The following is a 121,712-nucleotide window of genomic DNA, read 5'->3' on the forward strand; positions in this document are numbered from 1 at the left end:
TATTCATCCATCCATCCATCCATCCTGAGGGTGTCATAGGGTTTGGTTACTGGGACAACAAACTCGGTTTTGAGGTTCTTTTATTTGCATTTTATGCCAGTTTATACATCACTGCATGCACATTTACTGCACTGCACTTATCTGATAGCTTGCAGATTAAATTACATTTTTTGACGTGATTTAAATAAACTCCTGTGTTTGAATATAAATTGAGCCTTTGAAAGCAGCCATGAGCAATGGTGTTTCTCAGCCTTTTTGTCGAAGTTCTTTGTGCAACTGAACCAGCGACGACTAAAAATGAGCACAACTGGAGCTGATTAACGTCAGCCAACAGTTACTACTACTGAAATTCCTGAAAGTCACAAAGGAGATAGATGCCCGTCAGAGCTTTGCAGAAAAGAACAGCAGACAGCCACCTTAGAAAAATCATTCAGAGGATTCAAAATCGTTCTGCAGATCAATATGTCATGTTTACAGATTACTCCGGAGCAGTATGCATCACCACACTGTGCAGTCACATTTGTTGGGAGCTGCACGTGAACCTGCAGCAAAAACAACACTGTTTGCCACCTGAGAACTACAGGTGTGTGCGTGTTGTGTGTTGCAGGCTGGACTGGAGGATTTGTTAATCTGCATGAGTAACACCTGGACACATTATTGGGTTTCCCCATTCTGCAGAAAGTGTCCCTCATCCAAGCTCTTGCTGTTGCTTTCCATATAAAGTGCTGGTTACTGAACCTTGCCATGTGTAAGTGGTTGTTTTCTTTCCTTTTTGTGTGTTGTCTCCTCTTCTTTTTGCCATTTCTGAGATGGCCTGTGAGGGTGTAGCTCACCGTGTTGGACTATATGGACTCAACTGTAGTAACTGGAGCAAAGTTCACCTTAGAGGAAAACAGGTTTGCTTTCTGAGCATGTTTCTTTTTCTTTTGTCTCTCCTTGTTTTCTCAGCAGATACAAGATTCATACAGGCTCCATTTATTGTCAGTCCACCGTGTTTCATTTTGTCTTTTTAATGCTGCTTTATGCAAGTAATTAGAGCTTAATCTCATACACGTTCTGTCAAAAGTGCTTTGGAAATGTAAATCAGACGCACATCACCTCAGAGGCCTCGAGAGGGGCTTCTAAACGAATCCCCGATCCAATTAAGATGTTACTCATGCAGCGCAAAGGTCAGGAAATCTGATTAAAACACAAAAAGGAGTCTGTGTGCGCGACTGTTGTCAATTTGGCAGAGAGAAAATGAATTCTCCTGCAGCAGCGTCAGCCCTTCCTGCTGCTCAGGGATCAGTTGGGTGATGAATAATGCTGCCATCTTTGCATATCTGCAAGTCTTTCTCCACATCTGCATTCTCGTCCCTGTCGTTTAGTCGAGCTCGAACAAAACCACAGATTCTCACTGTGTAGACAACAGACACAGCACCACAGTGAACTCTGCCATTTTCCTTGTTTTGTGTGTTGATTATCTCCCAGCAGCTGGGCGGTGAGTCATATCAAACATGCCCACAGTCGTCCTTCCGGGATTTCTGGAGCGGCGCTGACAACAGATGGTCAGCACAGTGTGTACTAAGTGATTTTATTATGTATCTTGATGGATGTATGAATTATTTCTGTAAACCAAAAAGAATATCTTTTACACTCTCACGCAGAGGGTGTTTTGCTAGCAGGTGGAAAGGAACAACACGGCCGCCGTCTGACGCAGAGGTGTATTTTTGTCAGACTTGATGTTTCTTTGCAATTCTACAGTAGCAGCAACATCTGTCACACCACTTTGTTCTAAACCCATGGTGTCAGACTCAGTTTTACCAAGGGCCACCGCAGGAAAATCAAGTGCCAGGCATATACAGTTTACTGGCAACTTCAGTTTAATGAAAAATGCTTGTTTCTCAGTTTTTTCAAGTAGAATTTAAACATGTAAAGCAGCTGGACCGCTCCCCCAGATCAGGGAAAAGTTGCACCAAGGAAGAGAGTTTAAAACTCTTCGGATTTTGTTCACAAAAGAATGGGAAACTGGAGTGTGAGGAAGGCAAAGCTTTCAATTTTAGATCTATGTTCCAACCCTCACCTATGCTCCCGAGCTTTGGGTAGTGACTGAAAGCGCAAGGTCACGGTGAGAAGGTCAAACATCTGGAGGGAGCTCAGAGAAGAGTTGCTGGTCCTTCCCGTCAAAGGGAGCGTGCTGCAATGGCTCAGGCGTTTGATTAGGATGTTTCCAGGATGCTTCCCTCTGGAGGTTTTCCAGCCATGACCAACTGGAAGGAGAACCCAGGAGAAATGATATGTGTTGAATGGCCTGTGGAAGGCCTCAGGATCCTTCAAGGGGAACTGGAAAGCGTTGCTGAGAAGAAGGATATCTGGGAAACCTTGTTAAGCCTGCTGCCATCATGACCCGAAGATGATGATTGATGGATGGATAGAAAAGAACGTATTCCAGTTTCTCAAGAAAGCTGCCATACAGCTGTTACAAGTTAGCAAGTTTAAGACATTTATTGGTAAAAAATGAATAGTGAAAAAAACTAGCAGGCTGGAGGTGTCAACGTTGTGCAACATAAGTGTCAAAACACAGGAGGTCTGCCCGAGTGAGACAGGGAGCTAACGGAACTGCAGATGAGGAATATTGTTTGTAGAGCTGAGTTTGATAAACTGTGTCAGTCTTATTTGTGTTGTTGGAGAATGGAGTCGTGGAGGGGGGTCTGTGGGTGGCTGGAGGCAAATCAGAAGTTAGTAAGGAGAACAGGCAGAGCGTGGGTAGGCTGGGGAGCAGGTGATTCCTTTCTTTGACAGGTTACAGAGAACAAGTGATGAAGTGGGCAAGTTTGCTCCACAGGCAGCAGCCGAGTGTGTTTCCGAAGGAGGGCAGTTTCCAAGACAGCTGGGAGCAGGAAACCGGGAGAGGCGAGGAGAGACGGGATTATTACAGGCAGATGATTGCAAACAACAGGTAACAGCACAATGTTCATCACAATAGTAATGACGATCTGCTGCAACCTCCAGCACTTGATTAATAAATCAAGCTGGACCCAGTGAGAGGAGCCAGCGCAGCAACTCCACCTGATACTGACATCCACCTCACACCACGCTGCTTCACAGCTGCAGAAGGTATGAGACAATTATAAAACTAAACATCCTGAAAATTTAAAAGCGAAAAAGTAAATCTTTAACTTTCTTTCTTGAAAATATCTACAAGTCTTGCTGAGCCCGTTTTACAGGTTTGGACCAAGCAACTGGAAAACAGAGTACAAAAACATCTTCTAATGTCCTCCCTTAGACATCATATCATCCCACAGATAATGTAATAACTGAAATAACATGAATAAAAATGAATAAATAAAAGAAAGAAACACCCGAACAAGCAGATTTTATATAGCTGTTCTTAGGAAAGCAAAATGTGTTTGGCACCACCGTGCACTCAGATCACAAATCTGATTGCAAAAGCTGTCAGACAGGACAGAATTTAAAACAAATGCCAAACTTTACAGAATTAAAAGGCATCTTTATACCATATTTATGGTTTTGACCTCTTCATAAATCCTGATTCTTTATAACTCATCCATCTAGATGCTGGAGTTAGGGGCATGGCCTACTTTGATTGGCAAGTGTGCTGACTCACCTCTGCTGCTTAGAGTCAGTGATCATGAACTCTCCACTGAGCGTTTCCAAAAATAATGTGGCTCCCTGTGCAGGACAGAGCATCTCAGAAACCCGTGCTTCAGCTGTGCTGAGTTAAATTCTAATATTTCATTATTCTGTTGCTTCAATAAGCAGAAGAATCTGATTCTTTGTGATTCGCATATTCACTTTGAGTGTGACAGCTAGCCTTAGCTGAACTTAGCACTCTATTTTTCATCCCAGAGTGAGTCTATAATCAGAATTACATTTCATATCAACCAAAAAGTGTAAACATTATTTATTATCATTATATTGTCCACTGTATTACAGACAAAAGCTGTTTGGTAGTAGACGTACACGAGGTACTACACATTTGAAAAAGCATGTCCTTGAAGTTTGAGCTATTCTCAAATGTAATATTTTTTCAACATTACACAGAATTTATGGTTATTCAACATCTTTATGTAAGACTTCCATCTCTAAAAACGTACCCTAACATTTATTTTACCATTTATCTGATATTTAAGACACAAAAGTCACATGCAGCACACCTCACACAATGGATTAGGGGAAGATAGAAACATCTTTTTAAAACAGTTTATTTCCTCTCTGTGTTTCTATAAATATGAAGCTTTTTTCTCAGAATCAGGACCTGCCGCTGCTTCTCAATCAAAGATAACCTCATCTCCCTAAAACATAAAACACTTTAATGTGTGTAAATGTGTGAGTGTGGTGTCTTAAAGGAGCACTTTGCAGTTTTCCAATCTTCCCCTGTTATGGATCAAATTAAAGAAATGTCAGCAGAAATGTCACCCATCCTTTCAAACCTCTGAATCATACTGAAATGATTCATACTTCATGAAATCATTATTCCCTCGATTCTTTCCAAGATAATAAAGATGACGCTGAAAAACAGATGCTCTTTAAGCAGGCAGGGAAGTCTGCTGGGAGTCTGATTATTTATTCACTCTATACGCTATAATAGTGTTTAGATCAGTTACAATAATCCCCTGTAAAAGTGAATAACAAGCTTTTATGCATTTATATGTTATTGCACTTTTTTAATGTAAGCATAAACTACGACAGCAGCCCCAAACCCTGAAATACTATCAGCCTCATTATCGTGTATTAGTGTAACACTGTGGGCACGTGTTCACTGCTAATAACTAACATGTAAACTCAACTCATGTTTAAATAGACTTTCTCTGCATTTTTTGTAAAATATATAAATTAAAATCTGTAAAACAAGTAAATATGTGATGAGTCATATTGTCTTTAAAACACGTTTCTCAGTTTTAATGATTATTTTGGACAAATAATGATGAAAGTAATATGCAAAAACATGTATCCTAGTGTAAAGCAAAACTTGATATTCAGCAACACAAAAAGCACATTCTAGTGTAGCGTGCACATTTTCTGTAAAATAAACGATGGAACCTGCTGACTTTTTTGCAGTAATTAAAAATAAATGTGCCCCATTTAAAACCGATCACTGCTTGTAGTGAATAATCAGTAAAATTGATAAATACAACCTGTGGACACGGCATGTACCACTAATTATAGGATGCAAAAATGGACACGTTTGTCTGAAAAAAACAACAAAAAAACCCTCAATATGGCTGCAACCAAAGAACTATCACCATGGAAACCTGTTGGTGATGTCACTGTGGGCACTTTCATCTTTTATACTTTATATGATTTGAATATAAGAGAAAGTTTTGCTAAAACAGCAACAGATTTTTGATCACATTGTTTACATCCAGGTTAAAGATTATTCGTGATCTATAGTGAGCCGGATTCCTATTGGTGGAGAGCCTTAAACTTTGACCCCTGTGGTCTGTACTGAACCCAGTGAACAAGATTTTGTTGAAAAGCCAACTAATATTCACCTTTCATCAGATTTAGGTGGGATACATTTAAAAAGCAGTGACAGGCCAATCAGATTCAACCCAGACAGCAACATCCATGCTACCTGGTGCTTCACCATCCTGGCAAGATGAAGCTTAAATGCTCTGGTGATTGGGTCTTCGTCATGGCTGTGATTCAAAGTGGCTGGTGCTACGTGTGCTGAAAAGACACTGAGCATGTGAAGGACAAATTACTTCACAGTTCACTCTCAAAGTGAATACGGTGAGGACAAAAGGAAGGACAATGAAGACAAAGGGAAGTTTGCTTCTGTTATGCGATAGTCTGCTAACACTCGTTCTCCTTTAAAATGGTTGTTTACTGGTATTTATGTTTAACCTTGTAATCATTTGGCTTTCAGTAAGAATTAATCAACTTGCATGACTCTTTTTGAACTGCGGGTTTCACATGCAACATAAATATCTTGGTTGCCGGTTCGAGCCCCGGCTTGGACAGTCTCGGTTGTTGTGTCCTTGGGCAAGACACTTCACCTGTTGCCTACTGGTGGTGGTCAGAGGGCCCGGTGGCGCCAGTGTCCGGCAGCCTCGCCTCTGTCAGTGCGCCCCAGGGTGGCTGTGGCTACAATGTAGCTTGCCATCACCAGTGTGTGAATGGGTGGATGACTGGTTGTGTAAAGCACTTTGGGGTCCTTAGGGACTAGTAAAGCGCTATACACATACAGGCCATTTACCATTTACCATCTTTCACTAGTTTTGTGCAGTTATTTTTTTATTATTTTTTGGGGGGGGCCTTGTAGCTGGAGGATTGTCTGTTCTCGGTTTTTCCTGCACTGTATCACACAACAAGTCTTTGATCCGCCCATTTTAACCTCCAACAGGCTCTTGTAAAATGACGTTAACTTGCATGAACTAAAACAAGTCCTTACAGTCCTGAGGTCTTTGATGGAGAGGAGGAAAGACTGTTTGTACAAAGTGAGGATATTCACTGAGCTCAGAACTACCTGAAAATGATTGGAAAATCAGATCGGCCTAACCTTTGAGATTAAAAAAAAAGAAAGAATCAATCACATGACCTTCGTTGTCATTAGTACAGATCATAGTAATCATTGATCTGTACTAATGTTTGGGCTGTGATAATTTCAATAACATCTCTTTCTCACAGTAAAACAACATGTAAAATTCTAAAATGCCCAACCTGACCGAACATTTGTTTTTAAAGATTATTTATTCTGTTTGAAGTCGTCCATCTGATGGGCTTTGCTTACACTGCAGGGGTTAAAATAGGACCATCAAAGCAAATCCTGTATGAAAACGACCCTGAGGTAACACATTTGTACTGTTTTACAGTTTGTTTCTGGTTGAAGTTCAGCAGCAGAAAATGATTTTGTTCACAGATGTTATCCATTGTAACACAGTGAATAATGATGTGCAGCAGGAATGAACTCCTGCACATAGTCAGCACTGATGTTTGTTAAACAGATATCAAGAGTTAAACAAGCTGATGATGATGTGGAGATTCACATGTTAGAAATAAGAATTATTGTAGGGTTTTTACTTTACAATGTAAAGCACCGATTTACAAATAAAACTAAATTGAACTGAAGAAACTTGAAATTATTACTGAATGAACACAGATTTGGTCAATGAATTAATAAAAAAACAAAAACAACATCAGCCCATGTTTTGCACAATAACATATTACATATTTAATAAAGAAATGTAAAATCTTACCTGCATACTGTGAAAACAGAACTTTTTTCATCAAATCAGACTTACTTGCACTCCAAGTGTTATGATCTAAAGCTGATTTGTCATTTCTGTAACAAACCCAGAGCATTGCATCAAACGCTGTACTACAGTTTCATTATGAAAATGTAAAGTGATGCAGAGGAAGAGAATCAAGCGTTGCTATCCTCAATATTTTATTTCCTTTCTCATAATTTGCAAGGGGGAAAACTGAAGTGCATTTTGCAAAAAATTTCAAGGGTAATTTAAAAATGTGGGATAGGTGGCTGCTCCAAGTTAGATCATATAAAAGGTCCCCTTGTTACCTGGCTTTGAAAACTAGGCTCATCTTATAGCTGCGATTTCTTCTGGCAGAAAACAGCTTGGTTCAAAGTCCGGTACTGCATTAAACCAACCATCCCTCAAAGTTAATACACTTCTTACACTGCTTTGTAAGAGTCATTAATATTGTCTTTGGGGCACATTTCATTTGTGTTCAAAAGCAGAGCGGCAGCTGCATGGAGAGATTACTGAAGATGCCGGGCACAAGCCCAGGGCCCGAGCTGGGAAATCTGAGGATAATCAAAGGGCTACAAAGAGATGAAACAGAACAAACAACTACATAGTGACACAAAATTATCACAAAGATATGCAGAATGCCCAACAAAGGATGCCAGATGACCACGAAAACAACCTCAAAAACCAGGGAACCGCAAATGAGCTACAAGGAGACTTAAAATGATCACATGGGCCCGCTGAAGACTGAGTGAAAAGCTCCAAGAGAAACACATGGTGCTGAGGATGGTGCTGAGACAGAGCCAAGTTTGCTGTTTACAATTTTTACGCTAATCTTAACTACAGTAGTTGATTTATTAGATTTATATCTACCATAAAATGCATAAGAGCATCAACACACATAAACTAAACAAACCTGTGGATTGTTTAGTTTGTATTACTTTTTCATTCATACAGTCGGAAAAATAATTATTTGAAAAAGAAATTGAAAAAAACGCTTTACAGAAAAGTTATGAATTGATTTGCATGTCTCTGATTGGAATAAGTATTTGATCCCCAAGTACTTGGTGGAGAAACCCTTGTTGGGAAGCAGTGCTAATCACCGGGTTTGCACACATATCAGGAGCCGTGTTGTCCCGCTCCTCTTTACAGAAACTCTCTAAGTCTTTAAGGTTTCTTGGCTGCTGCTTGGCAACTCAAAACTTCATCTCCCTCCACAGATTTTCTATATGATTAAGGTCTATAGACTTTAGCCACTCCTTTGTTGGCTTGGTGGTATTTTTTGGTTCAGTGTCATGCTGGGAGACCCATCTTTATCATTCTGGCTTAGTGAAGGGGAAGCTCATCCATGATTTTGCAGTACATGGCCCCATCCACTGGCCCCTTGATTTGGTGAAGTTCTGTTGTACCTTTAGCTCAGACTGTACATGTGCCTTCTTAAGCAGAGGGACTTGGTGGGTGCTACAAGATTCCAAAACATTACTGCACAGCATGTTACAAATTGTATTTTTGGTGACTGTGCTCCTCTGGTCAAGTTTTGGGCTAATCCATCATCTTTCTTGTGTTCATCCTCACCCCATATATTGATATTGCTTCCATTTCCGAATAATCTCACCCAACAGTTATCACCTTGTCACCAGCTTCTTGCTGATGGTCTTATAGCCCATTCCAGCCTTGTGCAGGTTTACAGTCTTATGTGTTTTTTCTGTATTTTGATGTTGATATTCTGTCTCTCTCCATTAAAATGCAACTTACATGATTGAGCAGGGGATCAAATAATTCTTTCCCCCACTGTACATTTTTTTTTTACTTATTACTTTTCTTTCATTGTTTCTTGTCTCTTTTGGATCATTTTGGCCTCTTTATGGGTGCTTTGCGTCACTCTGCAGTGAGTGTCCATTCACTGGTCCTTTTGTTTCTTGATGGTGCGATTTTGTGTTTGTGCTCTGCAGCTGCTGTTTTCAGTCATCTGAGTTTCTTTGTGGTCACATTGTTCTGATTACTTTGAGTTTTTCATGGTTAGTTTGAATCTTTTAAGTCATTTTGCATCTTTCTTCCTGCATTTGGTCAATGTTAGAATTAGTGGCAGTGGGAGGAGTTGCCTCTAAAATTCACATTTTGCAGATGCTGGCCACTCTGATTTTCCTCCAAACTGAAGCTACCCCAAATGTTAACAGTGCTTAATATTCATTTGACAAACCCGCTGAGTCGTGGGATGGTTCTCAAAAAAGATCAAGGCCGAAGATTCCACGCAGGTGCTTTACCCTTGGGAAAAATGCATGTAATCGTTTGAAACAGAAGTCACGTGGTCATCCTCTTTTTCATCAGCATCCATCCTCAAGATACAACACTTTAGCATCTCTGGAATGGTACATCGCACTTTAATTTTGAACGCAGCATTTTTATAAGGAGCCCAATACAAAAGCTTTACAAACCTACCTAGACCTACATCTTATTTGAGACTTTGGGGAATAAAACCATCATATCTAAATTTAAAGGTCATAATTGAAGACTTATTTGCACAGCATGTTACATTTAAAAATTAGGGGACACATTAGGCAGGAAGGTCTGATTACTTTCCCAGGAAATTCATTTCCTGGATTCTGTTTTTTTCTAATTCATTTATTTTAAATGCATCAATTTATGCCATTTTCAGAAATCAATTTGTGGTGGAAACCTTATTTATGCAAGAAAAATACAAAAATCAGGCACCAGCATGAAGCTCAACATTTACTGGAATATAATGTATTCTTTATTGCTTTCTGAGTCAACACACAGATAAGACTCTTCTGTCCTCCCTTTTGTTTGCTTTGTTTCTGAGATGAGTTTAATGAGCTGACATTTCTGACAGGCTCCTTCTGAGTCTTCTGTATGAGGAAATAACCTGCACAAACATGCATGTGTCACCCTTTCATGAACAGTTGACTTATTAGGCGGTGGACTTTTGTACCCAAGTTTAATACTTCCTCCAAATGAAAGACAAAAAGTATTTAGGTTGATTAGATATTTACTTTAACAAGGAGTTGAATAGGTATACCTAATAAATTGGCTGGTGAGTGTATATTTACTTTCTGTAAAAAGCGTTAGGTGCCAAAGGCCACAGAATATTTGGCTCTTTCCATTTAATTAATTTATTTTCTGTGATTAATTTAGTTCTATTTCTTATGGTTGACATCGACTGTAAATAATGGCCTGGATAGAGCTCATTATCAAATAAAAGACCCATGACTGAAATGGAAAAGACTAATAATGTGACTGAAATTAGTGGGTTTTTTAGCAGGTTTTCCTGATTTTTAACAGGGAGGAGAAACACCTGTGTTGTTAATACTTGGATCTGTCTCTGGAATCTGTAGTTATGCATATTAATGTGTTTAGATTCTTCATGCTAGAGTCTGAATAACTGACTGAGTCATAAATCCAAACACTGGAACTGCAGCAGCACTGCTAGAAAAAAAAATAAAACGACAACAAATAGAAACTCTGCTCAAACCGGCATCCAGGAGAACTGTGAGGCTCATTTGTCCCTGATGGTTTGAGTCGAGTCAGACAGTCTGACGAGAGAAAATATAAAACATGAGACACATACTGCTGCTATGCACCGAAGCAGCAGTATGTGTCTCAACACTTCAGGTAAAGGTTGATTTCTGAAAATAAAGACTCCCCCTCATTTGCGTTAGCTGTGTTTCAAAAGCCTTCAGTGATTAAAATGCTTGCATTATTGTACATGTTGCTGTTATTTTAAATGTGCTGCAGAATCAGTTGCAATTATGTAATGTGTTCATTAGGATCATGTGTGGACCTTGCTGTGCTCGTCCTCTTGAGCTGATGACAGTGTTCACTCTGAGTTTCCATAGTTTCTCCTGCCAAAAAAGTGAATAATAGCCTATTAGAGTTAACTTGAGTCTTGGTCCATATTATACGTGGGTGACAGCCTGTAGGCAGAGAATCAGAGTGAGTCATAGTGATGCCACCAACAGACCCATCAACTGACTATCACCTCTCCATGTACAGTAAGCGCCGCTGGAGGAGGGGGGGTCACACTATATTTATAGTCCAACAAACTGTAGTAAACAAGAGCTCTGCTCAGCCACACCAAACCTCCACTCTCATCAAACTGCAAGCCACAGGGGCTGGGCAATATAAAGTATGTGCCAAGCAAACCCAGTTTTAATGTGTCTTTAATGACGGTTTTATGCTCCTCTGAGGATCATTGCAGAAGGCTGTGCGTGGGCTGAAGACCAGTGAGCAGCGGCAACTCGATAAAACTGAACAGAAGCATTGTTTCATTGTATTTACAGCTGGATAAATAAAACATGGTGTGAGGCGTGTTTACACTCATGAATGAGCCAGGGGATGTTAGGTTTCCATCAAAGATACAGAGTTGTTATCACATTTAGTGACAAAATTATTGTGTCACCTGCAGGGTTTTTTTAGGTGGTGGAAAATATGAACTGTAATTGAAATAAAATACATTTTTTACTTCAATTTTTGAGCACCACGTGTCCACTTACCCACCCAAATCTTTGACTTCTGGTGTATCAATCACTTCCATGGCCACAGGTGTATAAATCAAGCACGTAGGCATGCAGACTGCGTGGTACGCTGTCATGTAAAGTTTGGTGGAGGGAGGATTATGGACTGGGCTCTGCCCCCTAGCTCCAGTGAAAGGAACTTTTAATGCTTCAGCATATCAAGACATTTTGGACAAATTCATGCTCCCAACTCTGTGGGAACAGTTGGTCGATAAAGACACTGATGAGCGAGTTTGGTGTGGAAGAACTTGACTGGCCTGCACCTCAACACGACAGAACCCTAACCTTTCCAGAAGAGCTGAAGGTCTTATAACTGCAAAAGGTGGGCCACATCATATTAAACCCTATGGATTAAGAATGGGATGTCACTAAACTTCATATGTATGTGAAGGCAGACGAGTGAATACTTTTGTTAATATAGTGTACATGTCTGATACCATACATTAGTTATTGAGGTACTAGTGGGAAACCTTGAGGTGAGAGTTTGCACCATCACCATCTTGATGTTTTAAAGCCCTTTTTCCATTAGTAACTACTGGTGTCAACTCGCCATAGAGCGACACGACTCGACTCGGAATAAGCTGGTTTTCCATTACAACCCGGAAGTACCCTGTTTGCAACATGTCTGCGTGTCCGGTGACTCAATTAATATGCGGCAAGAATGGTACAACAAAGGTGGAGGTGAATATATACTTGGTCTGTAGCTTTTTGTCACACTTGGGGGAACATGGCGGTGTTTTTTGTAGTCATTTCTTTCGTTGCCAAGTTTCATAAATGGCGGTTTTGATTTTCGTGAATGAGATGCTCTCATGACTCATTGAGTAATGCTACTGGCAGTAGGTACTAAAGGTATGTGTCTTTTAATACGTGTTTGGATTGCTTGGAACCCCAGCTGAGCAGGTACTAAACAAGTACCTGGTACCATGGAAAAGGGGCTAAAGATGGCTGTGATTAGCAAGGAGAAGATCTGACTCAGAAATCGAGGGACATTGAAACTAATAAGTAAGCAAGTTGTCAGCTACACAATAAAGAATACCCTAGTTTTGCCAGAGATTACTAGCCAGGTAGAACTCAACCACCTGGCAAGTAGGTGGTTGAGGTACCCTTGTAGGTGCCCCAACCCAAGTTCAGTGCATTTATTTACAGTGAGATAATGGTCTATACAAAAGATCAGCAGCTGTGATGGTCCCAGTTTGCACAGGCAAGAATATCCTCAGATCCACCATTTCTGCAACGCTCACCAACGTAGGGTTATTGAGGAGGACAACAGAATCATTCTGACAGGTACTTTAACACAAGAAGGCGCCAGTGTTCTGACTAACCATCCTACTTTGGCAAACCATTCTACCGTAAGTAGTTTATGCACATTTCTGCTGTCACAGAATAATTCCAGCATAAATTTAAGTAGGTAGGACGGTTTGCCATTTAACTTTACCCATCAGAGTATGATTCTAACTCATATTCATAAAGGCAGGACGGTTTGCCACTGAATTTTACCTGTCAAAGTATGGTTCTAGCTCATATTCATAAAAGTAGGACGGTTTAGTCATGCGCAACGGTAGGATGGTTTGTGAGGTAGGATGGATTCCCAGAACACTGGGCTTTACTAACTGTCACAATGTAACGATCCAGCGAAGACTGAAAATCTGCCACTGCCTTATGTAGTGGCAACGAGCGAGGACATCAGGATCAGGTGCGTGATTGTTTCAGGTGTGTGGAGGCAGAAGGCAGGAATTCAGGCAGAGTTTCTGCGCGAAAACTAAACCACACATATACATACGCACACTCACACAAATATGCACACAAAGAACATAGTAGAGGTAGATCGGTTCAGATAGAAAGTTGTGAGTCAAGAGGTGAGGACAGGTGGACAGTGACAACTTTAACCTCCTTTTTACTGTAATTGAGAGAATAAGTTGTATCAAATAAGAACTGAAACTAGTGAATGAAAGTGTGAATTTATCAGGAAAGTGTTTACTGAGGTCAGACAGAAGGTAGACACAGAAACACCCCCTCCAACTGCATCTACCTCTCCATCAGCTCCCCTCAGGGATATGTCCTAAGTCCTTGACTGCAGCTCTGCATCTGCTTCTAATCATATCATCAAGTACGCAGATAACACAACAGGGTGGGTCTCATTAGGGAAAACAAGGACCTGTCCTATCAAGAGCAGGTGAAGTGATTGGTGGACTGATGCACTGTCAACAATCTGATCTTGAACGTTAAGAAGACAGATGAGATGAGATGATCATTGACTTCAGCACAAGCCAGCCCAGGTATTCCCCATTCATCACTGACAGTGGAGTGGAGGAAGTCAATAGCATCAAGTTTCAGTGGTGCAGATAACCGATAGCCTTGACTGGTCACCTAATACATTATTACGGGTTAAATGGGCTCAGCAACTGCACTTCCTGTGCCGGAGGAGGAGACCACACCTTTCCCCCTCCTGTCCTCACCACCAAGGGGCACCATAGGGAGTGTCCTGACCAGCCATCAAGATCATCGTGACTTCTTCCATCGAGGATGCTGTGCACAGACACTGTCTCAGCGGAGCCCATAACAGCATCAAAGACTCTGCCCACAGTCACCATGTACCAGCCGTTCCCCCTCCTGCCCACTGGAAAGAGGTTTTGCAGCATCAGGTCCAGGTTCTGCAATAGCTTTATATATGGCAATTTCATGCCTGGAATGGTGAATGTATACTGGATTTCTAAATATTCATTTCCTAATATTCTGTACAGTTTTCCCCACAAATAATAATGTATATGTCTATTATATTCTTACATGTACATATCATAGATACTTTAAAAATGTTTTTTATACCTTTAGACTTAGATTTGTTTATTATCAATATGACTTCCAGACACAGTGGGAAGATTTTTTAGACTGGCTTCTTCTTCCTTGGTCCTCCATTTGTCCTGTTTCCTTAAATTTTTAAGGAAGATGGCGCACACAATACCGGTATATGGTATGGTTTCAGCTAATATCCTGATACATGTTCAATAATCCACGTAGGCAAATGTTAGAAAGGTGATTCAGGTTATCTGGATGCAGTGTTTTTAGTGAGACAGATGTTTCACAACCAACTGAAAACAAGTGGAAAAAGCAGCCAAAGAAAAACACTAAAAGAACTTCTGAACGTGTGAAACTATTGCTCAAGACCACTTTAAAAATTACAAGCAAGTCTGACTCCTTGGAAGTAAAATGAGCAGTGGCTCAGGGTTTTTGCAGAGACCCATAAATTTGATGAATAATCACTCCCCCGATACTGGTGCCATGATTAAAGCATAAAGTAAGTTCGTTCTGGGGTTCTTATGCCATAATGTTTTAATGTGTTTCATGAATAAATGTAAACAAAACTACATGTAAACAAAACATATTTCCATTGTCAGTTTAAATGATGCAAGGTGCTGTGGAGAAGCAGGGATCTGTGCTTCTGTGAAGGGGTTTGTACAAATATGTTTTGCATGCAGAACTTTATTGCTTTGCCAGCAGTTGTGAACTTGTTGTTAGTAAATCCACTTTAATTATTATTATAATTATATATTATTATAATTTTAGGGCAGCAAAAAGAAGAAAGGCAGGTCGGTGGTAAATTTTAAGCAATATTTGGCATTTAATGGAGATCCTCTTTCATGAGCCCCAATAAACCTTTGTATGCTCAATAGAGGCAACTTGACACAGTTTGTGAGTAATGAACAAAATCATTTTTACAGTTATGTGAAAAAAAGTCTGTGTGTAATCACACCAAAGTGCACCTCCATACAGTCAGTACGATGTGTACAGGAGTCCATTCACATGTACCGGAGTCCGATAAAGAAAGGACGCCTGTCTGGCACATAGCTTTACTTTATGACAATTAAAACACACAAAATGACCAAGTATGTACACCAACACAAAGCCAGTGTGACCAAGTTTGTTTTACATGATAACTCACATTCCCGAAGCAGCTCAGTACACCACAAAGACATAACTTCAGATAAGAAAATAGTAACTTATTAACTTTTTAAAATCTTTTTCAGTGTTGCAGTTACACAGATCATAACGGAGAATGAAGCTGCAGATCCTTCAGAATTACATGTTTAATCACAGCTGTACTGATTCAAATTGATGTGGACCATAAAAACAGTATTGTTGCCACTGCTCAAATATTTCTGGATCCACCCTGACCTACACACCTCAGGCAGCACGTGTATAATTAATCAGCGAGCCTCGGCATGATGGCTCAGTGTTCAGCTTTCAGGAAACAACACAGACAAATTAGCGCTTTTGCTAAGGTCACAATCTGAGCAGCGACACAGATTAATTTCAAAGTACACCCATGTAATCAGATAATTATCTACATTATTTGTATAGAATCAGTGAGAATGCTCTAACATAAAAAGCCATGCAACTCTGCCTCTTAGAAATTGTCCCCATGAACCATTCCTGCTACAGCAAACACGTTTTCATGGAAACCGAATGCAGCTTGATTTCTTTTATATCAATAGAATATAATACAGAACACTCGCTGCACATAAGGATGGGCAATTCGAACAAATAACCTACCTGATATTCACTGAGAACTATTCAAGTGTTCTTCAAAGCTCGTCTCCTTGCACCTGTTCTAAGCGACTGGGACGTGACAGCTTTGCCTGGCAGTGTTTGCTCTTGTCTTCACTTTCATTGACTTTATTTTTAAAGAGTTCCACACAGTCTGACAGCTGTATTGATCTTTAGTGTTGCATGTTAGTTACCAAAGAACTTCTAAATCTTGAACTTCTGATCTTAAAACTAAATAAAAATCATTACATAGAAACAAAAAAATATGCACAGGCCTGAATGTCTGATGCAGAATTGGTGCAATTTTAATATCTTTGCCATAAATCAAACCTGCTGGCACACTGTCTGTAACATTTCTGCAAAACTGATGATGGTTTAGACTTCTAGCCTGGAGAAATTTGCAGTTTCCTTGAATAGTAACGTGTCATTTGAACGGCTTGAAACTGCTAAAATATATCTGCTCTCCACTGGGCCACACATTACCTTTGCCATCCTGGTTCTGGCCCAGGCTGTATGTCTAATATCCCTGTTCTAAATAGTGGAGTCCCACTTGTCTGGCCTTGTATATCAAAAGGATGCCTCGCAAGTCAAAGTGGCAGCTAGAGCCAAAAAAATAATGTTTCCGGGCATAGAGCCGATGTTCTCTCTTCTTTTTTCGCTTAGCTTGATCATATTTTCAATACGAGGGCCCGAGACAGCAAATATCTAATTTACTAAAATACGCACGTCAAAGTTTCTGGTGTGGTTTAACTGTTTTGTGGAGCATTCAGCATGTGTTGGGAGAGCACTAGAGTTTTCAACATGGGTTTCTTTGTCTATATGCAGATGTAATAAAATTATTTTAGCAACCTGTGCATAGCAAATAATTTTAATAGTAGGACAATAAGCGAACCACAAAAATCAGTATTTTAAACCAGCAATAATTGCAACCCTATGATTACAACCTTACCAACATACTTCCCTGCGTCAAGCAACATTACTGAATGAACAGATACTTTTTACATCAATTTAAAGAACTAATGATGCACTCTCATAGTATATTCCCTAATTCCTTCTTTACTATTACATTTTTGTTTCTTTCTTGTGGGAAAATGTTGCCATGCATGGAAAAAGAAAACCTGTCAGTTAAAAAGCAGTGTCTGTGTGAACTGTGGACGTACTATTTCTATAGATGAAACTGCTGAGATCGGCCACCCACATCTGATATTACCTTAAAAACCCTTATGTTGCAAAAAAGCATATTATGTAAAATCTGAATATGTTATTTGCAGACAATAGCTTGAAAGATATGATTAGAAAAAATCTAAGAAGAATGACAATATCCGGCAGAAAATTTATGAAGCATTTTAAACTGATTTCAAGGTCATTGGTTAAATATTCAAGCGTTTCTGCAGCATAAGAAGAAAAGGGAATGTGTGTTTTCCAGCACCTTGAATTTTTATTTCTGAGGCTTAAAATGAAACAGCTTTAAGGCTGGATCATTCTGTCTGTGGTTTTAAGTCTTATCAAAATAATGAGTAAACATTTGGCCCGCTACCTGAGCAGCAGTTACAAGAAATTTAAGAGAATTTGTTACATTCACCCTTTGGCTTGAAATCATTGGATACCTGCCTTCACTCAACAAACTGCAATGACACTATATAAGCCTTCAATATGATTATATATCAGAAATGGGAGGGGCTTTTTTTCTCCAATAAGCTGTGTGTGAGGTAGAAACAAGTTTCATTTGTTTCAGTTTGCTTGTTTTAAATTTAAATTCTCTCTCTCTCTCTCTCTCTCTCTCTCTCTCGCTATATATATATATATATATATATATATATATATATATGTATATATATATATATATGATCTGTATCTATAGGAATATAAATAAAGCTGAACGCTACATGAAAATGCGGGTTGACTGGTGTGAGCCGACGTGTCGTCATCAGAAGCGTGCAAGACGCTCTGGATGAAAGAACTCGGTCCTGCATCACGCTCACATCTTCACGGTGAGGAACTACGACACGGACAAATGATGCAAGTGAGGGAAACCTGGATGAAGCTAATGGAGTTTGCGAGTACCCACAGGACCTTGATCTTCATTAGTTCAGAGATAATACTGAGTTTAAATGGGGCACTGAAATTAATGAAAAAAAATATAGAATATTTAAATGAAAAATGGTTTTCCTATTAACTTTTCCTTTTTTGTTGCCATGTTTTAGAACAGCAACTTCTATATGCCAGCAGTTATTAGAAGCACTCTCATTCTGACAGCAGCCTCAGGGCTTTCACACAGGTATCGGTTCAGCACTGACAGATTAATGGATTCTCTAATATCTCTTTGACTGTCACATCAATCCAGCCGCTATTATAAAGCACTTTGGTTTTATGAGGCGGCTTTTTCAAATTATTTTACGTGCACAACTGCTGCTCTGATGACACACTGGCGGCAGCTGGATAATAAGATTTTGTAATTATGCTGGATCTAAAACTGGTAAAGTGTTTGATTTCTAAAAGCAGGGCTGGAAGCTCTACGTGAAAATTTCAATTTTACAGCATGAGCGTGGATATATTCATCTTTTATATCTAAGAAGCATTTATTATTTACTATGGCCAAAGCTTCTAACAGTGAGGTCAGAAGTTTTGGCAAAGGCACAAATCTTTTGTTTCATACAAACGTTATTTGTGGCATGGTGGATATCAGCCTCTGGGCCAAATCCTGAATGATGGCAATGCTGATTGTTCACGCACATTTCTAAGATTAAATCTCGGTGGGATTAAGATCTAGATCTGAGGAGATTCCTGGCCGTTGATTCAAAATGCTGATTTGACCTTTGAGCTACTTAGTTATCGCTTTGATTTCTGACGTGGTGCTCCATCATCCTGGAAAATGCACAGATTATCACCCCATTGCTCTTGGACCATTGGAAGAAGCTGATCTTTGAGGATGTTTTTCGCATGATCAGTCCTTAAAAAGCAAGCAGATAACCTGAAGCCCACAAAGGGTGATCGACTTGAAGCACTGATAGCACAGAAATGGATTACCATCAATCAGGACTTGGGCCAGAACTGATAACTGCTTTATTCACCAGTAAAAAAAAAAAGCAAACTAATGAAATGCTTATGCTGAAAATAATCCAAGTAAAAACTGAAGCGACAAAGTGTACAAAACACAAAATGTGTGCCACTGCCAAAACATTTGGTCATGAGTTTAACATTTCTGTATGTGCGGGCCAGCCAATCAAAAGCTGTCTTGAACAGAGAGACAGAGAAACTTGTTTTAGATGGAGGATAAACTGAGGGGCTGTACGAAGCCCCAGTGGAAGCTAAATAAGGATTCATCTGAACTGTTAATTGTGTAAAGTTACTCTAGTAGAGGCAAAGAATGAAAATATGAGACAAGGAAATGAACATAATGGGTACCTGGAATTTGAAAAAGTGCAGCAGGCTTTGAAAATAATAACATACTAATAATGTAAGTAAGAGAAAACAGTTTTCATTATATAGTATATAGATTTATATATCATAGATCCACAGTTCTCATAACCTTAACTATGCCTTGCACAGGTTCCAGTATAAAATGTATAAGGATTATTTTAACAGTGCACCATGCATCCAAGGTGTTAAATAAGTATTTAAAGATAAAATATGACACTATTAATGAGACACTGAGTATGTTTAGGAGCTGGCAGCTGGTGGTTATGTTGAATTAAACAATCATATTCAAAAATATATGAATATGTAATACATTGACTTTTTCTGGATTTGCTGAGTGTGAAAATGAGTGCTTTTGTCCTAACTCAATCAGAGACATTATTTTTTTGCATGTTGTTCATCCACCATCCACCCCGACCACCTCTTTACCTGTTTGACTCTCTATAGAAAACACAAAGCATGATCCCGGCAGCAAAATGAAATTAACAGACTAAACTAGGATTTCTAAGAGCTGGAGCTGCAGGCATTTGATTTTATAATAGTTACAGTAACAACACCCATGTCATCAACCTAGATGGTGACTGAAGCTTAAATACAGCCAAACCTGAGCAAATGATTTTCACATTATGGAATATAACAGCTTAAAAGAGCAGAAAAAGTGGTGATCAAACCAATTAAAGGCACATATTTGTACATACAGGCATGCATATAAACAGAATTTACATTATAAACATGCTTTTTAATGTGCACACTGATGAAAAAATGTTAAGACCCACCCAAGTGTTCATTAATGGGTTGTTATGCTTTTGTTTTTTTTTTTGGCTTAGAAGCAGGCCACCCTGTATTATACTCAGTCCACATCGGTCCCATAAACTTAAAGTTCATATTTTACACTATAGGTAACTTATCTCCAATGAGGCACTTGGTTCCAAGTTTTCCTCTGGTAGCGTTTTAGTGCTCCCACTCTTGGTTCCGTTGAGAAGCAGTGGGACAGTGAGGGTGGCCCCGTTGGCATCTTTCCCTTTCGCATCCCCCGTGTTATCCCTCCTATCTGGGGACGCCAGCTCTGTGACTCCAGGCGTCGCTCCTTTCTCTAAGAATAACGGCTGCGAGCTCTGCAGCTGGTAGCTGCTGTTTCCATTCTGGGCGATTCTGTATATCTCAGTCATTTCTGAAACCACCTCTTCATCATCGTCCTCTTCGTCCCTGATTGCTCGTCTCAGGCTCTCTCTGGGCATGAGCGCCCTCCTGCCCTCGTCCTGCTGCTGGTGCTCCAGGGGCTCGTGGTTCTCCACCTTCCTTGTGGAGCGGCAGAGGGCTTTCCGGAAACCCCTCTTGAAGTTGTCTGACAGGAAGCCGTAGACGATAGGGTTGGCGCAGCTGTTAGCATAACCGAGCACTACGACAAAATAGTAAAGGCCCTGGTACTCTGGTGGCAGAGCCACCAGCAAGTTGATGATGTTGAGGGCATAGAAAGGTAACCAGCAGAAAACAAACACAGCAACAACAATCACAACCATGCGTGTCACTTTCCGCTCCGACTTCCTCCGCTTGGTTGAGGTGGCGTGGACTTTCTTCCCCGAGCTGCGGATCTTGAAGACGATGAGCAGGTAGCAAAGGCAGATGATGAGAAGAGGGCAGAAGAATCCAACGGTGGAGGTGTAAATGATGAAAGCAGCCCTCCAGATGTTAGCCGGCTGGGGCCAGGCGATGTTACAGGTGCCTCCTGCTTTCTGGATGTTAGCAAAGATGACCACTGGCAGAACAACAAGGAATGACAGTGCCCACACTGTGCCATTCACCACTTTGGCCACCTGAGGGCGTCGCCACTTAGAAGACCGAATGGGGTGGACCACGGCGAGGTAGCGATCGATGCTCATTACGGTCAGGCAGAAGATGCTGGTGAACTGGTTGATGGAGTCGACAGTCATGACCAGTCGGCACATGAAGGAGCCGAAGGGCCATGACTGGAGCGTGTTCTGCACCGCCAGGAAAGGCAGGCCGAGCATGAAGAGTTCGTCGGCGATGGCCAGGTTGAGAATATAGATGTTTGTCACGGACTCTATCTTTGAGTAGTGCAAAACAATGTGAATCACTAAAGTGTTGCCGCCCAGGCCAATGATGCAAACGATTATGTAAATGAGTGGGATGAGGACCCCTGCCACGCTGGGACCCGAGAAGGCATCAGGGGCGGTGGAGTTGGTGGAGTTAAACAGCGTGTCGTTCAGATCGCTGTCGTTGAACATGAGCGGAAACAGTGGGAGACCCGGCGAGGGGCTTGCAAAGCTGCCGTTCTCCCACATCTCAGCCGTCATCTCCAGGCCGGAATACGACGCGTCACCCATGTTGCTTTGTCCTTCTGTGATCTCAGCTCCCACCCATCTGCTCTGCTGAAGCAAAGAAAAATAACATCAAGTCACTGAACTTCATAGCTGACATTTTTCAAGTTTATGTCTTTCAGAAAACAATGAAAAGAAATGAAAAACTGTTTTTCAAGGACATGACAAAGGGTAACAGTAGTTTTACTTTAATATTAAAGTTCTTCAGACTCTAAGAAGTCATAAATAATAAGAAATATTAACCTGAATATATATTTACCATGATTTACTATGATGGTTGAAGTGGTTAAAGTCAATAAATGTAAAAGTTTGTATAAAGTTTGTATAAATCATACTTAATATTATAAATATATATATTTTTTATTTTTTTAAAAAAAATACTGCTATAACTGTACTTTCAGCAACTCCCTTATTTTCTGAAGCCGAGGTTCCGAGGTTGGATTTAGAGGCATAAACCATCGGATGCCCATCTGATGGTTTAAAACTGGGGATTCTTTGCATGTAAAACACACATTAACCACATCAAGACAGTATTTGATTTTCTTGTTATAACTCTTACATTTCTGGTCTGTCACCAACTAGTTTGCTGCTATTCAATCAACTAAACATTTTTGCTATTTGCAGGTTTAATAACCTAAAGCTCGCCTTACACTGAGTGACTTTTCGATTTCACAGATGCAATAAAATCCATCCAGTCTTCGAATAAAATCATTGGGTTTTCCATTGTTTTCTGCTTTTGTCATCTCGATTGCCTGATGCTCATGGGACCCTACTGGGACTCCAGCAGAGCTGTTTAAACCCATCCTTTTCTTGTCTTAATGTTATAGTGTTATGTCTCAACTTGTAAATGATGAATTTCTTTAGTGTGAATGTGTTATGTGCTGACATGTGCACAGTCTGTGGTGCCTTATCTTATTCATTTAGGTTTATTGCTTTTCTTTTGCATACACAAAGGCAGCTGTGGCCCAAAGCTCCTGTTCAACAGGTTTAACCCCTCAGCTATAAAAGGTGGGTGGGTGGTTAGTGTGGACACCCAAGTTTGTGACTAACTTGGGAACGAGGTGCTGTAGGATATTGAAATTCATACCACAGGTGCAATTAAAAATCTGTGTCAAGTTTGAAACTCCTTCACCTCAAAGTCTTTCTTAAAGTCTTGTGAATGTGATAGCTCAAGAAGGAAGTCAGGAAGTTAGAATTTTAAAATTCAAACCATTGGTGCAGCTACTAAACATCTTGGACGACTTTGAATCTCAGTGACCTTGAACTCAAGGTCAAGGTAAGAAGTCAAGCTTTCAGAAAATTTTAAGGTGTACCTACTAGTTTGTTTGTTTTTCTTGCAGCTCTCCACCAGGAGTATGGTGAGAAATAATCTCAGAAGAAGAAATCTTGGTATAGTCTTGCAAAATAGCGACCCAGCAAAATTCCCAATCCTTGTAAGGTTTTCAAGTCTACAACAAAAAGTCTCCCAAATTTAGTTCTCCAATACATTTAAATAGTAGTTATGTTGTAATTTTGCTAATGAGAAATAAAACATATTTAGGAAACATCTATCTGTAATTATAAAACTTGTGGTAAGATGAAGTGTCTGTATTCTGAGCACAGATTATTAGATATAGTATTACAATGCATTTGTAAATTAAGAGTTGGAGTATTTTATAGATGCAAGCTTTGCAAGTCACTTTTTCAGTCCCAAAAAGTGTTGTTAGCCATAATGAGCTGGGTTGTTACATGAAGAGTTAGCGGAGATGTTTCTCAGAGGGTGAGCTGCAAAAAGGAAAGGCTGCAGATAAAATAACGAAAATGGGACAGAAATGGATATGAGATAATGACTCACACAGCAAACAGATAAAGATGCTTGTTTGCAGCATGATTTCACCATGCCATCTATATTTGGTTCTTTTGATAAAGCAGGTAAATTAAACACAGGATGTTCTCACATGTGGAAAAAGCAGATAATTGAGATTTCATTAGCAACCCAGCAGCACTCTGGTTAATGTGAACTGGGAACACGCATGGAGGAGAGCCGACTGGAAGACGTTGGGGAGGTGAGACTGTGTCATGCTGACCAAACACTGAAGGGAAATAACAGCTGCTACGCTCACCCACACAATCTCTTTCATTTATAAATGAAGCATGAAGGAAAGAATGAGTATCTGGCATGCTAGAGAAGGTCGTGTTGTTCTGCTTATTGGTCACTGCTGTCCAAACTGAAATGATATATTGTCAAAAATGTGGTACAAGTTGTAGACTGAGAAGACTTTTTTTCTGTTAACAGTTGAAGCATTCTGTTGTTTTCAGCGTGACCTGAAACTAGGATAGCTGTACTGAGGTGCCAGAGCAAGAAAAGGTCCGTTTTCCTAAAGAGTTTAACACTACGATTTCAATAGTAAACATAAACATCGCCCCCTGGTGGCAAATAAATACAGCAATTTAAGGTACAACCGCATTGGTGTCACTTTTCAGCTACATCCATTTTTTATATACAGTTTATGGTACATGTTATGGTGAATAATAACGGCTTTAACCTGAAAACAAATAACAGTCCTAATTTTCTTTTAGTGTTAATGTTACGCCTGAGCTTCAGATCACAGGATTTTTAAACGTTAAGGCTTTTTAAAAACCTGCAGAAACCCTGATCAGAGTTAGAAATTAGAGATCGCTCACAGCAAAAACCAACACAAAATCTGCAAACAGAAGGCTGAAGAATATTTTTCGTCTACTAAAATAACTGATAAGTGGGAATAACAAATACAGAAAAACCTGTGGAAAACAACCTTACTGGGCTTCAAAAGTTTTGAGGGTCACAAAAGTCATAGCTAGTATTTATGAGGGATTTCCAGCCTTTGCCTGTCATTGACAGAAACAGGATTTTATTGGGTTTTTTTTTCTTTTTTGCTATTAGCATTTATAACATCAAAAATAAAAGCAATTTTTCAAAAACATGTATAAGTTTTAATGAAAGCCATTTCATTTTATTCTGAAATAACCACACAGACCTCATTTTTGTGTCTTGAATGACCTTTTTAGCCCACTTCCACTTAGGGTTAGTTGCCTTGAAAAGTGTGTGTAGTGGAGTGTGCAGACTGGAATTTGGTCATGTTGTATCCACAGTCTATGTGTAAAATAGACACATCATTATTCTGGATGATTTCCTGGCCTGGCTAGCTGTGTCCTGCTAAATTAAATAAATTTTGTCCAAAACATGGGCTATTTGAAAGCCATTAAAACATCCATCCATTCTCTTCCACTTATCCTTGTCAGGGTCACGGAGCTGGAGCCTATCACCCAGCTGTCTTAGGCCATGTCTACACTAATATGTTTTCATTTGAAAACACATCTTTTTCTCTCCGTTTTAGCCTTCTGTCGACACTGAAACGGCGTTTTTGGTCAAGGAAAACGGAGCGTTTTGAAAATGCTCTCCAAAGTGGATATATTTGAAAACGCCATTTTCGCGGCGCAGTGTAGACTGTGTAAAAGGAGACTTTTTAAAATGATGACGCATTTTAGTCATATGATGCAGTCATGTGACCAATTAAACTAAGATAGCGGAGGGCATACAGCAGTTGTTTCGTTTGCTCTCAATTTTGACAGCCCTATTAAAGATTAATATCAGTCTGTACAAGCTCCAGCTTGTCTTTTCTTCAAATTCTTTAATTCTCAATCGCTTTTGTACTTTTGTGTTACTTGCAGCAACAACTCCACCTCATTGTTAGTCCATTTAAAAATCTCGGTGCTTTTCCTCTGTTCTGAAATGATTGAAAACGGTAGTTTATATTTGTAACATTTTTTAACGTCTGTGAAGGTTCTCAGTCATCCAGGTCATCGTAGTCAAAGGAGTTTGCAAAGAAAAAGCGTCTGGACTTCTTTAAGTTGCTTGAAGACGTTTCATCTCTCATCCGAGAAGCTTCTTCAGTTCTAAGGTCAAATGGCCGAGAGTCCCAGATTTAAACTCAGTGGGAGTATCCCCCCAAGGAGGGACAAAGGACCCCCTGGTGATCCTCTAATCACATGCACCCAGGTGTGAAAGCGGGTGTGGGACCTAATCAGCCAGGGTTTCGGGTGAGCCCATTGTGAAACCTGGCCCCACCTTGTCATGTGAATTCCTGAGGTCAGATGGCCCAGGATGTGAGTGGGCGTTAAGGCGTCTGGGGAGGGAACTCAAAACTGGATTATAGATGGCAGACAGTTGGTGTCGTAAACCACCGCCTCTGTTCAAAGATGGTCGCTCACAGTGGACATAGATGGCCTCTTTCACTCCTCTTTCAAACCATCTGTCCTCTCTGTCCAAAATGTGAACATTGGCATCCTCGAAAGAGTGACCTTTATCCTTAAGATGCAGATGGACTGCTGAGTCTTGTCCCGTGGAGGTGGCTCTTCTATGTTGTGCCATGCGCTTGTGAAGTGGCTGTTTGGTCTCTCCAATGTAGAGGTCTGAGCATTCCTCGCTGCACTGTACCGCATACACCACGTTGTTCAGTCTGTGTTTTGGAGTTTTGTCTTTCGGGTGAACCAGTTTGTGTCTGAGTGTGTTGCTGGGTCTGAAGTACACTGGGATGTCGTGCTTGGAGAAAACTCTCCTGAGTTTCTCTGATACACCGGCTACATAGGGGATGACAACGTTGTTGCGTCTGTCTTTCTTATCCTCCCTCGCTGGTGTCTGATCTTCTTTTCTGTGCCTCTTTGCTGACTTTATGAACGCCCAGTTCGGATAACCGCATGTTTTCAGTGCTTCCTTTACATGTGTGTGTTCCTTCTTTTTCCCTCAGGCTTAGAGGGAACATGTTCTGCCCGGTGGTGTAGGGTCCTAATTACTCCAAGTTTGTGTTCCAGAGGGTGATGGGAGTCAAAGAGGAGGTACACTTTTAACACTATCCTGTAGACTAATGGAGATGACGTAGCTCACCTACAAAGACTTTAAGTTAAGTCTTCAATAAGTACACAGCAGTACAGCCTATTCAGTGTAGTCAGTGTCATACTGTGTCAGAATAAAAGGATGAATTTTACAGAAAGCCTTCTCAAAAATTGCTTTGTTCTTTTTTTTACTTACAGAGCATCTACAGTGTGAACAGCAGAGATGCGCCCTGAGCTCATCCAAGAGTTCATCTAACAAACTGACTGAAAGCTTATTGTTGTGCCAAGGCAGCAGCTGCAGACTCAATAAAAAAGGATTTCAGTCTCTTTAGTTTAATTTAAGACACGTGAGGAAAAATGCAAAGTGCAAAACATGAAAACAAAAACAGCCTTCTGTTTACCTCTTTATGAGGCCGAGTAGTTTCTTGGTTTTGTCACATTAATCATTTTTCAATATCTCCAATTCCTCGTGATTACGCACATTTCACATTACATTCCCTAAATTTGGGCACCATGGAAACAGGGGGGAGACAAAGCCCAGAGATCAGGGTCGTAAATCAAACTGAACCAAATAAAAGAAGAATGAGTTTTTTTCTCTTCTCGAGGTGAAGTGTTTGAAAGAGAGGGAAAAAAACGAGTACACACCGTTTTTCTTTGGCGAGGAACAAGGACAAATTACAAATACCAGCAAGTTGGGCCTGGTGTGTCGTACTGCTGATAAAGGCCTATGCACATGGTGGCTTTGCACTGCCTGAATTCATATCGCTCTTCAATTAAATAACAGAGAAACTGTAAAAAACAAACAACAAACAAATACAATTATGTCCTCTGGTTATGTTTAAATGTGTCCCTGTTGTCTCGTTAGCTGTCAACATGTTTACCAAATCAGCTGCAGTCATTAGATTATCATTATCCAATGAGAAAGATACACAATTTTAATATTGCTACACTGGTTTGGATTTGCCCGTATGTCCATAACGTGTTGATAGCAAATGTCTTTCTAGAAAGAGTAACACTTCATAATAACAGTCCCTCAGAAAGAAAACATAATGGTGTATTTTTAGGTATAAGGAAAAAATATCCAATCACTCAGTGTTGGTGAAAAAACACGTAATCACCTGTAATTTGCATTTCTAAAACAAAGATATGCACAAACCTAAATATGAAACAACAATCTGCAGTTAAAAGAGTGTTTGCAGACCTTAATGAGCTGTTGCACCTGGCTGATTGAAAGGAAGCATCGCAGCAAGAGATCTTTCAGTTGAAACAATGCGAGGAATTATACAACTCCTTCACACACACAGAGTAGGAAAAGACGTTGGTTTCTCAGTCAGCTGTGTCTAATGAAAATATGGAGCTAGTACAAGCAAAATGGGATAGTTATGACAGGAAAGCATACAGGCAGATGGACACTGTGAAAAGCTCAAAGCACTATGTCTTCAATAGAAACATAAAAAAATACAACATAAGGAAATTAGCAAAAGTATAAGACAATGTATGTGAAAAAATGATTAAAAAGCTCCTTGAATAAGAAGAGATTCACATGCAGAAACCAGCTTTAACACCTTCCACTCTGCAAATCTGAGCTGTCCACTGCTATTTGAGAAAGACTTCATCAAGTGAAGCCCATGCCTCAAACATTTCATGCCATTATAGAAACCAGAGACGTTTTTCTCAGTTTGATCCAGCTGTTATGACTTTATCAGTCATCTCACATCATTATGTATTTTTGTGTGTGTGTGTGTGTGTGTGTGTGTGTGTGTGTGTGTGTGTGTGTTAAAATTCAATCTTTGGCTAAAAAATACAGAAGATCCATTTAAATTTAATGCCGAAATTCCTTCATTTTAAAATGTTACATTATAATGTATATTTTTTTATAGCTTTTTAAATTTCCTTCTAAATGACTAAACTGGCAAATAGCAACATTAGACTCTTATGAGACAACAGCTAACTATATATGTATTACAAATACATCATTTATACTTTACATATACACTAGGTGACTTTATAGTTAGAGTTAGACAAATGTTTGTCTAAGCCTAAGAACATTCATTCTCCTTAGGCTTAGGATGTTCGACCATCCAACCCTTTCTAAATGAGAATAAATCTGTAGTGCTTCTATAAATATCATTTGGATGTCTGTTATAAACTAACACAGAAATTTTAAAGCGTATATGAGTTAGCGGTTGGGATGGCACTGGTGTAGATGTGAACCTGGGCACTGTAGTTAGAATTTCACTGTTTTATTCACTGAAGAGGGGAGGACTTGACCGCAGGACAAAAGAAGGCAGAGTACAAAACAAAAACAAAAAAATCTAAATCATTAATGAAAAGGCTGAGGTCGTACGCAGGAGGTCAGTGAGCGAAGCAGACAACTTCCACAAGGAGCTGGCAAAGGAAACCCTGGAAAAGGTCATACACAAAGTAAACTAGAAGAACACGAAGCAAAGAGCAAACCTGAGCAAACACACAGAAAGCTTCACTAGAGGAAGCAACGTGAAGACGGTAACTGACAACAACAACAGGGAATAGTGAAGTATGTTTAATGACTGGGCGGGGGTGGGATAACTTCAAGACCAAAAAACATAAAATCACAGAATACTTGTTTACTTTCAGCTGCTGTTTGTTTTTCAATATGACGAGTTACAAGTCTCACTGCTAAGATATGAATCATGGGACAAATGCTAAAGGACACCTTGTGCATATTTCTTGTGGATATTTCTGAGTCACCAGAAGCTTTGACTAAAGAACAGATTCCACAGCCATCATCTGAATACACATATATATATATATATATATATATATATATATATATATATATATATATATATATATATATATATAGCGTTTAAGCTATATATAATTAACAGGGACAGTTGCAGTTTTTTAAATTACACCAGCTAAACACTGACGACTGCTGGTTTTCGTGAGTCTGTTAGATGTGAAAAATCACGTAAACTGCATCACAACAGGATGCTGTGAAAGAGCTGTAATTGTTTGTGTGATCACTGCTGTGGTTAGACACATCCCAGTCATCACCGTGGCATTTCTCCAGGATTTCCATACTCAACGTTGTCATGATCGCTTTCATTCCTGCTGGGCGTGATATGGTGTTAGGTCAGGGATCCAATTACGCACCACAAAACCCCCATCTCAGCAGCATCAAACCTGCAGCGTTCAATTACAATTCTGCCATTCAGTGTTTAGAAAACACTCCTTCATCTTGGAGGTCTGCTTTGTGTTTCTTCACTGACATGTACATGTGGTTCACTGCTACAGTTAGGGAATCTGGTCTTATGCTGTCAACTATAAGCACACAATCACAAACCTTAGAGTGCGTGAATGGCTCATAACGTCAACACACTTCACTTTATGACTTGTTTCCATCAGTCACTCCACAGACTGCAGAGAAGAAAATTCATTTTAGTGCACAACCCAGCTAGATAATGTGACTCAGCTGTGGTGGACCTACGCAGAGCCTATACACACCTTCACAGGCCGTCATCTACATCTACGTCATCTACATCTACGTCATCTACGTGTCACAGCTGTTTACCGTCATGTGCATACGCTGATGTTGGTTTTTCAGAGAAGAGCAGAATTCTACAAAGTGTTAAAAACAATGAAAGCTCTTCAATGCAGCCATGGTCTGTTCTTTCTATGCCTCTTATTCTATCTTTAATGTGTTTAATGTGTGTCATCTATGATAGACTTCACTGAAGCAAATCTGCATAGGTTGCATACCCAGAATCCTTCACTCTACATAGCCAAACAGTATGCAAACAGAGACAAATGATGTACTGCGAACCCTGCACAAAGTGGAGATTTTCTTACATGACGCTCAATCTCTAATCTGTCCATTCCCATTTCTAAACATAATTTTACTATTTTTTGTGTTCTTGCACATGATTTTTCATCTGTCTACTCTCACATGTACTCTTCTGTGTCTGTGTACACAACATTCATGATTTCCAGTTTAAAACAGCAGAAAACAGGGACACATCTGTAAGTTGGAGGAGTTGGTGGAGGAGCAAATTACTTATCACACCAGAGACACCATGATGGAGTTTTACTCTTAATTTCAATTATTCATCTGTTATTATTATCGTCTGATTTGTTTTTAAACTACAGGGTTAGGTTGAAGATAATATCACATTTGCAGCAGCTGTTACCAGTTTTTTAAAGCTTTGGCTTCTTGGTTGCCATGGCGACACATCTCCAGTTTTGTCACAATGCATGCTGAAGACACTAATTACTGAAATAAACTGATTACAGTCACGCTTTTTGTTTTGTGCCTGTGTATACAAATATAGATTGTTTTTTCGTGGTAATTTCACATTTTGCTGTGACATTGGCTGAGACTGCAGGTATAACCAATAACCAATAGATTTTAAGGTTTTCTACTTGTCATAAGGAAGTGCCTTTCCTCCATTTCTTCCCCTCGTTAAGATACTCCTAAGCCTCTTAAAGTCCCCTCCACCCCTAACAGTTTTTCACCTGAGGAGCTCTTCTAAGGGCTCGATGCTTTGTGAAGATCATTCTTTTTCGTGATATGTCTCAACTCTAAGCCGGATTTCTCAGAAAACATCATAATGAAGGGAACATTTGAACACTTATCAGTTTTCTTAGAATTTTCTTTTATCACTAGAAACACTTCATAGTACTGAGAAGCTTTGTAAATAAGTGCTCTTTAATTTATTCCCTGGGAAAGAGAATTGTAATGAAACCTTAATACAATACGACAATAGGAGTTGGTTGGGTTAACAAATATAGTATAAAGTATATAAAGGGCTAAGTGTCCTGATGTTATCACCATGTAACTGTTCTTCTTATCAGCTTTGATACCAAAGACAATGGCATGCATGGGAGCAGGTTTGGTTTGAGCACTGAGTGACGGGTCCTCTATCAGAAAACTTTAGAAATGCTGCATCATTTTCAGATTCATATTCCCAGAGTTTCTGATTATTTACTCTGCTGAATTTACACAAATGGATAACTTCCGTCCTGATTTGTCTTTGACTGGTTATTTATTTAGAAAAAGAAACAAAAAGAGTTAATAAAAAGTAACCCGGTATATGTCTGACTGTCAGGCCAGTTTTGTGTCTTTAAATGAGCCATCCATCTATCCATTTTTACTTGTACCGTCCCTTCTTTAATTTGACTGTGGCACATATGGTACTGTGCCAAAGTATACTTTGCAACCAAAATAAGAAATAGGTGGAGGGTTTTTTTTAAAAACAATGTTCAAACATGTTATACGAGGCCAAAACAATTCTAACGAGCCAGAAAGTCTGTTTGATATGACCACCTTTACTCTCCCACAAAGCCAGATAATTTGAGTTTAGTACAAAATTCAGAAAATACTAGAATTTCACTCATCAAAACTCAAGCACAAACTTCTTGGACTGCAAACTGACCGCACAGCAAGCCCTATTAGTTTTCAGATAATGGCATTAAAAATGCTCCAGCCAGAAGCAACACAACAAACACAGTGCACAGTTCAGCGGAGGTGAAGCTGAGTGGACAGCTACTGTCTGGCCGGGCTTGTTTGCTTCCACTGCTCGCCTTTGATTTTGGACTTTTACTTCTGCCTCCTGTTCGTCTGGATTCGGCTCCCCTCCTCCTCTGTGACTGTTGTGGCATTTTAGCCGCCATTCGCCTCGCTCCTACCAACACCAAAACTGTCTGTTTTTTACCTAGAAAGAGACTCCAGGAATAGCAGTTTTATACATTTGAAAACTAATCTGAACTCACAAAGAGAAGCAGTTCAATATTTGTTAAGTTGTTGTTTTTAGTCGATTTTTCCTGACTGCAGTTAAACAATATATATCAAATATACAATACAATTCATTTACTTTTTGATTTTTCTGTGTCACCAAAATGGGTATTACTCTTAAAAAAAAATAAATTAGTGCCATTTAAACCATTAGCTCTATTCAAAAGCCACAAGGAACAAAGAGCCTTTTATTTCTGCAGCACTTATGTTGTCCTGAGGAACAAAGCCATACAGAAGAGTTCACGTGACCTAATTTGCACTTAGATAGGAAAGTGATCACATATCACAAAAAAGTTTAAATGGATCCACGAAGAATTCAAAAGAGAGAATTATAATTGGTTTCTTCAAAGCACCTCAGCAGGAGATTTAGGACGCTGCCGGAATTGGCGCCCTGATGGTGTAGAAGGAGCACAGAGGCGTTTTAACGGTGATGTGATCCCTGGTTGAACTGTAGGGGTGAGGATTTTTCTGTCACTCAAGAAGTCTTCAGACTTTACAGCAACAGTAGTCCTAAAACTTTTTTTTTCCATGCAAAATAAATAAATCAGAAATTAAAAGCTCGGTCTGTGTCAGACTGTCGAAATCATTCCGAGGTCATAATCAGCTCAAATCAGCCATCAACAACCCTGATATATTTTTGAAAGTGGAGCTCTGCTGTGTTTTCATCCATTATTTAACTTGTTTTTCTCTTAATCTGGCTCACATACTCATCGAGCATCATATGAATGTTGATCCAGAGCCATCACTGCAGAGCTGGAGCAAAAAAAACGTCCAAAGGAAAATGAGGTCATAGCGGATGAAAAGGTTTGGTGTCCCACGAGGAACCAAAAGTTAATGTGAAATTATTATTTTAATGGACCTTAGTGGGACTTGTATTTTCCATCAAAATAAGTTGGCAGAAAAAAAAATGCTTGGTTATGTTTAGGAAAAGATGACAGTTTGTTGTCTTAGTTTCAGTGAAAGTTCAGGATTTAACTAACATGAAAAATGTGTTTTATTCTGTAGGCACACAAAATAGTTTCAGTTACTTTGTTTCTTTTTCCCTTTTTTTTCTAATTTTATTGTTTATTTCACTTAAAAAATCTTTTGCACCTGCTCTAATTTGTTTAGTTTAGTTCAGTATAATGACTGTGATGTAAACAGAGACGACTCTCACTGAAGTCACTGAGGAAAAACTTCTTTAGTGTCTAATGGCTTTCTATCATTTGACATTTCTTCCGTGCTGTGCTTTGAATGAATAATAAGAAAGCTACAACTTCAGTTTCACTTGTCACCAGGATAGCCAAACCTGCATGAATATATAACAACAATTTAGAAAGTCTGGTGACTTTTATTTTTACGACACGTGCAGATGGTCGAGTAGTCGTTCCTGTTATACTTACACCGAAACTCCACAACCAGGGCGCATGCATAGATAGTGCATTGCAATGTGAGGTCCAAGTTCCCCAAAAAGCTGGCAGACTTGACATCTGCACAGATCCCCTCACAATCAGACAAACTTTATATAACTCAGGCCCAAGAGGACCCTAGAGGACTCTCAGGTGGAACGTATAATCAACACCATAACTGTGATCATCACAGAAGTGGAAAACAACTTTGTTTGTCTTTTCACTGATTCATTTTTTAACCTGATTCTTCATCCACCCATTTTCTTCCACTTATCCAATTCACAACAGAGCAGGAGCCTGCTATAGACTGAGAGGGCGGGGTACACAGATCACCAGTTTATTGCAAGGCTCAAACAGAGAGAAAACAACCATTCATACTCACGTCTACGGCCAATTTAGAACCACCAAATAACCTAAACCCACTAACTGCATGTCTGTGGAAGAAAGCCACATAACTACTGCTACAAGCAGAAGTTCAGATAATTCAGGACACCAAATACTGGCCTCCTATCTAGTTCTGTTAGTGGTTCTGATATTGGACTTAGCAGTTAATGGTTTTAAATTGGCCACCCGGCACCACATTGGAAGATATCGGTTAAATGACGTACCTCCAAACATTCACATAACAGTCAAGGACCAGTGCTTACATTTCTTCTGAAACTTCATTTAAATTTTCTATGGAAGCCTGGCTTGTGACAATAAATGTGAATTTTAGTGACTCTTTTCAGATTTTTGCTGCAAAAAAAACAGAAGTCATTTAAACAGGTCATAAAAAATTTCATTTAATTTGTCTTGGCTTGAGCCATGAGCAGCTTGATTTGTGTGTCTTATGTGAGCTAATTTATAAACTATTAAACAGCTAAATATATGTTTGTCAGCTGAATTACATGTATGGCATTGTGTGCATACCGTCGCTTGTATTTCACAACAAATTCAGGTCTTTTTTCGACCAAAAAACTCAAATATTTGCTGCTTTCTTTGTCATGTGTGAAGATAAACTGAATAAAGTTGTTTTTTGGATAAAACAAGCCATTTAAATATGTCAATTTGGGCTCTGTGAGTTGAGAATGGCATATTTTCATAGATTTCCAACATTTTGTCGCCTGCTGAAAATATTCATGAACCGCAGGAAAGTTCAAATATTACACAATTAGCAGCTTCATCTTAAAATAAACTCTGCTGTGCATCCATAACACCAATTTAAATTTTTTACGAGGCTCACAGAATTAATTTATCAAGCTCTCTGTCTACGTCTGTAACACCTCGATGCTTGTCTTTTAACTGCATTTTATTCGTAATGTTCCATTCAGTCTCATTAATCTTCACGCCTTTCGAAAGTTGCCAAACAAGAACGTTTTCAAACCTGTGACACAAACATCATCTTTGCTTTCTTTAGATTATTGTTCACCAGCTTTCTACTGTCACTACAATTCTGCACCTTTCATATAGCAAAAGAAGATTACTTGGAAAAAACAGCACACCTGACTAAAATAAAATATGATTTATATTTAAGCCGTTTGATGTCAGCAGCCTTTGACTGGATGATGGTTAGAGATGTATCAGGAACTCATCTCTTGTGATCACTGGTGACACATTTATTTTTTCTTTATTTTTGGTTGTCTCACTGAGTCATTCCGGACAGATTTACAGATTTATTTATCTAATACAGTGGTGTAAACCAGGCTACAATTTGCAGATGTCTCCTAAATGCGTCACAAAAGATGCTGTCCTGAAAAGAGGACAGGTTTAAGCATAGACTGACTGAATGTGAGTGTGTCTGATTGGGCAGAGTCGGCTGTTGTGGGGTGAAACTTTCTCAAGAACCGCTCAAAACGACTAAAAGTTTGAATAAAAAATCTGTCCAGCAAGCTTTGATTGATTTTTAGACCATCTCTGATGAAATCTCTAAATGTTAGAGCTTCTTGTCCAGCTCTCCTTTTAACCCCTTGTGGGTAAAGACTTGATTTTAGGGTTAAATTTGAAATTAAGTTTATATCTCCTTGAGGACACTACAGAGAAATGCTTATTAGATTTTTTAAAAGTCTCCATGGAGTCATCCTGAAAGTATAGTTGCCTTTTTTCTATAGCGCAAAAACAAAAAATGTACAAAGCAGGCTGACGTTATCTCACAGCCTTGTGGCCACCATTCGTACTATGAAATTCACTGGCCTTTCACCCAGATATGAACCCTTGCAGCTTCACACCCGCACTTACATAACTGTAATAAATGCCCTTTTCCCCGATGGCTGTTACAAAGATAACAGACTTCAGGAGTTTCTGCATCAAAAAGGTCTGCACGTGCTCTGATGGTTCAAGCTAACACACTGTTTTAGTGTTACATTTTACATGTAACAGTATTAAAGGTAACCGACCGCTTTAATATATGTTGAGCAGTCTTAAAATCACCCCAGCGTGTTTATTCAAACAATCTTTGAACAAGTGGCTTTTGTTGCAGAAGTGCCTTTGTGTGGCTGAACAAACCTGCAGCTATCAGAGCTGCTGGAGGTGAAAGCTGCCTTATCTCAGACATGAAGGTCCAACTGCTATTTGTGGTTTTATGGAAGTGAGTGGACAACTTACAATTACTGTGAATGGGAAGTAGTTGTTTTTATTGTGAGCTGTGGTTTTGTTGGAAAATCATGCAAACAACAGAGTGGTTCACTGTTTAAACAAACCCTTTGAGTTTTGTTTTTTTCAGAACATGTGAAGTCTGTGAAATACTTTCTCACAATCGAGATATAGACCGAAGAAACAGTGTAGCATTTGTGGTATCATTTTTTTGGAGACCTGGAATGTTAATGTACCGGTCTTTGTGCGATTGTAGGGTCTTTACCTTACAATATAAAGTGTCATGAGGAAATTATTGTTGTGATTTCAATTCAATTTACATAAATAAAACTGAATTGAAATGAACTGTCTCTAAAGCACTTTTGGTCAGCTTCTGTTGTTTAAAAAGCAAAATAGATGTAAGATGCAAAAAAAGCTTCATTTTTCATAGAGTATGTGTAAGGTACATTTTTTCATTTCCAAAAAATGTATTTATTTCGGCTGATGAGATTTATTTGTGGTCTACTCACTGAACACTGAGGATAGAAACGAGGTATCGATCCTATCACATTATTATCGAGCCGATACCAAAACCAGCGTTGGTATAAATATTATCGATAGTTTTGGGTCGATCTGCTGACCTCTGGCAGATGGTTTTAATAATCCACAGAGGAACCACCATGTGCTTTAACCACCATGTGAGACCATACGCTGGTATTTTCTTTCAGCCAAAGTCAGATAAAAGTGATTGATATTAACAAAGACATAAATTATCTGGTGTAAATTAGTATCTTATGCCATTGTCGTGGTTGTAGAGTTGTTTTTTAGTTGGTGCCTCTTTGGTTTACTTTTACTTTTAGTGGTGAAGTTTCTTTCATTTCTTGTTTTTGTATTTTTACTTTCCTCGCTGTTTCCCTCTCCATCTTTCCTCTGTCTTGTCTTAGTGCTTGTACCTTCTCCGTTATCATGTTCATTTCTTTCTGCATTGGCCTGATTGTTTTCACTTGCGTGTAATTACTTTCATGTCTGTCCCACTTCTATTTTCTTCCTGCTTTGTGTCATTCCCCACTGAGCCCTCAGTATATGCAGAGCCCCCCACACTACTGCAGAGATGTTTTGTTAGATAGAATTTACAGAAGTTCCTTAAACGCATCACATGCAGGCAGTCATACAGTTACAGCTGAGAAGAGAGGCTTGCTGAGAGTGTGGGTGTGATTGTGGGTTGCAGCCTTCTCAGGAACCGCTCATCCAAACAACATGAGTGACTGTTTCTGTTTGACTCTGTGAGTACTTTGACTTTCAGAGCACCAGAGAGATACAATTTTATCAAAGTAAGAACTTTCTGTCCTTCTCTTACTTTCTCACACCCTTCAAATGCCTCTTTCAGGGTTAAATTCAAAATAGCCTTTGGTTAAGGGATGGTTTAGTTACTTTTGTACCTAGGGAAGGTTAAATGTGAGAATGTATTTAAAGTTTTTCTCACAACAGTAAAATAATTCTCAATACTCTTAATTCAGTTCTGAAATCAGTAATGCATTCCCCCCCTACATTAGCCTTTCTCATTGTTTCTGTGCGCACTGCTGTGGTTTCTACACATACTTCACTACTATAGATATTTGCTATTGTGTTGATGCACTTCTCATCTGAATCTCACAACTCAAAACCATTTGTACTTTTGTCAGTCAGACTTCTGGATCCCTCACGCCTCTGAATACCATCCACCATCGCATTAGTGTTTTCAGTCAAATGACTTCAAGCATTTTTCAAATATGCAGGAAAGACCAAGGCCAGTAACACACTGTCAGTGGTAGCCGTGAAACTGCTCTTCAGTTGAAAGCAGATATAAACACATTCTCAGGAAAGGTTTAGTTGAAAAACATAGAAAGACACACACTTGTGTCAAGGTGTTGTGGGACTGCTAAGTACACATAAGCATATACTATACATACACTCATCAACCACTTTATTAGGCACACCTTGCTACTACCAGGTCAGACCCCCTCTTCACCATATTGACATGATAGCATCACACAGTTGTTGCATGAGTCTCCTTTCTTCCCCATTCAGGTTTGAATTTCAGGACATTGCCTTCACCATGTCCACATGCCTAAATGCTTGCTGACAGGTGATTGGCTAATCAGATATTTGCATTAACAAGCAGTTGAAAAGGCTTAACTAATAGAGTGGCTGCTAAATGTGTGTAGCGTGACTTCACTGGACTGTACAGCAGCTATGTGGCGCAGCATTGGGTTCACTCCAATCCACGAGACTGCAACTGCCAACTCTAGAGTAAATTAAATGAATGGTTCTCGAGATAGGTGCTGATTAAAGCCAGATTAGCCACCGGCTGGCCTGTGCGGTCAGCAGCTTCTCAATCTCTCATTCAAAGAAATCATTTCAGACCATTCAAACAACCAGCCACGGTGAAATGTACAGCACTAAAACGACTGAGCTGATATTTGAAACAGGCTGTATGGTTGTAGCTGACTAACTCTAATGTCAGAGCATCATAATGGATAACAGATGACAGTATAATTAGTAACAGTACAAAATAACAGATGAACAACTCAAAGCTGACAGCGCATGGATATCCGTGTGTTAACAACATTTTTCACGTCTATACAAAAGGCATTAAAACCAGAAAAGTGCAGGTCAATATTAGTAAATCACTTCTGCCATCTCCAGAAAGATGCTGGAGGTACATTAGCACCAGTGTCTGTCTTTGCCTTCTGCTGCTGCTACAGACTGATGCTGCCATCTCGTCACTGTTGTTTTTTTTAAAGAAAGTGACAGTTTTGGCAGCTCGGCCTTCTCTTTCCATCTGCCCCTGTCAGTTTTCTCCTCCTGAACTTGTTTCTGTATTCTTAACCATCTTTCTTCTCTGTGGATTTTGCAGTTGTGGGCATGTCCACAATAATCGTAAACCTAGGATTTCACAGAGCCCATTTCTGAATGTCATCTTCATTCATTCATCATTAAGACTTCATTTAAAAATGCTGCAGTTGTGGAGGCATGAGTCAGGATACTCAGGGGTCAAAGTGAGATTTTCCAGGTGGGGAAAACCTCCAACAGATTGCTTTTCTTGTGGACAGACATGATCAGCTGACCTGTGCTGTAGCAGGCGCTGAAGGTTATTGCTTTACACTGATTTACTCAGTAGTATTCTGTAATATATACACGGTTTGCAAGCTATCATAATGTCTTTCCAACTGCTTTTCTGAAGGAAGCAAATTTATTTATCTAGTGGTTTTCAAGACACAAAGGTGCCCACAGGTACTTCACATCAAATGAAACCCTCAAAAGGCAAATAATAAAAAGCTACCTGAATGCCAGTTTAAAGTCTCCTGAGCTCATTGATCACAGACTGGAGGCCAGAGAGCTCCAAGGAGTGGGAACTATGATTGCAAAGGCTCTGTCATCTTTAGTTATGTTATTAGTCTAGATTTAGGGATGGATCACAAGGCCTATCAGAAGTCTTAAGGGTCGTGCTGGTGACACATGACTGCAAAGGTCTGTCACTGTTGGCTCTTTTCTACAGCGTGTCTTCGTCCCGTCTTCCTCCAATCACCCCAACCGGTCGTGGCAGATGGCCACTCCTGCCTGAGCCTGGTTCTACTGGAACTCTTTTACTGTTAGAGGAAGTTTTTCCTTCCCACTGTCGCCATACTGATTGCTCATAGGGGTCATATGAGTGTTGGGCTTTTTTCTGTTTCTTTGCATTATTCTAGGGTCTTTATCATACAGTATAAAGCGCCTTAAGGCAAATGTTGTTGTGACTTGGTGATATTAAAATAAAACTGATTTAAACTGAATTGAAGGTGTTTCGGCATGCACTACCCTGGAGATGAAAGCCAGAATTCTTAGTTTAACGGTGAGACAGTACAGTGACATCAGCAGAGGTGTGATGTGAGAGCACGTGGAGGATTTGCTAAAATGGTTTTCAGCAGCATTTTCTACAAGCTTTAGACAATGCATCCAGTCCAGACGAGATGAAAAAGTATTTCATTCTCAGATTTACATATATTAGGACAACATTTACTGATATTTCTCAACCGATTAATAAAATAACTAACCAGATCCTTAACTTCCAAATCCAATGACAATTCCTTATCAAAAGTCACACCCAGGTCTCTAATAGTTTCATTAACATAAAATGAGAAGAGTGAAAACAAATTTCCAATAATCTGGGGGACCAAGCACAAATAATAATCTCAGTTTCATTCCCATTCGAGTGGATAAAATCGTCTGACATCCAGGATTTTATACAGTTCCAACCATTTTTAAGATTAAATTTTCCGATCTTCCGGAAATGTACCTTCCAGAAAAAGCGTCCACACATCCTGAACAAATCTGCTCTCTGAATTAAATACATCTACAAATGAGGATGTTACATATGAGTTTAGGATCTCTCTTGCTGAGCAGTACTTACACTTGAAAAACTAATTTTCCTTACATCTTTCTCTGAGAGTGAAGTTATCAAACTTTTTCCACCTAACTCACTTCAGCTAGCAAGACTGTCAGTTCAAACAAAGTAACTCTGTTTGCTTGCTCCCCGCAGAGCTAGCTAGATGCTTAAGTACTGCAGTCGCAACTTTACTGATCCAACAATGTGAGACAGGGATGAGAAGGAAAAAAGGATGAGTGCAGCATGCAGGCAGGGTGGCATTACTTTCTGGTTTGTTAAGAGAGCTCCGCAGCATCCCCTGGGAGGAACGCCAGGCTGCAGCACATTTATTATTTGGTGAATGAATGACATTAAAACATGGGATACCATGGAGCCGATAGCTCAGCCTGTGGAGTTCTCTGAATAATTTCTGCCCAGTACCACTGACTCTCCATTGAACTGGTTCTTCTGGACAAACTACTGACTTAATATTTGAAACAATCAACATGATTTGATATCACAGTGATGAGGAGGCCACTGCTGGCCCCATGTTGCTTTGTTACTTACATATAGTAGTCAAGCACTTGACTGTAAGTATTTTATAATGCATTTGTCCACAGTTTGAGCCAAAGTGAATGCCTCACTTTGCAAAATCATCCATTTTCTTCTGCTAATATCATGATGGCAGTGGGTTAAGCACAGCATCCGGGGATCCTTTGTCCCAGGATGTTCTCATTCTGAGACCAGACGAGATGCATAATCTCTGCAGTAAGCTCTGGTTCTACCTGAGAGTCTCGTCCGAGTGGGGCATGCCTTGAAAACCCTAAAGGGAAGGCATTCAGAAGGAATCCTAATGAGCATGACCATCTCAGCTGGCTCCTTTAATGCAAATGAGCACAGGCTCAACATCGAGCTCCCAACACGAAATCAAATTTCAATCAGATCTCAGTTGGTTTGAATTTTCTTTATCTTCAAGAACAGTCATAAATAAGGTATTTCTGAAAAAAGATGTCTAAAATAGATTGTTTTCTTGCACTGTACCATTGGGAATGGCTTCTTTTGGTACGGGATCAAGATGACTAAATTTATTCACATTACACAACAGCAGCACAGTGATCTCATTACAGAACTTAAGGTAAACACAGTTGGCAGAGTTTGGGTTTTTCTTTTCGTATCTCACTGCAGCGGCAGGTTTAACTCGCTGTGGGAGCAGAAATGCCAACATCTTAGCTGTCAAACGCTGCTGCACCTGCTGGGCTGAGCCGAGCATTCATCGCAAAGGTCAGAGTCTCCGACAGCCGCACAGCTTTAAAGGTTTGGAGCATTTCAGGGAGGAGCTTTGTTATCCTGACAGGTGAGTAGCAGTACAGATCACCAGGTGATCACCACAGAGGCCAATGAGATGCCCTTATACTTTACTTTTGATGATGTCATACTTCTACTCTTACTGCAGTTCAAAATGCATTTAAGAGCATTTAAAAAACCAAGAAAATATGGTTATAGATTAACCTACCAAGTGAAACCTAATAGATCATATAGATTGACATTTAAACTCTGAAGCCGCCACCTGCAAACTGTTGTTGAATCATTTTATACGTGTAACTAAATCAATAATCATAAAGGTGTAGCTCAGGGAAAGGGAATGCTTTTAAGACCAAGTAAATCTGTATTTGTGTGGAGTGAGAGCCAGATGACAGCAGGAAATCATTTCTGAGTTTTGTTTGCCAGAATCATGAATTATGTTGTTTATCCTCGACTACTATAATTAGAAATTCTAATACACAATTAAAATATTGTATCAGGTATGTGCAATTTCTGCAGTGTCATGTGGTGGGGACACCTGCATCTACAGTTTGTTTGCAGGAAAATCAAACCTATACTTGTCAGGATGTGTGTCGTGTGGAGGCGAGGAAGTGACCCAAACGCTGGACTCGTGGATAGTGAAGAACTGAAGATGGTTTATTATGAAGCGTGGATGAACAGGGCAGGAACGAAAGGACTGGCTGGCTGAACTGAACACAGGCGGAAACGACAACATAACATCAATGACACGACAGTGAACGAGTGGAAACAGAGGACTTAAATACACAGACTGATGAGGATGATAATGAGAGACCGGTGAGTACACAGCTGAACATAATCTGGCTAATAACACAAGAGACGAGCTGACACAGGAAAAGCAGGAAATGAGAACGTTGATGTGGCAACATAACCTAAATGTGACAAAACTGAAAACACTGGGTCACCGACCCAGGAACCCTGACAATACTGTGCCAATGCAGCTCTTAAGTTCTTCTAGTAACATTTAAGATGCAAATATAAGACCATAAGTCAGTATCATCAAGTGTATAGTGTATCTTTACACTGTCACTTGCAGACAATAAGAGTGGAAACCAGGATATAGAGAGTTTCATTATTTATATTTTAGAATATTCAAGCAAACCAATGTTTTTAAATAAATATGACTGCATAGTGTCCTACTTATAACTGAAATAATTAAGAAATGTATTTTTTAAAATTTTAGAGGCACCAGTGTCTTCTTTATTTAAGCCATTACCCACGGTTCTCTTATTAAACTGAATTTGTTCTGCTCATTTTCAGCAGAACGTGGACTCTTCCAGAAAAGCTTTGCATGCTTTGCCTCTCAGCTCATGCACAGTCTGAAACGCAGCCTACAGTCTCCCTTCAAACCAAGTTTATCCCCTTTGTTTCATTTACATTGCTGATTTGCTGAAGGTAAAAACATATGCAAATGAAAAATTGACAAAAGTTCATTACATCTAATTCTTAGGTGTGATGGTGGATAAAAAACATCATTTGGAAGCACTGATTTTGTATACATGAGTATGAAGACGGTTGGTATTTTGTTTATTAATAAATCTTTTATTTTAATGTTTTATTGCAGGTTAATTTATCATTAGATAATCTATTGTTATACTGTATGGACAGTCACTTGCCTCCCTTAGCTCAATAGTATTTTATTGAGCTAAATGTTGAGACAAAACCCCACAAGCAAATGTGAACCATGAAGAGGCCGCTAGGAAAGCTGCAACTACCAAGTACCTGCAGAGGGTCAGGCAAGTCCTGAGGAGTCAGCTGAATGGTAAAAACAAGATCCGGGCTATCAACACCTACACCCTGCCCATGATCAGGTAACCTACTGGTATAATAAGCTGGCCAAAGGAGGAGATAGAAGCCACTGGCATTAAGACCAGAAGCTCCTGGCCATGCATGGAGAGTTTCACCCCAAGTCCAGCACCCTGAGTCTGGTACCTCAGGGTGCAGGCAGTACCACAGCCCAGGATGAGACAACGAACACCCACGAATACATCAGGAAGATGGCCCCAACCGAGTGTGTAGTCAGTGAATACCTCAGGCAGAAGAAACCCAAGAAAGAGGAGGAACCATCACTGAAGGACAGGCCCCTGCACAGTATGTACCACCAGCAGATACAGGAGGTGGCTGACATCCAGAAGTCCTACCAGTGGCTGGACAAAGCTGGACTGAAAGACAGCACAGACGCACTAATCATGGCAGCACAGGAACAAGCTCTGAGCACAAGATCCATAGAGGTTGGGGTCTATCACACCAGGCAAGACCTCCTGTGTAAAGATGCCCCTGAGACAATCCCGCACATAACAGCAGGGTGCAAGATGCTAGCAGGCAGGGCATACATGGAATGCCATAACCATAGTTAGTAGTATACAGAAACACCTGTGCCGAGTATGGCCTGGAAGTCCCGAGGTCAAAATGGGAGATGCACCCAAGGGTGGTGGAGAATGACCGAGCTAAGATCCTGTGGGACTTCCAGATACAGATGGACAAAATGGTGGTGGCTAACCAACCGGACATCGTGGTGGAAGACAAACAGAAGAAGACGGCCGTAGTGATCGATGTAGCGGTTCCGAATGACAGCAACATCAGGAAGAAGCAACACGAGAAGCTGCAGAAGTACCAAGGGCTCAGAGAAGAGCTCGAGAGGATGTGGAGGGTGAAGGTAACGGTGGTCCCAGTGGTCAGGATTAACTCACATTTCACAAGACATTTTTAAGACTTCAGTTTTCACTTTTTTTCATGCCTCCCTTAACCAAAACACACTTACATCCAGAGGGCCATCTCTTTACCTACATCACTATAATCAATATTTAATTCATTACTGTTTAATTTTACTTTTTAAAAAGTCTGTAGAAAAAGTCAGTATCTGTTTCTGTTGCTGCCATGGGTCAGCCATTGTTATTTACCTTTATTTTCTATGTAATCTTTATGAACATTATATATAATTTCCAAATAAACTAAACTAAAGAGCAGGTGGGTGGAGCCACAGCGGTCATATTAGTGTTTGGCAGAGTTCTTTTTCATAGAAATGAGTTAAATGGTGTTACCGCCCTGGGCCTTGGAGAGAGTGAGACTACCCTTTTGTGTTTATGCAAATCCAAGTGTGCTAGGACTCGTGGATGACTGGCTGCTGGGAGTCCTGTGCCAGCCTTCTTTTATGCAGATCCAAGTGTGCCAGACCATGCGGACGATTGGCTGCCTGGAGCTCCCATGACACTCTAAGACCAATTGACTGGCTGATTGTCTGCACCTGGGAGTATAAAAAGGCTGAAGAGTCTTCACACTATGGGGATTTCTGTTCAGAAGTGGACATGCAGTGGCCTCCTCGTCTGTGGCGCATTTGAACTTTGTTTGTTAAACCTGTTCGCTGTGTTGCTCTTTGTTTGTTAAACCTGGTATACAGCTGAACTTAGTTTCATTAGAGTTTTGTGATGCTGGCTTGCCTTAGTTAACCCTTAGTTTTTATTCTTGTCTGTTCTTTTCTTTGTGTATTAATTGTTTCCCCGGTGGTCTGTTGAACAGCCCCGTCGGTTTTCAGTTTAACGTTTTTAATAAATCCCCTTATTTACTCTGATTTCGTGAGAGGGCGTGTGTATGTTTCTCCCCACCTGTCGCCTAGCAGAGGGGGTCGTAACAATGGTCACTTCAGTTTTTGCCATTCAAGTAATCAGTGAAGCTACTTTTACAAATATTACTGTTGAAATGATAACTGATCCTGTTATTAGGAAAAGAGAAAAAGAAAAACCCTTTGATTCATTTGCAGTGTTTCAGTCTCCCTCTGATTCCTCAGCATGTGGCTTCTTTTCACCAGACTTTATATAAAGTGAAATTAAATCATGCAGCTGCTCTGAAATGTTAACAACAACTGAGTGCTGCATGTCTGATTGTTGGTGGTAACAGAAGAACCGACCATTTACGGTTTAAATCTGTATAACGAAGTCAATTACTGTAAGAACACTTTTTTATTGCTTATCTGAAGTGCATATGGGAGGTCTGTGAAAGAGCAGTCAAGGTGTTAAACTCTTGTCCAAAGTTAGTCTCCCGGAGCCTTCTAGTCTCCACAAAGCCATAAAAGGTTCAGGTCTGAGCCAGGACTGGACTGGGACAAAAAAAGTCGTCCCGGGCATTTTGACTAGAGAACGGCCCACCAGGTATTATAGGAAAAGCTATAAAGCCTTTGAATGAAAACAATTGCTGTTGTGACAGTGATGTACACTGTCTTGTTGGTATATATGTATCAATCTAATAAACTTAAACCTACACCATCCTCCCTATTCTGGTATTTTAAACAGTACTTACCGGAAATATCAAACAATCTAATCAATAATTACATATACCTAACTAGCAGGGTTGTCAACTCCCAGCAAAAAAATAGGAAACCACCCCCCACCCTCCACCTCATAATGCTTAATCGACTTAAATTTATTGCCAGGGTAAAACAAATGCACAGAAACCAATTATTTTTCTACAGTAATTAAATAGATTCAACATCTTTCTGCAACAGAATTGCAGACTGCACACATGGTACCTTCCCATAGGAAAAAGTACTATAGCTTATTAGGGCATATACTAGACTTAATATTTACTATATACAATTAGGGCTGCCACAAACGATTATTTTGATAGTCGACTAGTCACCGATTATTTTTGCGATTAGTCGACTAATCAGATCATGCATCCATTGGACGTAAAATGTACAGCTTATTGCACCAGCATGCGTCTGCTCTTATATAACTATCATTAGCTTACAGCTTGAAGTGTTTAAGGTATGTGCTAACTAAAAATAAAGACAAGATGATAGTTTATTACACTTTTAATGAAATTTGCAGATTGTTTCAGTGAAGTTTAATAAACTCAGCCGTCTGCTCCTTGCTATCTAAAATATAACAGGACACCGGAGTATATTCTCGAGCATCTCACACTTCTGATAATCAGTTGTCTGCTTGACGTTTATTCATCTGTGCAAAAACTATAACTTTATTTCTCAGCCAAACCAATTTACTCAGGAACAAATAAAATAATAAAAAAAAGCCAAACAATAACATTTTTAAGTTATCTAAGTGACTTATATTACATGTTTAACCTGAGTAGCGAAAGACGGCGGTGAGTTTGAAAACGATTTGCCGGGAGTCCGGTGTTCTCACCGACTCTAATGAGCCTAGAAACCCGGCTCGCTATCGAGCTGGTGGGTAACAGACGTCTCCGAAAACGTCGGAGCGCTTTTGAAAATACGTGGTGTCTTGATAGACTGAGCAGATATTTGAGGGTTACACAGCTACATTCTCACCTGAAAATATGTTAAACGTTTATTTTGTGACCCAGAAAGAATAATAAGAGTAATATTAAAACTAACTAGCTGCCGCCATTGTTGACAACTGCGCTGGGCCGCGCTATGAATTCTGGGACACAGTTTCTTCTTCTTCGGGGTTTAACGGCAGCTGGCATCCTTGTACATGCAGTACTGCCATCTTCTGTTTCAGTCCGTTATTACACTCTTAAATACTACTACTTATTCCTGCGTCTTTTGGGATCTTACAAAGCTTCAAACGACGCGTCGACTATTAAATTAGTCGTCGACGATTTTAATAGTCGACGTAATCGTGACTAGTCGACTAATCGTGGCAGCCCTATATACAATATAGTAAATATTGTTAATGCCCTACTTGGTCCCCTGGCAAAACTTTGCTAGACCCGCCCCTGCACAGCTGTCAGCTACTTGGAAAAGGATCCTGGTGTTATTTGTCTCTCAGAAACAGTTAATAACTTCCCTTCCACTCATTCATGTCAACTAAAAGGTAAACCTGTTTCTCCATCACCTGTTCAACTCTGATGATTCAGTAAGGACATCTCCTGGTTTCCCTCTCACCAGATATCGGTTTGGATATCTGGTGAGAGGGAAACTGTGTGTTGACTGTGTGTTGACCAGCACCTTTACGGGTGTGTATCCAGCAAACGCCAGCTGATACTCGAAAGTAATATTAAATAAATTATAACAACAGCTTATCAAGCTTAAATGTGCGCGACATCCGCTGGTTTCGTCTTTCTGGCGCAAAGTGGGGGATAAACAAACGAGACGGGACTTAGGACAGCAAAGCCGATCAGCTGATCATTGATCAATTTCATGATTGAAGTAGCAACAGGAGATGGAGGGGGAGAGAATGAGAGAAGAAGAGGCAGCTATGCAGCGTAAAGACACAGAATAACTCCAGCTTTGTGCCTTTTTTTTTTCTTTTTCTTTTTTTAATTTTTGCTGAAGTTCGGGACAAATCGCGTTCCTTTACACCTAAATACGGAACTCTAAAGTTCGACCTCATCGGCTGTAATTGGTCCAGCCCAGAGTCGATCATGACCAACTGGCCAATCCACCACCTTTCATTGTTTATACCGTTACAAAAAAACAAACAAACAAAAAAAAATGTTGGCCCATAAAAACGAAAAATCACCATTTGCCCGGTGGGCCAATGGCCAGTCCAGCTATGGTCTGAGCAGTAGCTCGGGGACACCATTAAGGACATGTTTAAAGAGTGTATTTGCTTTGTTTTCTTCTGTTTTGTTTTTTTCTCTTGAAAGCCCAGACTGAACCTTTGAGCAGCTTGTCAAGCAGTGAACCAATCAGTTGCCCAGTAGGGAAGAGTACAGAAAGACTGTATTATAATCAAAAGCTGGATGCTATAATAAGATATTTACCATATCTGTTTTCATAGCCTGTAACATAGTGTTGGTGTATTTAGAAACACAAAGTCTTTAATATCACATATCTGTACATCTAATTTGAGTCATCGGGTTGAATGACAGTTTTAATATATGTGAAAGGTTAATCAAGAGGTAACCATAGCAACATTACAAAAGCTTTGCACAGCACATTAAAAGCACAGCAGCTAAAGGTTCAAGGTTCGTCCCTGGCTATAAAAAGCTTCATCTCCAGCGGCTGATATTCAACTGCACACTGACACCCACCACCACCACCCCCCATAAGGGTCATGTATGACTCTCAGGTTAGAAACTATTCCCACAGTTTTGCATTCAACATGTAATCTCAGTTCAAATAGACTTAAGGGTAGATTTGATGGGATATTGTGATACTGGACATTTCACAGGTTTCACTGGTTAACGTGTTCTCATGCAGGTTTGCAAGAAACTGTTTGCATCACAGAGATGCACACTGTTTTTGGATTTAGTTTTTCTTTGGGTTCATTCACTGGTTCACTACTCATTAAATCATTTTCACTTTACTCCATAACATAAACTGAAATGCATTGTGGGGTAGCTGTAACAGGTAGGGCAGGTAATCTAGGAATCAGAAAGTTGGTGCTTCAATCCAACTTTCCTTGAGCAACATACTGAAACCCAAGTTGCTCCCTATAAATTCATCTAAGCGTGCATATTAAGCACTAGATATAGAGAAAAGTGATTGAATGAATGTGTGAATGAGACATGGTTACCAACAATCTAAACCTTAGTCAATGAGGAATATTTATTTGTTGTTTGGCTTTAACGTCACTCTGGGTTCTTTGTGGTTTGCACGTTACCAATATGCTCTTGTCCTTTTGTCCTACAGAAAATGTCCATATCGACATTCCTGAAAAGTTGTAAACCACTCCATCTTTTTCCTCTTTCCTGCACATGGACCAGAGTCAGCTGATTGTAGCACATGTATGAAAGAAAAAAGCATGGGTGATGGGTTTTTTTCCCTCTTTATCCACCCATCATACAGTTAACCGAAAAAACTTTGCAACACAAGTAACAACATAGTTGCAACTCCAAAGTAATTACTGAATGTAGTGCAGTAACTGAAAGACACAGTATTATTACAGAAATTTGTTAGTTTGAAATGCACTGCAACCAACAGTAGTTGTTTGGATTTTTTGATTAGAAACCAGAGAGGCCGAAGCATGAAGAAAAGTTGTTAATTTGCTAGTTAATCACCAATCCTACATTCACCCATGGGACGACCTGTGGGTAAAAGAAAAGGAATTCAGGCTGGAGAAATAAGCATCAGTTTGGTCATTCATGGTGTCTCAGAGTAGAGCTGCTGCTAAGCTTCCTATATGAAGTGTTTCTAGACTCCAGACGTACTGAAGAGATTTTGTACCTCAACTGACTTGGAAATGCCTTGATGTCATCACCTCTCAAGGAGCTGGAGGTGGGGGCCTTAGAGATAGAGATGAAGGCATTTTAGCTTAAAGTGCTGCCCCTGTGAACCAGACTCTGATAAGGAGTTGAAATGGATGGATATACTTGGTTAACTGTAGGGAACATTTGTCATTTGTTTTAACACATGCAAATGTTTCAGATTGTCAGTCTGAAGCAAGAAGTCCAAAAGAAACTATTAACTTTAAAAGGCACTTGTCTGAATGGAGGGCCTTTATTTGTTATTCATTTTTCTGCCTGTTAAATATGTGACAGTCCTGTTCAGGCTTTTTCTTATGGTTTTAGTGTTTGCTGATTTAAATTGAATGAGGCCTTGTTATATTTTATTGTGAAGGATTCCATTTCTGTTTTTACGCCAGCCAAATATAATCCTTGAAAATCCATTTATAAAAAAACATTCCTTTAATATTTATATACCAATTCATAGGAAACATTTTACAGGCAGTGTTGGTCAAGTTACTTGAAAAAAGTAATCAGTTACTAATTACTGATTACTTCCCCCAAAAAGTAATCCCGTTACTTTACTGATTACTTATTTTCAAAAGTAATTAATTACTTAGTTACTTAGTTACTTTTTAAAAACACGATTTACAACCTGAATAGGTGATAAAGCGATAGATCTTTCAGCCCAATTCTACTTTTTCTGCATAATTCATCATACAAAATGTAATCAAATGGAAAAGTCTCTTTTTAAAACTTGTTTTATTAGTTTTAATCTTTTAACTTTATGCATCAAGCAAAAATTAAATTATATGCAACATTCTCTGACTGGAAGAAATTTGTTTAACATTTAAACCTATTTTCTGCACATTCCAGCACATAAAATAAAATATTTTTTTGTGTTTACACTCACTCTTTCAAATAGATGCAAGTAAAACACAGCAGAAAATAAATAAAATCAAAGACTAGCGGTCCTGTTGCTCTATTTTCACCTGTAAAGCAGGACTGGGGTAGGCGGAGGTTTACCCTGGTGCAGGTGTGCTGCAGCGGTCAGTGGAAGAATCCGCGAGTTTCTCTGTGAATTTCACATTACGTCGTAGTACACTCGGTGCTTGCTTGGAAGTTTAGGGGTTTTTTCGCTGTAAAAAGAAGTTTTCTTCCCACGCACAACGGACACTAATGTTTTTGTCACTTTTTATGGAATCAAACTCAAAATAAGGTCAGTACTTCCACGCTTTAAATGCTGCATGCTACACTCTGTCCCGCACTCGATATATTATGATCTGCAGACAGCTGTTGGCACAAACGTCGCACTCGCTTACGTCACTGTCATGAGACGTTCTCGCAAAAAATCACGGTTTTAGTAACGCAGCATTCCTACGTGAAAGTAACGGTAATCTAATTACCGTTTTTGCAATAGTAATCCCTTACATTACTCGTTACTTGAAAAAAGTAATCAGATTATCATCTCTGTTTACAGGTACATTTATGATTGCTTCCCGAGTGTCTCAAATATCACATTTTACTTGCCATATATATTAAAACTCAACAGTCATACTTTGCACAGCACTTTGGAAATGTTGTTGGCAGCTAAATACTGTACAAGATGTTTTCATCAGAAAAGCGTTTAGTTTGGGAGTTTGAAACCCTGGCCCTGTTTTTCATTTATCTGTGCACCTTTCTTATAAAGTTGTCTCTCTCTATTTAAAGATTACAGGCTCATGTAAATGTGAATGAGATTTAGAAAATAGGGCCGTGCATACACACAAAGCTTTATTTCTGACACCACTAAAGCATCTAAGCTTTTGTGTATAAACACAGTTTGAACTGAGTTTACAGCTTTATGCATCTTACTTCTGGAGAATATTTATTATGTATATTTCTAAACAACTAAAGATGGCATTAAATAGTTTTTAAAAAATGAATACAATTTTAAACATTTCCACAGTTCTTTTATGGTTCTACCGTATCAGTGCTGTAGAGAAATTCCTATTAGACACAAAGTAACACTATATTTGAATTGTGCAGCCACACAGCCGTAAAGCCATATAGAGGCCTGTCATTTCATTTCACTGTCCATTTACTTCACAACTGTAGTATTCAATCTCACACAGTGTGTCACAATAGAAGCATCATGAGCACCATTTCAGAAGATCAGAAGTGTCACAAATGCTTTTCTTTTGTTGAAAGGGCTCGCTTTTCTTTCAAAATGTGTGATGTGGCCTTCAGAGAATCTGCAGAGGAAAAACACAGACAGCACTCCCTGCAGTGGTATCGATCTGAGTCTCAATAAGAGAGCAAGGAAGAATATTTTTGTAAAATGTCAAACTATAGAGACAAAACGGTACCGGCTGAAATTACATGCAAATATGTATTTGCATTTTCTCTTATTGTTCCTTATTACAGTTAAAAAAGCAGTTCAGTTTCCTCTTAAGACCACAGAAGGCACTAGTAGGGCCTTTAGTGTCTTCAGGGATTCACTGTGGTTTTTGTGCAATCATAATGACTCATTCAATCTAATAACATCTGGAAGGTCAAGAATATGCAGGAACCTTCAGGCTGAAAAATAAAGAAAATATTCTGTGTTTTGTTTAAAGGTCAGAGTTGTTTTGAGATACCAAGATTTGGTGAAGACCTGCAGCATTTCAGAACATCTGGGATTTAGCAGTTTTATTATGGTTTTGGTTAGACTGATTATAGTATTTACATTCTCAATCCAAGTATTGATCCATCAAGCCATCTATCCATTTTCTATCGCTATCAGGTCAGATTGTAGAGGAACTATTGTTGACCTCCCTCTCCCCCAGCCACCACCTCCAGCAATTCAAGGGGACCACCAACCTTTCCAACTCACTCTCCTCATGCCCTGGGCCTGCCCTGGGGGTCTCCATGGGTGCATATGCTTTAATCACCTGACCTCAGAAGTGTCCAAAAGGCACTTCCCCCTCATCTGGTTCAGCCTTTGAGAGTGATAATGATACTGATAATGGTGATATATCTATACTGTCAACTCCTCATGTATATAGTAAAGAGTTATCCATGATTCTGATGATCTCAGACACCATTCAGAGGACGCTCAATCCTCTGCGTGTTTCTGTGATATTTTCTCTTGGTCACTACCCACTGTTTGTTGCCATGGATGAGTGTAAGGATGCAGATCAGCTGTCATAATCAAATACCTGCAAAAGACCTGTACAGTATCTGCATCACTGCAGACACTACACTCATCCCTTTCTCGGTCCCCACTCTCCCCCCACTCAAGAACAAGACTCCAAGATCCTTGAACACTGCTAACTGCCTGTTTACGCACATGCTTGTTGTTGCCCTCATCAACAGAGGTGTGAGCCAAAAGTCTGCTTCTTGTTTTAACGACCTCTAATCGTAAACCAGCGCTGATGCGGAGTTCTTTTTTCTGAGCTGCAATACCAGTACCAATCATTCTGGAGATGAATGTTCAGTGCACCCTAATTGCTTGTATAAATGGACGTCTCTGTTGCTGTTCACAACAACCAATGTGGTAACAAAAAACAAGGCTTAAAGCCTGATTTACATTTCTGGGTGAAATCCACGTTGTAACTTACGGCATAACTGGAAATCCTTTTAACGCTACGCCGTAACCTTCCACATAACCTTCACGTGCACTCCTAAAACATAAAAAAGGTTATATCGTAAATTACGACGTTGATTTCCCGCAGAAGTCTAAATCAGGAATAACATGGAATGATCCACCCACTTCTCACCAGTCACTCTGTCATCCCTTCCATATACCATTAAGACTTCTATTACAGCCCCGAGCGAAATAGAGGTCATTGGTTAATGAAGACAACAGGACCAAATCATCCACGGAGACAAGTTCCCGAGATCACCAAAACTGAAATCAGCTTCCGCATTCCTCCGCTGCTGCCTGCCCTGGCAAAATCCAGCAAACATCGGGAATGAGTCTGATAATTCGATCCCATTTTTTATTAATCTTCCAGTTATTTTTTCATTTAAACTGAAAGTAATCTTGTCGATAAAATATGAAAAAAGTCCATTACTACTCACAGCTCTGAAGACTTTGTGTCAGAGTAGAGCTGCCATTCAAAGATTTTCAGTGTATGTTATGAACAGACAACATATGTACATTCTTATAAATATAACTACTGCTATTTTAAAAAAAAAAGGATATTTATCAGCCCTGTAAAACCAACTACATTTGTCACTAAAACATGTTTTTTTTTGTTTGTTTTTTTAAATTGTCTGCCAGTGTGACCTTATACAACTGTGTGGGACGCGTTGGTCGACATATGGGGAAAAAAGTAATGTGCACTTCAAGCTGTTCATACAGTTCATGTGTGGGCTTAAAGCTGAGGATCAGAAGTGTTGGCAATCTTTTTCTGCCACTGTTCAGAACGAAATCAACATTACTTGAATAAATCAGGGACTCGTGGCTCAACATGAATATTTAACATCTTTATTTGTACCTCCTTTCCTTAGAACTCAGTAGGAAGTCTGATACCCTAAGGGTGCTGCTGCTGCCGCCTCTCTGAAGCTTAAGAGGGGTTATGAAGGCTTCTCCTCAGGGCTCGCGGAGTCAGACGGACTTAATAAACTCAGTCAATTCACTCACAGCCTGAGAGCCAATTCTGGCTTTACTTTTACTGTGTGCTCTGGTGACCTTTTTCTCTCTTGTGTTGGCCCTGTTTATGAGGTAGATGTCAATCTCAGAAGCCAAAGGAAAAAAAACATTTTGTTTTTCACATCTTTCACCTACATGATCAACGCCGCTTCCAGACTTGTACTTCTTTACATAAATTTCGAGGCAATTTAAAAACTTGGACTCGTGTCTGGATTTGCAGTCACATGGATTAACTGGAAGGGTGCAACATGAAAGCCTGAATTTCAATCAAGCGCACAATTTGTTTGCTTATTTAAGAGACTGATGATCATTTAACAAGCTGAATGTTTTACTGATTGTTTGACAAATCCATTTAACTTGTTTAAGCTAACATAGCAGATCTCTCAAGAAGGAGGAACATAGGCAGACTATAGGCTCATTATCAATGATGCAGATAAAAGGCCTGGATTTGATTTCAGGTGTGATGCTTGCATTTAGAAGATTTTGCTGTGAACAGTCAATATGCAGTCAAAGCTCTCCATGCAGGTGAAACAAGACATCTTTAAGCTGCAAAAACAGAAAAAAAAGCATCCGAGCAATGGCTACAATAGTTGGAATGGCAACATTTACAGTTTGGTACATCCTGAGAAAGAAAGAAACCACTGGTGAACCGAGGAATGCAAAAAGACCTGGAAGTCCACAAAAGACAACAGTGGTGGATGATCGCAGAATCATTTCTATGATAATGACAAACTCCTTCACAGCAGCAAACCCAGTGAACATCATTCTCCAGGATGTACAGTAGGCATATCCATATTTAAGTCTACCATAAAGAGAAGACTGCATATAAATATGGAGGGTTCAATGCATGCTGTAAGTCACTAATAAGCCCCAAGAATAGACAGGCTAGATTGGACTTTGCTAAAAAACCAAACCAAAAAAACAACAACAACAACAAAAAAAACCCAACATCTAAAAAAGCCTGCATAGTTCTGGAAAACATTCTTTGGAAAGATGAAAAAAAGATCAACCATGATGGCAAGAAAAAAGTCTGGAGAAGGTGTGGAACAGCTCATGATCCAAAGAATACCGCATCATCTGTGAAACATGGCGGAGTCAGTGTGATGGCTTGGACATACATCGCTGCCAGTGGCACAGGGACACTATTGTTTATTGATGATGTGACACGGGACAGAAGCAACCAAATAACTTACAATTTGGTTGCAAATAACTTACTAATACAGATGGACAATGACCCAAAACATACAGCCAATGCAACCCAGGAGTTATTAAAGCAAAGAAGTGGAATATTCTTGAATGGCCAAGTCAGTCACCTGATCTTAGAGAGAGGCTCTCCTTCTGAGAATTTTTGAGGATCCAGAGAAAGTATTTGATAAGGTGCCAAAAGAGGAACTGTGGTGCTGCATGAGGAAGTCAGGAGTGGCAGAGAAGTATGTGAGGGTGGTGAAGGACATGTATAAGGGCATAGAGACAACGGTGAGGTAGGTGGTAGGAGTGACAGATGGGTTCAAGGTGGGGGTGGGATAACATCAGGTATCAGCTCTGAGCCCCTTCTTGTTGTGATGGACAGGTTGACAGATGAGGTCAGACAGAAGTCTCTGGGGAGAGTGACTGACAGATGCCATTGTGATCTGTAGTGAGAGTTGGGAGCAGGTGGAAGGGAGCCTGGAAGAGTCGGTCCAACTATATTTTCTTATGTAAAGTTGTGTTTGTATTTTCCTACTCAGTTGTATATAGTATTTGTATTTCTATTTTATTCTATTGTATATATTATTCTATTCTATTTTATTCTATTGTATATATTATTCTATTCTATTTTATTCTATTGTATATAGTATTTTATTTTATTTTATTGTATTTTATTGCATTCCAGTGTTTTCTAATTTCTGCTACATAACTTTGCACTTTTGCTGTAACAAAACAAATTTCCCACCTGTGGGACTAATAAAGGCCATCTTATCTTATCTTATCTTAAAGAGTTTATTTTAAAATATGTTCATTACAAATGTACTATATTTCTTCATGACTGAACTTTTTCTTAAAAGATGCATAACCATGCCAACCTTTTTTCATGACTGGAGTAAATCAGCGATGTTAAATATTTTATCTGTAAATACAAGAAAGGGGAAAGAAAACCCACCACAATCTGTGTGAATGTAGTGAGATATCGATATCATGTTACCAGAGATAATTTACTCTCCTCTTAAAAGGCAATTCTGCCTGAAATGAGGCTGTGGATTGTGCTTGTTAGCTTCCCACCTGTGGTGACTCTGTGTGTGTGTGTGTGTTTGACTCATTTGTGGGCAGATGATGGCATCAGTTTGCTATTATTTTGCAAATGCATCTCAATTAACTTCAAGGATCACATTTTCAATAAAATGAGTGTTTGACTCCTTTAGATTTGAAATGCTAAGCAAAAGAAAAAAATCAAATGCCAGGTAAAGATCAAGCATTTTACATCTTGAGTGGTTTCACATGATGGAGACGTGATGTGTTTTCTTCTCTTTCACAATGAATGGCGGAAATCAAGTCGGCTGGCAATCACACTCAGACTGTCATAAACACAGTAGGGAACTTTTTTTTACAGGAAAAAAAAAGGAAATTGTTTTCTCCCAAACGTCTTGTCAAACACTCAACTTCACTTCACTGAGATACATCTCTGATAATGATATCACCAAAGATACCAATATCATAAATGGGAGCTCCATATTTAGCCCTAAACTCCCAAAATGTGGCTGAAAAAAAAATAAAACAGGGAGTTTTTGTTAAGCTTGTTTATAATAATTTTTAATTACAGTTAATTGTATTTATTAAAATGAGTGAAACAGTAAAATGACTGGACTGTAAAGATTAAAAAAAAGGAGAAATTGTATATTTTTTGGCTTGTGTACATCAAGGTCTAAGAAAAGTTCATTTGGATACCAACTGCTGCATTTAGTTATTGTACTGTATTTAGAGTTTAGTTATTGTGTTATGTAGAGTTCTTCTAAAAGCAGTAACCACACAGGAACATAGATGATGGTGAGTATAACTAGATGTGTAGATAAGTAGTTACAAGCTTTTCTTTATTGTTTTTTTTTAATCCAAAAATGCTAAAAAGTTCTTGAATGCAATATTGTCTTTCCTTTTTCTTGCTCTTCCATTATAGTAAAAACTTCTGTGTTTGCCCTTAAACTACAGAAATGCATATTGTGATGTATTTTTAATCTATTTTTTAGCTGAACAAAAGCATAAATAACTGGCCGGTTAATCAGAAAAACACACAAGCTGCAGGACTAAAATATATGTATGTAAATGAGAGTACAGCGCAAGCAAAGAGATGCAGATGAGATTCTCATAACAGCTGCGTTTCCTAACAAAGTGCCTTTGAAAGAAGTCACTAAAGCTGCCTGAAGGATTCAGAAGCCGACTGCCCTTTTGTTACACAGTACCTGTGCAAAATCATGGAAAAACCCAGGAAACAGAATGAGTAGCTCATTAAAATGCATTTGCCTGCAGGAGAGAAGACCATTGCATGGAAATGGCTGCAGCCAAATGCTCCCAACAGGTGACGACTGGACTCTCAATGAGATAAACTAGATGTAGAAAATGACCTTTAGCTTGAGACCATAACAGAAACTGTAAAATACAGGGAATTTTGGACTAAATATGCTACTAGTGCCTAAAATAAGTAACTCAATATATGTTTCTGCTTCGTTTCATTGTAAAATATGGATGCCTTTTAGTTATATCTGACAGTGAGGAGCAGTTTGCACTGAATGTGATCTACCTCAGAAAAGCACAGAATCCCAAGAATCGCTGTAAGATACAGAGATTTGAATCGATTTTTTCTTTTCATGATGCTAAATAAGCTTAAATATGCAAGGTATTTGTGAAGTACTACTTCACTCACAAGTAGTTCTTCCATCTCACCTACAATGGAAGAACTACTTGTGTACTGTGTACTGAAATACATCCTGATCAAACCATTTTTAAAAAAAATGACTTTTTCACTGGTTGCTGTTGGCAGTGGTGAGAGTCAGCTGCGTAGGCTACGCTTAAATTAGGTTTAAATGAAGCTTTATTGCAGAAAGTCCTTTGAGCACATAAAAGACACAAAGATGCACAAAAAGACTACAAACAAAAACTCAGAATAGCTAAAAATACAAAATAAACCACAAAAACAAAAACTAATGACCTAAACTATAGAAAAAGAAATAAAGCTACCACAGAGAGCACAGAAAGAGACTAAAAGAATTAAGAACTGCAGGATCAAAGAAATTGACCACAAAAACAAATAAAACTACTAAAAGCATCGCCAAAAATAACTAAAAATAAAACACTAAAAACACAATAAGAAGCACACAAACAAAAAGTGACCACAAGCATGTGACTAGAAATACCACAGTGAGCACAAGAAATGCCAAAAAAAAAAAAAAAAATCATTATAGAATCATCATAGAAGGCAAAAATAACTCACAAACAGCTCAAAAATACAATTAAAGAGATGCAAAAATTACTAAAAGAGACACACAAACCAAAGAGAACTAAACCCATCAGATGAAGAAGAAAATGGCCACAGCCTTCACAATCATTCCGTGACTCATTCAGTCTGGGGGGGGTCAGCCTTCTCAGTGGGGTGGGGACCTTTTACATGTGTGTACGGAGGGGGTGCTTTTGTCTCACAATCTGCCCATGGCTGCTGTAGCTGCTATTTATTGAAAGGTTTCAGACTGTAGTAGAATCGTTAAAGTTGCTTATTTGGCATTTATTGCAGTGAAAAAATGGTCTTAATGTTAAAAAACGTGCAGTTTGTTATGTGAAGAATTTGTGCCTTTAATTTGAAATCAATTAAAAGTCATTTCCTGAGCCCGTGTTCCCCATTCAGAAGTTCCTAAACATGTCTGGGAGGGTTATTTAAATGCATTTAACGGAAACTCTCGTTAACCATAAATCCTCTGAATGTACAGGTGAGCTAACAGACATCATCAGCTGTCCGCACTCATTCACAGCAAACATCCATTAGTATGAACCGGTCAGGTTTACAACAGATACCCAAACTTACCTTAAAGCTGAGACTTCTCCGCACCTTCAGGACCCGACCTTTACCAGGGCTTTGCTGGATTTATCGGTGAAACAACGCGAGAAGAGCCGCTGCACTTTGCCGGTCTTCCGTCGGGATGAGTTCCAGTGTCATCTCCAGCAGAGAAGCAGCCCGCTGCGCTCCTCCGTGCGCCTCCGTCTCTCTTCTCCCTTCGTCTGCTCCGGACTGACTGATGCACTCAGTCCCCACCGCAACATTATCAGCAGCGCAGGTCGCACGGTCTCTAGCTTGTAACTAGGTAACAGCTCTGCTGCCGCACACAGTCAAATAGGAGGTGTTAAAATCCTTTGGTGTGTGCGTGTGTGTGTCGTCCCCGTGTGTGCACAGTCTGTGAATGTGACTGTAGCAGCGCAGGTATCCTTTCAAAGCCCAAAGAACCATTAAAGAGCGCAGGTGTAGTCTATGCTACTTTAAATTAAACACTTTAGTTAGAAAGCTGCCTGGCAGGCATGTATAAGTACCTCCCTCTACTCTAAATAACAGTCAGCCTGCACTCTGAAAATTGAGGACCTTACAGAAAAGATGACATAACGGGAGATATGCCTTATCATCCCCAAAAATATCACAAAGAACATAAAAGAAGGCAGGAAAAAAACATAGAAAATGACAAGTACAACACAAAACTATACAGAATGATGGGAAACAGAAAAGCGGATTTAAAAAATCAAAATCAAAAAGAGTAAAAAGATTAAAATTACAAAAATCCAGAGGAATAAACATCAGAATCTAACAAAACTATAAATAGCCTTCAGCTGGGTTCAGAATTGGTTGGACAAAGACGTTTGTAGTTTACTTTTGTACAGCACCAAAGCTTTTAACTCCAACAGCCCATATGTAAATGAAGTGCAGACTTTCCACTTTAGTTCAAGGGGCTTCATAAAACTACAATATTAACTGTTCTGGAATTACAGCAATTTTTATACACAATTTCACATTTTCAGGGGCTTAAAATTAATTAGACAAACTAATATAATTTTACTTTTATAATGAGGAGTGTGCTTAATACTTGTATGGAAATCCTTTACAGTCACTAACTGGCTGAAGTGTGGAATCCATGGACTTGAAATGCTCTGTCAGGCCTTTACTACAGCCACCTTCAGTTGCTGCTTGTTTGTGGATGTTTCTGTGCTTAGATTTGCATTTAGGAAGTGAAGAGCTGCTCTGCTGGGTTCAGATCAGGTGACTGACTTGGCTGTTGAAGAATATCCAATTTCTTTGCCTTACGAAACTCCAGGATTGCTTTTGCAGTGTGCTTTGGGTCATTATCCATTTGCACTGTGATGTTTTGCAGAATTTGGATGAATCCAAGCAGAGAGTACACTTCACAGTTTATTGCACTTCTTTTATCAGCAGTCAGTTAACGCCAGTGGCCTGGTTCAACTGGCAGCCATACATGGCCATATTGTAACATTGCCTCCACCATGATCGACAGTTCATGTAGATCATGAGCTGCTTCCCTCCTTATTTCTCTTTACGCCTGGTACAATCTAATCAAATCTTGGATTAGATGTTTTTCTAGTGAAGTCTAACCCGACACTTCTAGACTTGAGTGTAACTATTGGTTTGCACCCTGTTCTCTGTTATTTCCTTGATTGCAGACTTTGACAATGACACCCCTACTCGCTCGAGAGTGTTCTTGACTTGGTTGGATGCTGTCACGCTGTTTTTCTTAACCATGGAAATAATTCTGTCATCATGAATTTAAATTGTCTTCTGTGGTCTTTAAGACCCTTTTCTAAATGTACCAGATTGTTGATTTGGTCACTCCTGAAGATTTTGCTGTCTCTGTGATAGGTTACTTCTAATAATGGCCTCCCTCACGTGCACTGACATCTCTTTGGGCCTCATGTTTTTAAATAAAACTGAAAAGCCAAAAAACGCAAATTCAGGACTTTGAATCAACTTCAGATATTATGTCTGCTTCATTTGTCATGAGATAATGAGGGGACAGGTCTCACCTGGCCACGAAACTGCTGGTCAGTCAACCTTTTGATTGACCAGCTGAAAGTCTGCACATCACTTTTACCTTGATTGGTTGATTTAAACCCATGGTGATGTACAGTTACAAAACTACAAACGCAAAACACAAACAAAAACAGTATCAAACATGATGAAAGATACACGTAAATGCTGAATTTATTGAACACAGAGTAAAACACAGAATAAAAAATCCAGTGACCGGCTGATAATGAATCCCTGAGCCACCATGGGTGATCCTAATGAGGACTTCCCATGAGTCATGCCCGGTGTCCAAAGGTCATGACAGGCACTGATAGCTACCCCTCCCTTCATTCTCCCCCAGTACCTCCCTATTACTATTATTACTATTTGTACTTTTACATTTATAGATACATTTTATGTATAATGACACAGAACTAAACTTAAATATTTATTACAGTTTATTTTTCTTTTCATTTGCTTTTGTTTTGTTGATCCTTTTTGTTTTTACCAATCTCAGTACTGTTGGTTTTGGACAGAATTAACAGTTTCACAGCATTTTCTCACACATTCAACACACTCACACACACACACACTTCAATGTTTATACGTTTTTCTTGTTGCTGTTTTGTCGCCACATCTCGTCCTTATGTTTGTCCTATTTTTCGTTCCAATGTAAGGTTGTTGTTTTTTTAAAACAGAAACAAAAGTCAACCAAATAGAAACACAAATCAGCTACAAGTACTGAAAAATCATCCAAATAATGACACAAAATCTACAAAAAACTGACAGAAGATCAACAAAAAAATACTAAAACTACAAAAAGAAAAACTAACCCCAACAATAAGTAAAACAACTTAGAAGAGCACAACATCATTCACTTCAAAAGCTGATAAATTTCTTTGTGACAGCAACTAAAAACTAAGCTAAGAACATAAAAAACAGCCTAATAATAAGTAGAACACTCACAGTTCAATGAAATACAAATGTGTTGTGAGGATTCAGAAAGACGCTGTTGCCATAAGAGGACAGATTTTTCTCTACAAGACACACATGTTGCACTGTGAAGACTTACTGCATGAGGTATGAAAGCTTGGCGGTTTCTGTCCTTGTGGAAGCAGAGATGAATCAGTGTGTGAGAGAAATTATTGCACCTTTAGTGATAAGATGAAATCTCTACAAACAGATATCTGAATATGATTATGTACAATTAACCAATCCCATCTGAGCAGGCTTTGATGGCATACAGAGAAACAGTCCATGTGGTTAAGCGTGATGCAATGACTGTTAAGCTATCAAAAACATTCAGATAAACCAGTAAAACATACTGAGAGCAAAAATATATAGAGACAGAGGTAAAGCAAACACAAAGAGTTGAAAACCTTGAGAAAAGGCAACAAAAAGTAAAAATAGATGGAAGGCAAATAAAAAATAGACTCACAATAATCACAAATACAATGATTTAAAAGAGACCGCTAACATCTAACAGATTTAAAATGACTACAAAGTGATGGAAAATAAACACAAAATCTCTGAAAGTAGGCAAGAAAAATAAACATAGGGAGATGGAAATTTGTCACAAGGTGACAAAATTAAGTGCGGAGTTAGAGGCTGAGCATCCTCAGAGTCAGAAACATGGTGGAGCAGCACTGCAGACTGCAAGATGATCTGCTCACTTTGTAGATATGCAAGGCTCATTCCAGTTGGACAGAAACCAGCTATTCATAATCACAGGTGACCCTATACAAATGAAAACATAATTATGAATTCTGTATCCCGTTTCTGCTAATTGATCCGCCTAAATTCGACATGCCAATCCTTTCAAATTACAGACGGTGAGATGTTAGATTTTAATCACACTTAATGAGTTGTAGTGATTCTGGCGGAGCTCAGGTCTGTTTTGATGGAGCACCGCTGTGAAGCAAACACTACGCTGCACATATTAATATCATATGCATGTTAAGTTTATAATGTATAGCCAACGCACAAAAATATATGTTTTTGGTGTGCATGCATGTCTGTATATGTCAGAAAAAGGCACACTTTCATGCTTTTCATGTTAGTCACGTTCTCCTTTTTTAGTAGTCAAGCATCGATGGACAGATAAGGCATCTTGTCTTTGCTTTTCCCGACACCACATCTTCCTGGAAAACTGCTCAGCCGTGTATCGAATTTTCATTTACCAGCAAATGCACATAAACTCTGGGACAAGTCTGTCTGTAAGATCTAGTTTCCATGAAGTGAAGTAACCTGTTTTTCCAGGTCTATTCAGCTACATGAGCATGTTCTCTGCAACAAACGTTTCAAAGGGCCAATCTCTCAACTCAGCTTCTCATTTCAGATCACACAGGGAATGGAAAATCTGTCGAGTGTCGACTATAGTGCAGCTGCAAGAGTCATAATGATGCCGCAAAGGAGAGAAAAGAAATAAACGCCTCTTTCTTTGTGCATTTTTGTCACTGCTGAAAATGCTTTATGAAGAAGAAGAAGAATTTCTTTTCACATTTGATGACAGTGCAGGTTTCCCTCCTGCTTGTTTGCTGTCCTCTGTGGTTTATCCCCAAAATGTCAGGTTTCAATCAGAAGCTGCCTTTGTTTAAAAGAAAGAAAGAAAGAAAGAAAGAAAGAAAGAAAGAAAGAAAGAAAGAAAGAAAGAAAATGGGCTTTTTGCAAGCAAGACTTTCAGTTTGTAATGTTTGATATAAATTATAGAAATTCGTTATTGAATGTCTATGTCATGTAATGCTATTCTGTCACCTTCTCCCTGCATTTCACAATTACACACAAGGCGCTTTGTGGGATTTGGTTCCTTGACAGACCAGCTGTGGCAATGATAGATGCCAAAAAAATAACAAATCAATTTTAGAGACCTAGAAAGTCCACATCAGAAGACTGGAGGGATAACTGTTAGCCAGGAGACTGTGGTTTACTTCCTGTTTGGACCTTTAGTACTTGATTTGAATTCTACGTGTTGAGTCACTGTTTTTTTGCTTGGTTAGATTTAGGCAAATATAGTGGTTTGGGTTACAAAAAGGCCGCAAAATGAACAGTTCACAGTGAAGAGGGATGATTTAGGATGAACAGCCCTGATGATTAAATAGTATTCTTTACCACCATGGCAATGAGACCAAGCTGAACTGTATGATTTACATTTTTATTTAAACCATTAACAACACATGTATCTGTTAGTAATTTATATCTTCAGGTGTAATTTATATCTTCAGGCTGTGTAAAGATGTCCCTGACACATTTCAGCACATAACAGGAGGTTGCAAGATGCTAGCAGACAGGGCATATATGGGATGTTATAACCAACTGGCCGGTGTAGTATACAGAAACACCTGTGCCGAGTAAGATCCTGTGGGACTTCCAGATACAGACAGACAAAATAATGATGATGGACAAGCAGAAAAAGACGACCGTAGTGACAGATGTAGTGATACCGAATGACAGCAACATCAGGAAGAAGGAACGAGAAGCTGCAGAAATATCGAGGGCTCGGAGAAGAGCTCGAGAAGATGTGGAGGATGAAGGTAACAGTGGTCCCAGTGGTAATGGGAGCACTCGGTGCAGTGACCCCGAAGCTAGGCGAGTAGTTCCAGCAGATCCCAGGAACAACATCCAAGACCGCTGTCCAGAAGAGTGCGGTCCTAACTAAATTGTTTCATAACCTTTTTTTATATAACTTTTTAAAAGATAATAATTTATCCATTAATCCATTAATGTTTCTGTTACCTAACCAAACCATTATCGCAGAGGTGGAGCATGCATATTAATGCAAAACCTGTGGGGCTGGAAATTTGAACCAGCACAGAAATTACAAAAAACTGCAGTTCCTCTCGTGGCCTCTTGAGGCTCACTCCAAAACTGAGTCAATCTCCTCCATATTGAAACACTCAACTTTACAGGAGAAATAAACATGCTTGCAATTCCCTTCATGACAGATACACCAGGGATGACAGCTGTCATCTTTGTTAAATCAAGTCACTGGTAAGTGAGTTTAAAATGAGTGAAAATCAGTATTTTCATTATATGATTCTCAATTAACTGCATTAATTAGAATCTATGGGTGTCCGTATGGAGCATCCTTACTGCCTGTGGATGTAACATTCTAGCTTTGGCTAATTATCTACTTCAGAGATGACATCTTATGTAATTTGATACACATATGAAAATCCGATTGATTATCGTTTACAAGTAAATTTTTTATTCATGTAATCAGTTCCATTTGTCTGTCTGTTGGTATGTTAGCAGTCTAGCATCCACAGTTTTCAGGATATAAAGTTCAAATTTTTTGTGATGGTATAATAATGTACCTAAAAACAATAACAGCTCAAGCTGATTTAATTTCGGTGAAAGTTGGGTCAAGGTCACACCAAATGTCAAAATCAGTAAAAACTATATGTTACCAACAATGTTTTATGGATCGCCTTCAAACTTCACAACAATATACTAGACCTTGGAAAACTCAAGTTTTTACAGCTTGTAGAAGCCAAAGATTTCAGCCGATTCTGCTCCACTCATACGGGTAAAATACACCATTTTAGTTTGTACTGCTTCAAGGTCAAAGGTCAGACATCAGCGAGTTAATTTTGGACTTAGAAATAACCATTTAACATATGAAAACTAGAGCAAACCAAATCCTTTTCATGCTCACTGAACCAAAAAATAGTACATTTATGATTATTTGCTTTATTAGCTGTAGACTCATGTAACCTGAGGCTCAAAAAACAAACAAACAAACAAACAAACAAACAAAAATAGAACAGCAGCCAGAATGAGAAACAATGAGGCTTCAGAAGAGGAATTCAGACCTGACAACCTAAATTCTTTCTATACAGTCTATAATATGTTTGGCCCACTGTAGCAATAAAATATGCTGATATATTTTAGAGCAAATACTAAATATATGATTTAGTTTAGGACATGCCAAGCCTCAGCTGGAGATGCTCTTGAGGTATAAATGATATATCTTGTAACATGTATCTTGTTTCTTGATTTCAGACTGGAGATATTCTCGTCAGTCCTCTTTTATGAGAGTGTCTTGCTTTTAGCTTCATCATTACACCAATCTCTGCAATTCTTCATTGATAATGGAGTGCTAGGTACAGAAATTGGAAACTAAATGAGTTCCCAGCCCCAAAAAAGCTGAAGATAAAAGTAATAAGATGGAGTCAAATATGTTTTTATCTTCAAAGGCTTCACAGTTACATTATTGAATTTGGGGAAATTTTAGCGCTCCTCTTCCACAAAATCCTCCCACATACTAAGGCCAGTGATAATTTGGACTTGAAGTGGATCCATGTGAAATAGTACTTATTTGACAGCTGCCATGAAGTTGGGTATAAAAATACATCAGTTTCAAATTGCCATCTAATATATTTGTCATATAATGTGTTTTCCATTGTCTGTCTTTCATTGCAGGGATTTATTTTATTACATTTCTTACTTAATAAGCAATAAAAAAACAATAAAGCTGTCGTATGTGCATCAAATGTTCACAAGATTGGTGACAATGTGGGTAAAAGAATTTTTAGTTCTGCTGATAAATAAGAAAGACATCTTTTAATATAGTTTTATTATGAGCATGTGTCTAATTTACGGCCTGTGTGCTAGCGCTGCTTTGTTGGCACCACAGATCTCATTCGGCAGATTTGTCATCAACATTTTCCTTTCAGATGTATGGACTGAATGGTGCAACCAATCAACAGACCGCCAGTGCAGCTCTTTTTCCAGACTCCCTATAATCACTTCTTCTGTGCTTTCACAAACAGGCGGTTCTCTGAAATAAAGCGTTTCTCTCCCTCCAAGGCTACAAAAGGAGGCCTTCACTCTCGTTAAAACACCCATGACAACAAGGATGATGAGCCCATCTGCTGCCGCAACAGCGCGTGAGTCTGTGTGAGTGCACATGCACGGCCAACCAGATGAAGATTCATTCCACATTTCACATACAATATATGTGTGTCCTCTGCGGTGAAAACAGACTGTGAAAGAAAAGTGAAACCTCCACAAGAATGTGGGCCATCCAGTACTGAAAGTATTATGGAGTGTGTATAAAAACACAGGGAAAAGGGCAAAATATGAGCAGAACACAGCAAAAAGTACACTAAAAACACACTTAAGGGAAGTGATCCACCAAGCATGTTATAGTTTTTACAACAGGATGGATATTTAGATGAGTAGTTACCCATTTGGATTTTAAATTTGTGGTCGTTTTATCCAAATAAATGTCACTTTAGGAAGATAAGTCGTCTTCTTCAGTAAATGTCAAGCTTTCTTCATTAAAAGAACAGACATCACCTTTTTTACCATCAAGATTACAAAAATACTGTTTTTTTAAGAGGACCAGTGCCTTTTGCTTACTTGGTGACAGATGTATGCTCATCTGAAACATGGAGAAAGTTTTATATAATGAGGTCAGCATGAAAACTGCCAAAACTCTAATTTCATACTGTTCTAAACAATTGGGCTTCACAGTTTTTTCTACTCTTGGGTCTCTGTGTTGTCAGAGAGAGCCCCTAATATGGTCATTCAGGAAGCCCCGTCTACCTGATGTGAAAAGAGCAGCCAGTCAGAAAATATTTAATTAAATGGAAATAATTAAGCTTTCAGTTAGAGCATGAACTGAGGAATTACACCAAAGGACAATATGAAGTACATGGGGATTATTTTGAAATTTGAATCATGCAAAGCTATTGTAGTGGAGTTCAACAATAAACATGCTGAGTTGAAAGTGAGCATTTTAAATTGTTTTGCAGTGTGTCTTTATGTAGCCACGATACATTAAGGTAACAGCAATCAAGAGTCACTGATCACTCTTCAAATGTTTCCATTCATGTTTTTATATTGTGCTTTAGTTGTTTGTTTTTACAACTTTATTACTGTAACTTACACTCACTGTGCCTCATATTTTCAGGTCATCCAGTCAGGTTAAGAAGGCAAGCAGTGCTTGCCCAGTGAAATCTAAAAATAGACATAAATTAAAACCAGTTAAAGTTAAAGTGATCTCTCTCATTTCATCGAAAATAATAATTTGTCATTAAGCTTCTGGCCTGTTTGCATCTGTCCTTTAAATTACTGCCATCTCATGGTTGCAGCTGGCTGTTGTCTGTGGAAGCCAGATCCACTCTGATGGCACGCCTGCGTCCTTTTAACAAGTTTGTGAAGCTGAGAGGCCAGTAGTTTTATCTGGTGTTTGCACATTGTGGATGAACTTCTGGTCCTTGACGGAAAACTGATTCGAGACGAGCGTGCTGCAGACAAGCTGTAGCTAGCTCTGCTTTCTGTGGTAACAGAGCTAGGACCATGTGGGGTAGATTTAGAGTATATTGGGAAAAAGTTGTTAATAACTGCTTTAGCATGTTAGCAAAGTAGTGTATGGTGATGAGCTCCTGCTACATCTAGTTTAATAAAACAGGCGTGTAGAATAGATGGAGTCTCCACTAGCAGTTTTAGATTACCTACTTGACTAAATGTGTAAGTTTAACCTGTTCTTTTACTATTTTTTACTTTACTTTTCATTAATATTTTCAGTCCCCCTGCAGATATTTACATTTAACCATGTCACACCCTGCCTTTAACTTCAGCTGTGATCCTCTGAGCTCAAAAACAGCTGTGTTTTTAGTGTTATGTGGTCCTCGCAGAACAGTCGCACTACAAACATGACTTTATAGAATATGATGCATCACTGCAGATTAAACAGATTGCAAAACATTTAAAATGAGCTCAAGTGCATAAAAGCGAAGATGTCACCTGATTTGTTTTATCTTCAAAGTTACACACAAAGGCTGAGAGAGGGTCCTACTACTGGCCACTCTTTTCTGGACCACTTGAAGACAAAAAGGCACTGAATAGGACTACCACATGTCAAAGTGGTTTGGTGCTTTTCATGCAGATAAGAGTGGTCGACAATACCCCCGTATGTCCTGAGACTGGCTCACCATAATAAGGTCACACTTTAAGAGTATATCCATACTGCAGCTTGAGCTTAGTCTTGGAGTCAGGGGCGATTTTAGGATAAAACCCTTTGTAGGGCTCAGCTCCCAGTGACAACGTCATTTATGTCGTGCACTGCAATTTATAATTGATGAAACATAAATAGTTAATAAATTGCTTTTAGTATTGTGAGTTTTATACCAGAGAGTGAGTGAATGATGGCGTAAGCTCCTAGTAAATGTCGTCAACCCTTCATAACTCTCCAAATGTCAGTTTAATTAGATACATGTTACAGTGTTTCTTTTAAAAGCAACCTAATTAGTTGGATGGCTGATTGAAGTGTCTAAAAATAATTTGGAAGAATAATTGCACATCTGAATTTAATGCAGCTGTTTTGGAGTGGACCCTTCAATTATCAAACCTGAGGCAAAGGTTTAGTCATGTTTATCAGAATTTTCTAAAGCAAGTTGAAGAACTATTTTTAGCAAAGCAGATCAAAGTAGAAACATACACAACATCGTTTCAGTCACACAGAGGCCGTCCACCAACTCATCAAGCAAATAATGTAGGATTAAACACTCCAGTTCCTCTAAAAATCATACAAATCAATCTTTTTTCTGGCTAAACAATCATTGTTTTCCCTTTAACTCTTATGTCACCTTAAATAAGGTGACATAAGATATTATAAAATCAGGTTAGGGAGACTCCACATTTGATTACAATGTAGCACACTGCTTAGTTGTATGAAATCACCATTGGTGAATGCAGGCAAAACAGAAGCTGCCTTTGCATTATAACAGTGGTGTTGACTTTGGCCACACGCCCACTCTTACCTGTTTCTTGCTGCTGTCTGTTTTTGCTGTCTTCAGACAGCTCTCCCTCTCTTGCTCTCTCTCTCTCTATTTTCCTCTCCATTCATATCAATTAGTCATATTGGAATTGAATATTGGGCTGCTACTACTGGCGGTCAGTTAAGAGGTAACATATGAAAAAATGTAATTTTCAGAACAGCATCTTTCCTTTTGGCGCTTGAGCTCATTATCCATAAGTGTACTTTAAATAAATAATGAAGCCCAATTCAACTAGAACAGGAAACTAAAATAATAAAGGACATCAGCTCCTTGGCAGGCAGCGAATGATATGCAAGAAGACTGTGACTCAGAAAGCTCACAATCTCTAACAGTTTAGCCTACTTTAGCGAACTTTGTTGATATTATTTGGAGAGCAAATACACATAACCAGACACTTTTTAAGTCACAGCAATGACCCGGGCATTATCAGAACAGTTTGCACTTTTGCCTTCTAAAGTTTGTGACATGAAATTACCTCTTCCTCTCTTTCTGTCCCGAGCGCACGTCTTATTTATTGATGACAAGCCTTAGCATTGAAGCATCCAGTACCCTTGTGTGTGTGTGCACCCTAACCCCGTGACATCAAGAACACTGGACATTTAAACCTGTTTTCCTTCTAAGCTGCACCATCTCCAGTAGAGACTCCAGTATGTCAGATAATACCAAAATACATTATTATTACTACTGTTACTATAGCAATTTTTAGGGGGTACTAGGATGAAATTTGGGGATGCTTGAGCACCCCAAAAGAGGTTTTCAACTCACCAGTGCCTGGGGCTCCATTATACTGCACATAGCTTAAGTATAACTTTTGTCATTTTGTATGAACTTGAGTTCAAAATCAGGTCAGATATTTTCCAAGGGCAGAGATGTCAAACTCATTTTACACTGTGGGCCACATACAACATACTTTGATCTCAAGTGGGCCGGACCAATTTAGTCCAATTCCATTTTATTTTTGTAGCGCCAAATCACAACTGTCGCCTAAAGTCATGGCCAGGGAAACTCTGTCAGTGTAAAGTTTAACTACACATTTAGTGCCTAAGATATAGAATAGAATAGAATAGAATAGAATAGAATAGAATAGAATAGACCTTTATTATCTCACGGATGAGAAGTTTTGGTGTTACAGTGCTTTTACAGCAGTATTTTAATATAAGAAAAAGAAGTGCAATTTCTTTTTTCCAAATGAAAGAGAAACACTGTAGAATCTGTCAGCACGACTCTTTGGGCTTAAATTGTAAGAAATAAATGTGTAAATTTGCAGAAAAAGTTCTGGTAGCTCGTTGATCTGACTCTCTTGGAATTATAAAGCAAAATGTTTTTTGTCAACTCAAAGCATTTTTTGTTATTGAACAAAAAAAAAAAATCCCCACAACATTTCTAAGGTAATTTTCTGTCATTTAAGGTTTTTCTATTACTTAATTACTTTGATGCTGGATTTGTGAAAGATTTAGGGCAAAACTGGATATTTTGAGTCAGATTCACAAATACGCGTCAAACTGAAATGAGAAATTTTCACTGTATCACAATAAAATAATAACAAAAGAGAACAACAGGAAATTTGCTGTTAATAAAAAAACACAAAAAAGGAAACAGATATAAAAATGTTTGTGAAGGCTACAAACAGAAGTGCTGCAGCACTAACATTCACGTGTTTGCTGTCACCAGCCTTTTGTAGAAGGTCTATTATCGGATTTTTCCATTCATATTTTCCATGGTTCAGATTAGGTCTCAGCAAAAGAACTGTCAACTGGCTCTGCCTGGGAAAAAAATCAAGGTTATCCTTTTAGTTGCTCAGTCTGGACCGGGCACAATACGTAACAATCCTATAGCTTTGGTATTACATTTTCTTTATCTGCTGTAGTTTACCATCCATGTGAAGAGTGCAAGCTGCACAGCGCCTCAGGGACCAGACTCCTACAGCATCAAAAAGGTCACGGACACTGCCCACGTCTTTCCTGCCTGCTTTATCATTACAAATAGCACAGACTGTAAATGGCAAACCTGATCCCTAAAGGAAAAAAAACAGCTCCACAAAGTCAATGAAACTGTCAAATTAAAACATCTTCTGGATGTCTTTGTTTAAAGGGGATGTCAGACCCTGCTTCCAGCTCGAGCTCATTACCTGATGTAATGTTTGTCTAATTAAATTCACATGCATAAAAATAGAGGGATTGTCGATTGCACGTGGGTGAACGAAAGCAGCCGCTAGGGCTCAGAAGGCCTCCACCTTAAAGTGTGACCCTTAACTTTTAGCTTTTAACTGTTTGTTAGACAGTCCTGCGAAGACTCTGATGAGTCAGATGTGATGATGAGGTGTGGGCGAGCGCGTAACAAAAACAGGATCTTCTTAATGAGATCCCTGCTCTCTGCCTTTTAGCTGTTTAATGAGTGTGGCTCTTTTTCAGTGTTTAGTATGAATTAGTAAACAGAGACAGGAGAGATGTTAAAGGTTCACTGCTTCTTAGTGGGGCAAGCTACATTTACTCAAGGACCGTACAGCACTTCTTTCTTGTCGTGATGAACCTGCAGGGGATTATCTGCTGAATCTGCTGCTGCTTTTATAATGAGTTTCAGCTTATTGTTTACCTCCCTGCTCTGTAGGGCTGTAGTCAAAGAAAATTCTGGTGAATAAACCTCAAGTTTTGGGGCATGCAGACTGTCTCTGAATGAAGCACATCTGCCAGAGTGTGGACTGCACTCAGCCTGCCACTGATCTTTTTTCTGGTTTTGATGAGGGAGGAGGCTGCACATCCACTTGGCCTTTGTGAAGCTGCTGCTACTGGCAGACGCTGGAATCAAAGCCATACGTGGAACCACCTGCTGTTATAAAACTGTTTCTATACCAAACATCTTGAGACACGTCACTTGTGATATGTTAATACTCAAGGCCCGAGGCACTGAACATAAAAGCTGACAGAACTGCTTGGTTCTTACAAGATACTTTACGACTTTAAAATTGTGTGGCATGTTGGTTTTGATATGCAAACTGTTGTTTGTAGAATTGTTCAAACTTCAGCACCATTTCCCAGCTGCCGAATTAGTAAGTTGGGTGTTTAATTTTACCCATGTTGCCAGATTGTTTATGAAACACAGTCTAAATACACAATCTTCTTCTTTTTCTGCTTCTTCTTCTTTTTCAGATGCTCCTGTTAAGGTTCATGACAGTGACTCATCTGCTTCCATCTCACCGAATCCTTTGCTTTCTCTTCTGTCACACCAACCCTCTGCATCTCCTCTCTCACTGCATCCTTGTGTCTCTACCCAGCAGTAGCACAGTTTCAGTAGTAGTACTCAGCCTGCTGATTAATGGCACCAGTAGCAGTCATTGTTATCCTGGTCTACCCTGATCCAGTATAGTATCTCATGCCTGATGTTCTGCACATTTGATTTCATGCCGGATGGCCTTCCTGATAGATTTGTCCCTATTTATCTGGGTTTGAGACTCGACCTGGCACTAATAATACACTGACCTGTGGCTCCATACACAATTAACACACTCAATACAATTTCAATCTGCCAGAGCAACCCGTTTATATGAGGTTTTGGCTTTAATATACAGTACTGTGCAAAAGTCACCGCTCATTTCTTTATATTTTCTTCCAAGGAGTTAGACTTTCTTGCAATATTTTTTAGTTGGTGTTGAGGCTTGGTTAGTTCTCCAGGACCTCTGAAGGTCTTTTAAAGTTTTTCTTTGGACAGTGGTGTCAGGTTGGCTGTGAGGCAAAGCAGGACTCAAATGCAGGACTCCTTGAATAACAATGAATTTATTTAAAGTGAAAAATGTGCAACAACAACAATCCCAAAACCTCAGTTCCACAGTCGTGTTTGGTCCCAGGTGCCAGTGATTTTACTCCAGAAGGCTGTTCTCCACTACAGCTCACTCAGTATTAACTATTTGCTCACAGCTCCACTCCACAGGTTTCTCTACACATGAGACATAACAAGTTTCTTCACAGAAACCATAAACTAACACCAGAGCTGAGGTTACACTGACTGTAGCCATCACAGACAGAAGCTCAAGCACTGCCTTAAGTAGTGGCTCTTGACGAGGTCATCACAGGCAGGTGTGTGATTACCAGAAGGTGTGTGGAACCAAAAGGGGAGAAATCTCCACTGATTGCCACCACTGCAAAAAACCAGCACACCCAGATACACACACACACACACACACACATAACTACACAAAGCAGGATAGCAGAAGAATGTGTCAGAGAGGTTGAGGTGAATAGACAGAAATAGGCAGGTCGGCACGGCGAGGACAGAGGACCATGACAATTGTCTACTTTCACTCATGTTCAGTCCATTTTTTAAGCCATTTAACACTGTGAATCATTCAACCATAAAAAAGACATCCAGGTTAAGGGTTGAAGCAGTGTTGGGTCTACACATAACAGACAACTACATATAACTAACAACAGACAACAAGAACCAATTTTAAATTGTATCTTCAGCACTTTGTTACTAGCATCCTGTCAAAAAAACACATCGTTTGTTTCACTTTCTTTAGTTCAATCTACAAAAAATAAACAACACAGTTTGACAGGTATAAAATCTACACCAACGTGATGGTTCCCAAAGAGCTATTTGGGAAATCTGAAAAATCTGAGCAAACTGTACAGGTGGAAGACAAAAGAAGAAGTGGCAGGCCTAAAAACTATCTAACTAAGTAGCTTTAAATGTCCTGAAGAACTACTCATGAAGACTACTTACTGTACAGAATATTTAAGATGCTGAACAAAGGTGTTCAAACCCTATTTCCATGTATGTTTTTAAATGTTTTGCTAAATCACCATTTTCATGAAGAGTATGAGCTGGACACTTTTATGAAACAGTTGTCGTTGGAAAGATGTGCAGTGAAATGAGTGTTCAAGGGCCATCTACAAAAAACACTAAAAAAACAGCTACAAAAGCATGCAACTTGGGCAGCATAGTGTCACCAGAAATAATTTCACACATCACTGCCCTCCTGTAGGTTATTGCAGGAACTTAGTTCAGAAAAAAAGACTTTTCCCTGTTTAATTATATTAAAGAAAATATTTATTAACAACTTCACTGTTACAATATGCTTTCTTATCAAGGATGACTTCACACATCAGTGGTTTGAATAAAACTGCAACAGTTTTGGAGCTGAAAGGCAGGAGAAACAAGGGAAGGCCACCGATGGATGTAGTGAAGGAGGACTTGGACATGTCTGGTGTGGCTGTAGAGGATTGATAAAGGACTGATAATCCACTCTGAGAGCAGACAAGACAATAAGTAATTAGACTGGGCCCCACCCACCAGTGTCTGTTACATTGTTAGGTTGAAAGTGTTAAAAGAACAGGAAAAGGCTGGCTTGTTTTTGCCAAGAAGAAACCTCCAGGGCTAAAACATGAAGGCACTGCAGTTCCTCTAGTGGCCACTTGGAGGAGAGTCCTGCAGACGCAGGCAGCTGTAGCTGTAGCTTCAGCTTTTGTTAACTGGACTTCTGTGTTTGCAGTGCGGTACACCCCATCCAAGAAGTCTGAGCTGTGGTTCTGGTCAGTGAAATTAGTCAGTTATTTAGCAGATATCTGTATCTGTGCATTGTATGTGTAACCCATGGTTATTTTATTACCAATGGTATTCTATTTTTATTCTAATTTTAAGTGGTACTTTTTGTTAAGTATTGAGTTTTCCCATGAACCGTGAATGCACCATAGCGTGGTAACTTTCTTGCAGGGAGCTAGATGCCCAAAAGCTGTTGTGAAAGGTTCAGTCCTGTAACGTGTTGAGCCACGGAATTAATGTACTGGCTGTTTTTTTATGTGGTAGAAATCTGCTGCTACGGACCGAGCGGTGCCATCTAAGGACTGGATGCCACTGGAGATGCCTACAAAGGACACTCTCAATCTGAAGGCCACCTGCTCCTTGGAGGGTGGTAGGATACAACGATTTGCACTTTTTTTTACTGACATCTCAGGACACTTTATGTTGCTACTTTTTTCACTTTTGGAGTCAGATCTGATACCACTTAACACAAAAACTAATGCATCAAAAAGCAGAACTGTGACTAAAGACAATCCAAATAGCTTTGAACACTTACCAAATACTGAATATTAAGTGCACTGAACTGAAATGGACAGCGTACCTGACACATTTATGGACACTTGAAGTGATGTATTGGACATTGTTGAAGATTACATGTTTGAAATGATTTAAATGTTTTGTTCATGTCTATGTTTTTGGACCATTTAAATGTTGAAAACACTCAAATCACTTTTTTCCTTTAAGTTGTTGTCAGTGTCTCATTCTGAGTGGAGGGTTTTTTCTTCTCTAAGTTGAGTTGCCACTGCCAGTCTCCTTACCATCCTAACTGAACCCAACAAGAGTAGATTCTCAGATATTTGTTTTTTCCTTGACTTTGGATGACATTACTCTGGATTTGACCGATTTTGACTACTCAGTTTTAAAAGGGTGACATATGGATGCAACCCTTGGCTCATAACTGAGCATGCCAGCCTTTAAATATGGTCACGTTAGGCTCCATAAATGCATGGCAATGGCCAAAAAGCTAAAACGTGAAGTTTTGTATTAGGGAGACAACAAACTTAAGGGTGATGTTATGGTGGCTCCATTCATATCCAGGACTGTTGCAGATTTCTCTTTATGAAAGTAAGACAAGGAACTGTCTGACCAGTTGAACTGGAGTCGCCCGTACAGTTATACCTGGGCATCAAAAGAACTGCCTCCATTCTGGTTCTAAAGACAGACCCTGAAAAGTTGGTTTGCATTGCAACCACCAAATAGCACTTATGTTCTTGTTGTTAAGCAACTACACACAAAAAGATATTTAAATAAATACAGAAAACCAGGGCAGTTTCATCAATAAGCATTACAGAAACCTCTGTAAGAGGGAGAATCGATCCTGTCTGTAGAATAATGAAAAGATTGCACTTGTACAAAGAACCTCAGGCTGTCAATCATAAAGACTCAGACGAACAAAAGACAAATAGGAAAAAGGAGTCGACTTAACTCAAACGATGTACTTCAGCAACTGAGCGGAAAGTACAGCGAAGTGTTCTTCAGCTGAGGTGAACTGGAACAACACACTACATCCCTGGCAGCTTCATCCCTGACCTCCACCTTCTGTGACCAGAGAAGAGAAGGGCTGATTTGACATCCAAATTGTTGTCTCTCAATGAACACTCCAGTGATGTAACTGCCATTCACTGACTAACATATTCTTTCAGCTTTCAGGCAAAGAGAAAAGGGAAGAAAAAGAAAAGGAAATTTAAATTAAATTTTGTTAAAATTTTTTATCCTTTTTGTCCAAAAGAAGAATAATGGACACAGGAATGAATAGATCATGTTTTTTAAACAGAAGAACATTCATTTTACTTGTCATTTCCCATTTACCCATTTAATGGATTTATAACAATTAAAAAAAACATTTAATCACAAACCAAATGCAGCCTAGTTTCCCTCAGACATCAGTGCACTTTATCATAAGCACTGTCTTTTCATTATGCTCAATCTTCCTATTCAAACATCACACATTTCCATTTCTATTTTGGATAATGTTTGGGAAGAAAAAAGGCAAATTAATAAAAACTAAGCTTCAGGGCTGGACTGCATTTGTTACTAAATGAAGTTTAATATTTTAAGTCTAAGCCTGATAAAGACTTTGCTGCATAATTATGTTGTTCAAATCTATTAAATCTATTAAGGGTGGACATTTTAGGCATGAATATTCACTGCGAACAATTTTAATATGGTGAAGCTTTTTACAAGACTACTCAGTTATGTGCAGACTGGACCTAGTAGATAACCTCAGCGGCCATGGTCATTTTTGACTCTGCATGTTTCTCCTGTTTTGATGATAACGTCTAAGACTCCCGTTATGCCTAGAGACTGGCTGGAGAACCCTTGGCAACCACTGGTCGCAAGGGAAAAATATTTATTCCCCAACTGGTTGGCAAGTGGTTGCTGGCTGTTGCTAGGTGAAATTAGTCACAAAGAGGGGGCTGCACCTCCTTGTAATTGCTTTGGTTGCCACAGTCATACGGTTTGTGTGAAAGACAGCAACTTGTCTGCAAACACTTGCTTAATGTTCATTGAGTAGTACAGAAACTTGAAAAAGTGTAACACAAACCTAAAACTGAGAGTTTTCACCTTCAAAGTAAAAATTGGGGCTCAGCCCATTACATCACACTCTTCACTGCTCAGTGAGTAGTTGGCAATGGGTTGCAGAAGTGGCCGCAGTAATCTGACCAAAGCAGTCACAAGAAGGTTGTCGCTGCTGCACTGTATACCTCTACCCAACCAATTTTATCTTGCAACTGCCAGTAGACCCCAGCAACCGTTCACCAACCTGTTGAGGAAACCTTATTTTTCCCCTTTTCAACCACAGGTTGCCAGGAGGTCTCTAGGCCTGCGTGACTGAGACCCAATCTCACCAAATTACAAGATGTTTTTATCAGGCTGGCAACTGCTAGTTTGCATCATAATCAGCTGTTTATGTTGTTTAACCTTCAAGCAACCTGTAGATGAGGAGCCAACTACACCTCCCACAGATGTTTAATTCCTCCAAACCGTTCAATCTAAAGTGTCTCACTAGGAATAAGACAGTCATCATCCTTCCAGACAGACTGTGATTATAAAACATCTTCATTACTTGGAAAGCTTTAAGAATCATTATGAAAACAGATGGTTCCACACTCTAGATATGTATAACTGAAAAAACAAATAATTAAAATCTTCCCTCATATTATAGGAGTCTGACATCTGCTGCAAACACACAATTAGGTCCGTAAGTGTTTGGACAGTGACTGTGTTTTTGTAGTTTGCTTCGATGAACCTTCACAGTAGCTTTCAAATTAAACAATCCACATGTGCATTAACTTTTTAGCAATTATAGATATTTTTTATATATAGCTAACCAATTTCAGAGACATAAATGAAACTGGACAAACCAACACAGTTTTAAAAATGATGTTTGTTTTCAATATTTGGATGAAAATCCGTTGGACTCGATGACTCCATGAAGTCTAGTCTTTACTGCTGCCAGTAAACCCCAATAAAAATTGCCTCAGCAGTTTCTTTTCTCTATAATAAGGCTTAAGTAGCTTTATCTCTTGCAAGCTTTAGTTCTGCTACTCATATGCACAGCTTCATAACATTACAGTTTCATTAACGGCTCAGTCCGAACCATTCTTAACTCTCAGTGGTGCCTCTGTGATCATACCAGCATTAATGTTTGTGGTAAACGGTGAAAGGCTGCGGCCATAATATGATCAGTGTTTCTTGGTTTTTAACAGAGGATTTGGGTACACCACCATAAGGTAGTGTGCAAAAGTCTCGAGTCACCCTTCATTTCTTCATCATTTTCTTTCCCAGAGCCAGACCTTCTCGTCATTTTTAAGTGGTCTTGAGCAATCACTCTACAGACTTTCTGAAGGTCTTTCAGAGCTTTTCTTTTCTCTTTTCTCTTTCACTGATTTTCAGCCCGGTCCTTATCTGACAATTTTCATAGGAATATTTTTAGTTTTTTCAGCCACTTAACACTGACCTATGAATCATTCTAGCATTAAATAAATGCATCTAACTCAAGAGAAAAAACAGTCTTGTGTCTCCACATAACAGACAACTTAGCAAAAAATCCATTTTAAATCACATCTTTAGGAACTTTTTTACTCGAAGCCTGTCACAAAAAATAACATTTGTTCTAATTTCTTTGGTTGAATCGATGAAAAAATGCTAAACTTAACACAGTTTGATAAGCATGAGATAGTATTTTTGCACCAACAAGGTGATTCCCAAAGAGCTATTAGTAGAAAACTTGGCATGTGCAGTTTGTCCTTAAAAATTGCAGAAAACTGGACAAGTCGAAGACGTGGCAGGGCTAAACTCTGCTGCATTTCATCCAGTGGTTTGGGGGATCTTACAGTACAGTACAATCAGTACAATCTGGAATGTGTCTGTTTGGGAACAACAGTCATTTTGGCAAAAGCGTACCTGAAATTGAACACTAATGGTCATGAATTGGCTTCCCCAGAGATTAACATGATTGAACCAGTGTGGGATCAGCTTGACAGAGAACAAAACAAAAGGCAGCTGACATCTAAAGAAGAGCTTTGAAGGTCCTTCCAGAGGCCCTGAGAACTATTCCTGATCATTACTTAAAGAAATCACAAGAAAGCTTTCCTAAGAGGCTTCAGGCAGAATTGTACAAACTCTGTTTTTGCCTTTAATACCTCATTTCCATGTATGTTTGCAGATGTAATTGCTGAACCCATATCTCATTTTCCTAGGAAATTAAAAAGAATTGAGGGTCGGCGTGTGCTGTACAAATCAACATCTGCCAGTTTGCAGTGCAGGTTTTGCCATCATGCCACAAGCAGCTGCTCCATTTTGAATCCTAAATAGCTGAAGGTGTGCAAGCTATCCATGTCTGTGATTCAAAGCATAACCACAGCATGCATCCGTGTATCTGGCTCACTGGAGCCTCTTAAGCCGGCTGGAGGCTTTATCAGATTTCAGGGCTATTTTTGTTAAATCTATAACTTTTGGGAAATGTTACCTAACAAATCAGTACACCACCCTATGTGGCCCATCTGTAGAATTATTTTTTTAAACCAAGATAATTTATTTTATCACTCTGTCAGCCATATTACAAATCACCTCATCTCCACACATGGGAATAAAATCAGAGTCGCATCTTGTGTGTTTGTGTATTCAGGTGTGACGGCTACTTACGCTGAACGCTTATCACTCTTAATGAAAAAGTAAAGCTGTTTCCGTGCTCCTTTTATCCGTGTTGACGGGAACCAGCTGCTACTCCGATTAGATAAGTGGCTCTCTTTTCAGGCTGTAACCTTCACAGACCCACTTCTTAGTTTCCTTTAATCCCTGTCTTCAAGTTCATTTTTCTTTGGACTGGCCCTCTGCTCGTCTCAAGTCTCACCAGGTTTCAAAATGTCAAGAGAGGAGAGTAAGATTAAGTAAAGTGCAGGAACTCTACATCTCTTAATTGAATCTTGGAGTGTACTTCCACATCTATTCATGAGTCTTTTTTATCTGATCATTTAGAGTTCTGAGACTTCTGTACCCACATTTTTAATATGAGCACGTCCTCACAGACTCTGTGAGAATGAGTTAACACATATACATAATTGAAACACTCTCGTAACATGTCTTTAAAAAGTCATATTTGCTTTATAGACCATGCTAAATGAGCTGCACACTAAAAGCTGCAAAGTCCCTGCAGACCCCTGGTTTACAGCCAGTGCTGTGCATTAATTACATCCAGTTGTAGCCAAAAATGAGCCCTTCCTTACATGTAAAGTTCAATAATTCCTGATTCTGATTCCTCTCTTTCTCCCTGCTCTTTGTAGTTCCCTGTCTGTCTTCATGTTTCTCCATGTTATTTGTTTCTTTTTCTTTTTGATTATTTGTTCTTTATTTCAGAGTTGGGTTTTTCTCTTAAGGCCCAGTCACAGAGACATAGAGATCCGTCAGTGACACCCTGACAAACACCAGTCACGGGGGAAAAATGAGTAATCTCCAAACAGTTATGAGTGGGCGCTGGAGGTTCCTGGCAGTCACTGTTAGATCAAATGCTGAAGCCCAGGTCTAGACACCAGTCACTGAACTCCTGCTAACCGCTAGTCGCTAGAGGAAGTCGGTCACAAAATCGGTTGCTATCAGAATATTATGGTTGCCCTTTGTTTGTGAGGAAGACTCCAACTTGTCTGCAAACTCTTATCAACTTCTTGTTAACTGTAAAGAGAGCACCATAAACCAGAAATTAAGACTTTAAAGTAAAAGTTGTGACTTACTGCTGCAACCAACATGTTACAAAAGGCTGGTGGTTAACAGGTTTCAGCGACTGGACTCAGGGCCTGCATATTTTCAGCAATCTATTTCTCCAAGTTTCATTATCATTTGGCTTTTTTGCTGAGTGCTTATTAAAGACGAGTCTGTATCTTTAATGCAATCTGTTGGAAATCAAAGTCATCACAAGGAGGTTGTTGGTGCTGCATCTTCTTTGCAATCATCTTCACCTAGTGATATCAGCAACCACTCACCACCACCTGGCAACCACTTAGCAACCGGTGGTTTGTTCTGCCGTGCCCTAAAGACACCTGTGTCTCTCCTTTGCTTTTTGTTTTTGTCAGACCTTCTGTTCACCTTCCTGTGTTCTCTGTTTGAGTTCCTGGCTATGTCTCTTGTTCCATTCTTTTGGAGTTTCATCGTCTCCTCATTGTCTCTCTTTGGTATACCCTGCAGCCTACCTGTAGCACTTTTTTTTTTTAATGCATTCAGCACTCCAGAATTAAGCTTGGTGATGCAAAAACCAACTGAAAAAGAAAACGCAGAAATGCCAAAGTGGAATTTCTCTAATGGCCACTTGTCTCCTTTTGTTTTTAGTTTTGTTGTTTCATGATAGTGTTGTCAACATGTTTCTGTGAAATACATGGCAGTACACACAAGAGTGCACACGATATATTCTCAAATCCTTTCCTTGAAGCATCTTAATTGTCCTCTTGTCTCATACTGTGTATGATAAGATGTATTTTTTTGTTATTCCCATCAGTTTCTGCTTTTTGATTATCTGCATGGTCTGTATGTCATTTCTGTAGGGATTGTTGTTATTCTGCTTGTCATGCAGCAGCACTTCCATAGAAGCAAGGGTGTAATCAGGAAAAACTGACAGAAAGCTAAAAAAAGTCCCACAAACAAAACCGTTTTGAGCATTTTTAATAGAAACACTAGTAAATCTCACCCTAGAATCAGTATCTGGTTTTATTTATCTTAACTTCAAAGTTTCTGTTTTTACTGCTTGAAGAAATGCACATGGCACCAAAAACCTGCAATCTCTGCAAAGACAATGCCTCTAAAGTGTTCGGAGGACAAGCATTCCCCTAAGAGGAGATCGCATCGCACTCCATGTATGTTCACACAGTATAAAGGTTGTATAGCCTCTCAGAGACTGCAGCACTTTGACAGTGGCTCAGCACACTAAAGGGTCCTTTATGTTTGAAGCAATAACACCTTCACATTGCAGAGGAGAGAAATGCATTTATCTCAGAATGTTCAATAGTCTTTGAGAGAGAGAGAGGGAGAGAGAGAGAGAGAGAGAGAGAGAGAGAGAGAGATGCTTAAAATACAGAAATCAATAAAATAGTATACATGACTAATTTGTACTATATACATACATACATACAAATACTAATTCTAGTGTGTGTTTATTGTTTGAACCTGATGAACTCTGTGGCTGCCCTCCAATCTTCCATTCAGTGATGGTTTCCCATTAAGACTCTGGGAGTGTTCGCCACTTTATTACGGAAACACCACACATGGATTTAAACACCACCATGTGAGAGAACAGAGGTAATGTACAGAGGCTGGTTGTACCAACAGGGCTTAAGCTAAGTTACCCTCTCACATGCTCCAGTGATGACCTCTGGTTTCTTTATTTATATATTTGTGTATATAAATAAGAAAAGTATTTTTTCTTGCTATGACAGTGATAAACGGACTCAATTGCAGATACAAACGGAGGCACTGGTAAACGTGATTACAAGACTTTATTTACAAACAGAGAATTACAACTATGATGCTACGTGAGCTATGAAACATATGTGAGATTCTAAGGAGTAGCAAACATGAAGTGTACAATAAACGTGGAGTACTAGGAAACTATATACACATGAAAGTCTGTGGCGTGGGGAAAAGGGGAGTCAGGCCGGGGAACGAAACCAGGAGCCTTCGGGTCACTGTAACGAGAGGAGACAGGGTTCAGAAGATGTTCCGGTGCAGGTCACGAGAGAGCAAACATGGGCAAATACTGTCTTACTTATTGCAGGTGAAGGACTGGCATGAGAGGGGTAAGTGGAGCGAGTGCGGCGGTGATGGTTCCAGCCAGTGATGATCCGTGGTATTCAGTAACTGTGGCAGGGAGGCAGGCAGGTAGGAGAAGTGAGCATGAGCTCTTCCGTTAAACCAAATGAAGATGAGTACTGTCAGAGTCAGAGCGTGGAGATCGGATGGAGGACTGCAAGCAGAGAAACACTTGGTAAGCAGAAAATATCGCTGTAAACAATGTCACGAGAACTGTGACGGCATACACTAACAGAGGTTAGCTGAAGATCTGGCGAAGCGCTGGTCTTAAGTACCGGTAGCTTAATTGCTAACAGGTTCAGATTGCACGCTGGAATGCGGTGACTCCACCCAGAGGTGGAACCACCGGCTCTATGGGAAAAAAACCCTGCACTCCCCCAGACCATGACTGACCTGCCATAGCCTTACCCATAATCATGGTTGTTTCTAATCGTTTACACTAAAGGTAATTTTCCACATTATGTATCAAGTTTACATTGAGCAGATTTATAGATGGGAGGGATCAACTCAACGATGAAGAGCTTAATAGGTTTCGATTAGAGAATATATCTAAGCAAACCTAAATGCACAATAAATAAAGATCCAGACATGAGAGTAGGCGTAAGAAAACGATCAGTAGTTCACAAATATAAATTCCAAGCTATAAGAGTTACAATTAAAAAATAAGTAAGGGTTAAATTTAGTTGGGCTACTCTTAGACATGTTGGGAACAAATTAACGGCTGATGTCTCAAAGATGGATGTCAGCGCCGTGACACACACTGGTTCTTATACGCTGCATTTTGAAGCCTTATTGCTCAATGATTTTTCACTTATATAGATGGTCATGGTACAGACTCCCTGTTTATGTTTTATGTTATACTTATCGTTTTAGTTCGTTTCTGGTCACTTCATTATTCATTATTGAAGTGAGGCACACATTATTTATAGTGTGCCTCCATTGTGTTCCTCCGTGTCATCTTTGTCTCCACGTTCATGTATTTCCTGTTTTACTTTGGAGAGTCTCATGTTCAGTGTTTTGAGTTTTGCGTTTGTGTAGCTTCACCCAGTTTAGGTTTTGTTAATGTTTTCAGTTCATCCCTTCGTTGGTTGCTTTGAGGAGTTTTTTGTACAGCCACCCAAAATAAAGGCTCACTTTCACTTTAACATCATCCTGCATCACCGTGTCTGCATTTGGGTCCCATCTCAGAAACTCAAGCACAAACCTCGGTTATGGTTTGTAATTCACCACAAGACATAGTATTAGTCCAATAATCCATTAAAATGCTCCAGAAGACTTCAGCAGCTCACACAGAGATTTGAAGAGGTCAGAGTTGTTATGAGAGGTGAAACTATCTATAGAGGCCAAAACTGTTTGTCCCAGACTATAAATAAGATTTATTATGTAGTATGTATTGTTGTAAATTTGTGCCCGTTGAGTCTTTAAGAGAGTATGGCGATCAACTCCCTTTTGGAGTCACCCTAAAGTGGCCATTAGAGGAACTGTGGATTTTGTGGAATAGCGTCACTCAGCTAAAGCTGTTTAGCTCTTTAAACTAAATTTCTGTGTTTCTGTAATTTTGTTAATTTGTTTGTGTTCTTCTGTGACTTTTTATGAGTGATTTTTAGTGTTTATGTAATATGTTATACTGTATATCTTTTTTGTATTCAAATGCTTCTGGTGCTTATTTATGCATAGATGTTTCTGCATCTTTGCTTTTATGCCTCTGTCCCTAAAAACCATGAACTTGCAGGGATGTACACTCCAAATCAGACAAATTCACATGACTGGACATACGTGCTGAGCTACAAGTGTCTTCTAAATAAGATAAACACTAAATTAGTGGATGGGGAACAATTTGAGCTCATCAAAAAAGTGGTTTGGTGATCTCCAACTTACCTGTCACACTGTTAAAACTGAAACTGAGATAAATACTGATAAGATTCAGTCGTCACAGAAAACTTTATATATAACTGTTTTTAAAGTCTGCGTATTGACCTTTATGTTTAAAATGAATGGGGAACCCTTTCAAGTTCAGGTAAACTCCCCTGTGTGTGTTTCTTGTGATGTTTTTTACTCAATCTGCTCATGGTAAAGGTCACAGATGTTAAAACGTTGTGACTGTTTAGAGATCAAGGAAATATATCTATGGTCATGGTCAAGTGGTGATTCATACCTTAATGGAAACGAATAAACCTGAATGCATAAAAAATCAGTCAACAATCAGTTGTTGTTTAACTGAGAATATAAATTTTCACATTTAAGATGCAGCAACAACAGCACCGATACTCTGGCTCCTTCTTTCAAGGACAAAAATCAACGAGCCCACAAGAGCGACAGTTTGGTTTTGAAACATCCACAATCATCTTGACCTGGTTTGCTATCTGTGAAAGAAATGAAACGCTGCACAAATTAAAGTAAATGATTCAGCACAGACATAATTGAGGAGTTGTTTGGGGGCATTCAGCTTTCCCTCTGGAAATGAGTGTTTTTTAGCCTCTGACAGAGGAGCAGATGAATAGTTATTGTGAGGAGGAGTCGATGAAAACCAGAGAGGACAAAAGTTTATTTCTGTCCAAATACAGCGCAGCCTTCAGTCAGTGAATGTAAGTTAAAAAAGCATTTACATGTGGCTCATCATCTTTTAAGAAGCCGGTGAATGACAGGCAGTGAGTCATCACGCTGATTTTGATGATGGATGCATTTGTCACAAAGGCGCATGGATTGTTTCTCAGCTGACCTTGAACACTAAATGACCACATTTGTGATCAGAAGAAGAAGAGAAACTGCTCTGTGAAGAAGAAATAATATTTTGACTTAAATGTCAGCGAGGGGAGCCATAAGAATGCTTTTTAAATGGCAAGCAGGTCACGGTCCCTAACCTCTGATACTACTCCAAGGCAGCTGGAGATGCAGCACAGTAACTACATATCATTATATGATAGTGCTATCATTCCCTCCACTCTCCCTTGTCATGCCTAGAAACTGGTTCTTGTAGAGAGCTGGTTCCCAGCAATGTTCCCTCTAAGCTGCGCGCGTGCGCAATTGCGCACTGCTGGCACGGTCTCTGCGCACAGAAAATCTGCGTTGCGCACAAAAAAAATCTAACCTGAATTAACAATTCTGTTTTGCAGTGTGAGTCAGTAAGTGACTGGCTGCTCCAGTATGGGATTAGAACGATGCCACATTATCCCATAGTTCAGCCAATGATGCGATTCATATTTGTATATACGCAGCTAATCAACGTGGTTGACAGGCTATGACAGCGTCCTTATGTGCCGACACCGGTGTTTTAGCTAGCAAAGCGGCGTGGCTAATGTGGAGTGAAGCCACGTTAATGACAACGTGTACAACCATCAGAGATGTGAGCAGGACAGATGGAACAATTGACGGAAAATGTGTGGACTATATACCAGTTTTTAAATTGTGTTGATAGGCCACGTAAAACCAGAGTTATGATAAAAAAATATGCAATGTTTGTTTGTTTTTCCTGAATACTATCGTTTACTGCGGAAAGAAACGGTAAAAACTGTGTTTTATAAGGAAAACGCCCGAAATCACTCTCCGCCTGTGAGCAAAACCAAAACCAAAAGAAACCCCACCCTTTCCTATTGGCGGAAAAATGTACCGTGTCGACCAATCAAAAAATGATATGGCAACATGGCATTTAGTTGTTTAGAAAGGGGGGAAGTTTTAGGAGTGACGGCGGTGCTTTGAGATGTGAGAGATATGCGACGTTTAGCGTGTTTGGAGTCTAAAGTTAGTGTATTGTTTTTTGTAGTTAGTGTGTAGTGTAGTCAATAGTGTTGTTGTGTGTGTCAGGGCAATGAGGCGGCTGCTGAATGTTACAGGTGTTACAGCAGTGATACATCTCCTGTTGTCAGGCCTGCAGGTATCAGGCTGTTGTTCTCCTTCATCTCATAGTGGACAGAAATTATTTTTTTGGAGTGGCACAAATCATTTGTGTGGCATCAGATTTGATGCAGAACAGCTGATTGTTCTGTAAATAATTTGAAATGTTTATTTTAAAAAACGCCTTGGCTGCATTTTTAGGTAAATAGCTGCAAAAAAAACCTTGTTGTTTGCAAAACTCAGTTACTTTTTAAAAGTAGTAATTATATAATTAATTGCCCAACATTGGTCATTATATACTGTATTTTGCAGACAGAGTTACAGACTCTCTCCCAGACCACAGACTCATGATACAAGTCAGAGCTTTATAAAAAAAAAAAAAAAAAAAAAGAAAGTTGTGTTTTCAAAATTGGAGTTCAAGTTATTTTTGCTTCCAATAGTGTTAACATACTACACAGGTCATGAACAAGACTTTTGAAATTTTCATTGTAAGTGGGTTAAAGCACTTAATTAAAAGTAGTCTAACATAAATGTAAATGCTGTAATTTGATTATTTTAATAAACCATGTAACTTGGATGGATTCGATGCTGGCGTGACCACAGTGCACACGTCTGATGTCGCTCACAGTGGTCCAAGGGACGCTCAGGGAGTTTGTGTGTTCGCTCAGACACATGAAAAATTAGAGGGAACATTGGTTCCCAGTAGTTTAGTTCCTTGGAATTGTTAGTCTCCTTCACTATTGACCTCACTTATCACTTCCATTTGTACTTGTGCTACAATCAGCTGATTTCAATTTGTCAGAGGAGAAAATTATTAGCAGTCTACAGTTGGATTTGGACATTACTTTTATAATTATTGCACAATAGACTAGAACGTGATGGTAAAGTGCATCCAGAACAGGAACAACTGACTTAAGCTGCCAAGACAACTTGAGCTTTTTGCAAGCATGCTAATCCATGCTAATGCTGAGCTAGCTAAGGACCCAGACTGATGAATGCCGAGCCCAGACCAGCAGACCTGACCCTGACCTTCAACAGAAAACAAATTGATGAGCAGTCAAGCTGCAGCCTCCGTTTCTATCTGTTCATGTTTCTACAATCACTGTGGTGATCAGTCTGAACTCTCTTTGTGATGGTTTTCAAGTTTGCGTTCACACCTGAATACTAAGAAAAAGATGTATGTCTCCTCAGTAGGATAGGGATATGTGTTGGTGTGTGGGACTATATAGCCTATGAGTTTATACTGATAAATGGTAATTATCAGACAATGCGTATTGGGTCATTCTATAGAGAAATTAGAAAGTAATGTAATGAGTAGTACAATGAATTTCTTTCTCCTGGGAGCAATTAAGTAATGTACTGCATTACTTTTAAGAAAGTTTACTGTATAAGATGTTTAATAATTACTTTTTTTGAGTAATAACTCAACACTTTACAGCAAAGAGTGGAAATAACTCCAATACGTGCAAACGTTTGACCACACAGTATGCAATTAATTTGCAGAATGTAATGACTTTGATATGCTCTGACGGTGACTCCCAAAGTGGAGCCAATGAGAATCAATAAGGAATCAAATCATTAAATTCTTATCAGTTCCCATCCCTTATCAGTCCAGGGCATTATCTAGAGCTGTGTTAGGTTGTACGATGGAAAACAACAAGACAAACTTTCCATATTTTTCATATTCATATTTTTTATGTATTTGTGAAGAACTCCTTTGGTGGCCTCAGCATTTGATTTTTGCTTTTTGCAGATGATGTGGTTCTGTTGGCTTCATCAGGTCACAAACGTCTGTGTAGCAGAGGCAGGAGAGGAAATCAAAACCAGCTTTATTTGCTGAATGGCAAATCCATACAAACTAGACTGGGAAAATCATAACCTAATAACACAAAGAGGGAAGATACGACACAGAACTGAGGGAGACACTGACGTAAGTACACAGAAAGATAACGAGGGACGTAGGAGCACACGGGGAACACAGCTGACACGGATAGTCATAACGAGACAGGGGAAGAGCAAACACAACATGACGTACACTGATGGGAGACTATCAAAGTAAAACAGGAAGTACACCGAGACGCAGACTGGAGGGGGAGAGACAACATGACGAGCTGGGGAACATAAATAAACATGACGGAATAAAACATGAGGAGAAACACGGCACAGGAACTCACACAATTAAATACACACAGACACACAGAGGGCAGAGACACAAGGGGGAATCTAATAAACAAAAGCTAAACAGAATAACCAAGTCACTACAAAATCAAGCCTAGAATAACAAAGTAGACTAACATAATTCCAAACGACAAAAACACCAGAAACTTGCACTTGCACTGGAGTGGCTTGCAGCTGGATGTAAAGAGTCAGGAAAACAATTAGCACATTCTTCTTATTCTTAACACCTTATTCTTATTTGATAAAACAGTTTTCCCTTTTGGTTCTAAGATGCTATGACGCCACCCACCACTAGCCAGAGCAGCACCTTTCTATTTTTGTGGCAAGACGTTATAAATGAACAAAGTGTGAATTAAGTGGATGTGGATGCTAGCTTTCTAACATTAGCCACACTCGGCAAACTAATCTCAAATTATGTTTGCAACCCTAACATCATCCATTTAACCATGCTTAGCTTTGGCTATTTTCTAAGGGTTTTCTTACGTTAGACTAGCCAGCAAGGCTAAAAACTTTGCTGTGTCCAAGCTTGCATTGGTCAATAATCCCTCAAAACTATAATGGATTCAGATCCAGCAACTCTGACAAACAACCAGAAATAGCTCGGTGAAATCAAACTAGGTAATTTTTCTGAACAGTAAAATTGGTATCCAGTCAAAAATAAAAGTAAAAAATGTGATGTTTGCATCTGTGGGCCGGAACAGCACCTTCAGTTACTGAGTAATTAAATCTGATAGGCTGGTTAATGCATATAATTATTAAATGAGAGTAATTTTTCCTGCAGCAGGGCATTGCTTCTGGTAACATTTATATACTTGCTTGATAATTTAAAAAATAATGATATCCCACAGCCCTCCTAAACTCTCAGCACAGCCTTTTTCCTTTTCATCGCAGTGATGCCTTCATGGCACAAACGTAGAGCTGTGATCATACAGTAGTACTTAAGCATCTAGCTAGAAGAGGTATAAACATTTTTCAGCAGCAGCCAATTTCAGCAAACACACAAAACTGTTTCTTGTGACTTTCGTGACCACTGTAATTCAGTGGTTGCATGAAAACACTGCACTACACAGTTTAGTGCAGGCTAAACTGGTTAGTTTCCACAAATGTTATTGTAGGATCTTTACCTTACAATATAAAATGCCCTGAGGCTGTTGATGTTTTGAATTGGTGCTATATCAATCAAACTGCTTTTAATCTAATTGATTTACTGTGATAACACTTACAGTGATGCACTATATTGGGCTGGTTACATCTAGGGAGCTGTTACTAGGTTACATCACGGGTCGCAGATATCAATTTATATTTTAGGTGATGAAGCTGATTAGATTCACTCACTAAAGTCTGCCTTTTATACTAGCTTCATAAAGTCTACAGGTTAGAAATCTGCTCACATTACACCTGCTTATATCTTTTTGAATTAAGTTGGCTAAATCTATAAAGAGCAGTGAATATCGTGGTAGGAGCACAGGTCAGCTGTTCACAAAGGACAATCTGCTGAAGCTCAAAGCAAATTATGTGACAGTGTGTAGACATATGAACAGTCTGTAATATCTGTAATATCAAAACGTCTCAGTATTCAGTATTTAGTGGTCCAAAGGACCTTATGCTACTGCTGCGAAGCCCTTAAAATGACACGAGATACCGAGAACCCCCACAAGCATGCCCTCTTGATTATGCTGTGGTGTCATTTTGAGTATTTTAAAATGCAATTTGAAAGCTAATGTGACCTTCTGCACAGTTAATTGGTAATAAAGTAATAAACAGGTTTCTCTGTCTGTGTGATGCACCCAAAACACCTGACTGACTTCATCGTGGCTCGATTTAAAACATCTTTTTTTAAAGCCTGAGTACAGTAAAGTGGTAATGGTAAAGGAGAATTATTTAAGTACATAAACAGAAATTAAATTTTTAAAGCGGGTGATTTTGCTGCCACGTGCTGAATTCTCAGGTGTAGTGTTGCTGTTCTTTTCTTCCCTTTTCAGTATGTCTGCACCTTTTCTGGGATTTAATTAATGTAATTAAATTAATTATTATTCACTTGTATCTCTCTGAGTTGTGTATTCTCTGAAATCTATTAAGTGCACAATTATGAAGCCAAACTTCATGATTATGAAGCTTCTGTGAGAACAAATGCACTATAAATATCTTAATACTTGCTGTAGTACTAATCATTCTGTTTTCCAAGGAGCAAACACAAGTCATAAAAGTCGAAGTCATAAATCAATTATAGTGATAATATTAAAGAGATTCTACATCTCCAAGTGAGAAATGGGTTAATTTTCTCAAACATCTTTACAACTGAACTTTTTGCTACCGAAGGGGTCGCCCCGCATTTCATCACATTTTTAATGCAACCCTAACCCTAACAATGCAAAACGCAAAGTGTCGGATGCAGCGGCGTAAAGCACGCCACCTCTGGACTCCAGAGCAGTGCACACGTGTTCTCTGGAGTGATGAATCAGGTTTCTCTGTCTGACAATATGATGGACAAGTCTGGTTTTTGCAGTTTGCAGGAGAACAGTACTTCTCTGAGTGCAGTGTGTTAAGTGTAAAGTTTGGTTGTGTGGGGTTGTTTTTCAGGAGTTCAGGAGTTAGTTCCAGTGAAAGGAACATTTTGGACAATTTCATGCTCCCAACTTTTTGGGAAAAGTTTGGCAATGGCCCCTTCCTGTTCCAACATGGCTGGGCACCTTCCACAAAGCAAGGTCCATAATAGATGAGCAAGTTTGCAGTGGAAGAACTTAACTGGCTTGCAGCACACTGACCTCAACCCCATGGATACATTTGGGATCATTTAGAGTGGAGACTATGAGCAAGGACTTCTCGTCCAACATCAGTGTCGAATGTTCAAAACGTCCCATAAAGTCACTCCTAAACCTTGCGGTAAGCCTTCCCAGAAGACTTGAAGCTGTTATAGGTGCAAAGGGTGGACCAACATCATATTAAATCCTATGGATTAAGAACAGGATGTCACTCAAGTTGGTAATTTGTTTACTGAATGAAATACACACAATATCAGCGTCATTAGTGCCACTGTAGTGCAACTGACTCAAGGTGACCGAGGCTGGACTACACTGTCTGCTGGATGCTGGCATGGCATGCATGTCCGAGTTGCTGCTGCAGCCCTGGATGTCTATGAAAGTGCCGTGTGGTATTTGTGTCGGTCTTGTGGCACCCCCGCAGTGCGCAGGTAGGCTTTGTTCTGCTCAAACAGAACAAAGCCCACCTACACACTGCCCGAGAAGTGTAGGTCTTTCTGCATTTCTGATATGTCATGTGTAGATGGGAGATAGCCATACCACCTATTAAACATCTTGTATATACATGTGTTATAGTTTTGGACAGACAAGGTGTAGTTCAGTGATTCAGTTTCAGGTAAAGCTGTTACCACACCTCTAACTTTGAGCCTTACTGGTATCCAAATGGATTAGTAATACAGGAATTCACCCTGTATAGAGCTGTATATTGCTGCATGCTGTAAACATGATTATTTCTGCTGTAAAGTTGACACGGGATTCATGGTCATTAGAGGAGCTGCAGATTTTCACTGACGTCATTTTTCAGCTCAGGGTTTACTGCTTGGATTAAAAATGAATCTGAACATGTTTTGCTCACCAGTCCATTTCAAATAACTGTTTGTTTGTTTTTTCTGTTGACTTTTTGCAGTTCGATTGTTTCATTTAACGATGATGTCATAAGTACACTGTTTACTGTATCAAATGTTTGTTATATAATATAATGTGAGTATCCAGCAGAGATACTTAACTGCTACATTTTATGTGACTTTCCAACACTGTTATAGTGCATTATGCCTACACATAGACACATGTGTCTGCTTTGGCATGAGGGCCTGTTGTTGGGACTTAATGACCAAATCAAAACACTGAGTACACTTGTTTATGCAGGCGAGGAGATTCTAAATGGCACAAAATGGGATGGATGGCACCTCAATAATTACCAATATCAAGGACAATTTTGCCTCTCTTCTGTCGCACCTGCGCTTTATGCAGCAGGTTCAGACCGAATGCTTCGTCCTCATGACTCGCTGCTGCTGTTTCAGACCGTCGCCACCGCAGCTGCTGGAGCCCACTTTGGAGGCAATTATTTTTGCTTTGACTGAATCAAGGCTCATAGAGACTGGAGACGCATACTGATCGATGTAAGTGTCTGTCTACGTCTCTGCCAAATGACTCCATTAGAAAAACGTACATTCATAGCACGAGGCAGCTTACAACTCCAGCCGCATTACTTTGAGTTTGTGTTTGTTGCATTCGCTTTTTTGACATCTTGTTAGATTACTGCTCTTCTGTTGCTTTCTGTACCTGCCATGTTCAACACAACATAAACATCTTTAGGAGTCAAACACACACTTTAATCTGAACGAAAGTGCAGTGAACAGTGTTCTTCCTGAGCACTGGGCACATGACCCCCCTCATCCCCAACTGAAGCCATGAGGATAGAGTTAATCTTATAGTGTCCAACAATGGAAAGCATGTAACTAAGTACTTTTACTCATAAGGTTTACTGATATACAGTTCTGATGTAATCTCTTTAGGTGTCATAAGTTACATATACCTCAGTTCACAGATTCAGCAAGGTGCTGGAAAGCTTCCTCTAGGATTCTGGTTGATGTTGACATGAAATCGTCACACAATCGATGCAGATTTGTTGGAGCACACACGAGCTGCCCTGTTGAATCGTGATCTGGTGACTGTGGAGACCACTTGAGTACAGTGAACTCCCTGTCATGTTCAAGAAGCCATTTTAAAACAGTCTGAGCTTTGGGACACCTTATCCTCCCAAGAAGAAGGATACGGGATTTACATGGTCAGCAACAATATTTAGGTATGCTGTCACTTTTAAATGATCTAAATTTGTTACTAAGTGGCCAAAATATCTGATCCTACCATCCAGATGTCAAGACTCATCATACCAGGGAACGTTTTTCCAATATTTTATTGTCCAATTTGGAGAGCCTGTGTGAACTGCAGCCTCAGTTTCCAGATCACAGGTGTTCCACCTGGCGTGGTCTTCTGCTGTGTGTAGGTCAACTTTTCATGTAACAAATCTGTACTAACACTCAAATCTTCATGTCCATGAAATTATGTGCGTGATTTTTACAGTTTTTCTACATTAGATTTTGCTCTGATTTTAAACTATTTAATATAATAAAATATTTATAATATAATTATCTTGTTCTTGGCTCCCTTTCTAGGCAACCCATGTAAAACAACTGGAAGTGCCCCTGCTAAGCACTAACTTTCTGTGATGTTCTTGAGAGAAAAATACAGTTGTTAAAGTCCTGCTTCTGATCCAGTTCAGTTGATTTTTAACATCCTATATCATTAAGAAAAGCTTTTTTCCTCAGTAGCTTTCCACAGGAGCCAGAGAATATTCTTAACTTCAGACAGTTGGTTTGGTAGTGTGAGCACTGCTGCACCACAAGCATCAGTCATCCTAATGTTGCAGTCATCCTGTGAACTCATTCTAGCAGCATTAGCATCCAGACACTCTGACACATCTGCTGACAGTTTATGCTCTGCCGATTCTCTTAGTTTGCCTTTCTCCCACCAGACCAACAGTAATCATGCTACTAACTAATACCCTTTAAATAAACATTGTATGCTATACAATAATAAAACCTTAATGCCCTGGGCATGTGCCCACTTTTCCCATGCAGTTATCTGTCTGTGTAAACACTGGATAATAAATGATATTAAATCTTCCACTAGAAAGGTAGCCAGATGAGATAGTCAGTCAGTTGAAAGAGATTGTTGAATCTCTTGTATTAAAACCAAATAAATCCTTTGGTTACATCTTGATTGCAAATATAAAAACAGGAAAACTGTTTCTGCACAAATGTTTCTGAACCAATCTGTACTGTATATGGTTTTGCATTTATGCCAAAAGTGGCAGGAGGACACAGAGGGGGGTAATGTGACATTAGACTGAATCATCAGCCTAGTGAAGAGCTGGGTAATTTTAGATTTTAAACTCTTGCATAAACTTAGTTTATCTAAACTTTGTGGTTAATTTCCCTTAAATGCATGTTGTGGCTTCTTTGTGCTCAGTTTATGTGTAGGGTTTTATTTAGTGCCTCTTTTCAGATGATTAGTTGTTTTAAGTGTGTCTCTTTTGTGAGTGTTTGGTACCTCTTTTTGGTTATTTTAAGTCTCTCTAATTGGGTTTCTTTGTGTCTCCTTTGTAATTCTAATTAGCTATTTTAGGTCTGTTGTTGTAGAACTAGGTCATCACCTTACAATATAAAGCGCCTGAGGCGATTGCTAGTGGTGGGCGGGTCGATCCAATCCATGTGTAATGAGATCGATACTTTAGTTTCTGTTTCTCTCCTGCATGCACTGCTGCAGTTTAATCAAAGGGGCAACCTGGCAGCCTGTGTAAGTGCCGCTGCTTTCAAGTGTCACAGCGCAGAGCAGCCACAGTTTGGTCCTGTCACGTGACTCAGCAGAGTTAGGCAAAGAAGCAAGCATGTTCAGCTAGCCAGGCCGCCCAGCAGTGCAGTATGGCAGAGAGTATCCAGGTACATGATGGTGGTAACAGTAATATTTTAGTTATCTTCAGCATTACTGTAATTTTTAAAGTGCAGCTGGCTAATTCTTACTTTAATCAACTAAAAAAGCATCAATTACATTAAGACATTGATATAATTGAGTTAAAGCAAACATTCCAGTTATAATATGGCTCAGATTTGATTTAATTACCCCTTTGTGTTAACTGGGAAACAGATACAGTATGATTACTATATTTAAACTACAACTAGATGTGCCACAGACTTACTCATTTTAGTATTTCTGTCCTGGGTTTAAACTAATTAATAACTTAAAGGAAAAATCCCCCCAAAACACTTAAAGGTCATGAAAACCCATTCACATTTAGCAATGGTGATGCATCTATGTTAATTACTAAAAAGTATCAGTATCGGCGATAATCGGCCTTGTATTTACTCGGTATCGGATCAATACCAAATCTTAGAGTATTGCACACCACCAGCGATTGCTTTGATTTGGCCCTATCAAAATAAAATAAAATTGGATTATTTTGTGTCTGTAGTTCTTTCACGTCTCTGTGGGGGGGGTGGTATCTCTTATTTTCCGTTTGGTGTCCCGTCGTGGTTAATTTGTTTCTCTTTAAGATTGCTTTGTGATATTTTTGGTTGTTTGGTGTCCCGTTGTGGTTAATTTGTATCTATTCTGTGTTTGTTTTGTGACTCTTTTTTATCCCTTTGTAGTTCTTTTGTACAGATTTGGGTTGTTTAGAGGCTCTGTGGCTACTTTCTCTTTTTTGTGCTTTTAAATCTCTTTTTGATTATTTTACATCTCTTTTGTGATTGTTTTGTGTCTCTATTACATCCTTTTTTGTCTCATCTGTTATTTTGTGTCTACGTTTTATGCCACTTGTGATTGTTTTGTATCTTTTTGCAGTCCTTTTTTATTCACAGCAGAGTGACTTTTCAGTACGAAACAAAAATCCAAGGCCGAAGAACATCTTGGACCGCCACACAAATATCCAGCACCCATTTAAATCCATTTTGTGGTTTGCCTTGCAACAAACTATTCTCCTATGAATGGAGCAGTGGGAACAATGGATTCTTCATAATGGACAGAGTACAATGATGAAAGCCATTACAGCAAGATCAGTCAAAGCGATGCAGACAGAAGAGTCTGCAGCAGGCAGATTACCTTATCTCGTAACAAATACTCCAGTTGATTGGCATTGGTGGCAATAGATCTAATTTGACAAGGGTCAGCTCAGAACAACCCATCTGAGAACGAACTGACAGACTTATCTGGCCTATTCATGTCTCTGCCGAATTCGTTTTTTGGTAACACAGAGTCACATTCTGTCAGTTTTTCCTGCAGCAGCACAGTCACACGCTAACTTAAAGTAATATTCTCAACCAAACCTTCCCTGTTTGTGTATACTATCTCCTTTATGATTAACAATGTTTGTACGTGCAGCTTCAATTGAACCATAGAGAGGCGTTAAATAATAAAATCAGGGTTTGTTTTATATTTTATGACACATTCATAAATGAATAGTCAGTATGCTTAACAACTGAAGTGCTTCTTTAACAGCAGTAATACACTCAGTGAGGACTTCATTAGGAACGCCGCACTAATACTAATGCACTGAGCCTCTCTTGGCTGTCAAAACAACCTAATTTCTTGGTCTGGACAAGATGTGGGAAACGTTTGTTTGAGATTCACATTATTTCTGCAGGTTTGTTAGCTGCACTGTTATGATGTGAATCCAACACATCCCAAAGGGACTTTTTTAATTGGTTTCAGAGCTGGTGACCAGGAAAGAGACAATTCTGTGTATTTTCATACTGGAAATAGCCACTGAAAGATGGCAAACTGTGGCCATAAATGGACTCAAATCGTCAATAACAACACTGAAAACAACATTCAGTGTGCTATGGAAACTTTTCACACCATTACACCACCAGCAGCAGACTTTACACAGCACAGGTTGTATGCCAACCTGCAGGCACACAAAGTAATCATTTCCTTTTCTTTGCCGGTAGTTGCACTTCCTCCCTTTGTTTCCGTTTAAGCAAATTATTTACTCAGCATATAAGCTGAAATCTAGTGTATGACAGATTGTCTCCTGTACTCTGAATTCTCTTCTGCATTGCAGCATATTTTTGCAAATTTTGGCTGTCTTTTGTTTGGGCTTTTTTTCTTTTGTTACTTTTTTAGTTTTTTGTTTCATATAAAAAATTCCATATAAAAGCCACCATTCGGTTGTTAAGGGATGACATATAAACCCTGCTTCCGGGTCCAAACTACACTGTGTTTATTAAGGCTATTGTCATTTTAAGGTGTTTTAATGCTTTGTATCTTGTTCTATTTAATCTGAACAAGCCCTTAAAAATAGTCAGTGATCACTGTTGGCCTCTCTCAGTTTTTATTACTGGCATTCATCTGCAGCACATTTTAAAGCTTCGTTTTTAAAACCATACGATGTAACTACAGCCCATCAGCTTTGCCATGAGACCGGGTTGGGCTCACAGTTTGCCAGACACCAAATATTTGAACAGGTCAGAAAAGCACCACTCTGAGGTTAACAAAGACTTGAATGAGACCATGAAGCTGAGGATCAGAAAGTTTTCATAGCAAGTAATCCAAATCATGCAGCAATATATAAATGACTAACCTCGTATTTTGGACGGATTGTCTCAGATGCTGTCCTGATGAAGTTTGGTCTGTTTTCAGCATATTTTTCCTGTCGTGTGATTGCATTCGTCTCTACCCATCTGGGGCTCTCACATTTAATTGAGTGGAAAAAAATTAAATGCATCCTCCAGCTCCACTCTGCAAAAGTGTTTTTAATATCCTAACCATAGCTCTTTAGCTAGCCAACAGCAGCGTACCATTATACGCCAGCTGGCCCAACTTCAGTAACCCTACAAACGTCCCTGCTGCTTAATTTTCCTTCTTCATTTTATCCAAAGTGATAGCAGAGCTGTACATTTTAGGTTTTCAGAAATCCCTCATAGTATATCATATTTAGATGGAAACTGGAAGCTAACTAACTGCTAACTTCTGTTTTTCATGGATGCCTGGATGTTAAACTTTATTGTTACACCTGGTAGAGCAGCTGCACTGATCATTTTAATACAAATGAAAGAATTTAGACAGTTTTAAACTCTCGGTGACGGCTAATGATGTCAGACTTAAGAGGCAGATAGAAAAAGATAAGATGAATGTCACTATCATGACATCATCCATTGGTGTTTGAAGCCCCGAGGATTTTTGCCATCATCATCTTTGTGTTGAAAATTGATTTAAAGAGAGAGGGGTTGATCTGTGAAACTTAATGAGCATAATCTAGATGATCCTCATTTTTGAAACTTAGAATGACCAACATTTATAAAATTGACTCCTTTTTCTCAGTATGACTAAAAATTTAATGTCTGTGGGGTTTAATGTTTAGCAGCAGCCTCAAGTGGCTATTAGAGGAAGTGCAGCTTTGGGTCAGTCCCATTACAGGCTGTGTATTCATGCTGCTAATACCAAACTTTAACGCTAGAAGGTGAGCCTGTGCCCACTGCAGACTCAGATTTGTTTTTTTGTTTTTCTCTGAAGGAAGAGGGCTGAACACAGGTTATCTCCTTCTGTCATTCACCCACCTCTGAACTCTGGCATCAGCAAAGAGTGTCCATCCAAACAACTGCTGCTCATCCATCTTTCTGACCGAACTCTCGCAAACCAGCCTATCTGCTGCCAGCAGTCATGCCAGACTCATGTTAACTGAAGGAGGGTTTTATGCTGTGAAGCCCTGCCAAATGACTGGCTGACTGCTGGTCCTGATAAAGTGCTTTGTGAGGGAATATTCTGTTGACAGCAAATGTGACTCTAAAAACAGGATAGTTTGTCTTTTCAATCAAGAGTTTATTGTGGAGGAAAACAAAGAGGAACTGTGAAGAGTCCCAGTAAGTGAATCACAGAGCAAAAAGTTATAAAAAGACAATGATCCTGACTCACGAGGTCTAAAATATATCTGATTTATTGCACAGAAAAATCCACCTACGCACACTCGATGACTTGTTTTTGTCTATTTACAGATTTTGCCATTTGTTCCACATTAAAGTTGACCTATGGGCCTCAATTCCATCTGGACTCCTGGAATACAGTTGCTTCTCATGAGTCACAGCTTAAATTAATTCACATGAATCTTATGCTGGACCTTAGTGCTGCCCCACAGTTCATCTTCTCCCTGCAATAAGATCTTTTAGACATGGACTGTTTTTACCATCATCATCTTGGTGTTTGGTGACTAAGAATCTTTTGGCACTGTGTGCACATACGGCAGCCGCCCTAAATCATACTTATATTTATTGACTCTAATGAGGACCTTAATTTAGGAAATGTGTTAAATAAGACATAAACTGGCAAGAACGTGTTTATTGAGGTCATGGAGCGAAGGAGCTGGAGGTGTGATGACATACTGTATACTACTGTAGTGTATGACTATATCGACATCGTTTTTAAGCCTTTTCACTGTATTTTTCCTACAAGTCAAAGAGCTGCACTGAGGTGCTTGGTTTCTGGTTATGACAGAAGCATCTCTTTCGTAATGACAGTAGAGTGGAAAAAGTGGAAAAAGTGACACATATTGTTAAAATTACATTTATTTGACCTCAGCTATCTTCTGCTGATGAATCATTGCATGCAAAAGTTCTCAGAAAGTACTTATTTACACTTAAAAAGGGGAAAATGTTATCATTTATTATTCAGCAGTTTTACAGCCTAGATCCTCTTGGTTAAATCAGACTGCAGGTGGCCCAGGAACTATAATAAGTTTGACACCCCACAACAGTATGTCCGATCCAGGAGGAGAAGCGGAGTGTTTAAAGCAGTCTAAAGCATGAAGGTCATGGGCAGTTTCTTTATTAGTGTTAGTGTGGAGTTTTATTGATAACATCTTTTTATAATTATTTCCCAGGCTCACCAAGTTTCTCCTTGTCTGTCTTTGTTTCCTGTTTTTCTTTGCTTTAGTTCCCTTGTTTCCACTCAGTGATTTATTTTGGTAACTTCCCCCTTTCTTAGTTTACTCAGTTTGCAGATTCTTGTAGATCTATCCTTCCTCTTCTCATGTCTTAATCTCACTCCTTTAATAAAAAAAATCCTCAGAGATACAGTTGACGTCCTGAAACAAAATTACTGAAACATTAACTTTTCAGACTTTCCAATCAGCGGTTGAATGAAAAATTCAACTTATTTACTGTATATCCTCCAAAAGTTTTACTTTTCATTACAAAATGGAGAAATTAAATTTACTGTGTAGCATATCTTCTGCCTCGTAATATCTTTATCACTGATTTTTATATATCCGAAGTGTCCACAGAGCTCCACTGTTGTCCAACAGCTTAAAAACTGTGTGAAATTGTCCTTTATTACCACAGCCATACACTCCATACACCATATGGTTGAAGGAAATAAAAGCAACATATCAGCTGCTTAAAGTCCCTGTCTCTTTCTGCTTCCTCCTTTTTCTGCTGAATCAGAATTTCTTTTTTGAAGAACTGAACATTTATAAACTTTTTAGGACTTATGTCAGTCTTTCTTTAAAAATAGAAAACTTGTTGCTGTCGAGGCTAAAGGAGTCCAAAAGTACTGACACAGTGAAACATAGCAACAATCTCTGGTGTTTAGAAACGTGACATCCCACTAGGTGGGGCCTCATATTTAAAAATGAAAGAAGTCGCTCTTTTCAAGTGTTGCCTTCATGCAGATGAAGACGTAGCTGATGCTTCATCTCGCTGCTGTGATGTGGCGGCAGAGGAAAGTACATTTTCTCTACCTCTCCTGTAAAAACCTTTTCACTTTTAGGTTCCCGTGCCGCAAATATTTTGCACGTGTAGCACCTTATTAGGCATGAAATTACAATAAATTAACCTTTTTTAAAGGTTTTTGGGGCATTACCAGAAAGGCTTATAACTAAGGTGGTGACAATGGTGTACAAGTTACACCAAAAAGGTGTTTTACATGGTTGTGTATGGGATGGACTGAAACAAAATGAAGTCAAACAAGGTCAGGTTATGGGTTCAGCAACGGTTACCATGGAGATCTAACAAGGTTAGACAGCGTGTTTCACATACATGGATACCCATTATGCTCACTTTGTAGTATATCCCTGTGTGTCTTCTCTCCTTGAACAGCTTTCCTAACACAGACCTCTTTGATGTAACATCACACCATTTTACTTCACATTGTGCTGAAAATTTTTGAATGTCATTAACAGTTTTTTTTAAATTATCAGTCTTACATTTTGCATCTTTAACTGCTACAATTTCCAGTTAGAGTGGGAGGTGGTTAGCACTGCTGCCTAAGAAAGTTCCTGTTTTGAGTCCTGGCTTTGGCCCTTTTTCTGTTTGCATGTTCTTCTCATGTCTGCGTGCGTTCTCTCCACTTAATGGATGGATAATCCTGTTACTTACTTTATATTTTTCTTGAACATAAAGAAAAAAGGGTTTGAAAAAACTGAGCAAGTCCTTGCACTGGTTGAGTGGTGCATTGATAACAACTTGGAACAGAATGTCAACTAAACCAAAGAGATCATCGTTGAAATCAGAAGCCGGCACAGCTACACACTACATGTTATCAACAACACCACAGTGGAGGTTGTCGTACAGATAACACACATCCTGTCCTTGTCACAGCAGCATCTGCTCTTTTCGCGCTGATAGAGAAGAAATGACCTACCCTGTGCATATCTGTGATGTCTGGACGGTTAACTGGAAGTCCCTGCAGCGCGTGGTGACGACAGTGATGATCACTGGGTCTTCTCTTTCCACAGGATCTGTAGCAGATCACTAAACATGCCCCCAAACCACCAGCGCTACAAATGACTGGACTGCTCCATGTAGTCAAAACAAAGCTTTCCAACAGAGAAATCTAATGTGCAATATTTATGAACAAATCTTAGTGATATTTATTTTTGCTATGTTATTCTTATACTTTTATGTATATGTGCATTCATTTTCTTCTGCTTATCCAATTAAGGGTCACAGGGAGGCTGGAGCCTGTCTTAGCACGAGAGGCAGCGTACACCCTCACCAGTCTGTCACAAGGCTAACACAAAGAAACAGGCAACCATTTACACTCATATTCAAACTTAGAGCCAACTGAGACTCTCCGATTAGCCCACATGTAACCTCAGTAAGTGCATGTCTGCATGACTCAGACCCAAAACCATCTTGCTGTGAGGCTACAGTACGTTATATGTTATTTTTGTGTATATATACTCACTCTGCATATACATATAACAGTATAATACAACCCTTGTTGCACTATTATGAACCAGGCAACATATTTTCATTCAGATTTACACTGTCTGGTGTTGCTAGTGGCGTGTTGTGTTATTGGTGCACTTCATAACTCATGTGAAGGCTTTAAAGCTTTTCCAGAACCAGACACTCGTGCACATCCAAATGAAAACAGAAAAAAACTCTCATGATTAGGACACATTTGCAACGTTCATGCTGCAGCTTGCTTTCACATTTTTATTTTTAACACAGTGTGCTTCTGTGAAGGCCATTTCATTTTTCATTTTTTTCTTTCTTTTTTGGGAACTTTAGTTGTAAAAGTGTTGCAGTGCAGAATACATATTTACAATATCCTCTGTATAAAGTGTGGGTGTTTTAAGCGAAAGCTTCAGCCTACATCTTTCCTGTCGCAATTTGAGTTCCTCAGATTTAAGTCATTTATGCATTTTTATCAGCATTCCTCAGTCATTTTTGAATAAACAAATATTTTAATAGCTTAAGCATTAGCTGCTGATCCAGTATTCATAAACTGGAGTGCTTCTGTGAAAGCAGTGCATTTGAGTGTCTTCTCCACCACCTCCGAAAAATCGCCGTTGTTTTAAATTAAAAATGCCTGATTTCATCCTGTTGATGTTATGACATTATTTTTAGTGGTCACAGCTGCAGTATTTGTGTAATAGCATGTAATAGCGATAAGGTCATGAATGAGCTGTCTGTTGCTCAATGGCCATTTTACCATGTTTCACGTCATCAGATGAATTGTAAGCGGTGCTGTTGGCTGAGCTCTGGAGCGCCTCCAGTGTCGCTGCTGTGTCTCCGAATGGCAGCGCCGGCCCTCTTTTCACTCTGACTGAGTTTGTTTCCTGTGCAGCCGTCAGTCGCTCTGCACCATCAACAACATGGCCATACGCAGAAAAGACAGCTTCCTCTGGGGAAAAGGTATGCCTATTAATCTTTTACTTTCAATCGTTGTCATAAGCTGCCGCTGCTTTAAAACTACAAGTGGTTTTGATGATGTTTGTGTTGACTATTTGTGTGGTTTAGTTTAGAACTCAAACTGCTTACATAATATGCTTTGAATATCATATTATTTTCATATTAATTTTAATGCACAATAATGTCTTTGCCCAGGAATGAAACTGAACTTTTTTACAATGTTATAACAAATTATTTGAACTTAAATTCTGCTTTAGTGGCTGCACTGCACTCAAAAGTAACCTGTTTTTGTTTAAAAGAGGAAGAAAAGCAGCTATTTTAAGCATGTTGATTGACCACTTCTTTAACCTGTGAAGGGTGAATGTGTGACATATGAATGTGTGTGAAAACGAGCGGGGGTGTGTGAGAGGTTGTCAAGACGGTCCACAGAGTTGCATGTCTAATTAATGCATTATCAAGTGTATTTGTCCCCATCCTGAAGTGTAACTGATGCTTTCTGTCACCCAACAGCTCCAATGAAACTCCCACCAGAACAGAGGAGGCAGAGTGAGGCGCATAAGTTTGAGCTGCTGGATGACATTCAGGTACTGCGGTGAATATTTTCCTCTAAGGTCTTTCATTAAAATGCGTCGTTATTCTCCTGTATGCACCCACTCCTAGCAGCCTTGGCAGAGTTTTTCACAGCGCACAAAAGGCCATTCATACATAACTTTTAATTGAGATATGAGGGATTTGAAGGCTGCTTTATAATAGCCGACAAACTGACCATGAATCATTGAGTCTGCGAGTATCTGTGATGTAACACCAAACCTTGGTCTTTCTCTAACATCAGTGCCTTCTTTCTTGCAGAAACTCAGGTTAGAGATCAATCACGTCATGCCTGAAATCCACAGCCCTGAACTGAAGGAGCAGAAGTGAGTATGAGGACAGCTCTTATAGCAGCTATTCTCTGAGTCAGCATGGCTTCTTCCTCTTGTTAAAGTGACACTTTGATTCAGCTTAGTCTCCTACGCCACACGTAACGCTCAGTCGCACAGCCACCTTTACTCAGATTTGCATTTGACCAAGTCAGAAGCAGGGGCATTTCAGTGTGATGATGCACTGCACAAGCCTGATGAACAAATCGGATTAACTGTTTCAGGTTGTTAGTGTTAGGTTTACCACCTATTAGACCTCAGAGGTCGAAAGAAATTATGCAGGATGCCACTTTTCAGACCAACCATTCCCATATTTAGAATCCCAAAGCCCACTATGTAATCTGTACATTTTCTGTGGCCCAAACACTTAGTTGCATCTCTAAGTGATACTTTTGTCACATTAGGGAAACCCTTTGCTTTTAAATAAGAATATAACCACAATACAACTAGCTGGCAACCAGCTGAGTTGAGTCCTTAATGCAAAAAGAAAGTTTTTTGCAAACCCTCAGCAATCTGTCTGATAGTGACTTCACTCAATCTGAATACAGCTTGCCTCCCATCAGAAGACCTGACCAACTGCAATCTAAAGTGGCTGTCCAGAGGCTGAGGCTGTTGCATGCTCACTTTCTGAGCAACCAGCTGGTCAACCATGTACAACCAATTGCACAATCAGAATCAGCAGACAACCATCAGTTTTTCAAACTCACACAAGGATTTTCCATTGGAAAACTGCTCTCAGCTCCTTTTCTCCCAGGGAATATTTTCCTGATGAGCTCATTAGTTGATCATTTCAGGTCATCTTGTATTTATTTGTGATTGACGAGTTATTAGCCAAAAAGAGCACGGTTTTATCGTCAGATTCAGCCCTTGTTTTAGCTAGCTGGTAGTTCAAGAAACCCAAAAGCTCAAATTGTGACTTTATAAAGAGATTTCACAAACTGTTGGCTGGTGTATCTACGTCCATCTTTTACATGATAGAAAATTGTTTTATTTTTATTATTGCTTTTTGTTGGAAATATTTAATTAGAATGTTTTTACAGTGATTTGAACGACCTTTCCTGACTCATATGCAGTACCTAAACCACCCTACAGGGGGCTGTGGTCCACACTTTGAGAATCACTAATAATACTGGACCAAAATGAACGTGTATATCGCTTTAATGTCACAGACGGAGATGTATTTTATAACGTATATGCTGGTGGTGGCCTTGAGCAGTCAGGAGGGGCAGGGGCCACCTACTCCCTCTGCAGTTAAATTTGCTTCTCAAGCCTTTTCACCTGACGTTTCCAATCACTTTCGCCATAAATTGTTCCACAGAGAGCAATTTTTACAGCTTTCCTTTTAAAACAATCCACACAGTTTAATTCAGGTACTTCACATCCGTGCTGCCCTTTATTTTAACCTTTTAGCCATTATTTTGCTAAATGTTTCAGATGTTTTTAGTCATCTTTGGAGGCTGGTAATTAGAGACAATGTGTTTTGGAGGAGACAGTGTGATCCAGCACCAACTGGAGCACCAGCTGTAATAAAACAAAGTTAATGAGCACACTTACAGTCACAGAAATTTGGAGAGAAAAAATGTCTTTTGACATTATGGGAAGTCCTTATTTGGAGTTTCTGCTTTTTGCTGTTGCACTTATGAGGCAATAATAAGTGTCTAGTGTGACACTACATTTATACATAGCTGAATTACTGGCATCACAACCTCAGTTTCTGAGTACTGCTGCACGCACGCCACAAAAACACCTACCACTTATCACAAAGCGCTCGTTATCGGAAAGTAGTTTGGAGTGTGATAAATGAATTCACAGTAAAAATTACTTATTTTAACTTGAACATTGATCAGTCACAAAGTTATCTTTTCATTGCCTTTTATACCAATATATGTATTATTTATGTTTAGTAAATCGAAAACTGCTGAAGCAAAAGGAAACCAAACATTAATCTAGCAGTCTGCTCCTCATATTCAACACGAAAAAAGGCAAACAGCTCTCAGTTCAAAATATACAACAAAATGAGCTACAAAACTTTATGATTTATAACATTACAACATTTTTTGTCTTCTGTTGCAGTAAAAATGTTGTGAGGAACAGGAAATTCCTACGTGGGAAAAAGAAATTTAACATGGACTCCAAAAAGGTGAGTTTATATCATATTTTTGTGTACAAGTTTTCATACATTAAGGAAAGATTTTTAATTTAATCTACAAAGTAAGACAATCCTTTACTTTGTTTATTTAAGCAGCTCATTACTCTGTGACCTCGGGAGATCTTTTTAAAAACTCCATAACTTCCAGTGACAGCGACAGGAGCAAACAAAGAAGCTAGGTGATGTTATAGATGGATTTCTGTAGTCGGCTGTAGTTTATATGGAAGACACCAGTCTGAAGCACGCACTAACTACTCACTGAGCAGAAGTAAAACTTGAAAAAGTGCGACACAAGCTGAAAATATACAAACATTGTGCTTCAGTGTTGAAACAATCGTTTAATTAGCAATCCACTAATCAGACCAAACCAGTTGCAAGGAGATTTTCACCAACTAACCCTTAACATCACATGGTCAGTGGTCACATGACTGCAAAAATGTCAGAGGCAGAAAGTCTGTTTAGGGTGGAGGTCCGGGCAGATGGATGGGTCAACCAAACATCACTATAAGCTTTATTTTTCCTGTTTTAAGTCATCCTCAGTGTTTCTTTTAAAAACTAAATTGTAGTAAAAGTGTGTCAGTGCTGTTTCTGTTAAAGTAGCCTCAGATATTGATGTCACGTTTATCATGATGTCATGTAAAATTTATAATGAAGGTCCTGCAACTGTGACCAAGTAGTCATTTTAACCTTTGACTCCAATAACTTTACACTAAAGCTCCTAACTTAGGTCTTAAAATAAAGAAAAGTACCAAGGGTATATGAAGGGGAAGCTATCCACATGGACAAACAATCATTTTTCTTGAAAAGTTCAGTCGTTTAACACAAGAATCTGTGGGGACTGATTTGAAGTCACCTTCAAGTGGCCATTAGAGGAACTAAAGGCACTTCGTGGGCTTCATGTACAGGTTTGTCTTTGTGCCTAAACCTTGACAAGGTTTGTTAACATAATAGTTTATATTTTTCAACTTTAATTTTTAGCAGCATATCAGTGCCTGATCCAGTAACCCAACCATGGTGGGTGGCACAAGCATTATCCCGTAGGATAAGGGGAGGAGCCGACACCTGTAGGGTCACTGCTCTTGAGCTGTATACCTGTAGATGATACATAAATGGTGCTATTTCTTAGTGCATACTCTTATATTTACTTCTGACATGCAGTGTTGTTTATTTCAAAAAATTAAAGGAAACTTTGTTAGTCACAGTAAAAGTTTTAATTCTACTTTCACTCACTTCAACATCTCTGTATCAGAAGGTCAACAGCAACTCGGTAACAGAGATATCTCAACACACAGCGGATGTCGAGTTGAGAGATGTGTGTGTGATGCTCAGAAGTGCAACCAGTGCACAGACGCAGACGCACAACATGAGCAAAAGCGAGAAAAACCACATCCTGTTCCCTGAAGTGGGGCAGAGACGCCACTTCACCACTGCGACCTCCATCTTTTTTTTTTTTTTCGCTTCCTTCCTTTCTGGGTCTTCGGCTCAAAGCTGAGTGTCTCGGCCTGAGCCCGCTCTGCGCTCAGGCCTGCAGACAAGTGGGCAGATAACACGTTTAAAGTCTTCTTGGGGTTAAGGGTGTTAAGTGGAATTGATTTGGTTAGCAGGAGTATGCGCTCAGAATTAAGAGTCATATTTTGAAGATCTGTCTCTAAGTACCTTTTTGAGATGCAGCGATAACAACATGCAATATTCATTCAACCCTTCACATCTTGTGTGCTGGTGCTTAGTGGCGACCGTGACTTAAAAGAAGAAGAAGAAAACTTTTTTAATGTGTGATACGACTAGGTTAGAATTAGCAGCACTGACAAGAAGAACTAAAAGCTGCGGCCAAAACCTAACACGAAGCTTCCTGTCGCTTAATTTTCCTTCTCGATGAAAACACACAACAGACATTTAATTCACTGATTAAAAACTTGTCCTCCTAGTTTTCAAATTCATTTCTTACATGTCTGACTTTCCATTCCCCCCTTTGCTGCAGGGTGTCCAGTACCTGGTTGAAAATGGCCTTCTTGAATGGCGAGCAGAGTCTGTGGCAGAGTTTCTTTACAAAGAGGAGGGGCTCAATAAGACCGCCATAGGAAACTTCTTGGGAGAAAGGTGGAGTATTAGTATAAGTTTCCCTGCTCCTTCTTTAAAGTTGTGAAAAAAAAATGTTTATGTTTGTGCTGAACTTACTAAGCAATTTAATGAGAAACTGCAGCAGGTTACTTTATACCAGTTTATGTAGATACGTTAAAAAGCCACCAAGATTCACTTTTCACCAGGTTTCCACCCACATACATGATTGGTTTCAATTTGCACACTAAACATAAAACCATACATGCACCTTTCAAAATGGAGGAGTTTTTTTTTTTGTTTGGGTTTTTTTTGTGGGCTGTAGTGTTCGGGGGTTGGAGGGTAGCATCGGGGGGTAGCATTCATAAGCAGACCACTGATGTGGTGAGCTGTTTTGAAAGCACCATCTAACACTATTTGATGGTTTCAATGTTCCATTAAATATTTTCCAGTGATGTGCGAAAACATTTTTTTGCCCAAAATTTGACATTTTCGTATTGTAGAGCACTTTGTAGACAGATGTTGCACACTTACACCAAACCTTTTTCCAAAGGTTGCAACCATTTGTCAAAAACTCCTCTTTAAGATTTCACGTAACACGAGATGATGAAAAGAATCCTCTGGTCCTTTGCATATCTTAAAATGAAGTAAATACAACCTCAGATGAACAACAGCACGTCACACATTGCACAGTGTCATTATTTATTTAACAAAAACTGAACCAAAATGCAGAAGCAATGTTTTAAAAAACTGAAAAAGTGCACCTCATGATTCAGTGTTTTATGAAACCAATCGTTTATCAGATCGCTTTCTGTATGACTTTATCGTTCTCTCACATCAGCATGGGAGAAATGCAGCCCACTCTTCTTTACACAGTTGTTTCAATTCATTGAAATTCGCAGCATTCATTTACACAAAGCTCCTTTAAAGTCCCACCACAGCATTTCAGCCAGGTTGAGCTGTGGGCTTTTGCTGGGCCATTGCAACACCTTGATTCTTTTGTTTTTCAGCCATTCTGTCCTGATTTGCTGCTGTGTTTGGTATCGTTGTCCTGTTGACCCAGTTTGGGACAAAGTTTAGATGCAGGACAGATGGCCTCAACTGATTTGAGAATAATTTGGTTTACAAAGGAGTTTGAGATCCATTTAAAGACTGCAAGGTCCCCAAATCATCACCCCTCCGCTACTGTGCTGACAGTTGTTATTAGGTGATTGCGCTAATATGCTAATAATGTGCATTATTCGGTCATGAAAGAATTCATATCAGAATTCTTGTGGTTTATTCCCATGTAACTTTGCAAATCTAAATGATGCTTTTTCCAGGCACCCTTCCAAACACCCTTCCAAACACCCTTCCAAACAAGCCATACTCGTCATGAACTTTAACCTTTAACCTGACTTTTTGTATTTCTCTGATCATTGTACCTGCCCTTACAAGATGTTCCCTGATAGGAGGATTGTAGCATTGTAGCAACACACACCTGAATACTCCAGACTAGCATACTGCTTTTATAGCTTATGATCAGCTTATCGAGTGTATTTCATTAGAAATGCCTGGAAAAGGTGTACTTAGATTGAAAATGTTCTTATTTACATGACTTCATGACTTTCATGTATGCTATGAAACCAGTGTGCTCTGAGGGTAAATGTGTATTCTATATTTGAGCCTCATTTTGAGGGCTGTGGTTTTCATTATTCAATTATCTTTCATTGTTTTGGTTGTCACACAGGGAGGAAATGCACCTGAAGATACTGAAAGCGTTTGTTGGTCTGCACGAGTTCTCAGACCTGAATCTGGTGCAAGCACTGAGGTTTGTGAGAGGAAGCTTGGAGTGTTGCAGCAGTTTTACCTTTAGTCTTGCTTTCGTCCTTGTGACGAAACCCTCCTCCTTCTTACCAGCCTGTGTGTGTTGTTTTTCTTTTTCTTCCACCTTTGCAGGCAGTTTCTGTGGAGCTTTCGTCTCCCAGGAGAAGCTCAAAAGATTGACAGGATGATGGAGGCGTTTGCAGCTCGCTACTGTGGCTGTAACCCCGGGGTCTTCCAATCCACAGGTACAAGCACAAAGAGGCTGATTCATTTTCCCACACACTCCAATTAAAACACACATTTTTGCTTCTGTAATTACAAAATTCTATACAAGACTCATCATCTGCTAAGAAAAATCTGCTTTTCTTTCTGAAAAATAAACCCAAAGCCAGAGAAACATCTCAGGCCTCCCTGATTAGAGTTAACAGATTATCCAATAAAACGTTTTTTGGCCTAATGTGTGCACTCGAGAAGGTGATGAAGAAAGCTAAACTGTGGTTTTCTGTTACAGACACCTGCTACATCCTCTCTTTCGCCATCATCATGCTCAACACGAGTCTCCACAACCCCAACGTGAAAGACAAACCCACTCTGCAGCGATTTGTTTCCATGAACAGAGGCATCAACAACGGCGAGGACCTGCCCACTGAGCTGCTCACGGTCAGCTGGCTTCATTATTTCATGGCTTTGTCAGGCCCTACCTGTACAGTCAGGTGATAGAAAAACCAAGGCGCTGATTGGTGACAGCATCATAGTTTACTCTGATATCCTTTAAATGTATTGCAGAAGTACTGCAATGCTCCTTGGTCAGGGTGGTCAACTGACTGCAGGGCATTTCTTTCATCTCCTTACGTAGCTTACCCTTACTTCTTTATTGACACCAATAATCTCTGATGGGTTTCCCCAGTAGTACATCATTCTTGCGCAGTGAAATGCAGTTATACCTTAAATCACTTTAACTGTTTGTTAAAAGAAAAGATAGCTAAAATTAATAATATACTTCAGAAATCATTAAAAATTAACGGCATCAATTTGTTTGTTAATTTTGTGTATACTAAAAAGAAACCACACTCAATTAACATACTTTAAATTATTAAAGTATGTATTTAAGTTTAAATAAACTACATTTATGACAGAATAGCAGATAAAAACTTGGAGCAGTTATTAGCAGTGTTATTTAGTTAATAACATGATTAAGTATCACCATCAGTTTAACTGACTAATGTGCTAATTTAATGTTAGTTTTGGATAAACATCTAAAGTTAAGCTAACACTGGATTTGTTCAAGCATACTGTAATATTTAAGCAGTTAAAATGCTTGGCTAATAACATGACTAAACAAAATTAGCGACTAAGAGTAGTGAATATGAATATTTGAAGTGGCTTGCTAAAATTATGCAATCACAAAATATGGCTAGTAGTTAAATGTTAGCTAACAGTTGAAGTCATTAGCTAAGAGAACAAAGCTGTTAGCTAAACATTGCAGATTACTGGTTGAAATTAGTTACTTGAATAGTTAATCACAAATAATTATTATATATATTTTATTAAGCAGTGAGTGAATGGTTGAAAAACGCAGTACATTATAGGTTGAAGAAAGCTACTCTTTCCAGAGTATTTAAAGAAAACTTAGTATTGAGTTTTCTTTAAATACTAAGACACTGTTCTTTTTACTCATTTAATAGACCTAACCATGTATCCCAACATGAAGTAATCTTATAAAAAAAAATCACTGTTGTCATGTAAAAATATCTAAAAATGTTGGTATTGATCAGGCTACAATAATCTGGTGATTTTATATGAGTTCATCTGGATGTTTAGGAATCAGGAAAAGACCCACATTTGGGGTTATTTCTTGATGGTTATCTATAGTTTCAGGGATTTTTTTTGTTGTTTCATTATCTTCTTTTTTTCCATATTGATATACTGATATACATTAGGTTCCTTTGATGCTAATCTGTTAACCTTTAGTAAAAATGTCACATCTGTGTTTCCACATGATTTCTTGTGTACACTGCACTAAATTACTCAAATCAGACCTTTAAAAATGCTTATTCGATGTTTCTGTGCATTTTCAAATGATTTTCAGAAACTGTACACAAGCATCCGTAGTGAGCCGTTCAAAATCCCAGAGGATGATGGGAATGACCTCACACTGACGTTTTTTAATCCAGACCGCGAGGGTTGGCTCCTTAAAATAGGTGAGATGAAGAAACTAACACCACACGATAAACCCGGACTCCAAGACAGGACGTCAGAGCTTCTCTTTGCTCGGGTTTCTAATGTCTTTTTTGCTTCATTACAGGTGGTCGAGTTAAAACCTGGAAGAGAAGGTGGTTCATTTTGACAGACAGCTGCTTGTACTACTTTGAATACACAACAGTACGTTTAATTTTTTTTTTCTGCCGCTACATTAAGTCATGATGACAATAAAACATGGCCATGTCAAACATCCTCACTCTCATCCTGTAGGATAAAGATCCAATTGGGATTATTCCTCTGGAGAACCTGTGTGTCAGGGCACTACAAGACTCAAGCAAACCGGTAGAGCATCATTCACTTTCTGCATCACATTGTATGACTGCTGAGTTTCCACACACATATTATTTGCTACCACAGCCCTCAATGAATCATACAGCAGTTGCTAAATGAATTTCTAGCGCAAGTGCTCAAAACAGTGAGTCAGGAGGCTATCAGAAGATTATTAAAATAAACAAAAGGCATATGCACACAGTAACGGTGCTACATGTGGGTCTGCATGTGTGTTTAAACAGTTCTGCCTGGAGTTATATAATCCTAAAGGACAAAAGATCAAGGCCTGCAAGACGGAGAACAAAGGCAGAGTGGTCCAGGGTAAACACCAGTCGTATAAGCTCAGTGCAGCCAGCGCAGAGGAACGGGACGACTGGATAGATGCAATCAGGTGAGAGCAACTGATGCTGCAGAGGACACGTGGGCGGCCACGTGCGTCAGTGACTCATGTTTATCGAGGCTTAATGTGAAGCACATGATCAGGAAGAGTTCAAACAAGCAACAGTGATCAAACTTATATGACCTACATGTCATCTCAAATCTAAACCTGCAGTTTTATAATGCACTCATTGCCTGGTAACCATACAGAGCAAAGAAATGGTGTTATCTGTAGATAACCAATGGTTTAGATTAAAAAATAAAATATTAAAGCGTTGGCTAATTAATTTAAATTGCGCTGGGAGTTTCAAAGACTCTTGCATGTTAGAATAAATATAACTAAACTTTCTACCTCACAGGTTGTTTTGTCAAAGCTACAAAGTTACAAATTGTAACTGTTTCTGAGAGATATGCACAGAGTGTGCTTTTCATAGACACCTTGAACCACCAGCTATGGCAAAATTAGATGCTTAATGCAAATGTGCTTGAAACAGTGACAAAATCTGCACAAAAAGGAAGGAGTTAGTGTTTTACATCCTCTTTCAGTTTTCTGGTGACTTTAGTTCTCTGCCACCTCCAGATCCCCTGTTATATTCATATGATGCCAAATATGATCCCAAGAGGCCTTTCAAGTCTGATGTCATTGTCTCAATTTAAGATTTATGTTGAGGGATGTTAGTCATGAATGATGCTGTGCGGTTTGAATTACTCACTATGAAAAAGTGCTGATCCCAAGCTTAATGGCCATACTGAAATCAGGCCTGGTTTCACATGGTGTGCACTATAGCCTACACCACGAGTTTAGTCAGTAAAGCTAGTAAAAATAAATTTCTATTACATATTTCTATAGAAATATGACAAAGTGCTCCATAAGAAAATGCTAAAAGAGAAAGACAGTGGGAGAGAGTTCAAGAGTCTGGCGGTAACTGATGCAAAAGCTCCATTTCCTTTAGTTTTCAGCCTTCTGTGCTATATAGACACTAGACCCTGATCAAAGAAAGACCTCATGGGGCCTACTGGGGACATATGGATGTAAAAGTTCACTGATTTATGCTTGTGCTCACCTATTCAGAGCTCTAAAAGTCTAAACCAGAGTCTTAAAGTGGACTATGAAGTTAATGGGGAGCCCATGCAACTGAATTAGCAACGGTGTGAGTACTTAGATCTGGAAGATGTTCCAAAGAAGACAAAATCAAGAGTGAACGAGATATATAACATGAGTATCCAAAGTGATGGCTGAATCAAAAGATATCCTACTGAAGATTCCGCAAAAGTGGGAAGGGGACCTAGAGTTTCCTTTATCTTAGACACAAATCTGGCAGAGCACAAACAAGACAACTTTTTTCCTCATTTAGTTAGAGAAAATTGTCATCCATTTGACTTTTAATAGAGCCTAAGCACCTACGCGTAAACCTATCCGTAATCAGAAATAGTAAAGGCCCCAAAATAGAACCCTGTGGCACACCACAGCTAGAGAAGTAGAAGAGGACCTGAACTTAGAAGCAGGCACAGAAATGAAGAAAGCCACTCCAAAGCAGACTTTTATACACCCACCTAGCATGTTAACCTGTCAAGCATAATGTCAGGTCATTATTTTAAAAGTGGGTGGGTGACAATGTATAGCTGGGATGTCAACCACATACAGCCCACTTTGACCTTAAGTGAAGTGAAACACTGTCAGTGTAAAGAAATTTAAGTACACATTTAATCTCTGAGATATCTTAATACAAGATTAAAAAATGTTCAATTTCAACAGCACAGCTCAGTTTTTCTACATGATAAAAGTGTAAAATTAAAGAAAAAGTTCTGGTAGCTCACTGCTCAGACTGTCCTGTTTTTATAAAATGTAAAGTTTTTGTCGATTAATGAAAAATTTCTGGGGTTTTTTGTTTTGTTTTTTACTGAAATATCTATAGTACACAAAGGAAAACAGGGATTTTTCCATCATGTAATTGTTTGTCTATTACATCTAACTATCACTTAGCTGTAAAGCATGAAAAATGTATACCCTTGTTCATATTTTGCAAAACCATCCAGCAGGCCAGATTTGAGTCTTTGCTGGGCTGATTTTGGCCCCCTGGTCTTATGTTTGACACCCGTTAAAAACACAAAAGCATTCAATGCAGGAGACGCTTGTACCCAGAAATCACTTAACAGCACTGATGCTAAAAGACACCCACTGTAAATTTCTCTGGCTTTGACAAAACATCAGTACCTGTGCTTGTTAGTGGGTAGTCAATGAGGGTCGACGAGGGTGTTCATTACATGAGCTACCATGTGGTTAGTTACACGGCCACAACATGGGATCATTATCAAAATGTATCATGCTAACATTTTTATTGGACATTAGAAGTAGAATAGTGGCTGGTTGGAAAGCTGTAAATATTTAGATTAAAGTGATTAAGGGTTAATGCTAAGTTAGAGTGATTACAGTCATCATCAAGATTGAATATCTGAAAATGTCCATCTCAGTGTTCTTAAGATCATGCATTAAGAGGGGCCTACAAAGAGTGCAATAAAGTCATTTTACAGTCATTCTTTAGAGATTTCCACTCACCAAAGTTCTCAAAACTGAAAAAAAACTACTACTACTACTGTTATCGAAGGTCTCGGTTTTCAAACTAAATCGATTAAATGTTGTTTCTCAGGGCGAGCATCACCAAGGACCCTTTTTATGACTTGGTGACACTACGCAAAAGAAAGATCATCAGCAACACTTCCTCAAAGGACTGACACAGCACCATCAGTGGATCATGGATTAGTTTGACTGATGAATCATGTTTCATTTTAATGACTGCTCACGAAAGATAAAACCAAGACGTCATTGCTCTGTATTTCAAAGAACTGCGCAAATTGGGATGTGATACTTGTAGTGTAAAAAGGAGAAAAGTGAATCGTGGTTTTCACGTTACTTCTGCAAAATGAATGCACTGCCGCTCCGACTTCAGGGGCGACAAGTCTGATGGACAAACATCTGCTGCAAAGCTATAACAATCATGAAAGTCTAACCTAGAAGACATACAATGACCACAAAAAGACTCAAATGACTCCAGAGAGCCATAAAACAACTACAAGGAGACAGAAAATGACCTCAAAGAGACATAACAAAGACACACAAGGAAAATTCAGGGACATAAAATGACTTTAGACACAGGAAATGACCACAAAGATAAAACAACTTCATAAAAAAACACACAGATAGACTTTAGCAAGACATAAAATGACTAGAAAGAGACGCAAAACAACTGCAAAGAGACAGAAAACAACTTCAAAAAGAAACAAAATGTTTTTGAAGTGAAACATATTGACTTCACTGAGACACAAAATGCCAACAAAGTATCAAAAAATAAATTGATACACGCCTTTTAGTCATGCACACTTTTCTGTTAATATGAAAGCATTTGAACTTATCAGCTTATTGAATCAATGTTCACATCAGTGGTCACTTTGTTGTAAAAGCTGAGATGGCATTTGCTCGGTCAGACCTGGTATCATTTAGGTAACAGATTCAATGCATGCATGAATAAGGCTGGAACTACATGTGCCTTTTCTTCATCTTCAGTTCCTTTTTAAAAAGACTTACAAAAGACCAAAGTCTGGCACCTTTTCACATCTGATGCCAGTGTGTCATAAACCAGCATTTGTAGAGACTGGAGGTCTTGTAGGGTCACTGTTTGCAAGACTACAGCTAGATTCCCAAATTGGATACCTAGAGAAAAACAGGTAGTTGTCAGATCTCAGCACAGAAACTTCATGAGTTTGGTTTAGGACCACAGCTGAATCTACTGATGAAGTGAATTCAGAGATTGAATTTGAGACTGAAAACTCGATTTCTTTTGAAAGTATCTCCCATCATGGTGTCCTTGTGCGTGCAGCCACTGGCTGAGATAACAGAGAGAGCACGAGTATTGGTTTTCTATAATGTTTGCATGATTGAACTTCAATACTTGCAGGAGGAAAAAAAAACTTTTATTGGAATATAAGACAACAGAAAGATCGACTTAACTGAGTTTTATGACCACCTGACATCAAAGGACTGAGATGACAGAAGAATGCCACAACTATTGAAAACTGTCAGAATTTAATTTAGACTTTGTGTGCAACCAAAAATGATTATAAAAGTAAAATATCATTTTTATTGTACGCTGGAAAAAATCGGAACACATATTCAGGATCAGCACAGGTCTATAAACACTGTAGAGAGCATTTCTTGATTCATTGGTTCCACAATTTAACTTGGATTAAACAGATTAAATCTAGAAAGGTTTCCAATGAAAACAGCATTGCTGACAGTCCAAACTAATGAGACTCAAGGTCAAGGTTTGACACAGTTATCGGGATCTGAATTAGGTTTGTGGCTTGCAGCTATTTATAGAAGTCTTTCTTTTGCATTAATTACAAATCTGCAGCATCAGACAGCAGCAGGATTCATCTGTGAGCATCTAAAAAGAGAGAATAAACGCAACCCAGATAAAAATGAAAGAGTGCTGTCATTTTAACAGAATAAGGAACTGAAAAGGAAAAAGAACTTAAATTTTTTACAAAAATTAACCACAGAAATGAAGCAAAAACACAAATACAATGGCACAGATGTTTGTGTATGTGTACTTGTAAACTCTTAGTCTCCCCGTGGCTGCAGACTATTTGAAGTTACATATATTTATTTGTTCATATTAGAATATTTAAAGTAGATGATTTTACAGACCAATGTAGCAAATAAAATGTACAGTTTATTATAAATGTGTATCAAAAGGTTAAAAAGCACTCGTACTTGTTTCTTGACCCTGATGTGCTGTAGTCACACTTTAGCTTGTGTAAAAATGCATTTAGCACTTTTGTAAACCTGTTTTAGCTGTTTTGTAAATGAAAATGTGATTTTTTTGTTATTGTGTATTCAAATGAATTTTAAGTTATAAATCTTTGTACAGCATGTTTTTAGATCATTTTTTGTAAAATTTAATGACTTTATACTTGTGTGGTAATCAAACTACTTTTCGTGTATTAAAGAAGTATATCGTATATTAAAATTGTGCAGTTCTTTTTCCAGCAGATGGCGCTACATTACCACTCCACACCCTTTCTTTTGATCAGGAAGCTCATGCTGAATTATTAACCCCTACAGTGACTCGCTGAATACGTTAACCAGATTATTACTGTGATGATTACTGTGCGAGGTACGACATCATGTGTTATCTTGTTATTTTTGCTCCTGTTATTGTCAGATTAACATGATATGTGCTGTGTGGAGGCTTTTCCTGTGAAGATGCAGCGTGTCTGATGTTGCGATAGAGTTGTGGTTTCCTGGGAGCAAACATACAAGAGAGAAAAAAAGAAAAGAAAATATACATCTTCTCACAGCTTTATTCAAACCTACAGCATATTGGCTCATTTCTTTGTGCCAAAAAAAGTGTTCTTTTTGCAACTTTGCATCATCTAACCTTTGTGTTTAGTTGACTTTGGCTTTTTTTTTCTTATTTTTGTCCCACACTTCTCACAGACAATAATTGCTGAAAAATTAAAACCTATTTCCCCTCAAAAGTATGTGAACCTACACAGCTCAAACTCAAAGAATGAAGTCAAAATAACTCTGTAGTTTTCTTTGTCAATTTCATGAATATTTCTCTCACAGTAGCCTGATATGGTTTATGTTTATACCACCTTATCTGCCACTCATAAAATGACACATACCAAACCCATATTAGTAAGCATAGTAAACAGTCACATGTTGACTCGTGGTTACTGCAAAATGATCACTCCAGCTAAAAGCACGCTCACTGCTCCGCTGTTTGAAGGGGGCGGACAGATGTATCCCGATTCGGTCAGACAGTAAGATGTGTGCACTATTTTGAAACAGTTACTTTGAAGCAAACTTACTTATTTCCACTTTCAAAGTGCCATGCCTTCTCCTTTAGAGGCTTGGTTTGGATTCTTATCTGTAAAAAACAGAAACTCACTCAATCAAATTATGAAACGGTCTCACAGGCTGATTGGTGAGCCACAGCTGAACCCAGCATCCTTGCACAGCAGGCAGATGTTTTCATTGTTCCACCCTTCACACAGTGAGTTTCACTCTTTCTTTCTTTCTTCAGGATGCAGGTTTACAGTCACAAAGTGCAGAACAGCACGGTGTGAAAGCTGGTTCCTGGAACCATCACTCGCATGAAAAAACAGCTTTTATGTGTTACTATTATTAGGCTTACCTGCTTATGCCATGCATGCGAGGATGGAGGGCTCCTCTGTGATGATCCACTCTATCCGCAGGTACAAATAAACTAACCTGAACTTGATCTTTTTTGTTTGTTTGCTTGTTTCAGCCAGTTTGGCTTTAGCTGCAAGGTTGTAGTATTAATGATTAAATGGAGAAACTTTACTGCTAACATCCATATTTCACGTGTGGCTAATTACACTTACAGTATTTAAATATG

General features: G+C 39.1%; 2 protein-coding genes and 1 long non-coding RNA gene across 9 annotated transcripts; 1 reads left to right on the forward strand and 2 right to left on the reverse strand.

Moving 5' to 3' along the window:
- Positions 1 to 20,414: 20,414 nt before the first annotated feature.
- On the reverse strand, positions 20,415 to 60,647 carry LOC100710302 (somatostatin receptor 3). 5 transcript variants are annotated; one of them, XM_019357640.2, is made up of 3 exons: positions 60,076 to 60,647; positions 54,182 to 54,322; positions 20,415 to 22,089 (listed from the first exon to the last, which is right to left on the reverse strand). In XM_019357640.2, exons 2-3 carry the CDS (start codon positions 54,221 to 54,223, stop codon positions 20,596 to 20,598), a joined length of 1,536 nt encoding a protein of 511 aa, XP_019213185.1. In that variant the 5' UTR covers positions 54,224 to 54,322; positions 60,076 to 60,647; the 3' UTR covers positions 20,415 to 20,595. The 5 variants fall into 5 exon arrangements, with proteins under 5 accessions (XP_019213185.1, XP_019213184.1, XP_025762212.1 ...); XM_019357639.2 differs by having other exon boundaries at positions 20,415 to 22,092; XM_025906427.1 differs by lacking the exon at positions 60,076 to 60,647 and adding an exon at positions 53,995 to 54,057 and having other exon boundaries at positions 54,182 to 54,312.
- A 23,731-nt stretch (positions 60,648 to 84,378) lies between these two features.
- On the reverse strand, positions 84,379 to 104,400 carry LOC112846627 (uncharacterized). Of its 2 annotated transcripts, none has more exons than XR_003219692.1 (3): positions 103,952 to 104,400; positions 84,667 to 84,864; positions 84,379 to 84,586 (listed from the first exon to the last, which is right to left on the reverse strand). It is a non-coding gene; the product is annotated as an uncharacterized LOC112846627 (long non-coding RNA). The 2 variants fall into 2 exon arrangements; XR_003219691.1 differs by having other exon boundaries at positions 100,876 to 104,400.
- An 892-nt stretch (positions 104,401 to 105,292) lies between these two features.
- cyth4a (cytohesin 4a) lies at positions 105,293 to 120,306 on the forward strand. Of its 2 annotated transcripts, XM_019357637.2 has the most exons (13): positions 105,293 to 105,453; positions 105,961 to 106,034; positions 106,300 to 106,364; positions 108,441 to 108,507; positions 110,495 to 110,613; positions 112,301 to 112,381; positions 112,510 to 112,622; positions 112,889 to 113,037; positions 114,467 to 114,578; positions 114,683 to 114,759; positions 114,850 to 114,921; positions 115,152 to 115,300; positions 117,936 to 120,306. In XM_019357637.2, exons 1-13 carry the CDS (start codon positions 105,414 to 105,416, stop codon positions 118,018 to 118,020), a joined length of 1,203 nt encoding a protein of 400 aa, XP_019213182.1. In that variant the 5' UTR covers positions 105,293 to 105,413; the 3' UTR covers positions 118,021 to 120,306. The 2 variants fall into 2 exon arrangements, with proteins under 2 accessions (XP_019213182.1, XP_019213183.1); XM_019357638.2 differs by lacking the exon at positions 115,152 to 115,300 and having other exon boundaries at positions 105,294 to 105,453.
- Positions 120,307 to 121,712: the final 1,406 nt, after the last annotated feature.

Source organism: Oreochromis niloticus, linkage group LG4, assembly GCF_001858045.2.
Source record: "Oreochromis niloticus isolate F11D_XX linkage group LG4, O_niloticus_UMD_NMBU, whole genome shotgun sequence".
Classification (NCBI taxonomy): Eukaryota; Metazoa; Chordata; class Actinopteri; order Cichliformes; family Cichlidae; genus Oreochromis; species Oreochromis niloticus.

What these genes read in the sequence shown, in the direction of transcription:
- LOC100710302 (XM_019357639.2), bottom strand. Translation starts at nt 54,223, where the DNA reads ATGACCTCTATTTCGCTCGGGGCTGTAATAGAAGTCTTAATG. An exon ending in CTGTAATAGAAGTCTTAATG is followed by an intron (nt 22,093 to 54,181) that starts GTATATGGAAGG and finishes TCTTTGCTTCAG; the next exon opens with CAGAGCAGATGGGTGGGAGC.
- cyth4a (XM_019357637.2), top strand. Translation starts at nt 105,414, where the DNA reads ATGGCCATACGCAGAAAAGACAGCTTCCTCTGGGGAAAAG. An exon ending in CCTGAACTGAAGGAGCAGAA is followed by an intron (nt 106,365 to 108,440) that starts GTGAGTATGAGG and finishes CTTCTGTTGCAG; the next exon opens with TAAAAATGTTGTGAGGAACA. An exon ending in CGGGGTCTTCCAATCCACAG is followed by an intron (nt 112,623 to 112,888) that starts GTACAAGCACAA and finishes TTTCTGTTACAG; the next exon opens with ACACCTGCTACATCCTCTCT.